Source organism: Chiloscyllium plagiosum, unplaced genomic scaffold, assembly GCF_037043375.1.
Source record: "Chiloscyllium plagiosum isolate Xiang-an unplaced genomic scaffold, Cpla_swu_hap1 HiC_scaffold_10, whole genome shotgun sequence".
Taxonomy (NCBI): Eukaryota; Metazoa; Chordata; class Chondrichthyes; order Orectolobiformes; family Hemiscylliidae; genus Chiloscyllium; species Chiloscyllium plagiosum.
The window spans coordinates 53,798,225-53,918,124 of record NW_028270148.1 but is presented as its reverse complement, the minus strand read 5'-3'; the positions used below and the strand labels follow the sequence as shown (position 1 = coordinate 53,918,124).

The 119,900-nt window shown below is 43.9% G+C and overlaps 2 protein-coding genes across 3 annotated transcripts; one reads left to right on the top strand and one right to left on the bottom strand.

Annotated features, from left to right (window-relative positions):
* Positions 1-32,884: 32,884 nt before the first annotated feature.
* Positions 32,885-40,224, bottom strand: LOC122552855 (uncharacterized). The gene is made up of 2 exons (XM_043695897.2): positions 39,690-40,224; positions 32,885-33,407 (listed from the first exon to the last, which is right to left on the bottom strand). Exons 1-2 carry the CDS (start codon positions 40,218-40,220, stop codon positions 33,288-33,290), a joined length of 651 nt encoding a protein of 216 aa, XP_043551832.2. The 5' UTR covers positions 40,221-40,224; the 3' UTR covers positions 32,885-33,287.
* A 14,582-nt stretch (positions 40,225-54,806) lies between these two features.
* Positions 54,807-117,956, top strand: LOC122552853 (uncharacterized). 2 transcript variants are annotated; one of them, XM_087991352.1, is made up of 7 exons: positions 54,807-55,039; positions 94,475-94,598; positions 108,323-108,448; positions 111,425-111,480; positions 111,655-111,729; positions 115,203-115,295; positions 116,648-117,956. In XM_087991352.1, the coding sequence occupies exons 2-7, from the start codon at positions 94,517-94,519 to the stop codon at positions 116,696-116,698; spliced, it is 483 nt and encodes a 160-aa protein (XP_087847478.1). In that variant the 5' UTR covers positions 54,807-55,039; positions 94,475-94,516; the 3' UTR covers positions 116,699-117,956. The 2 variants fall into 2 exon arrangements, with proteins under 2 accessions (XP_087847478.1, XP_043551829.1); XM_043695894.2 differs by lacking the exon at positions 54,807-55,039 and adding an exon at positions 67,289-67,428.
* Positions 117,957-119,900: the final 1,944 nt, after the last annotated feature.

Here is a 119,900-nt window from a genome sequence, read left to right as displayed (position 1 = left end):
CAGCCTCCCTGCTTCCTCAATGCTACCTGTTCCTTCATCAATCTTTGTAATATCTGCAAATTTAACCAGAATGCCCTCAGTTTCTTCATCAAGATCATTAATGTATAAAATGAAAAGTTGTGGTCCCAATATCGACCCTTGTGGAACACCGTTAGTTATCGGCTGCCATCCTGAGAAGGATCCTTTTATTCCTGTCTCTCCTACCATAAAACTACCTAGTATCACAGATACCAGATACCAGTCTTCAGCCAATTTGATTCAATCCAGGTGATATCAAAAAATGATTGGATGCACTGGATACTGCAAAGGCTATGGACTCTCACAACATTCTGGCAATAGTACTGAAGATTCATGGTCCAAAACCTGCTGCTCCCCTCGCCAAGCTCTTCCTGTACAGTTATAACATTGGCATCTCCTCAACAATGTGAAAAATTGCCCAGGTATGTCCTGTACACAAAAAGCAAGACTTTTCTAACCTGGCCAATTATTCCCCCCATTAGTCTACTCTCAATCATCAGTAAAGTGATGAAGACATCATCAACAGTATCATCAAGCAGCTCCTGCTCAGCAATAACTTGCTCAGTGAAGCCTAGTTCGGGTTCCACCAGGGCCACTCAGCTCTGTACCTCATTACAGCCTTGGTTCAAACATGGACAAAAGAGCTGAAGTCCAGAGGTGAGATGATAGTTAAAGCCCTTAACTTCAAGGCCATTTTCAACCAAGTATGGCATCAAGGAGTCCAAGCAAAACTGGAATCAGTTGAAATCAGGGAAAAATTATCTGCCTGTCATAATCATATGTGACACATAGTGGTGGTTAATGGAGGTCAGTCACCTCAGCTCCAGGATACCTCTGCAAGAGTTCCTCAGGGTAGTGTCCCAGGCCTAACCATCTTCAACAATGAACCCTCCATCATAAGGTTAGTGGGGGATGTTTTAAATTAGATTAGATTACATTACAGTTTGGAAACAGGCCCTTGTTGATGATTACATAATGTTCAGCACAACTTGCAACTCCTCAGACATTGAAGTAGTAACACAACAAGATCTGGACAATATCCAGGCTTGAGATAAAAAGCAGCAAGTAACATTCATGCCACACTAATGCTCAGCAAAGACTATCTCCAACAAGAGACAAGCTAAAAACTGCCCTTGACATTCAATGGTATTACCATGACTGAATCCTCCACTACCAACAGCCATTATCATTGACCAACTGCACGGAGCATGCATAAACATATTGTGACTACAAGAACAATAAGAAGATAGGAATACTGCAGTGACTAACCTGCTGACTCCGCAATTGTTCACCATGTACAAGGTACAAATGAAGAATGCTATAGAACATTCTCCACTTGTCAGGATGAATGTAGCTCCAACAACACTCAAGGAGCTTGACACTAACCAGGATAAAGCAACCCATCTGGTTGGCAGCAAATCCACAAACATCCATTCCCCCCACTACTGGCTCTCAGAGGCAGGAGTGGGGTGGCATGGTGGCTCAGTAGTTAGCACTGCTGCCTCACAGCATTAGGGACCCAGGTTCAATTACACTCTCGGGCGACCGTGTGGACTTTGTACATTCTCCCCATGTCTGCATGGATTTCCTCCAGATACTCCAGTTTCCTCCCCCAGTCCAAAGATATGCATGTTAGGTGGGTTGGCCATGCTAAATTGCCCATAGTGTCCAGAGATGTGAAAGTTAGGTGGATTAGCCATGGGGAATGTCGGGTTACGGGGATAGGCTGGGGAATGGTGTCTGGGTGGAGATGCTCTTCAGAGGGTCAGTGTGGACTCAATAGGCTGAATGGCCTTCCTCCACACTGTAGGGTTTCTATGAAATGAAATGGCATCCACAAGGTGAACTGCAGAAATTTGCCAAAGATCCTTGGACAGCACCTTCCAAACCCATAAACAGTACCATCGAGGAAGGCAAGAGCAGCAGATACTTGGGAATTCCATTACCTGCAAGTTTGTCCTCGAAGCTACTCACCATCCTGACTCGGAAATACATCGCTGTTTCGTATAGTCGCTTGATCAAGGCACAGTTACTGCCTTTGCTGTTTGAATTAATGTGTCGTTGGACATCGGAGTGCATCTGAGAAAATTAACAAACAGTGAAATTCACAACTGATCTTGGAGGAACTGTTGGGCGAAGTTCACAGCACAGAATCAGATAAGTTAATCGTTGTTTTTCGTGTGGCCTACAGAGAATCTGCGGTAGTGAGTAGAGTGGGTTCTTTCTTGATTATATGTTTTTGGAGATATGTCTCTTGATTAAACTTAAAATATAAGCCATAACTATTAATTTAACCTGGGGCAGTGTTTGTAGAGGAATAAGACGGAATTATTTTCTGGGTCTGTAGATTGTGAAGGAGCAAAGATGGCCTTAAATAGAGTGATATGTCAGATGTGGGAGTTTAAAGAGAGTTTAAGGGTTACTGCGGATTATATCTGCCATAAATGCTGTTGGCTGTGAATTTTATCAGATCGAAAGGATCGGGTGGAGAGACAGTTAGAAGCAATGAGGAATTTACAACAGCAACAGTATGTGATGGGTGGCAGTTATAGGAAGGGGGGAAAGTCTCAGATACAGTCTCATCGATGGGTTAACTCCAGGAAAGGTAAGAGAGGTAGGCAGTTAGTGCAGAAGTCTTTTGTGGCTATCCCCATTTCAAACAAGTATGCTGTTTTGGAAAATGTAGGGGGTGATGGATTCTCAGGGGAATGTAGCAGGAACAGCCAAGTATCTGCTATTGAGACTGACTCTAATGCAACGAGGAGTACGTCTGGTTCCAAGAGATCAATTGTGTTAGGGGATTCTCTAGTCTGAGGTACAGACAGATGTTTCTGTGTCCAGCAGCGAAAAAGCAGAATGGTGTGTTGCTTCCCTGGTGCCAGGATCAAGGATGTCTCAGAGAGGGTGCAGAATGTTCTCAAGGGGGGGAGGGGCCAGTAAGAGGTCATTGTACACATTGGAACCAACAACATAGGAAGAGAAAAGGTTGAGATTCTGAAGGGAGATTACAAAGAGATGGCAGAAATTTAAAAAGGAGGTCCTTGAGAGTCGTAATATCTGGATTACTCCCGGTGCTACGAGCTAGTGAGGGCAGGAATAGGAGGAAAGAGCAGATGAATGCATGGCTGAGGAGCTGGTGTATGGGAGAAGGATTCACATTTTTGGGTCATTGGAATCTCTTTTGGGGTAGAAGTGACCTGTACAAGAAGGATAAAAAAAACCTTATAGAGGTTTACAAAATTATGAGGGGCATGGTAGGGTAAATAGGCAAAGTCTTTTCCCTGGGGTCAGGGAGTCCAGAACTAGAGGGTATAGTTTTAGGGTGAGAGGGGAAAGATATAAAAGAGACTTACAGGGCAACTTTTTCACACAGAGGGTGGTATGTGTATGGAAGGAGCTGCCAGAGGAAGTGGTGGAGGCTGGTACAATTGCAATATTTAAGAGGCATTCAGATGGGTATATGAATAGGAAGGGTTTGGAGGGATATGGGCTGGGTGCTGGCAGGTGGGACTAGATTGGGTTGGGATATCTGGTCAGCATGGCCGGGTTGGACCGAAGAGTCTGTTTCCATGCTGTACATCTCTATGACTTTATGAGTCTAAAATCCTGAAATCTCCCCCCTAATGGCATTGTGATCAACTCAGTGCATGGACTGCAGTGTTTCAAGAAAACAGCTCACAACCACCAAGGGCAACTAGGAATGGGCAATAAATATTCCTGAAGAAGGGCTTATGCCCGAAACGTCAATTCTCCTGTTCCCTGGATGCTGCCTGACCTGCTGCGCTTTTCCAGCAACACATTTCCAGCTCTAATCTCCAGCATCTGCAGACCTCACTTTCTCCTCAATAAATATTGACCCAGCTAGCAACATCTTTGTCCCATGAGTGAATTAAAAAACCTGTCATTTGCCCACTCACTCAATAGTATACTTGAGATCTTTAAAAACATACCTGAATAGACACTGTCAGCTAGTTTCTTAAAAAGGGGGTGTCTCCTCTCTTTCTGCATCTTCTCTCACTCTTGCTGGTCTTGGCTTTGAGCTAAGTCTGCTGTATTTGAGATCAGTAGTTGCAGATGAAAATGAGCATATCACTGGGGCATAGATATCTTCACAGACAGCACAATTCACCCAGCAAATTCAAAACCAAAACCAAGCTAACTTTACAAATACAATACTTTGTTCCTTTTTGAGCAATACACTTCACTGATCTACATTGGCATATAAGTAATCTGAACATTATATTTATAATTTTCAGCCTTTTGTTTGAATTCTTCCGTGGTCATACACACTCCAGTTCTGTAAACACCTCCAGCATGAAAACACTCTGAGGATTCTGCATTCCTCCAATTCTAACATAAGACTCTTTATTTCACCACTGACAGCAGTACCTTCACCACATAAGTCTGAAGCTCAATAATTCCCTCCATAAATCTTTCTACGTCTGCTCCTTTAAAACCATTCTTTGACCATGCTTTGGTCACGCCTCCTAATGTTAGATTTTGTATGATTGACTTCACTCGTGAAATGGCATGGCAGTTTTACTACATTAAGAGTGCTGGATAAATGTAAAACCAATCATTGAATTTTATTGTTCTTTTCTCCATCTTATAAAAACTAAAACTTCTGTGGGAAATGTACAGCAACAGGAGAGACCATTGGTGTTAGATCAGCCACTCCCAGCGAAACTTGCAAAATTATGTGGAAAGGAACTTGAAGCTGGAGTATCAACTACAATAATGCATGCTATGTGGTGTGATTTTTTTTAGATGACTAAGCCAATAAGAGGCAGGAGTCCCTAGTTTCTTATTTTTGTTGGACAATTTACTATTTCTGGAACTGTCACTCAAAAGGTTCCACTGCAGAGATACCATAAGATAGGCACTGCTAGATAATAAATTAGTTTGTTTAACATTATTCTAAATATAGCAAACAAAATAAACTAATACCAATGTATCAACATAGTTTTGATATTTCACAGCCTGATTTCAAGTGTTGTTTTATTGCAAACATAACCCTTCCATTTCCTTGAAAGTAGCAATCCCTGTATCAATGTCTGCAATGGCCGAGTGAACAACTGTGTAACCATTTTAAAGCATGCACTGCTCAGCAGCCAATAGTAAATCATCTCATTGGCCTGGCAATGACCAGCTGATACAGTACTAAAGAAGGATACAGCCTGATACTGTTTGATATAGCCTGATACTGGACTGCAGATGCTGGAGATCAGAGTCAAAACGTATGGCCCCAGAAGAGCACAGCCAGTCAGACAGTATCCAAGGAGCAGAAGAGTTGAAGTTTCAGGCATAAGCTCGGAATGTGAGAGGGGTGTGGGGGCCTGAGACAGCTGAGAGATAAATGGGAGGGGGTCGGTCTAGGGGGAAGGTAGCTATAAATGCGATAGGTGGACGAAGGTGGAGGGTGATGGTGATCGTCAAAGTGGAGTAGATTGGTGGGAAAGAAGATGGACACATAGTACCATGCAAGAGGGTGGTGCTGAATTGGAGGGTTGGATCTGGGATAAGGTGGGGGGAGATTAGGAAACTGATGAAATTGACATTGATTCCGTGTAGTTGGAGGGCCCCAAGGCAGAAGATGAGATGTTCTTCCTCCAGTCGTCAGGTGGCCAGGATTTGGTGGTTGAGCAGGCCCAGGACTTGCATGTCCTTGGCGGAGTGAGAGGAGGAGTTGAAGTGATCAGCCACAGAGCGGTGAGGTTGTTTAGTGCGTGTGTCCCAGAGATATTCTCCGAAACATTCTGCAAGTTGGTGGCCTGTCTCCCCAACATAGAGGAGACCACATCGAGAGCAATGTACACAGTAAGAGGTGTTTGGAGGTACAGGAAAATCTCTGCCAGATATGGAAGGATGCTTTGGGCATGCAAGAAAATCTCTGCTGGATGTGGAAGGATCCTTTGGGGCTGCAGGGAAATCTCTGCTGGATGTGGAAGGATCCTTTGCAAATCTGAAGCCTCATCAATATATTACTGCCGACCAAAAACCTGACTGATTAAATTCAAAATTCTAGCAGGGTTTTTCTGACCAGTAATATTTAATTGAGTTATTAAATGGTACAAAGGTGACATCGCTCCAGAATCAATCATTAATTGCATGATTAACATAGGTACAAACAGGTCACATTATTTGTTATCTACATTTCAATATTTAATCCTTATTGCATGTATTTCCATAAATAAAAGTGTCAAAAATAAATGATAATAGCAGCTGTATATTTGATTTCTTTTATATTCAGTTGTGGAATTTGGTCATCCACTTGCTGTGGGTTGACTCACAATGCCCTCAGAGAGGGAATACCAGGATCTTGACAAAGCAAAAGTGGAGAAATGGCGATATATTTCCAAATCAGGATGATGAGTAGCCTGGAGGGCTACTTGCAGGTGGTGTTGTTCCCATGTATCTGCTGTCCTTGTCCTTTTAGATTGAAGTGGTCATCGGTTTGAAAGGAGCTGTCTGAGAATCTTCGGTGAATGTCTGCAATGCATCTTGTAGATAGTACACACAGTTTGCTATTGAATATCAGTGGTGGAAGAAGTGGATGCTTTTAGGCGTGTTGCTAATCAAGTGGGCTACTTTTCGCTGGATGATGTCAAGCTTTTTGGGCATAGCATCCATGCAAGCAAGTGGAGAGAATTCCATCACACTCCTCATTTATGCCTTGTAGATAAAGGACAGGCTTTGGGGTGTCAGGAGGTGAGTTACTCACCATAATATTGCTAGCCTCTGACTTGTGCTTGTAGCTACTGTGCTTATGTTGCAAATCCAGTTGAGTGTCTGGTTAATGATAACTCCCAGGATGTTGATAGTAGGGGCTTCATTGTCATAGTGTCATAGAGACATCTAGCACGGAAGCAGACCATATGGCTCAACTTATCCATGCTAACCAGAAAATTGAACTAGTCTCATTTTCTGTCTTTGGTCCATGTCCCTCTAAACTTTTCCTATCAATGTACCTGTCCAAATGTTTTTTTTTCAATGTTGTAATTGTACTCGCCTGTACAACTTCCTCTGGCAGCTCATTTCATACACGCACTATCCTCAGTGTGAAAAGATGCCCTTCAGGTTCCTTTTAAATCTTTCCTCTCTCACCTTCATCCTATGCCTTCTAGTTTTGGAGTCCCCTACCCTAGAGGAAAGACCTTTTCTCTTCACCTTATCTATACCCCTCATGATTTGATAAACCTTTAAAAGGTCACCCCTCATCGTCCTACATCCCATTGAAGAAAGTCTCAGCCTATCTGGCCTCTTCTTATGACTTGGTAAAACTTTTGTAAATCACTTTTGCTCCCTTTCCAGTTTAATAACATCCTTCCTATAGCAGGGTGGCCAGGATTGTATGCAGTACTCCAAATGTAGCCTTACCAATGCATTGTACTGCCATAACATGATGTCCCAACTCCTGTACTCAGTGCTCTAACCAAAGAAGGCAAGGGCTCACTCCCAAGGGCCCTACCATTAACTGGGTAAGTCCTGCCCTGGTTTGTCTTACCAAATTGCAACACTTTGCATTTATCTTAATTAAACCCCATCTGCAGTTCCTCAGCCTACTGGCCTAGCTGATCAAGATCTCATTGAACTCTTAGATAACCTTCTTCACTGTCCACTATACTACCAATTTTGGTGTCATCCGCAAACTTACTAACCATGTCTCCTAAATTCTCGTCCACATCATTTACATAAAGACGAACAAAAGGGGGACCCAGCACCAATCCTTGTGGCACACCACTGGTCACAGGCCTCCAGACAGAAAAACAATCCTTACCACCATTCTCTGTCTCCTCCCATCAAGTCAAATTTATATCCAATTGACTATCTCTCCCTAGATTCCATATGCTCTAACCTTACTAACCAGTCTACCATGCAGAACCTTGTCAAAGGCCATGGAAACAACTTTTGCCATTCTGCCTTCTTCTACCTTTTGGTCACCTCTTCAAAAAACTCAATCAAGCTAATGAAACATGATTTCCCATGCACAAAGCCATGCTGACTATCCCTAATCAGTCCTTGCCTTTCCAAATACATGGAAATCCTGTCTCTCAGAATCCTCCCCAACAACTGACCCACTTCTGAGGGCAGGCTCATCCATCTGTAGCTCCCTTGTGTTTCCTTACAGCCTTTATTAAGTAATGGCACAACATTAGCACCCTCCAGTCTTCTGACATCTCACCCATGGGTGTCGATGAGACAAATATCTCTGCTAGGTGCCCTGCATCTTATTCCCTGGCTTCCCACAATATCTAGATACACTTAATCTGGTCCCAGGGATTTATCTACCTTTATGCATTTTAAGACCTCCAACACCTCCTCTTCTGTAACAAGGACCTTTTCAAGACGTCACTATTTACTTAGCCAAGTTCCCTAGCTTCCGTGTCTTTCTCCACAGTACTGACATGAAATATTCATTTAGGATCTCATCCTGTGGTTTCACAGATGGCCTCATTGATTTTTAAGGGGCCCTATTCTCTCCCTAGTGACTCTTTTGTCCTTAATATACTTGTAGAATCTCTTTGGATTCTCCTTAACTTTCTTTGCCAAAGTTTTTTTTAGATTAGATTACTTACAGTATGGAAACAGGCCCTTCGGCCCAACAAGTCCACACCGCCCCGCCGAAGCGTAACCCACCCATACCCCTACATTTACCCCTTACCTAACACTATGGACAATTTAGCATGGCCAATTCACCTGACCTGCACATCTTTGGACTGTGGGAGGAAACCGGAGCACCCGGAGGAAACCCACGCACACACAGGGAGAACGTGCAAACTCCACACAGTCAGTCGCCTGAGGCGGGAATTGAACCCGGGTCTCTGGCGCTGTGAGGCAGCAGTGCTAACCACTGTGCCACCGTGCCGCCCAAAAGTTATCTCATGCCACCTTTTTGCCCTCCTAATTTCTGTCTTAAGTGTACTCTTACACCCCCTAAACTCGTCAAAGCATTCACTTGATCACACCTGTCTACTCCTGACATACACCTTCTTCTTTATCTTGATCAGAGCCTCAATGTCTCTCATTATTCAGTCTTCCCTACTCCAGCCTTGTCCTTCACACTAAGACTAACACACTGTCCCTGAACTCTCATTATCTTGCTTTTGAAAGTCTCACATTTGCCACTCATCCCACCTACGAATAGCTTCCCACAAACAACTTTTGAAAGTTCCAGTCTAATACCATCAAAATTGGCCTTGCCCCAATTTAGGACTCTAACTTGTGGATCAGGTCTATAACTATTTTAAAACTAATAGAATTATGGTCACTGTTCTCAAAGTGCTGCACCAGACACCTCACTCATTTGCCCTGCCTTATTTCCCAAGAGGAGTTTGAGTTTTTCAAGTGGACTCATCTACATATTGATTGAGAAAGTTTTCTTGAACACACTTAACAAATTCCTCCCCATCCAAGCCCTCAACACTATGGCAGACCCAGTCTATGTTTGGAAAGTTAAAATCCCCTACTACTACAACCCGATTATTCTTACAGCTATCTGTGATCTCCCTATATAATTGCTCCTCAATTTCCTGCTGACTACTGGGGAGTCTATAGTACAATACCATTAAAATGATCATCACTCCTTATATCTCAGTTTCACCCATATAGCTTCACTGGATGATCCCGCAGTAATATCCTCTCTAAGTACTGTTACAATATTTTCCCTAATCAAAAATGCCAGTCCTTCTTCTGCCTTGCCTCCCCTTCTATCCCTCTTATAGCATCTATAACCCAGAACATTGAGCTGCCAGACCGGTCCATCCCTCAGCCATGTTTCTGTAATATGTATGAGATCCCAGTCCCATGTTCCCAATCATGCCCTGACTTCATCTGCTTTACTTGTCAGGCCTCTTGCACTGATATAAATACAGTTCATCAGTCTTCTCTCATTCTTTACTGTACTTTTGCTTGCATTATCTATTTAACTTGCTCTCTTTAACTTCTGTACCAGCCCCAACCTTCTCTTTTGTTTCACTACTACTTAGGGTCTCACCCTTCTGCCAGATTACTTTAAACCGGATGGTAACACCATTGAATGTCAAGGGCTGGTGATTAGTTTGTCTCTTATTGGTGATGGTCATTGCCTGGCATTTGTGTGGCATGAATACTACTTGACACTTGTCAGTCCAAACCTGAATATTGTCCAGATCTTGTTGCTACTTGAACATGGACTGCTTCAGTATCTGAGGATTATTATTTGCATTATTTGCATATTTTGTGCTTGCACTCCTGTACATAATTGAGGAAGTATTGTATTGTCAAGTGCTGTCCTAAAATGTTAACAGAAGAGATTAATCAGTCAATTGTTTTATTGTTTATGGAACACAACTGTGCAAGGCTGTCACCTTCACTTATATCACAATAGTGAGAGCTCATTGAAGTAACTCACTGTGTACGAAGGATGTTTCCAAGAAATGTGATCAAAATCCTGTAAAGTTATAGTGATCATTGAATTATATTTAATAGAATACATTAGTTACATTTTTGGCAAAGACTGTCATGGAAATATGTCACCTTCACTGTCAGAGGGTCAAAATCCTTGAATTCCATCCCTAATGGTATTGTGGGTGTATCTTCAGCATATGAACTGCGCAGTTAAGAAGGCATCTCACCAACACCTTCTCAAGGGCAACTAGGGACAGGCAATAAATGTGACATCCATGTCTCACATATAATTTTAAAAAACATGCATTATTCTACTCTATAAGTTGATAACAGGTTTTCAACATATATCCAGTATAGAGGCGTATAACTTTGGGAGAGCATGTCAATTAACCTACTTAAATTTAAAATAGCTGTAAACAAATTGAAATCTTGTCTGGGAAATGGTGCCCCCACCTTCTGGCCATAAATTGAATGTAAGCTGCCTCCACAAGCCATCAAAGCTATAACTTATTTTGACATTTGTTTTATTCATTCATGGGGCATGGGCACTGGTGGCTCAGCGAGCATTTAGCACCAATCCTGAGTTGCCCTGGAGAAGGCAGCTCACTGATGTAGTAGCTTCCATCCCTCTGAGTTGGGATATCCCAACCAAAAGAGCTGCTAAGTACAGGGCCAGTAGTTTTTAATTCCCAGCAACTCTACCAGGAGTAGTCTGGACTATTGACCATGTAGCGTATCTGGAGCACAAATAAATGGGGACAGGGTAACATTTATTCACTTGTTTACAAATAAAAATTGCTTCTGCTTAATAAATTTTGACAACACCGTGACTGCAATATTGCAGATCGCTTGAAAAATGGAGACTGTACATGAGGAATTTCTGATTTACAAGTTTGCAATTTCAAAATCTTTGCTTGGGCCAGCTTTTAGTAGTCACTTAAATTGTGTGATCTTTAGAATTTCCATTATCCCTTGAAGGATGTTGAAAATATTTTCAAAGTAGAAATCTGGATGTTTACTTGAGTAATAGTTCAAAAATATAATGGTTTTGAAGTTTTCAGATTCTGCTTTGGCTTTTGTGAGGGTGGGCACTTAGCCAACTCTCTAAAGTGGCCGTTATTTCTGACACAGACTTCCTGCTGAGTATTCCACAGTTGGAAGTTATTTAATAATTGGCAGACCAGCAAACAAGCATTGAGTTTAACAAACAATCCTTGATTTAAAGAGAACAGAGGATATTTCATAACACAAATCATTCAAAAGTGAACTTTGAGGTTGGATTTTCCAGTTAGATTTGCTGGATTTTGGGAAATAAATTAGTCACATCTAAAACTTGGCCAAAGATTAACACAGGTTTGTGCCCATCTCTTTTAACTAAAGGAAACAGCAACTTTTAAAATTTATTGAACTGTTGCAATCAAGACATATAATATGGTGTCATGCACTTCATTTGCCATGATTCGTTGGTTTATTTTTTGCGTGCATAAAATTTACAATGTTGCTAGATATCTGAAGTAAACAGAAGAGAATATGAACAGCCCAGCCCCAACATTTATAGCAATATTTTAAAGATTGTTTTGGATGTTTTTTTGTGGTTGCCAGCTGTTTCAGTAACTGGCTATGTGCCATTTTTCCACTACCATTTTAAAGAGGACAGAATGGGTTTTCCATTGGGTATCCTTTTATTTGGAAAAAGAATGAAAAATGGTGACGTAGCAGAGTGACCACAGCATTCATAAAACAGCACCCCCATACCCAAATAGATAGTTAGCATTACTTGTACTTCTCTGTTAGAGAAGCAGTTCCTAAAGAGGCTTCAATTTACAAGGAATTTATTATTTGCTTATATATCACATATTGCATCTGGACCTACAACTGTTGAGGCCACAGGGGCAGCACTGTCAGCAACTGATAAGCTCACTGATGTTCTTCTAATCTATTTCAGACCAGGAACACGGGTGAGATTAAAAATCAACAAGGCACAAATGCATTAAGCACGTTGTGGACTACGAATGACAACATCACAGTGCACTGTAGTTTACCAGTGTGCCAATGTTCCCATAAATTCTACTCTGGAGTAGAGTGGTGCTGGAAAAGCACAGCAGTTCAGGCAGCATCCAAGAAGCAGGAAAATCGACGTTTCAGGCAAAAGCCCTTCATCAGGAATAGAGCTGTATACCTGATGAAGGGCTTTTGCCTGAAACGTTGATTTTACGGCTCCTCGGATGCTGCCTGAACTGCTGTGCTTTTCCAGCACCACTAATCCAGAATCTGGTTTCCAGCATCTGCAGTCATTGTTTTTCCCACAGATTCTAACAAATTACAGATTGAATCCACATGGCCATACATGATGTTGTGCTCAATGTTGTTCTTTCAATCTCAGTCATGATTCAGTTGATAGTGATCTAATGTCTGATTGAGAAAGCTAAGGGTTCATGTTACAGTCCATCATTTGGGCACAAAAATCAAGGCTGACTGTTAGAGGTGCCATTTTTCAGGTGAAAAATTGAACTGAGGTCCTGTCAGGTGCATGTCAAAGATCCTGTTGAACTATTTTGGAATCCAGGGAGACCTGGCAAATTGGGAACACAATTGGCTTGATGGTAGAAAACAGAGGGTAATGGTGGAAGGATAGGCAAAAGTGAGGACTGCAGACGCTGGAGATTAGAGTCAAGAGTGTGGTGCTGGAAAAGCGCAGCAGGTCAGGCAGCATTCGAGGAGCAGGAAAATCGATGTTTCAGGCAAAAGCCCTTCATCACAGCAAAAGCCATTCCTGATGAAGAGCTTTTGCCCATAATGTCGGTTTTCCTGCTCCTCAGATGCTGCCTGACCTGCTGTGCTTTTCCAGCACCACACTCTGCACTCTAACAGTGGAAGAATGCTTGTCAGATTGGCGGCCTGTGACTTGTACTGTGCCTCCATGTCGTTTCTGGGCCATTTGCCATTTATCATTCATACCAATGATTTGGATGAGAATGTACAAGACATGATTAATAAATTTACATATGACACTAAAATATGCGGTATTAAAGATGGTGAAGAAATTAGAAATTGCAGCAGAAACTTCTTCAGCTGGTGAAGTGGGCTGAGAAATGGCAAATGGAGTTTGAAATAGATACATGTGAGGTGTTGCAATTTGGAAAGTCAAATCAAGGTGGGAGTTTCATTGTGAATGTTAAGGCTTTAAGGAGTGTAACGGAACAGATGGACCTTGGAATTCAGATGCATGGTTCTCTGAAAGTGGAGTCATGGGTGGACTGGGCAGTGAAGAAGGCTTTCAGCACACAGGCCTTCATCAGTCAGGGCATTGAGTTTGGAATTTGAGAAATTAGATTGCAGTTGTACAGGATGCTGGTGAGGCCGCACTTAGAGTCATAGAGTCACAGAGATGTACAGCACGGAAACAGACCCTTCAGTCCAACTTGTCCATGCCGAACAGATATCCCAACCCAATCTAGTCCCACCTGCCAGCACCCGGCCCATATCCCTCCAAACCCTTCCTATTCATATACCCATTCAAATGCCTCTTAAATGTTGCAATTGTACCAGTCTCCACCACTTCCTCTGGCAGCTCATTCCATACACGTACCACCCTTAGTTCTCTTTTATATCTTTCCCATCTCACCTTAAACGTATGCCCTCTAGTTCTGGACTCCTCCACCCCAGGGAAGAGACTTTGTCTATTTATCCTATCTATGCCCCTTACGATGTTATAAACCTGTGTAAGGTCATCCCTGTATTGTGTTCAGTTTCGGTCACCTTGTTGTTGGAAGGATGTTATTAAACTGGAAAGAGTGCAGAAGAAATTTACAAGGATGTTGCCAGGACTCAAGAATCTGACTTATAGGGGGGTGGGTTTGGACAAGCCAGGACTTTTTTCTTTAGAGCTTAGAAGACTGAGGGGTCATCTTATAGAAGTGTAAAAGATCATGAGAGGCATGGATAAGGTGAATGTGCTCAGTCTTTTTCTCAGGCTTGGAGAAGGCATCAGTTTAAGATAAGAGGGGAAAGAATAAATGGGAACTTGAGGGGCATTTTCTTTACACAGAGGGTGGTATGCATTTGGAATGAGCTGCCAGCGGTACTGGTTGAGGTGAGAACATTAATCATATTTAAAAGGCATTTGGAGTAATGCATGGATAGGAAAGGTTTAGAAGGCTATAGGCCAAGTGCAGGCAAATGGGGTTAGTGTGCATGGACATTTTGGTCAGCATTGAAGAGGGAGATGGCCTGGGACATTAGGGTGACATTAGGCACATGGACACACAAGATGGCCGCTGAGCCATCAGTTGGCCAACTTGACACACAAGATGACCGCTGAATTACACTGCTGTCTCACAGCGCCAGAGACCCGGGTTCAATTCCCACCTCAGACGACTCTCTGTGTGGAGTTTGCACATTCTCTCTGTGTCTGTGTGGGTTTCCTCCAGGTGCTCCGGTTTCCTCCCACAATCCAAATGATGTGCAGGTCAGGTGAATTGGCCATGCTAAATCACCCATAGTGTTAGGTGAAGGGGTAAATGTAGGGGAATGGGTCTGGGTGGGTTGCGCTTCGGCGGGTCGGTGTGGACTTGTTGGGCCGAAGGGCCTGTTTCCACACTGTAAGTAATCTATTCTAATATGGAGAGAAACAGCAGAGCAAATACAGACACTGCCTGTGGCCACCAGAATGCCAGCACAATGCACTCACAACCCAGTTGCTTAATTTAAGCTAGGTGGGGGAGAGAATACACATGAGTAACAAACACTGCCCGCCGAAATGTCTGGGTCCAGCCCACACTGCCTATAGAAATGCTAACAGCTTAATACAGAATGCTAATAGCCAGGGCTGCAGTAATCGTCCTTCTCAGGAAGAGCGATTAGCGCCCATTACTACTGCAATAGATTTTCGTGCAGACATTAATACTAACAATGTCTATACTGAAACTGACTATGAAATTAACAAAGGCTGCACTGGAATTGACAAAGACTGTATCAAAGCTATCAACGATTTAGCAATGATTACCATAAACAAACCATGTTACAAAGACAGTAATCTCATCACTGACCTATTGTATCACAAGGTGTATAAAAGTTTCTTGACATGTGCTCCAGTTCGAGAGAAGACTCACAGCGGACCACTGTGCTGTTGGTGTCTTTCTCTCCCCAGAGCTCTGGTATTTCCTTGTGCAATAGACTCTGTCATTGAACTCCATTTCTGACTCCCAGACTGGTGTTTTTCACCACAACAGAATGGACCAGTTTGGGCCAAAGGACCTGTCTCCATGCTGTTGGATTCTATGACTCTAAGAATAGAAATAAGAAAGACCCTAAGAATAGGGTACAAAGTTAAAAATCACACAACACCAGGTCACAGTCCAACAGGTTTAATTGGAAGCACACTAGCTTTCAGAGCGTCGCTCCTTCATCAGGTGATCATTGTGCTTCCAATTAAACCTGTTGGACTATAACCTGGTGTTGTGTGATTTTTAACTTTGTACTCCCCAATCCAACACCAGAATCTCCAAATGTAGAATAAGGTAGTTATCCTTGATGCCTTGGCTAATGTTCATCCTTCAATTAATATCAGACAAATAATTATCGGGTCATTTTCACATTGTTCTTTGTGGGAGCTTACATTGTGTGGATTGGCTGTTGCTGGTTGTATTTGTTACATTATAATAGTGACTACTTATCAATAAAGTTCTTAGTTAATTGGAAAACACTTTGGGACACCCAGTGGCCATGAAAGGCACTACATAATTAAATTCTTTGGACTGTTCACCATACTATTAAAATGAATGCTGATTTCCCTGATTGCAAGAGCGTAAAGGCTTTCTCTGAAATCAAAAATATTTGGTTTGGAAAGGTGGTTCAGATTAGATCTGACCTTCTGCATTCATGGCTAATAACATCTGCACAGTCCCTTAGGGTTAAGCACCAGAAAAATAACCAATCTACCATTTCAAGTTGAAGGAATGGTTTATGTGCCTGAATTTATTTGTGATCCAACTAACGTCTCATGGTCATTTTTATGTACTGCATGCAATAAGACTTTATCTTATAAGAAAAGCCAGACTATAGAATCCTGCAGGAGCAAGATTCCCACAAGTACTGTTCCTCCTTGATATCAAAGTTCAAAAGCTTTGAAGAAGATACTTTGTCAACGAGTCTTTATCTTTGTCCTTGGAAATTCAGTGGCAGGAATCATGAGTTGAACTTCCCACATGCAGTACCTTTTTAAGATTGTCTTCCAATCTCATGCCTTCTTCAAATAAATTACTATTACAATCTTCAACAGGCTGACAAAGACATCTTCGTTTGTACAATCCCTGATGTTCAACAAACATTGTTCTTTTTAAAGAGGACTTGTTCCATCCGGATCATCAAGTTATTCAGATTGACCTTGCACCTAGCTACATTTTCTTCCTGATGTCTCATTCAAAATTATTAATTTTCATTTAGGGCCTATTGATATTTCCTCTGCCTCATTCTTTAATTTTCCTGATTGGCATATCTGAGCTCGCACCTGGTAGTGATGTAGTGACTGAGGCACGTAAAAGGTAAGTAGAATCAAATGTACTGTGCATTGCTAGACTGGGGACAGCGGAGGTTGAAACTATTCCTCGTAACTATCAGAGGTTGAGCCAGGTTATTTCTCATCTTGTGATATAATTGATCCCAAGATGAACCTGTAATTATTTTGCCTGCCATCAATAAAACCAGCTGTTTCCATATCTGTTAACATTATTTGATTCTACTCCTGCTTCAACTCATCTGTTACTAAAACTTTTGTTTAAGTTATTATTTCCTCTTGACTTTGTTATTCAAATGTAGTCACACAAGCCTTCCATGTTCCACCCTCCATAACCTTGAGGTGTTGAAAAGCCCTGCAGCCTAGATTCTTACTCAAACTAAGTCATATTCACTCTCATCCCTGGGCTTACAGGCTTATTTTGCCTTCAACTGAGCAATGCCTCCATTTTAAAATTCTACCCTCATCTCTAATCCTTCCATGGCCTCAATCCTGATGATCTGTATAATTTCCCCAATCTTACAACTATTGCGATGTCAGTGCTCATCTAATCTAGCTTCGTAAACATCACTGATTTTAATCACTTCAAACTGGTGACGATATCTTCAGTTCCTGCTTTACATGGCATGCAGGACATTATGCACCAAATGATTACACTTGACAGACCAAATGCCCAAAAGGATGAGGTAAAGTTCATTTGCCTTGTCATGGTTCTTTCAGATAAGCTATTGAATCATTTTTACAAAAATAGATCATTGTAAGTGACAGACTTATTGTAGCCCATTCTGAAAAATATCCCTGATCATTTCCCTTGTCTGATCTCTTTAGGTAATTGAGTTACGGCCTGCACTGTCGAGCCATGCAAAGACTGATCAAGTATTGGTCATGTTGCAGCAGTGAGCTTCTACTGTTATCCCAGCCAACCCTGTTTATAATCCCAACATGCAAAGAAGATATCCCTCTTCTTCCGTAGGTTACACACACTGCTGCATCAGTGAATCAACGTGTATTATTCTCTCCAAAAACTGATCAAACATATTTCCTGCTTTGAACATTTCATGCTGGAGTAAAACACCTCAAACAAAGCTATGGCTTCTTCTTCTTTGGTAGTCACTCAGGGATGAGGATGATTTGCAGCTTCTCCAGAGATGGGAGGTTGTAGTGCAGTCGTTGAATAGTCCAATTCTAGAGCTATAGATTCTGTGAGAGATGGATCAGGGGGTGTTGGAGATGATTGTTGAGTGGAATTGCTTTGGATTCTTAAGCTCTTTCCATTCTGACACTAAAAGCGTTTGTGCTTTTGAGGATGCTTCTCCAATTTGTGTATTTAGGGCAAGCGATTCCCACATATCAGTGGGGATTTTGCATTTGTTTAAGGAGGCTTTCAGGGTGTTCTAGTAATGTTTCCTCTGCCCTCCTAGTACTTGCTTACCCTGCGGAGTTCAGCATTTGTTTTAATGCACTACTTTACCATCAATCTCGAAAATATATTCTCACAATCATGATATTTCAGAGATAACAACAGAAACCGCTAGGGAAAAATCAGCAGGTCTGGCAACATAGAACATAGAACAATACAGCACAGAACACGCCCTTCGGCCCACGATGTTGTGCCGAACATTTGTCTTAGCTTAAGCACCTATCCATGTACCTATCCAATTGCCGCTGAAAGGTCACCAATGATTCTGACTCTGCCACTCCCACAGGCAGCGCATTCCATGCCCCCACCACTCTCTAGGTAAACAACCTACCCCTGACATCCCCCCTATACCTTCCACCCTTCACCTTAAATTTATGTCCCCTTATAAAACTCTGTTGTATCCAGGGAAAAAGTCTCTGACTGTCTACTCTATCTATTCCCCTGATCATCTTATAAACCTCTATCAAGTCACCCCTCATCCTTCGCCGTTCCAATGAGAAAAGACCTAGCACTCTCAACCTATCCTCGTACAACCTATTCTCCATTCCAGGCAACATCCTGGTAAATCTCCTCTGCACCCTCTCCAAAGCTTCCACATCTTTCCTAAAGTGAGGCGAGCAGAACTGCACACAGTACTTCAAATGTGGCCTTACCAAGGTCCTGTACAGCTGCTACATCACCTCACGACTCTTGAATTCAATCCCTCTGCTAATGAACGCTATTACACCATAGGCCTTCTTATAAGCTCTATCCACCTGAGTGGCAACTTTCAAAGATCTATGAACATAGACCCCAAGATCCCTCTGCTCCTCCACCTTACTAAGAACCCTACCGTTAACCCTGTATTCCGCATTCTTATTTGTCCTTCCAAAATGGACAACCTCACACTTGACAGGGTTGAACTCCATCTGCCACTCCTCAGCCCAGCTCTGCATCATATCTAAGTCCCTTTGCAGCCGACAACAGCCCTCCCCACTATCCACAACTCCACCAATCTTCGTATCGTCTGCAAATTTACCGACCCAACCTTCGACTTCCTCTTCCAAGTCATTAATAAAAATTATAAACAGCAGAGGACCCAGAACTGATCCCTGCGGAACTCCACTTGTAACTGGGCTCCAGGCTGAATATTTACCATCTACCACCACTCTCTGACTTCGACCGGTTAGCCAGTTCTCTATCCAACTGGCCAAATTTCCCACTATCCCATGCCTCCTGACTTTCCGCATAAGCCTACCATGGGGAAACTTAGCAAATGCCTTACTAAAATCCATGTACACTACATCCACTGCTCTACCCTCATCCACATGTTTGGTCACCTCCTCAAAGAATTCATTAAGACTTGTAAGGCAAAACCTACCCCTCACAAATCCGTGCTGGCTGTCCCTAATCAAGCAGTGTCTTTCCAGATGCTCATAAATCCTATCCCTCAGTACCCTACCCTATCCATTACTTTGCCTATCACCGAAGTAAGACTAACTGGCCTGTAATTCCCGGGGTTATCCCTATTCCCTTTTTTGAACAGGGGCACAACATTCGCCACTCTCCAGTCCCCTGGTACCACTCCCGTTGACAGTGAAGACGAAAAGATCATTGCCAACGGCTCTGCAATTTCCTCTCTTGCTTCCCACATGATCCTAGGATATATCCCGTCAGGCCCAGGGGACTTGTCTATCCTCAAGTTTTTCAAAATGCCCAACACATCTTCCTTCCTAACAAGTATCTCCTTTAGCTTACCAGTCCGTTTCATAATCTCCTCATCAACAATACTGAAGAAAAGTACTCATTCAAGACCTCTCCTATCTCTTCCGACTCAGTACACAGTCTCCCACTACTGTCCTTGATCAGACCTACCCTCGTTCTCATCATTCTCATGTTTCTCACATACGCATAAAAGGCCTTGGGGTTATCCTTGATCCTACCCATCAAAGATTTTTCATGCCCTCTCTTAGCTCTCCTAATCACTTTCTTCAGCTCTCTCCTGGCTATCCTGTGTCCCTCCAACGCTCTGTCTGAACCTTGTTTTCTCAACCTTATGTAAGCCTCCTTCTTCCTCTTCACTAGACATTCAACCTCCCTCATCAACCAAGGTTCCCTCACACGACCATCTCTTTCCTGCCTGACAGGTACATACATATCAAGGACACGTCGTATCTGTTCCTTGAAAAAGTTCCACATTTCAATGACATCCTTCCCTGACAGCCTATGCTCCCAACTTATGCTCCTCAGATCCTGTCTTGCAGCATCGCATTTACCCTTCCCCCAATTGTAAAACCTATCCTGTTGCATGCGCCCATCTCTCTCCATAACCAAGGTGAAAGTCACAGAATTGTGGTCACCATCACCAAAATGTTCACCCACTAACAAGCCCATGACTTGTCCTGGTTCGTTACCAAGTACCTAATCCAATATGGCCTCCCCTCTGGTCGGACAATCTACATACTGAGTTAGAAAAGCTTCCTGGACACACTGCACAAACACTACCCCGACCAATCTACTTGATCTAAAGAGCTTCCAATCAATATTTGGGAAGTTGAAATCGCCCATGACTACTACCCTGTGGCTTCTGCACCTTTCCAAAATCTGTTTCTCCACATCTCTGCTGCTATTGGGGGGCCTATAGTAAACACCCAACAAGGTGACTGCTCCTTTCCTATTTCTGACTTCAGCCCATACTACCTCCAAAGGCAGATTCCCCTTGAACTGCCTTTCTGCAGCCATTATACCATTTCTAATTAGCAACGCCACATCCCCTCCTTTTTTACCACCCTCCCTAATCTTACTGAAACATCTGTAACCAGGAACCTCCAACAACCATTCCTGTCCCTCTTCTATCCACGTTTCTGTGATGGCCACAACATCGTAGCCCCAAGTACCAATCCATGCCTTAAGTTCACCCACCTTATTTCTGATACTCCTTGCATTGAAATATACACACTTGAACCTATCTCTGTGTCCGCAAGTATTCCCTGTCAGTACTACCTTCTCCACAGCCTCCCTACATTCTTGGACAAAGTGAAAAATCAGACAACACCAAGTTATAGTCCAACAGGTTTATTTGGAAGTAGTAGCTTTCGGAGTGCTGCTCCTTCATCAGGTGGTTGTGGAGCAGGATCACAAGACGCAATTTTTAGCAAAAGATTACAGTGTCATGTAACTGAAATGATATATTGAAAAAAATCTAGATTGCTGTTAAGTCTTTCATCTTTTAGAATGAGTTGCAGATTTTGGTTCATTAACATGTACATCCCAGAACTTCTTTAAGTCACATTCTCGAGATAACTTAAGGTTTTATAAAAAAAGGTGACATCTCAGCTCAGACAACGCATTCAAGGTGTGAGGTTAGAATCTGTCTTGAGTCAGACTGGTTCTAATTGCAAAGTAAGAATTTATAAAATATCACATGGATTGACTACCTGCAGATTGAGCACTTTTTGATCAAAATAGATTGTATCTGCAAATATAATTATGCACATCTATGGAGACAGAAACAAAATTAATGTTTGAGTCCAATACCACTCTTCTTTGGATCTGGAAGTGCTGCAAATTTCTGAGGCCAGAAACATGACCAAATTATTATTACATTGATGCTGGAAACTTTGGCAAGGTCTGAATTTAGGCTAATGCAAAGTGAGCTCCAACCCAACCCTGAACAGGTTCACCCTGGATAGATATTAGAAAGTCTTTAGCATCTGAAAAGACTTGAATGATGGCCCTATTCTAAAGTTGGCATGGCAACCTCACTTTAAATGCATCAGATAGGGTTAGCAAGCACAAAGGCCACGGTTTATTGTTTATCAACAATACCTTCAGATCACGAAAATATTTGAAATGCTCTTTCCAGTTACAAAAGAAATCAATAGTGAAGCAAAACATTAGTGTCATCAATGCATTTAATTTATAGAAGGGCATATGTCAAACTAACTATTGTGAAAAAGTGTTAAGAACATTACAAAATCAATTCATGTTATCATTTGTATTCCTTGCCTGTTGTTAATAATATTTTGCTGATGTGTGAAGATTCAAAATCCCAACTAGTCAGTTAATTTTAAATTAGAATCAATCAGCATTATGTAATTATAGAGTTTGAAGGTCAGTCACATAGTTAACTACTACAATGTCAGTGCATATGCTTCACAAAGATTCTCTAGCATTGAAATATACATGTCACACCTGCTTTCACATTGATACTTGCTATGATATTGAAAACTAGATGTAATTATGATATATTTAACAGGCACAGAGATAAAATGTGACCAAGTTTGGTCAAGTTTGACTTCAGGCAATTACATTCAGATTATGAATTGCAATTCGATGGATGTAAAATGGTTGATTCATCTGTTGTCTTTTGGTTGCCAGGAGACTTCCTAATTTTCAGAAGTTAAAGGTTTTGATGATTTTCAGAACTATAGAAGCAAAGTTGTCCTCCCACTTTTCTAACCAATTTGCTGGGAGTAGCTTGTATTCTGCATGATCATTCTGCGTTAAATTCTGCACTGGTTAACTGCTGACTTTTCATGCCAGTAACCTTAAAGGGCTATAAGTGTCTTTTTCTAATAGATTATACAACACAAGAAAGCCACTTAGCTAGCTGTGCACATGCAGGCACTTAAAAGATCTATCTAATGTCTGATGTCATGACCACACCAAGTGAGCCCTTAGGAAGATTCATGAATCATGAATTTAATTTAGAACTTTTGTAGTTCCTCTTTTAATTTTCAAATGGTTATGTTTAAACAAATAATCAGCAACACAGATTTATGCCCTTGTCTGCCTTATCTGAAAGGAGGAGAGCATCCTGAGAGACCTCCAAGATGCCACAGTTGTGAGCACTTTCAATAAAGGGAACAAGTCCGACTGTGGTAACTACAGGGGAATCTCCCTGCTGTCGACCATTAGAAAAGTCATTGCCAAGTTCCTCCTCAATCGTCTCCTCCCTGTGGCCGAGTGACAATATGGCTTTCGGCCATAGAAGGGCAGAACGGACATGATTTGCACCGTGTGACAGCTGCAGGAGAAATGCAGAGAAAATAACCTATCCCTGTACATGGCTGCCTTCGACCTTACAAAAGCCTTTGACACCATCAATCGGGAAGCATTACAGAGTGCCCTTCTCTGCTTTAGTTGCACCATGAAGTTTGTCACCATTTTTGCCTGCTACACAATGACATGAAAGTTCAGGCAGCATCTTGGTAAATCTTCTCTGCACTCTTTCTAACGCTTCCACATCCTTTCTATAATGAGGGGACCAGAATTAAACACAATATTCCAAATGTGGTCTAACCAGGGCTTTATGTAACTGCAGCATAACTTTACAGCTCTTAAACACATTCCCCCTGCTAATGAAAGCCAACACACCATATGCCTTCTTGTCAACCCTATCAACTTAGGTGGCAACTTTGAGGGATCTGATCAAGACAACTGAATCAATTGAATATCACTCATCTCATTCTCTAAGCTGAGACATTCTACTCAATGATGACCTTGTAGTGCAGTGGTAATGTCCCTACCTCTGCGTTAGAAGGCCCATGTACAAGTCCCAACTGCTTCAGAGGTGTGCAATAACATTTCTTGACATGTTGACTAGAAAGGTCTGCTCTACACTTTGCATCAATGACATCACCAGAATAGCTACTGCATATCGAAACAGATGATGTCAGGACTTTATTACCATGGTTTCTGTCATTGTTGAATTATACTTCAGCAATGATCTCACGACCACCAATCACAAGAAGCCCAATAATTTTTTAAGTTCTCAAATTGCCAATCTAATGGAATAAGCACATCTAATGGCCACCACAAACTAAAGTGGAAGCAACTTACAGCAGTAGTGGAGGTCACGTGGCTATGGCAAGCCAGACAGACACTATGTGGGAAAAAAGGTGCACTGACACTAACATTCTCAACCAGGCCAACATCCCCAGCATCGAGGCACTGACCACCCTTGATCACTTACAATGGGCTGGGCACATCATCTGCATAAAAGACATGAGACTTCCAAGCAGATGATCTACTCCCTGCGGTGAAAGGGCAGGCAAACCCCAGGTGAACAGAGGAAGTGCTTCAGGGATACCCTCAAGGCCTCACTGCTGAAGTGTGGCATTCCCACAGGCAACTGGGAATCACTGGCCCAAGTCTGTCCAAAGTGGAGGAAGAGCATCCAGGGAGGCATTGAGCATCTTGAGACTTGCTATCAGGAAAATGCAGAAGCCAAGCGAAAGGAGATAACACCCTACCCACCTTTCCCATGACCACCTTCAACCCCAGTATAACAGAGACTGTGGAAGCCATGTTGGTCTGTACCTACAGACACACCCTGAGAGTCGAAGAGACTCATCCGTATCTGCGAGGAACTACTATGATAAATAATGACGATTAACATTTATACCTTTCCTTAACATTTGATCTCCTTTAGTGCAGCACCTCACACTTGCCCAGATTAAACTCCATCTGCCATTTCTTCATCCATTTCTGCAACTGATCTTTATCCCTTTGTATCAACCTCCCACACTATCCACAAAATCCACTGATCTTTGTGTCGCCTGCAAACTTACTAACCCACCCATCATCCAAGTCATTTATATATATCACAAGCAGCAGAGATCCATTCACAGATCCTTCCAAACACCAGAAAAAACATCATTCCATGACTATCCTCTGCTTTCTATGGCCAAGCCAATTCCGAATCCAAGTGGCCAAGTCATCATGGATCCCACACAACTTAATCTACTGGATAAGGCTTGTGGAAAGCCTTACTAAAATCCATGTAGGCAACTTCTACTGCACCACCCTCATTCATCACCTTCATCATGTCCTCGAAAAACTCAATTACGTTAGTGACTTGCCCCACATGAAGCCACGCTGACTATTCTTAATTTGGCCACGCTTTTCCAAATGCATGTAAATTGTATTCCTAAGAATTCTCTCCAATAGCTTCCAAACCACACATGTGAGACTCACCATTCTATAGGTTCCTGGATTATCCCTATTCCTCTTCTTGACCAAAGGAACAACTTTAGCTACTCACCAGTCCTCTGGAACCTCTCCAGTGATTAGTGAGGATACAAAGATCTTGGTCAAGGGCCTATCAATCTCCCTCTTGACTCTCTCAATAACCTGGGGTAGATACCATCAGGCCCTGGGGACTTATCCAATTTATTGATCTTCATGAGATCCAACACCATTTCTTTTTTGATCTCAAAATGCCTTAGCATAAGAGCATGCTCCACATTAATCTCACTATCCTCTACCTCCTTATCCTGGGTCAATACCGATGTAATGTACTAATTTAGGATCACATCCACATCCTTTATCTTTGAGCACAAGTTCCCTCCTTTATCCCTGGGTGGTCCTACCTGCTTCTTCATTATCTTCAGTTTTTATTGTGTGCATAGAATGCCTTGGGATTCTCATTGATCCTTCTTGTCAAGGTCATCTCATGGCCCATCCTTGCTCTTCTAATTCCCTGCTTGAGTTCTTTCCTGCTTTATTTATATTCCTAACAGGCCCTGTCCAATTTTCGCTTCCTAAATCTTACATACACATTCTTTTCCCTTTTAACTAAATTCATAACCTCCCTCATTAAACAATGATGCCTTACATTGCCATCCTTGACCTTCCTCCTCACTGGAACATGCCCATGCTGAACCCTGATCAGCAGGTCTTTAAACAACTCACACATGTCAAACGTGCACTTGACCAAAACAGCTGCAATTAACTCTCTCTAGCTCCTGCCTAATACTTACATAATTTGCCCTTTCCCAATTTAGTATCTTCCTGCAAGGTCCTGACTGATCCTGACTCATACCTTAAAACTTAAGGAGTTGTGATCACTGTTTCCAAATGCTCTCCCACTTAAAGGTGGCCAGGCTCATTAGCCAATATAAAGTCCAGTATGGCCCCTCCTCTAGTTGGACTATCCCCACATTGTTTCAGGAAACCCCAATCAGAATCACTAAACAGATTCTGCCCCATATAAGTCTCTTCTTCTAAGGAAGTCTCAATACTCTGACCAATAAAGGAAAGCATGCCAAACGCCTTCTTCGTTATCCTATCTATCTGCGACTCCACTTTCAAGGAGCTATGAACCTGCACTCCAAGGTCTCTTTGTTCCGCAACACTCCCCAGGACCTCACTATTAAATGTATACATCCTACATCCTCACATTTATCTAAATTAAACTCCATCTGCCACTTCTCAGCCCATTGGCCCATCTAATCAAGATCCCATTGTAATCCGAAGTAACTTTCTTTGCTGTCCACTACACCTCCAATTTTGGTGTCATCTGCAAACTTACTAACTATACCTCTTATGCTCACATCCAAATCATTTATATAAATGACGAAAAGTAATGGACCCAGTTCCGGTCCTTGTGGCACTCCACTGGTTACAGGCTTCCAGTCTGAAAAACAACCCTCCATCACCACCCTCTGTCTTCTACCTTTGAGCCAGTTCTATATCCAAATGGCTAGTTCTCTCTGTATTCCGTGAGATCTAACCTTATTATCCAGTTCCCCATGGGGAACCTTGTCGAATGCCTTACTGAGGTTCATATCGATCAAGTCCACTGTTCTGCCCTCATCAATCCTCTTTGTTACCTCTTCAAAAAACTCAATCAAGTTTGTGAGACATGATTTCACACACACAAAGCCATGTTGACTATCCCTAATCAGTCCTTGCCTTTCCAAATACATATACATCCCTGTCCCTCAACAACTTCCAACAACTTGCCCACCACCGACGTCAGGGTCACTGGTCTATACTTCCCTGGCTTGTCTTTACCACCTTTCTTAAATAGCGGCACCACGTTAACCAACCTCCAGTCTTCCGGCACCTCACCAGTGACTTTCGATGATATAAATATCTCAGCAAGGGGCCCAGCAATCACTTCTCTAGCTTCCCACAAAGGTCTAGGGTACACCTGATCAGCTCTCGGGGATTCATCCACTTTATGCATTTCAAGACATCCAGCACTTCCTCCTCTGTATTATGAACATTTTTCAAGACGTCATCATCTATTTCCCTACATTCTATACCTTCCATGTCCTATTCCACACTAAACACTGATGCAAAATACTCATTTAGTATCTCCCCCATCTCCTGTGGTTCCACACAAAGGCTGCCTTGCTGATCTTTGAGTGGGTAAAAACAATGACTGCAGATGCTGGAAACCAGATTCTGGATCAGTGGTGCTGGAAGAGCACAGCAATTCAGGCAGCATCCGAGGACAGGCAAAATCGACGTTTCGGGCAAAAGCCCATTCCTGATGAAGGGCTTTTGCCCGAAACGTCGATTTTGTCTGTCCTCGGATGCTGCCTGAATTGCTGTGCTCTTCCAGCACCACTGATCCAGAATCTGATCTTTGAGTGGCCCTATTCTCTCCCTAGTTACCCTTTCGTCCTTACTGTATTTGTAAAAACCCTTTGAGTTCTCCTTAACTCTACTTGCCAAAGCTATCTCAAGTCCTCATTTTGCACTCTGATTTCCGTCTTATACTACTACTACTGTCTTTATACTCTTCTAAGGATTCATTTGATCTATCTTGTCTATACCTGACATATACTTCCTTCTTTTTCTGAACCAAACCCCCAACTTCTTTAGTCAGGTGAGGCGAGTGTTGGAATATTGCGTGCAATTCTAGTCTCCTTCCTATCGGAAAGATGTTGTGAAACTTGAAAGGGTTCAGAAAAGATTTACAAGGATGTTGCCTAGGTTGGAGGATTTGAGCTATAGGGAAAGGCTGAACAGGCTGGGGCTGTTTTCCCTGGAGCATTGGAGGCTGAGGGGTGACCTTGTAGAGGTTTATAAAATCATGAGGGGCATGGACAGGGTAAATAGACAGTCTTTTCCCTGGGGTCGGGGTGTCCAGAACTAGAGGGCATAGGTTTAAGGTGAGAGGGGAAAGATATAAAAGAGACTTAAGGAGCAACTTTTTCACACAGCGGGTGATATGTGTATGGAATGAGCTGCCAGAGGAAGTGGTGGAGGCTAGTACAATTGCAACATTTAAAAGGCATCTAGATGGGTGTATGAATAGGAAGGATTTGGAGGGATATGGGTTGGGTGCTACAGCAGTCCTGAATACTTGTCTCATGTTTCTCTCATGAGCTTTATGTGTAATAGTTGCTTACAGACAGAGTTTTATGCAGACCAAAACTTAAAAATGGTTGCTATCCCAAACTGTCAAATCATGTTTCCAAATGCGGTATTGGGAAAATCTAAATCCATTGTCTTTTAAGTGAGATAATAAACTTTTAAACTGTCTCAACAATTAGCTTGCTTCAAATTTGTTTTCAACCTATCAGGTTTTTGGTGAGATGGGAGGTTATTTACACCTCTAGACAAACTACTGTCAATGAGTAGCTGTTTATCATTGGAAATACCTACTGATTTTCAAATGATCTCTCGTGATTTCTTGTTTTGAGTTCCACAATGCATAATACAACTTGCTATGTTTTTCCCAGCTAAGCCCATGTCCATAGCCCCCAACATTTTCTCACCAATGTGCCTCACTCCTCAGCCTTTCCCCTTTAGTTCTGCAAAACATTTTTCTATTTCAAGCATACATTCAAATTCTTTACGAAATTTGCTATTGAATTTGCTTTCACCACTCTTTCATGCAATGCATTCCAAATAATAACTTACTGCCCAAAAAAAACAATTCTCATCATCACCCTTAAGGTTCTATCACAGATTATCATTAATCTGTGATCACTGGTTAGTAAAACATCCATTATTGCAAACAGTTGCTCCTAATATACTTAATGAATATAAAAAATTCAATTTTCTCTTGTCTCTCTAAATAATTAAATTGCTCAGGTGTGATGTTACTCTGGGTAAGTCTTCTCTTCAACCTCTCCAAGACCTTGACATTCCTCTTACACTATGATGTGCAGAATTGGACACATTGCTCTTAATTGTGAAACAACACGTGATTCATGAACAGTTGAAGAATAACTTTTTCAAAAGAATTATTCTCATTACTGATATAGATTGCTAGCAAGGCCACCATTTATTGTCCCACACTACTTGACATTTAATAAGTAGTAGTGAGCCATCTTCTTCAATCACTGCAATCCATTTGATGAAAGTATCCAGATAATGCTGTTAGTTAGATCAGAGTTCTCGATGTCTGTAATTGCAAAGAAGAAGAGGCGACATATGGCTAAGTCAAGATGGTGCATTAACTTAGTCCATAAGACACAGGAGCAGATAGAGGCCATTCAGCCCATCAAGTCTGCTTCACCTTTCAATGAGATCACGGCTGATCTGATAATGACCAACTCTATTTTCCTGTCTTTTCCCTGCAATCCTTGATTCCCTTACTTATTAGAAACCAGCCTATTTTAGCCTTGAATGTGCATAATGGCCCAAGCTCAACAGCTGTCTGTGGTGAAGAATTCTATAGATTCATAATGCTATGAGAGAAAGAATTCCTTATTCTGAGATTGTGTCCTCTAGTCCTAGACCCTCCCACAAGGGAAAACAATGCTTCTGCATCTACCCTGTCAAGTCCTCTAAGAATCTTGTATGTTTTAATAAAGTTGCCTCTCATTTTTCTATATTCCAATGAATACTGGCCAAATCTATTCAACTCCCTCTCAAAAGAGAGCCCTTCCAGACTGGGATCAGCTTACTGAAGTCTCTCTGGACTGCCTCCAATGCAAGTGTATTTTTCCTTCAATAAAGGATCCAAAACTGTTCACAATATTCTACTTGTGGTTTGACTAGTGCAGTGTACAGTTTTAGCAAGGACCCAAAATCTCACAGTTCTGTGGCTTTCTATAGTCTCTCTCCATTTAAATAAAATTCAGCTCCTCGACTGTTCTTGCCATATTATATAACCTCACATTTCCCCACATTATATAGAGGAACCCTGATTATCCGAAGGACACGGACATGGAGTATTTCATTTGGTTAATCAAATTCCAGATAATCGAATGCTGGATAGCATAGTTTAGTCAAACATTGGAACCTTGCGATCTTGCCAGACAATTCGACCTTCAGATCATCGAATGCCGGATAATCCAGGTTCCTCTGTATTCTAGCTGCCAAGCTTTTGCCCACTTACTTAACCTGTCAATATCCCTCTGCAGGCTCTTCGTGCCATCCTCACCATTTGCCTTCCCCCTTTTTTTTGTCATCTGCAACTTGGCTATAATACAGTCACTTTCCTCATCCAAATCATTAAGATATAATGTAAATAATTGCGGTCCCAGCACTGATCCCTGCGGTCCACCTGAAAATGTTCCCAACCCTCTGCCTTCTACTAATAAGTCAATCCTCTATCCATATTAATACAGTACCTCCAATACAATGGGCTCTTAACTTATTTAGTAGCCTGATGTGTGGTAACTTATCAAGTGCCTTCTAAAAATTCAAATATATTACCTGTACACCCCTGCTCCCTTTTATCTATCCTGCTTGTTGCCTTCTCAAAGAACTCTCCTAGACTTGGAAGGCAACTCCACATTTCTGCATCCTATCCTCTCAACCAAAATGTACTGGTGCTGAAGTGTGTTCAGTTGCTGTGTGTTTCAGTTTGTTATGGAATGGAATTTACAGTCATGGGTATGCAAGTAGAGGAGTACAGTGAAAAGTTTTACAATGTCTCCTTTTATGGAGTCATCTTAGGTACAAGTACTCAGGTACAAATCTTAGACGCAAAAGAGGAATGAAAAAAAAAAGTTGTTGCACCAGACTCCAGTCCAACAACCATCCCTGTTCTGCTCCAAGCTCCAGAGCACCCCACACCAGCTCTCAGCTGTTGCAAAACAAGTTTTCTCTGGGACTGCTTCCCCATGTCAGCCTCTGACATTACAATATCCAGTAGTTCACTCACAACCCTTATAATGATTCCACCTTGGATTTCTACTTTTCATTCTTGCTACTGTTTAATTAAGGACAGAGATATAAAAAGAGACAGGGAGACTAACAAAGATACACATAGCTTTTCTCAATCTCTTCTAATCATTCTATTACCATGGTTATACAACCCATTTATTTTGTTACTATAAACACCAGTGATCAGACCATCATCTCCCAGTTAAAGATGTGGTAGTGATATTTGCATATATTTTCCTTAGTTGAAAAGAAACAAATGCTTTAGGCTCACTTACATATTGTGTCAAAGATTTGCCAGAAAGCTGTTTTAACTCAATGTGTGCTGATTCCACAGACAGCTCAAGATGCTCCAATGCATAGGTCGCATGACCCTTAATTCCTTTACTGTTCATTTACTGTTGTAATGCTTTTATCCATTATTTGACTGATATCTGTTTTCATTCCACTGATGATGCTCCTGTGTTTTCCTTTTTCTTAATGGAATATATATTATCCTCTGTTTGCTAAATTATGTTGGTACTGTTGTTTGACGCTTTATAGTTTCAAAGAAAGGAACATTCAAGACGTCAACAGTTCTTCTCACAATTGAGTGATCAAATGTCTGTTTTTTTCTGTTTATTTAAATTAGATATTTTCTATCTGGTCATTACATTCAGCAAAATAACACTATGTTCTGATGACATCATTAACATTTTGTTAAGAAGTCTTTATGAACAAATGTTTCCTTTCCTCCCTTTATAGAAATATAGAAAACAGGAGCAGGCCATTCGGCCCTTCAAGTCTGCCCAATATGATCATTCAAATGATCATCCTGCTCAGTACCTGTTCCTGCTTTCACCCCATACCCTTTGGTCCATTTAGCCTTAAGAACCATATCTATCTCCTTCTTAAAAACAATGATGTTTTGGCTTCAACTGTTTTGTGCAGGAGATTTCACAGGCTCACCACTCTCTGCGTGAGGAAATTCTCATCTCAATCTTAAATGGGCTTCTCCATAACCACAGTTGGGTGTGTGGTGTTGGAAAAGCACAGCAGGTCAGGCAGCATCCGAAGAGCAGGAAAATTGACATTTCAATCCAGAACCCTTCATTGAGCTCCGACCCGAAACATCGATTTTCTTGGTCATCGGATGCTGCCTGACCTGCTGTGCTTTTCCAGCAACACACTCTCAACTCTGATCTCCAGCATCTGCAGACCTCACTGTCTCCTACTCCCTAACCATTAACTGTGACCCCTGGTTCTGACCATATCAAACACCACCCCCCTCAACTCCAATCAGGAACATCCTTTCTTTATCTATTTTGTCTAGTTCTGTTAGCATTTTAAAAGTTTCTAAGAGATCCCCAATCACTCTTCTAAACTCCAGTTAGTATAGTCCAAATCAATCCTGTCTCTATTCATCAGATTGGTTCAATTGTTTCTGTAAAATTCCATTAAGTCTTTTGTATGCAATGGATTAATGCCAGCAAAAAAAAAGCTATCAGTGCATACAAGTCAGTTTTCTGCACTTCTAAACTTAGTTATTGAGCTTAATAATAGTTCAGAGATAGGAAATCATTTATGGAAGTACAGTTTGTGGCTTTATTTCAATGACTGACCAATAAAGATACAGGTCTTTGTATCAATCACCTATTGTGCATAGTTTCCAACGACTATGGAAATAAACCAAACATTATAAATAAATTACAATTAACAAAGGAAACTACTATGTATAAAATCTGTAATTTAATAGCAATTAGAATGAGAACAAGCTTACATCTAAAAATGAACATTTGTAAATATAGGTCTGTGATAGTACAATATATTTGCTGCAGCAATCATGAACAAAAGTAATCTATCTGCCTTAGGGTAACTGATTAGCCTACAAAAATGGTAATGAGTGTATAGGAGATTCATGATGCCAGCATCTACTACAGCCTTTGGCATTGGCTTCTAAGAAAACCATCATTTAACTTTATAATAACTGTACAGATTCATGTTGAGCATAAAGTAATATTTTAAAGTTACAAACATATAATTTTGCATCATTAACATAGAAATTCAACAATGTATGAAATCTTCCAATGTTCTCTCAGTCCTTCAACGCATCTCAGCAATCTCAGTCCTTCAACGCATCTCAGCAATCACAGTAAAAGAGGTTGCATATGGCATTGTGTAATTTTGTGCAAATTCTTGAACGCCAAGTACAAAGTAATTCCATCCAGCACGCAGGACTTTTAAAATGTTCTAAAGAGTAAAAATTAGCATTATTAGATAATTGAATATTTGAATTACCAAAAAACGAGCATCCAGAGTACAAATTATGTCAGTGTTCTATTCTTCGGTAAAGTATTAAGATATTTGAACGGCTCTGTCATGCTCCAGTACATTGCACCACTAACTGATGAATATGATTTGGAATCATAGAATCACTAGAGTGCATAAAGAAGCCATTCAGCCCATCAAATTTGCACCTACCCTCCACACAGCATCCCACCCAGATCAACACCCCCAATCTATGTGCAATTTACATGTGCAGTTTTACAATGCCAATTGTAATACACAGTAGATAATTGACAGCTGGTTAGCCACTTCCTTATTGGCAGTGAAGGAGGAATAACATTGGAACTATTAGCATTAAATTTGTTAAATCTTTACACTTGCTCCTTACATAAAGCAGCAGCTTGGATGTTCTCTTTACTAGAAAGCAAGGGAACAAATAAAACATGACTGTAATCTTAGCTTTACTGATATTGAAAAGCCTACTTGTCATTACAGCAATGTCATAAAATCTGTAGAGGGACATAAATGGCAAGCAGGTAGTCCACAAATGAACTTCAAACTTCACTGTAATTTTCACTGTTGTTTTAAAAGAAAATGATCAAATGTACGGGGCAAATCCCAACATGACCTGCAATATCTTTTGTTGTTTTTGCAAACTGCTGGTGAAAGATTAGTACATGTTTGTAAATGCGGATATACCAACTAGGAGTTAAATATCTGGTGCTAAAGATACTAGTCATTACACTGCTCAGACAAAATAAAACTATTTCTGTATAGGTATATAATAGAGTATACCACTAAACAGCTGTCTGAGTTAAATGTTTCTCTGTTGTATATGTGTTCCCTTTTTGTACATTCTTTCACCTGTAAAGCCAAAAATTCTAACTGAATGTAAGCATATTTTAACTTAAGGGAAAGCATACCTCCTAAAACCATCAATGAAAATGATGACAGTCAAAGTTCAGAAATGTTATACTTTTCCACTCATTGTCAGCCTCAAGCACATTCACTTTGGTAGGTTGTAGTTCCATTTAAAAAGCATGTGCCCATTTATTTTTCCCCACAAGTATGTTTTTACTTTAACCTAAAACAAGCACATGTTTGTGTACTGCAGGGGAGTGGTATCTTTACAGTTCAGCAACTTTTATGACTTTTCCAAATAAAATTATAAATTTTGAGTCAAATTATGGAGAATTTTGAAATGATCATTCAGAAACTGTGTAGAAATGACCATCCATCACTTCCTCTGGCAGCTCAGTCGACACATTAACTACAGCTGTAAAAAGGTTGCCTCTCATGTCCTTTTTAAATCTTTCTCCTCACACCTTAAATATATGCCTCCAATTTTGAACTCCCTTACCCCAGGGAAAAGACCCCTTGTCATTCACCTTATCTTTGCCCCTCATGATTTTTTAAACTTCAGAAGGTCCTCCCTCAACTTCTAGTGAAAAAGGTCCCTGCTTTCCAGTCCATTTTTATATTTTAAACCTCCACTCCCGGCAACTTCCTATGAAAAGCCTAGCTGCCTTTGTGCTCATTCACACTTGAGTCCAATTAATAACAATACAAAGGGACTCACATTACCATTGATATTATATCCATGGGAATGAGATGAGGGAGCACCCACAGCAATCAGGAAGCCCAGTAACATTAACTGTATAGGCTGGTGTCAAGCACAATGGCTGGAGAGATGGGAGGGGTAGGGCTATCCCTTCCAAGGTAGGGTGAAAGAGAGGGATTCCTTGAAGGGTAGGGTCACCAGAGGTCCCCTCCATGATCATTGTCCTCTTTTACCCTCCCCTCATGGCTCACTCTAATCTCCCATCACTGGACCATTTTAACTTTCCAAACATAGACTGAGACTGTCATGGTGTTAAGGGTTTCGGTGGAGAGGAATTTGTTAAATGTGTACAAGAAAAGTTTCTGATTCAGTATGTGGATGTACCTCCTAGGGAAGGTGCAAAACTTGACCTACTCTTGGGAAATAAGGGAGGGCAGGTGACTGAGGTGTCAGTGGGGGAGCACTTTGGGGCCACGACCATAATTCTATTAGTTTTAAAATAGTGATGGAAAAGGATAGACCAGATCTAAAAGTTGAAGTTCTAAATTTGAGAAAGGCCAATTTTGACGGTATTAGGCAAGAACTTTCAAAAGCAGATTGGGGACTGATGTTCGCAGGTAAAGGGACGGCTGGAAAATGGGAAGCCTTCAGAAATTAGATAACGAGAATCCAGAGAAAGTATATTGCTGTTGGGTGAAAGGAAAGGCTGGTAGGTATAGGGAATGCTGGATGACAAAAGAAATTGAGGGTTTGGTTCAGAAAAAGGAAGCATATATAAGGTATAGACAGGATAGATCGAGTGAATCCTTAGAAGGGTATAAAGGCAGTAAGTATACATAAGGGGGAAATCAGGAGGGCAAAAAGGGGACATGAGATAGCTTTGGCAAATAGAATTAAGGAGAATCCAAAGGGTTTTTACAAATACATTAAGGACAAAAGGTTAACAGGGAGAGAATAGGGCCCCTTAAAGATCAGCAAGGCGACCTTTGTGTGGAGCCACAGAAAATGAGGGAGATATTAAACGAGTATTTTGCATCATTATTTACTGTGGAAAAGGATATGAAACATATAGAATGTAGGGAAATAGATGGTGACATCTTGCAAAATGTCCATATTACAGAGGAGGAAGTGCTGGATGTCTTGAAACGCATAAAGGTGGATAAATCCCCAGGACATGATCAGGTGTACCCGAGAACTCTGTGGGAAGCTAAATAAGTGATTGCTGGGCCTCCTGCTGAAATATTTGTATCATCAATAGTCATAGGTGAGGTGCCGGAAGACTGGAGGTTGGCTAATGTGGTGTCACTATTTTAAAAAGGTGGTAAGGAAAAGCCAGGGAACTAGAGATCAGTGAGCTTTTCGTCAGTGGTGGGTAAGTTGTTGGAGGGAATCCTCAGGGACTAGATGTACATGTATTTGGAAAGGCAAGGACTGATTAGGGATAGTCAACATGGCTTTGTGAGTGGGAAATCATGTCTTACAAACTTGATTGAGTTTTTTGAAGAAGTATCAAAGAGGATTGATGATGGCAGAGTAGCAGATGTGATCTATATGGATTTCAGTAAGGTGTTCGACAAGGTTCCCCATGGGAGACTGGTTAGCAAGGTTAGATCTCATGGAATACAGGGAGAACTAGCCATTTGGATACAGGACTGGCTCAAAGGTAGAAGACAGAGGGTGGTGGTGGAGGGTTGTTTTTCAGACTGTAGGCCTGTGACCAGTGGAGTACCACAAGGATCGGTGCTGGACTCTCTACGTTTTGTCATTTATGTAAATGACTTGGATGCGAGCATAAAAGATACAGTTAGTAAGTTTGCAGATGACACCAAAATTGGAGGTGTAGTGGACAGCAAAGAAGGTTACCTCAGATTACAACAGGATCTTGACCAGAGGGGGCCAAAGGGGTGAGAAGTAGCAGATGGAGTTTAATTCAGATAAATGCGAGGTGCTGCATTTTGGGAAAGCAAATCTTACACTTAATGGTAAGGTCCTAGGGAGTGTTGCTAAACAAAGAGACCTTGGAGTGCAGGTTCATAGCTCCTTGACAGTGAAGTCGCAGGTAGATAGGATAGTGAAGAAGGCGTTTGGTAAGCTTTTTTCTATTGGTCAGAGTATTGAGTACAGGAGTTGGGAGGTCATGTGTGGCTCTATAGGGCATTGGTTAGGCCAGTGTTGGAATATTACGTGCAGTTCTGGTCTCCTTCCTATTGGAAAGATGTTGTGAAACTTGAAAGTGTTCAGAAAAGATTTACAAGGATGTTGCCAGTGTTGGAGGATTTGAGCTATAGGGAGAGGCTGAACAGGCTGGGGCTGTTTTCCCTGGAGTGTCGGAGGCTGGGGGGTGACCTCATCGAGGTTTACAAAATTATGAGGGGCATGGATGGGGTCAGGGAACCTAGAGCTAGTGGACATAGGTTTAGAGTGAGAGGGGAAACATATAAAAGAGACCTACGGGGCAACTTTTTCACACAGAAGGTGGTACGTATGTGGAATGAGCTGCCAGAGGAAGTGGTGGAGGCTGGTACAATTGCAACATTTAAAAGGCATTTGGATGGGTATATGAATAGGAAGGGTTTGGAGGGATACGGGCCGTGTGCTGGCAGGTGGGACTAGATTGGGTTGGGATATCTGGTCAATATGGACAGGTTGGACCGAAAGGTCTGTTTCTATGCTGTACATCTCTATGACTCTATGACCCTTCAGACTGGCCCTGCACTGTGCTGTCAGTTCAGGCTCTTCAGTGTAATGGGACTGTCAATAGTGCCATCGTGGCACTGCTATTCAGAAGTGTCCAGGATTTTGACCCAATGACAGTTTGGGAATGGTAATATAGTTCCAAGTCAGGATGGTGTGGTTTTAATGAAATCTTGCAGGGGGTGCTGTTCTTGTCTATCTAATGCCCTTGGCTCCTTCCAACTTGTAGAAGGTGTTGCCAATGGACTCTTGATACATTACAACAATACAATCTGTAAATGGTAAACTACCAATCTGTCAGTGATGAAGTCAGCTGCTTTGTCTTGGATAATCTTAAGCTTGTCAGAGCTGTACTGATCCAGGCAACTGGACAGTATTCTATCGCACCCATGACTTGTGCCTTGTAGATTGTGCATACAGTTTTGAGAGTAGAACGCCCAGTGTCTGACCTACTCTTGAAGCCATAGTATTTACATGGGTGGTTCCTTCAATTTCTAATTAATGCTAACCCCAGGATGTTGATAACTGGGGACCCAGCGATAATAATACCATTAATTGTGAGGAGCAGATGGTTAGATTCTCTTTTGCTGGAGATGGTCATTGCCTGACACTGGCGTATTGAGAATATCAATTTCGTAGAAGATCAATAACCTCAAAAGAAGTAGTTAAAACACGTGAAATAGGTCATCTGTACATTCCCCCAGGAGGTAAGTCAGTTAACTGGCAAAGTAAGGCAAGCAGCTGAGAGGTTTTGCAGAATTTTAGGACCACAATTCTCAACATAGCAAATAATCTAAGTTTTTTCACAGTCCTCATGTATTCAAATTATCTACAAAAATCAGGATGACGCATCAAATCAAAAGGGAATGATGATACAAGCCATAACTCAAAGTACAAAAACGTTGAGGTTCATGATATTAATTGAGCTGATTTAAAGGAGACATTTCCTGAGATGTTTAAGTCCCTAAACTTATTAACCAAAATAGGGGAAAGAATACATCCCAGAACATTAAAAATATAATTTGCTTTTGTGTCATTTATCTTTAGAGACATCTATACAATTCAAATGAAATAAATTCTTGACACTATTTGGCCAGAAATTCAGATTATGCAGAGAATTTAGAGCCTGCAGAAGCTCATAAATCTGGCCATTTTGTGAGTCATGACCAGTCCCTTCAGAAGGAGGGCAACATGTGTCTGTTGGTAACATCATGCTGAGGAGACAAAAATAACAAATGATTTGTGAAATACAGAGTTGGAATTGTTGACAAGGGGATTGGTATCCAGGTTCTACGAGTGTGGCAGAGGGGAAAGAAGCAGAATTGCATGAAACGCAACACAGTCCAGAGCACTGTCAGCCACAGTGCTGTAGAAGCTGGTGGTCTCAAGGGAGGACAAAACTGAAAACTGGTATAAAAGGTTGCGTCTTCCGAGTAGTTGCGCAGGAGCCGCAGAATCATTACAGAAGGCAGCCAATCAGCCCATTGCCCATGCTAGCTCTCTAAGGAGATATTCAATAATGTCATTCCTCCACATCTTTCTTCCAACTTTGCATATTTCACAGGGAGAATGGGTAGGAAGTAGGCAACGAAGTCGTTTAGTCAAGGTCACTTTGGAAATTAGGGGTACTTACGGTTATATTGATCTGGGAAATTGCGTTTGAGTTCTAGGCGTAATACTTCAGGAACGATATTCTGGTCTGAGCTGAGATACTGGGAGGGACAGCGAGATATGGCGCAGATTTGCCAAAATCCGCGAGGTCAAACTTCATAAAATTGGATCATTTTTCTTTGAGTTTATTAGTTTGAGGAGTGGCTGCCTTGGAGTACGCAATATCTTGCTACAAAAAAAGTTACCTTTGCTTTATAACATTGATGTGTATGAGATGTGTGCAGAGGTCAGTGCAGAAACACTTGCCCAGACACCTTCTACCATCCGGCAATTAACAATCTTACGAATTTAGTATTATTTTGAACGTCTATTTTTCTTACCTTCTTGCACTTTTTAAGCTTTTGCTTCCTTTTGAATTTTTTGGCCGTTTTGCTCTCCTCATTCGGATTCTCTCCCAAAGACTCGATCAAAGGCTCATATCTGTCTGGAATTAAAGCAATGTGAACTTTTTTAGAACCTGATGTCTTCTTAACATATTCTGGTTTCTCGGTGCTTTCGCATTGAAGTCCATCTGCGGACTCCTGGATCTCTTGGACAGTCGGGAGAATAGCGACTTTTTTCAATTTAGCTTTGAAATGCCTTATGTTTTCCAACGTCAACTGTTGGTCAGTTGAAAGCAAGTTTTCTTGGTCAGTTCCAATTGCATGACATTTTCCCCTTCTACCCTGAAAACTGGCAAAACCACTGAATGGCAACTGCCTTTTTACCAGGGATTTTAAGTTTTCCGCAGTCATTGTGGTGATTCCATGGAAGTAGAATTTTTGCACTATCCTATCCTGATAAACAATGTAACCTGCCCTTTGGCGCTGCTGTAATCTCAACCTTGGCCGCTTTATCTTATTTATATGCATCAGGCTAAACCAATCGATTGAAGTTGTGTTTTCTTTGTACAGGACTCGCTGAATGTTTCGGCACTTTCCGGGAACAGGGAGACTACATTGTTTAATAATATTGCTGCTAACTCCCTAGAACAATTTGCAGGGAAGTTTTTTTTTGTGTTTGAAAATATACAAACATCCCAGTGCACTTCACAGAAATTTAAGGAGACAGGACATGCTGCCAAAGAGGGGGAGATGTAAAGTTGACTCGAAGAGGAAAGTTTTAAGGGGGGAATGAAGTGACAGAGGAGTTTGGAGAAGTTATTGCAGACCGTGGAAAGTACTGTAGGTGATAACACCATAAGATATATGAGCAGAAATTAGGCCACTGAGCCCATCAGTCTGTTTCGCAATTCAATAATGGCTGATAAACTTGTCAACCCCGTTGTCCCCCTTTCTCCCCGTAATCCTTGATCCCCCTCAATACTTAAGAACCTATCTATCTCAGTCTTCAATATAGTTAATGACCTGGCCTCCACAGCCTTCTGTGGCAATGAATTGCATAGATTCACCATTCTCTGGCTGAAGAAGTTTTTCGTTATCGCCATTCTAAAAGGTCTTCCTTTTAATCTAAGGCTATGTCCTTGTGTCCTAGTCGCTCTACAATGGAAACATCTTCCCAACATCCGCTCTGTCCAGGCCATTCAGTGTTCTCCATGTTTCAATTAGATTCCCTCTCATCCTTCTAAACTCTATAGAGTATAAACTCACAGTCCTCAAACATTCCTCATATGTTAAGCTTTTTATTCCAGGGACAATTCTCGTGAACCTCTTCTGAACACACTCCTGAGACATGGGAGTGCTGTTCTAAACTGCACACAATACTCCAAATGTGGTCTGACCAGAGTCTTATAGAGCCTCAGAAGTACATCCCTGCTTTTACATTCAAATCCTCTCAAAATTAATGCCATCATTGCCTTTGCTCTCTGAACTACTGACTCAACCTGCAAGTTTACCTTGAAAGAATCCTAGATTAGAACTCCCAAGTCTCTTTGCACTTCAGAATTCTGAATTTTCTCCCCATTTAGAAAATAGTCCAAAGTGCTTTCCCACATTGTACTCCATCTGCCACCTCTTTGCCCACTCTCCTAACCAGTCCAAATCCTTCTGCAGCCTCTCTGCCTCCTCAATGTTATCTGTCCCTTGACGTATCTTTGTATTGCCTGCAAACTTAGCCAGAATGCTCTCAGTTCCTCCATTTAGATCATTAATGTATAAAGTGAAAAGTTGTGGTCCCAACACTGAGCCTTATGGAACATCACTTGTCATCGGCTGCCATCCTAAGAAGGACTCTTTTATCCCCACTCTTTGCTTTCTGCCAGACAGCCAAGCTTCTATCCATGCTAACACCTTGCCTCTGACACCATGGGCCCATATCTTACTCAGTAGTCTCTGGTGCAGCACCTTGTCCACGGCCTTCTTTAAGTCCATGTAGATAACCGCATTGGCTCTCCTTGGTCTAATCTGCTCATTACTTCCGGAAAGAATTCTAGCAGATTTGTCAGGCATGACCTCCCCTTGGTGAAACAATGCTGACTTTGCCCTATTAAACCATATAATCCCAAGTATTCAGAAATCTCATCCTTCACAATGGATTCCAGGATCTTACCCATGACCAAGGTTAGGCTAATCGGTCTGTAATTTTTAGTCTTTTGCCTTATTCCATTTTAAGCAGATTTGTCGAGTTAATAATTTTCCAGTCCTCTGGGACCCTCCCTGATTCTAGTGATTCCTGAAAGATCATTATTAACTCTTCCACTATCTGTTCAGCTATCTTCCTTAGAACACTGGGGTAGTCTGGTCCAGATGATTTATACAAATTGAAGCCATTAAGTTTTTCTAGCACCTTCACTTTGGTAATGGCCACGATACTCAGCTCTGTCCCCTCACTCTCTTGAAATTTTGGGAAATTACTTGTGTTTTCCACCGTGAAGATTGATGCAAAGTAATTATTCAGTTCTTCAGCCATTTCCTTGTCCCCACTACTATGTCTCCAATGTCATTTTCCAGCAGCCCAATGTCCACTTTTGCTTCTCTTTTGCTTGCTATATATCTAAGGAAATATTTTCAATTTTCCTTTATATTACTGGCTAGCTTACCCTCATATTTAATCTTCTTCTTCCTTATTTCTTTTCTTGTTGTCCTATATAGGTCTTTGTAAGCTTCCCAATCCTCTGGTTTCCCACTGTCCTTCACCACATTATATGCTTTCTCTTTTGCTTTTATGCTACCCCTGACTTCCCTAGTCAGCCATGGTTGCCTCATCCTTCCTGTACCATGCTTCTTTTTCCTCAGGATCGATCTCTCCTGTGTCACCTGAATTACTCCCAGAAACCCCTGCCATTGTTGTTCCACTGTCTTTCCCACTGTCTTTACTGATAGCCTCCACTCCCAGTCAATTCTACCTAGATCCTCCGTTATGCCTCTATAGTTGCCTTTATTTAGCTGTAATACTGTTACCTCTGATTCTATCTTCTCCCTCTCAAATTATAGAGTAAATTCAATTATATTATGATCACTCCCTCCTAAGGGTCCCGTCACCTTAAGTTCCCCAGTCAAGTCTGCCTCATTGCACAAACATAAATCTAGCATTGCCTGTTCCCGAGTTGGGTCCACCACAAACTGCTCCGCAAAGCCATTTCTTAGACATTCCACAAATTCCTTTTCTTGCAATCCACTACCAACCGGTTTTTCCCATTCCAATTGCATTTGAAATCCCCATGATCACATGTAACTTTGCCTTTCCTACACATCTTTTCTATCTCCTGGTGTATCTTGCACCCCAGCTCCTGACTACTGTTTATAAGCCTGTACATAACTCCAACCGTGGTTGTTTACCTTTGCAGTTCCCCATTTCTACCCACACAGATTCTACACAATCTGACCCTACTTTATTCCCTACTATTGATTTAACGAAGGGATGGATTATGTGATTGGTTTATTGTCAAATGTAAAACTTCGATCTTTAAAACATTTTGTTTTGAAAAGTAAGCCTGACACTATAATGGCTGTGAAATGGACTTGCACCTAAAAATGAAGTGATTTTCTAACCACAGAATATTAGATTTAAAGAACTGGTGAGTCCAGGAGGCTCATTGTTAGAGCCACAAACAATCTCTTCGGTTTTTTTTCCAACATTGAGCCAGTGAAACTTAAAACTCAGGTAAGACTGGGTGTCAGACAAGCAAAATGAGAGGGGCATAGAAGGGTTTGAGAGAGGCATTAGAGTGGTATTGTGCATGGAAGCTGGCATTGTGTCCATAAGTAATGTAAGTGAAGGATGAGGATGTGTATGTGGGTGTCCAAGAATTAATCTTTGATGTGCCAATATACAAATGGGACGGGACGTTTCTGTTTGACATTCTTAGGAATTGACCACCAGCTTACAGCATGCTGACACCAACGATGAAAATACCAAGGAACATTGTGACTTTGGCAACTTCCAGAGCAGAGAAATAAACAACAAATTGTAACTGTTGAGATCACTGTGGCAACTGCATATGGATTTAATACACATAATAAATATTAATCATTAGTTTGTTAAGTAAGTAAATGGCTGATCAAACCAAACACATTTGAGTCAATGTTTAGTTTACCTAGTTGTGAAGAAGGTTATATCAGATTACAATGGGATCTTGATCAGATGGGCCAGTGAGCTGAGAAGTCGCAGATGGAGTTTAATTTAGATAAATGTGAGGTGCTGCATTCGGAAAAACAAATCTTAGCAGGACTTATACACTTAATAGTAAGATCCTGGGGAGTGTTGCTAAACAAAGAGACCTTGGAGTGCAGGTTCATAACTCCTTGAAAGTGGAGTTGCAAGTAGATAGGATAGTGAAGAAGGCGTCTGGTATGCTTTCCTTTATTGATCAGAGTATTGAGTACAGGAGTTGGGAGGTCATGTTGCGGCTATACAGGACATTGGTTAGGCCACTGTTGGAATATTGCGTGCAATTCTGGTCTCCTTCCTATCAGAAGGATGTTGTGAAACTTGAAAGGGTTCAGAAAAGATTTACAAGGAAGTTGCCAGGAAGTTGGAGGATTTGTGCTATAGAGAGAGGTTGAAAAGGCTGGGGCTATTTTCCCTGGAGTGTCAGAGGCTGAGGGATGAACTTATATACGTTTATAAAGTCATGAGAGGCATGGATAGGGTAAATAGACTAGGTTTTTTTCCCAGGGATGGCGGACTCCAGAACTAGAGGGCATAGGTTTAGGGTGAGAGGGGAAATATATAAAAGAGACCTAACGGGCAACTTTTTCATGCAGAGGGTGGTGCGTGTGTGGAATGGGCTGCCAAAGGAAGTGGTGGAGACTGGTACAATTGCAACATTTAAAAGGGATCTGGATGTGTATATGAATAGGAAGGGTTTGGAGGGATATGGGCCGGGTGCTGGCAGGTGGGACTAGATTGGGTTGGGATATTTGGTCAGCATGGACGAGTTGGACCGATGGGTCTGTTTCGTGCTGTATATCTCTATGACTCTACCTAATTTTAACCAGGGATTTTATTGGGTGCTGCTACAATTAACTTCCAAATTCTTTAGGCTAAGAAAACAGCATTAGATTTGGATTCCCTCTTTAATTAGAGGAATGTGGGCATCACCAGCAGGTCAACTTTTATTGCTTATCCAAGCAGTTCAAGTGGTGAAGACATCTCCATTGCTATGCTAAGCAGGGAGTTCCAGGAATATGGCCTTGTGATGACAGAAGAACTGCAATACTTACAACATAAGTTAGTGTGTAATTTGGAGGAAAACTTGAATATGTTTCTATTCCCTACCTTGCTGCTGTGGTTCTTGCAAGTCACAGATTTGAGAATTGTTGCCAAGGCAACCTCAATAAGTGTAACCTGCAATTGATATGCAACGTTTGCACGCCAGTTATGGAAGGAATGAAGATTTGAGGTGAAGGGGCGCCAATCAAGTAACCTGCTTTGTTCTGAATGTTTCACAGATAGGGAAGAATAGACCACTCAACCCCTCAAGTTTGCTCCTGCCATTCAATAAAATCATAGCTGATCAGATCACTCCACATTCCCATCTATCCACAATAAACTTTCACCATCCCTTGAGGATTCTTGGAGCTATGCTCATCTTAACGTGACACAGTATTTCCAATCACTGTATTTTAATGCATTGACCTGCTCTTGTAACCATATTATTAACGGGCTTTGTCCAGATCAGTTTCTGGTCAATAATGTAAATGGTATGGAGTTTGAAGATAGTAATTAGTTTGATTGTCAGAGGAAGGATGAATGTTGCCTGGTGCTTGTGTGGTGGAAATTACCCACCCAAGGTTGTAAGTTGTGCAGGCTTTACTATATATGGGGATGCAATGCTTTAACTGAATTGTTACAAATGCAGCTGAACATTGTAAGTTATCAGAAAATGTCCTCACTTCTGGCCTTATAAAGGGGAGAATACAATTGATAACATCTCTAACACTAGTTAGGCCTTGAAGAACCTCTGCACTGAGGACAGAGCTAGATGATTAGTCTCAGCCAGCCATAACCATTTTTTTTGTAGAAGGTATAACTCAATAAAATGGCTAATTTTTACTCTGATATGCATTTAATTCAATTTTACAGGAGTTTTTCAATGTCACACTAAGTCATGTGCTGCCAGATATCTAGGACTGTCACTCTCACCTCAGTCTCACTGGAATTCAACATTTTTGTCCATGTTTGATTCAGGGTTTTAATAAGGTCTAGGCACAACCGAAACTGAGATTCTGCAGAAAGACTTATGGTGAGCAAGTGTGGTTCATACCACGATTGGAGATCCCTCACCACTGTCCAGAGGGGGAAGTACTTGGCCAGATGGGGTACATCGTCTTATCAGTGAGTATTATGTCCCTGGGTAATTATTCACTTTATGGAGTAGATGCCAGTATTGTAACTGTCCTGAAAGAACTTGGCTAGGACATGGCTACTTCTAAGACACACGTTTTCAGCACTACTATTGGAATATCAATTTACAAGAATGGTTCTAGGAATAAGAAATTTAAGTTATAGGGATAGATTGTAGAAGTTGGAATTGTTTTCCTTGGAGAGAAGACAGCTGAGGTGAGATCTGAAAGAGGTTTTCAAAATAAGAGGGGACTGGATGAAGCAGATAGGTAGAAATTGCTCATACTCATAAAAGGAACAAGAATGAGACTGCATAGATTTAAAATTATGTTGTAAAAGGGTGCTGTGAGAAAACCTTTTACACAGCGAGTAGTTACAGTATGCCATTCACTATCTGGAAATGTGGTAGAGGCAGGTTCAATTGAGGCATTCAAGAGGTCTTTAGACGATTATTTGGCTGGAAATGCAGGAGATTAGTATGAGGTAATGGTGCTCATTTGAACAGTCAGCGCAGGCACAATGAGTTGAATGACCTCCTTCTATGCTGCAACTTAGACTCATCGGGCACAGAAATAGGCCCTTCGATCCAATTTGCCCACACCGACCAGACATCCAGTCTGACCGAGACCCATTTGTCAGCATTTGGCCCACATCTCTCTCAACCCTTCCTATTCATATACCAATGCACATACCTTTTAAATGTTGTAATTTTACCAGCCTCCACCGCTTCCCCTGGCAGCTTGTTCCATACACGCACCAGCCTTTGCCTGAAAAAGTTAGCCATCACATCCTTTTCAAATGCCGTCTATTTTTGAATTCTCCCACCCAATGAAAAAAATTTTGGTTATTTATGTCCCTCATAAATTTATAAATCATTATAAGTTCACCATTCAATTCTGTGATTCTATGATTGTTAGACGCCACAACCTTTGCCGAATCCAACACACTTGTGTATTTATTGGTATCACATGGAATAAATCAAATTGGATGAAGACAGGCTTCTGTGATGGTAAATACCTCAGAAGATCAAGACAGATCATTCATTTGGCACTTCTGATTGAATATGGTTGCAAATGCTCAACCTTGTCTCTTACACTCACAATTTGGGCTTTGTCATTATGGATAATGGGGACATTGTTAGAATCACAATAGAAACTGATAGCTTTTAAAAAGTTACTGAATTTACAATGAATGACTGCAAGAATCACAAAACAATATTTCAAGTTTTAAGGCTTTTACTGCAATTAGCAAACTAATAGCAACATTGACTATGCATTATATTTTTATACAACTTAAACTTTAACTACATGAAAAAAAATCCCATTTATCTTTTATCAACTAAAAAAAATCCCAATATCTACACCTTATCCTAAACCAAGTGGACGATTCATTTTCCTGGAACCAGTTTAAGTTATTACCAACTTCCAAGAGCTTGCTTCCTTTTCCCCTTTCCCAGCTGAGTAATTTCTTATCCCAAAGCTGACTTTCATTGAAAGGATTCCACTGGAGATTCCTTCCCTTTAGCCTATGCTAGATGAATCTGCTAGCTTCCTTTAAATTCTAATAGACTTGATCACTTCAGTCCGAGTGTTAGTGTGGTGACCAACAGAGTCAGCATTTTTTCTGCCTTACGGCAACACTGGCTAACTCACTTCATCCTGCTTTCTCTCTCGCTTGCTCTCTAATTCCTGCAGACTGACTTGTTGCTTTGCATTTCAGGGATATTTCAGAAAATCTGCAACACAGTAATATAGGGGCTTGTCTTTTCAAAGTCTATCCTGCTAGCAACTTTAATCATTTCAGCCTTGTGTCCAGGTAGAAATGCTACCTGGACACAAGGCATTGTTATCATTTGACCAAACTCCATTCTATCTTGGAATTAAACATGGTTTAAAATCTGGTAATAAAGAATGATGTACCTAATATCTTCCTGTGAAACTTAAAGACTAACAGTGCACCCACAGGCAGCACAACTGCTGATCACCATTTCTCCAGGTGTGAACATCATGCACCTTCCTCCCAGTAAATCAACCTGAATCCTACTGACCCCATAGCAAACAAACACCCAGGCTTATTAGTGGGCAGAATTCAGAACAGGTCACTTGACCATAATTTTCTTTCTCCATTTTACCTTAAATTAAAGAGACAGTCTGAAATAATAATAATTCTATAAAGTTTGTATTTATGACACTGTTTATAGAAACTCCGCATCCTATTCAGTATTTAATTGTTTGTTAGCATTTATAATGGGTCATTACTGCAGAGCTTTGATCTGTAGATGGCTACTTCTACTGTTTCCTGTTCAGTCACTTTACCAAGTTGACACCTAATTTTAACTATTATACTTATTGCTGCTCCTGGACTGCTTTCTCATACTCTTAATTGGACAAATATTATTTCCTTGGCTTGATCATAATGACAAGACTGAGGAATCTACTGGGATGCAGTTACAGATTGCAGTAGATTACAATTCTGCCACTGCTGAGGATCTGTAGATGCCCACTTTTGAGCTGCTAGATCTGTTCTGAATCCATCCCATTTAACACAGTGATAGTGCCATGCAACAGAATGTGCAGTAGAAGCTGAAAGCAAGTAGAAGCTAGTTTCAGTTCAATGCCAAATATGATAGCTTAGAAATGTGCAGTGCAAAGAAGAGTGAGGGAAATTACTCTGGTTCAAGGAAAAAAATAATAAAGCCGGGAATTGGGGAAAAGACAAAACAGTACAACTCTGCCCCTACACAGACATTGGCTGTGGGAGGGAATTCAGTAATGTATCCAAAAATCTAGGTAGGACATGGGAATGCTATGAGATTGGTGATTGTTAAAAGAGAACAAAAGAGGGCTGACCTAATTATTCAATCAAGAAAGATACCGTGGAAATTTGGAGAGGGGAGTCTTTGTGAGCAAACTAGTGTTTGGATGTGAACATTACAAACATTCCTGTTGGAGCCCTGAACTAGCCTTGATGGACAGTTACTAGCTCTGGGGTAATGCAGTTCACACATCTACTGATCCTTAATTTAAAATCTCTGTCTAATGAGAGAACAAGCCTATTGTCCAGTAGGATTATGGTAACTTTATTTTTTTAAGTAAGATAACTTCTTTGCCATCTTTTAATCTTTTCTTGTCTTCCACCTACAAATACCAAATCTTGTAGCCCATGAGCTTAGTAAATGGGTATACTAGTTTAATTTCAATGAAGTGTTAGACTATTATTGATAGCCATGGGGCCAGTTTCTTGGGTGACAAAGTTGTGATATGGGGACTCAAAGCTAAAGTTTTTTATTTGATTTCTGATATTGCTGAACTCCTGTAGCAGACCAACACCCTTTAGGTCAAATCGCACCCATTTTTGAGGATTTATTTTTAAGTTTAACAAATCACTATTGAATATGGAGTGACAAGTATCTTTTATTCTGTTCTTTATTCATGTGACATCGACTCAATGAATAGCGTTCCTACTTTATGGATGAGAATATGAGTCTCTCTAAAAATAAAACTTTTGACCCAACTGCAGCATTTAAAGGGATAGCCTCCTGACAAAAAAAGTGAAGTGGAAACACTTTTTTTCTGAAAAAGATGCACTTAAGGCCCAAGATTTCTGACCTGGGTCATGCCTTTTGGACAAATAGCATCATAATTTGGAGAATATTTCTTTAACATAGAGAAAGGAGAACTAGTATGTGTGGTATATTTGAATTTTCAGAAGGCTTTTGATAAGATATTACATAGGATGCTAGTAAATAAAATTAGTGTGCATCGGATTGGGGGAAATACTCAACTATGGACTGAGAATTGGTTAACACTTACAGAGTAGGGAGTAGGAAAAAACAAATCATTTTCAGGATGGCACCAGTGGAAATGCTGCAAGGGTCAATACTAGTTTCCAACTGTTCACAATCTGTATCAGTGATTGTAAAGTAGGGACCAATTGTAATTTTCCAAATTTGCTGATGACACCAAACCTGGGGACAATGTAAGTCATGAGGATAATGCAAAGAGACTTCAAGAGGACTTGGGTAGGCTGAACGAGTGGCAACTGGAATATAATGTGAATAAGTATGAAATTGCTCACTTTAGTACAAAATAAAACAGAAAGAAAGAATATTTCCTAAATGGTGAGAAGCTTGGAAAGAGTGGGTGTCCAAAGGGGCCTGGGTTTTCTAGTGTATTAGTTTAAAAAAACCAGCAAGCATCTGCAGCAAGCAATTAGAAAGGCAAATGGTATGTTGGCATTAAATTCATGTGGATTTGAGTACAGATAAGAAAATGTCTTGCTCCAGTTGTGACCAGCCTTTGTGAGACTACCAATGATCCCTCTAAGCTGCCCAGTTGTACACACATACAGCCAATCTGATGTTCACACCTGGAGATTTGTGTGCTGACATAGATCACAGCACTGACTATCCATTCTGGAAGTCTCTGCTTTGCAAGGACCTCAGCGGTCCAAGGGAAGAAAAGAATTGGAGGGAACAATGAAGACCACATTTCGATTATTGTGTACAGTTTGGTGTCCTTTATCTAATGAAGGGTATACCTACCATGGAGGGAGTTCAATGTAGGTTCTACAAATTAATCCGTGCAATGCTGGGATTGCTTATGAAAAGTGGTTAAATGTGGCAAATGATATTGGAAGTGAGCAGGATTAATACACTAAAATACAACATTAGCCATGATCATATCGAATGGCAGAGTGAATTGAATGGGTAAAATGGCTCCTATTTTCCATGTTTCTAATTTTTGCTGCAATTGTATGGAATCTTGGTGAAATCACGTGGAACTTTTGAACACTTTTGGTCTCCTCTCCTAGGGAAGGATGTATGCCCATAGAGGGTGTGGAATAAATGTCGACCAGACTGATTCCAGGGACAGTGAGATTGTTTGATGAGGACAGCTTGAGGAGAATGGACCCATATTCCCTATTGTCTAGAAGAATTAAAGGTGATCTCATTGAAGCAAACAGAATTCTTACCAGCTCAACAGTGGAAATGTAGAGAAGGATGGTTCCCTTGACTTGGATCTTGAACCAGAGGCACAGTCTCAGAAGAGGTAAAACATCAAGAACTAAAGTGAGGAGGAATTCTTTCACTGAAAGGGTGGTAAATCTTTGGAATTCTCTATGGCATCAGGCTGTGGAGGTTTAGTCATTGAGCATGTTCAATGCATACATCAACAGATTTTTTTTACATATTAAACATTTTAAGGAATATTGGGATACTATATGAAAATCGCAACTATCTAGTTGAATGATCACCAGTTATCTAGTTGAATGATGAAGCAGGTTCAATGGGCTGAATAGCCTATTTCTGTTCCTATTTCCTATGTAACCTAACACATCCTTGGCTGTTGTCATGTTTCCTGTTCCTCAGGTCATCAATTAACTCTGTTCTAAGAGTAGGGTTGTTCCCTCAGAATAATACAATGTTTACTTTCAATCATATACACTCCATTTAGAAAGCAGATCAGAATAACTTCTGGAAAACATTCACGTTTGACCAACAAGTGATAGTTTGTCCAAGAGAATTTCCAGCTAATACCCTGTCCAGTATGGAAGACTGAATAACCTCCTGCTGCCCTTCAATAGCACCAATACGAGTCACCATACAATAGCTTAGAAGCTTAGTGGAACAGCCTGTGTATGCTGCAATGAATGACTCATATTCTGACATCTGAAAGCCCCTCTGCTATCTGTAATGTTCAGGTTAAGAATGTTATGGAATATTCATGACTCACCTGGATGAATATGTAAACAACAATTCAGTAGCTCAACATCATCCACCAGATCAGGCTCAGTGGGTTTACTGTCCAGTTTCTACATCACTGGGGCACTGAGGCTACAATGTATGTGATTTATCAGCTGCAGTGCAGCAACATACAAAATTTAACTTTGACAATCCCTCACAGTTACACCACCTCTACCATCAATGAGGAGAAGACCTGAAAGATCCTTGGATGACTATCATCGCAAAATCTGACATCATTCTGACTGAAACTTAAACTAATGTTTCTTCATCATTGCTGTGTTAAAAATCTAGAATTCTTTACCTTATAATGTGGGGATACTGTCAGCTCAAGGATTGTGATAGTGTAAGATAAAGGCCCATCATTCCCATCTCAGGGAAATAAAATGCAGTGCTACCCACATCCAAAGACCAAATTGTAAAATATATACATCTTTACATTTTGTTTGGTCTTGCAGGTTTTCTTTTTATTTGTTAAGACAATTTCATATTTATGCTATTTTTGAAAGGAGACTTTCAACAAACGTCTATGATTGAATTAAGTCAACATTTGATACAGTAACATTTGTTTACAGAGTAATGTATTAAGACATACTAAGAAGCAAAATATTGCACTGAGCTTCACCAGGAGATATTCTTGGCAATCAAAAGGTCAGTCAAAAATTGAGGTTTTCATGTGTAAAGAAGGAAACAGAGGTGGAGAGACATAGAGGTTCGGGGATGGAAGCTCAAGATATGGCTAACTGAATGAATGGCTACCAGTTAAAATCAAGGATATCCAACAGCCAAGAAATAAAGATGCACAAACTTCTAAGTGTAGTGTGTGACTGTGAAAACAAGAATAAATAGATTTCCAGATGCTAAAAGTGTCAAATGATATAGAGAGTGTGTGGGTATATGGCACTGAGTTTGAGGATCAGCCAGGATCATGGTGAATGGTGGACAGAAATTAATTTGCTAAACAGCCTGCTGCTTCTATTTTCAATGTTTCTGTGGAGGACTTTAAAGGATGAGAATTTTAAAATAAGGCACTGCACAACCAGAAGCCAATGGAGGTGAGCAAGCACGGGGATGATTGATAAAAGAACTTGGTGCAACTAAGGCACAGACACGAGATTTTCAAAATTATTGAGGACAGATAAGACAAGTGAATGAAATGAGGCTAAAATGTGAAACCAAGGATCCCTCCATTTCCAGGCAAGTCAGTTTGGGCTGGATCTTACAATCTCCTGGGGTGTGTTGGCTCATGGCTGGGTTTATATCTATTTCTGCCTATCCATCCCTGCCTTACCATAATTTTTCTGCAGGCATTAGGAATGCCCACTTGCCTGTGAACCAGTTATGGGCCTTTTACTGGCCATTTTAAGGCCCAATTAAAAGCCTCCTCTCACCACCACACTGGGATTCAACCCATAGCAGCAAAGGCCCATGTCAAATGTATAATCAGCAACTTTCACTGCTTTTGGACTGGTGGCTGGACTAAAGTAATGGTTCCTCCTTTACAGGCTTCCTTGCTCATTAAAGGCCCCTCCCTATCCAGGACTTCAAATCCAAGCTTTTCTCCTTCCCCTTGCCCTGTCTACTGCTCAACCCCACTGAATGGGCCCATCATCCTGACCTCAATGATGCCATGCCCTACCCACCTCACTTACCTTGTTTGGCTACGTCAATGAACACCACCCAGCACTTACTGCAGCCTCAGCAGTGGCTACTGTTCCTGGCTCTACTAGGATTAGAGAGCTGCCATTTGATGGAGCAGAGGTCTCTTCTCATGCAATTAAATGGAATGTGGAGAGATAGCAAAACAGCGTTCACACCAGCACTACTTCCCCAACCCACATAAATTCCAACCTCCTTAGAACATTACCGGAGCCCAATTACAAGTAAACAAGAAATCTTAATTACAGTGTTTTAATTAATCTAAATTAAACAATGTGAAAGGAAGAAATTTGACACAAGAAGAAAAATAATTAATCTAATTTAATTTAACTGAGTTATACTTTAACTCAGTATAGAATCCCTACAGTGTGGAAACAGACCCTTCAGCCCAACAAGCCCACACCAACCCTCCGAAGAGCAACCCACCCAGACCCATTCTCCTACCACTCTACATTTTACCCCTGATTAATGCAATTAACCTACACATCCCTGAATACTACGGGCAATTTAGCATGGCCAATTCACCTAAACTGCACATCTTTGTGATTATGGGAGGAAACCAGAGCACCCAGAGGAAACCCATGCAGACACAGGGAGAATGTGCAAACTCCACACAGACAGTTGTCTGAGGTTGAAATCGAACCTGGGTCCTTGGTGCTGTGAGGCAGTAGTACTAACCACTGAGTCACCGTTCCACCCCATGAATGAGCTAAAAAAAATGGATTGAGGGTTATTGCAAATAAATTTTCATCTCCATAAAAATTCTAAAGATCTTTAGATATTCTAAAGTAAACTGTAATGTTATACTAATCGTGGAATGGGAATACTCAGTTGACATTATCTAGTCCAGAGTTAGAAGTTGTAGCAAATGGAATATTCAATATTGGATGGTTTACCTTCCTTATCTATTTTGCAACTGGATGAGATCATGCAAATAAGTTTCAAGAGTAAATAGAATTTTTTCAAGTTAAAGTTTAACCAAACAGATAAAAGTAATATGTGACAGGTCTGTCAGTTTACCAGTGGAAAATTAACATACTGATAATGATAGCTTAAACACTGCTTATTAACAAGCAAAGCAAACAAACAATGAGTAATCTGAAAATCCAGTTTGTTGGAAGTTTTATACAGGAATAAACTTGGAGCTCAGCAGATTGTTCAGATTTATGGCAGACCTGAACAGTTAATGTCAGATATATTTGAATACATTTTCTAAACTGTAAACAAACTCATTGGAGATCTTTGCAAGTTCTAGTGCAAGGATTAAGGTCAAACACAGCACTAGATTACAACCTGCATGTCATGAAATGCTTACTATCCTATTCTTACAGCACTTAATTTAAAAGTTTTATTTACCTGAAATATGTAACAATACATTGCAGTGATTGAGTTTGAGACTAACTAAGGATATTTGAAGAAAACTTAATGCAATATTCACTTCTGAAAAGGTGACTGTTACTGGGATAGGATTCCTTAACGGACACAGTCCTCCAGTGTCCAAAGTCTGTTTCAAAAGAGGACAATCGACAAGCAGGAATACAGGTAAATATGATCACTAGCTCAATAATTCAATTGTGTTTGCTAGCTCTGCATCTGAAAAATCACAAAATGTACAACTTTTTCCCTGCCTCAACTCATGAAATGGTCTGTATGAACTGCAAGTTTCTGTCTAAATGATATAAGTTCTAGCTGATGAATATGAAAATTTAATCTGACCCTAAATTGATCTTCTAATATATTTTGAATCATTTATTTTGAATATCTTTCAGATTTTCAGCTGTTCATCCTGATGTGTTATGCCTGAAATCACCTTCATTCCCAGGCGTTTAGTAAATCTGAATGGCTTGCTTTTCTGCACCAGGCACACTGATATTAGAAAGCATCAGTTTGAGAGTTGGTTAAACATTACATTCTGTTGGGAGGTTTCAGTGTCCAAATATGAACTGAGGAATTTTGTAGACATTTTAGCAATATATGTTTGGCCTTCCCTTCCTTTGTATTGATCTGGCATAAACTCCAGTTAGTTATCTTTTTAAGTGAATTAAAATGACCTCTCAATAGGGATTTGTCAGTTTAATTGTGTTTTTAACACTCTCCACCACTATTAAGCAAACAAATACATCAAAAGTTGTCTCAGGCACTGTAGCATGATTTAGGACTGTCAACCATGTGTTCTACCTGAACAGAAATTGGCTTAAGACTGTTCAAGCAAGATAGGCCTCATCAGTATGATGTTTTTAACCACTGTTCACCATATTGTGTTAATAGTAATGGTTTAATAATTAGTTGCTCACTGAGGACTTATTATCTCCATTGGTTAGCTTATTTAAAGCAATAGAACATATTATAAGTTATGAAGCAGACAGTGCAGGAAACCAGTTGATTTCTGCATGTGCAGCTTGCAAATCCAAACCAGATTTAGTGCCAGGAAGAGTCTGGCTTGGATTATAAATACACAATGCATGAAGTCCTTAAAGTTCAACTCTCTTAAAAGCAAAGTACAGTGGAGTCACATGTAGACAGGGTAGTGAAGAAAGCATTTGGTACACTTGCCATTATTGCCATGGAGTATAGGAGGTAGGAGGTCATGTTGTGGCTGTACAGAACATTGGTTAGGCTACTTTTGGAATACTGCATTTGATTCTGATGTCCCTGCTATAGGAAAGATATTGTTAAACTTGAAAGGGTTCAGAAAAGATTTAAAAGGATGATGCCAGGGATGGAGGATTTGAGCTATCGGGAGAGTCTTAATAGGCTGGGGCTACTTTCCCTGGAGTGTCGGAGGCTGTGGGGAGATCTCATAGAAGTTTATAAAATCATGACGGGTACAGATACGGTGAAAAGTCAGGGTAGGAGAGTCCAAAACCAGAGGGCATAGGTTTATGGTGAGAAGGGAAAGACTTGAAAGGGAGCTAAGGGGCAATGGTCCGTTTATGGAATGAACCGCTAGAGGAAGTGGTAGAGGCTGGTAGAACATTTAAAAGGCATCTGGATTGGTGTATGAATAGGAAGGGTTTGGAGGGATATGGGATAAATGCTGACAGATGGGACTGGATTAATTTAGGATATCTGGTTAGCATGGATGAGTTGGACCAAAGGGTCTGTTTCCATGCTGTATATCTCTGCCCAGGACAGTAAGAAACTACAGAAGATGGTGTGCACAGCCCAGACCATCACAGAAGCCATCTTTCCTTTTGGGGACTTTGTTTACACGGGTCACTGCTGCGGAAAGGCTGTCAACATCATCAAAGACCCATCACATCCTGGTAATGACCTCCTACAACCTCTTCTGTAAGGCAATAGATACAGAAGCTTGACCCTTTCACATCTTTCTCGACACTTTTACAAACTGTTGGCGCTTAATATAAACAAAACTCATCATCTTATGATCTGACTGTTCTATATATCTGTTTGCAAATATTTACCTTGTCAGGGTGAGAGTCATTCTTTTAACATTTGTTTCACTAGTGTGTGACAATTTATATAGTCCCACAATCCAACATTGTTTCTTCAAATGTATTGCAGGCAATATGTCACAGACATGATTGCATTCTGTCTTTTCTTTTTCCATATAGACTCGGCAGGTTTTGAATTTGTGTCCTAAAAATACACAAATGCATTTCTTTTGCATTTGTAAGAACAGATGGATATTCTGTGCATTTTTTCTTAATTCCTATTTTGGGAAAGCATATATTTCCCAAGCACTGTTTCCACACATGAGAATATCTAACATCAATACTCAACACTGTAAGTCAAGGAGCAGTAAGTGCATTGATGTGGTGCAATCATTGAATAGGCAACATACAGTTAAAGCACTTGGCAGTTGAGTCCAATGAAATCATGTCAGAGTCACATGACTCGAAATTCTGTGTGTCGAAGTCATCAGCCATTCCTGCCAGCAGAATATCAAATCCCATTCAGCAATGCCTAAGATAAACCAAACATTCACACAATTTTTCCTTTATCAGTGTTTGCTGATACCAAAACCGTGGGTCCCCCACCCCTGTGAGCTCACCCGGAAAGGGCATGCACATGGTTCCAGGCCCTCTATGCTGTTGCGTCATGTGCATGTGCACATAACAGGCATTATGTTGTTGTGAAGGGTCACTGAACCTGAACGTTAACTCTGATTTCTCTCCATAGATACTGCCATACTCACTGAACTTTTCCAGTAGTTTCTGTCTTTTTTTCTGATTTACAGCATCCGCAGTTCTTTCCATTTTTATTTATGTTGAAAGGAGGTTCAGTGGCAGAAAAGACATCCAGCATCCGGGGAGTGGGGGTTATCGAAGAGTGGGGTTGGGAGAAAACCAAGGGACTGGGTCTTGGGGTGGATCAGGATCGAATGAGCTCCTCACATTCTCCTCATCGACCTATCCTCCTCCTCTTCCTCCAACACTTTCTCATCCCCACACACACAGTCCTCCAGTTCTCTCTAGGGTCCCGATGGTAAACCTTTTTCAACCCCACCGTTGCCCTGATCGTCTGCCCTACAGTGTCCCAATTGATACCTTCACCACACCCCCTCACCTCTCCCTTCCCTCACCTCTCTCTCCCTCACACCCCTCTGTTCCCCACACCTCTCTTACCCCTGCACACCCCTCCCCCTCATCCCTCTCCGCCCTCGACCCCTCTCCCCTTCTCCCTCCCCTACATCCCTCCTTTCCCCACATCTCTTCCCTCCCCCCCACCACCTGCATCTCTCTCTCTTCCTCCTGCACCCCCCATCTCATAATAACCTCCCTACCCCAGCTGCCAATTACCGTACTGCATATGCTCTTCTGAGTCAGCAAACACAACTTCTTTTAAACCTGTAACCTATACTGTATAGATTAGATTAGATTACATTAGATTACATTACAGTGTGGAAACAGGCCCTTCGGCCCAACAAGTCCACACCGACCCACCGAAGCGCAACCCACCAATACCCCTACATTTACCCCTTACCTAACACTACGGGAAATTTTAGCATGGCCAATTCACCTGACCTGCACATCTTTGGACTGTGGGAGGAAACCGGAGCACCTGGAGGAAACCCACGCAGACACGGGGAGAACGTGCAAACTCCACACAGTCAGTTGCCTGAGGCGGGAATTGAACCCGGGTCTCTGGCGCTGTGAGGCACAAGGAGTGACCAGGTTGCAATCAGCAGAAACACAAACTGGGACATATAAATTCTCAGGGTCTTGTTTGGAAATGCTCTGTAACTTTTTGCCTTTTCTTTTAAACTTATAACCTGTCCAGATGGCAGAAAGATAAAGGGTATTTCCATTCAAGACTCTTGTTAGAACCCTTACTGAGGTTTTCACTATTGTTTATGTTTTTTTTCAATTTTTGTTTGGAGTTATGAATTGTGTGCTTTGGGACAGCTTGTGTTAAAAAAAAGAACAGATTAACAAAGCAGAGTTTGTTTGAGGCCAGGCCTGGAGATTAATTGCAAGCAGACTCTTGATTTAAGGGATTCCTTTCAGACACAGACACAGACACAGCAACCCCAGGAAGAGCATTCTGTTTAAACAGATAGCAGAAGTTGGCTAGTAACGAAGTCAGTACCTGAGAATCAAATCCAGCAAGTCTAGAATAGACCCTATGCTCAGTTGGCATTATTGAATGGTGATTTAGGCCTTGGGAAAGAATAGTCCGTTTCCCAGGACAGAACTAGAATTTAATTTTTTTTTAAAGCTATGTTTTCTGGAAAACAAGATTGGCTGCTGACAAGATAGCATGAAGATTTGAAAGCTTCCTGCCTAATGTGCTAAATCAGCTTCCAGAAGCCCAAAGAATAGAAAGCTGAGTTAGAAATGTTACAACCTATACCTAAGTAAACAGAGTAGATAACCCTCATTGGCTGTTCCAGAAAAGCAACCAGAGTTCACATTTATGCCTGTGAAACAATGCATTGTGAAAGCCATTTAAGTAATGACCAGTTTTATTATTTTCTTTTATTTATCCCTTAACTGTGTTTGTCTCTATCTTTTGTGTGAATTGGGACTGAAAACAAATGTTTCAGGTTTAAACCATAGGCATTAATCGGCTTACCTTGTTTATTTTTTCCTTGTGTATTTAGTAAACAGCTGTCTTATGTTTGAGATTTTGTTTGTGACTGGAATTAATTATCTGTAGAATCTGGAGTTAGTTATTCAAAAGTCTGGTTAGGAACCACGGGGTCTTTGATGGTTAGTTTTATTGTGATGCAAATACAGAGGCTGATTTAGTTTGGCTGCCTTCATTTCATAACACACTGTTACAGTAATTCTCCACTCTCTCTCTGCCTGCTGTGCACTCACATGGCTCAGCTTGACTTAAATTTCTCAGGGACTTCCTTGCAACTTACTAATAGAGACTTTAATAAATATTTATTTCTAATTCTTAGTGAAGACACATATAAATTCCCAACTTCCCCCCCATACTAAAACAAAATTTCATGAAAATTTCAAACCTCATGATAAATTGTCACTCACATTTGGAAATATGTTATATTTTTATGGACAATGTGGAAAACTGAAGATATTGAACATTTGGACACTTTCTGGAATAAAAACGATTGAGTTCCCTTAATTACTGGATCCTGCCTTTGTAAGCAACAATGTGGCCTCTGATGTTGGTCACCTTGCAGCTCTGACTGTATTTGATTTCTGTTTTAAGTTTAAATGAAACAGAGAAAAAAAAGCAGTAGTAATTAGCAGTAAGGCTGCTAGACCTCTTTTTCTCCTGGTTGAAGTTTAGCAACCTGATAAAATCAACACCTCTATTTTGGCCTGAAAAGCTAAACTGTGACAATCATCCAAAAACTTGGATTCGCCTTGATTTCCAATTGAACTGAAGCTTTGTTTAAAAGATCTTTCTTTGATATATGAATTACAATTGTCATGTGTAGTCAAGTACAGGAGTACAGTGAAAGGTTCACAATATTGCCTCTCATAGCGCCATCTTAGGTACAAAGTACCTAGGTATAAATTTTAGATACAAAAGGAGGGATATAGATGAAAGAAAGTAGCATAACCTTACAGTGATTCATAGTATAAGTTAGAATTAAGGCACAGTTAAAAGGAGAAACATTGCAGTCAGATAAACAGATTTAAGATAAACATTACATTGCATTAGGTCTGCGCAGGGGCTTCCACACGTGGTCTGACCGGTCTCATAAGCCACTGAACGCCCACATCAGATGCCAGTCCAACAACTGTACCCCGCTCCACTCTGTGCAACCAGCCCACTCTGCTTCTGCTCTCAGCCACTCCACACCTCCAGCCCGCTCTGATGTGGCTCTCAGACACTCCACACCACTCCAGGCCTCTATCCCGCTTTGCTCCGGTCTCAGTTGCTCCAAGGTACATTTTCTCATCAAAACAAACTTTAATATTTTAGAAAAAATGAGAGACAGAAGAAAAAAGATACGTCCATCAGCAGTTAAATTCAACAATTCAATAAAATTCAACAAGCCTAATGGGTTATGAGAATTCATCAATATTTGTGGGCGGCACGGTGGCACAGTGGTTAGCACTGCTGCCTCACAGCGCCAGAGACCCGGGTTCAATTCCCGCCTCAGGCGACTGACTGTGTGGAGTTTGCATGTTCTCCCCGTGTCTGCGTGGGTTTCCTCCGGGTGCTCCGGTTTCCTCCCACAGTCACAAAGATGTGCAGGGTCAGGTGAATTGGCCAAACTAAATTGCCCGTAGTGTTAGATAAGGGGTAAATGTAGGAGTATGGGTGGGTTTCGCTTCGGCGGGTCGGTGTGGACTTGTTGGGCCGAAGGGCCTGTTTCCACACTGTAATCTAATCTAATATTTTCTTTATTTGCAGACCATTGGTCTATAGATTTTTCCCCAAAAAAGTCATCAGCAGGATGTGAACATAGGAGGTATGGTTAGTAAGTTTGCAGATAACACCAATATTGGTGATGTAGTGGACAGTGAAGAAGGTTACCTCAGAGTACAACAGGGCCTTGATCTGATGGACTGATGGGCCAGGAATGGCAGATGGAGTTTAATTTAGATAAATATGAAGTGCTGCATTTTGGAAAGGCATATCAGGACAGGACTTATACACTTAATGATAAGGTCCTGGGAAGCTGAACAAGGAGACCTTGGAGTGCAAGTTTATTGTTCCTTGAAAGTAGAGTCACAAGTAGGCAGGATAGTGATGGAGATGTTTGGTATGCTTTCCTTTATTGGTCAGTGCATTGAGTATAGGTGTTGGGAGGTCATGTGGTGGCTGTATAGGACATTGGTTAGTCCATTTTTGGAATACTGCATTCAATTCTGGTCTCCCTCCTATAGGAAAGATGTTGTAAATCATGAAAGGGTTCAGAAAAGATTTACAAGGATGTTGCCAGGGTTGGAGGGTTTGAGCTATAGGGAGAGGCTGAACAGGCAGGGGCTATTTTCCCTGGAGTGTCGTAGGCTGAGGGGTGACCTTATAGAAGTTTATAAAATCATGAAGGCCATAGATAGGGATAGCGGAGTGCAAAGGTAGAGGGCATACTTTTAAGGTGAGAGGGGAAATATTTAAAAGGGACATCATGGGCAGAGGGTAGTGCATGTATGGAATGAGCTGCCAGAAGAAGGGGTGGAGGCTGGTACAATTATAATATTTAAAAGGCACCTGGATGGGTACACGAATCGGAAGGATTTAGTGGGATATAGGCCAAATGCTAGAAAATGGGATGAGATTAATTGAGGATATCTGGTCAACATGGATGAGTTGCACCAAAGATTCTGTTTCCGTGCTGTACAACTGTACAGCTCTATGCCCCTCTGAGTGTTTATGTTGAGATTAAAAGGGAATATAGTTCAAATTTTAGATTGGATCTTAGGTCTTAATCAGTTTTGTCACTTCTTTAAGATTAGGTTTTGTGAAATAATAGAGTATTTTGAATTTGTTGAAGAAGTCTGGTATAAGTCTCTTACTCTGGATACCAGTACCAAAGGGAAACAATTGGCCATTTCAGTGATTGAATATTTATCTTCAGCCACTTACTTATAGTTACAACTACAATTTGATATGTGGCTTTTTCCTTGCAAGCTCCTTTTTCAGACTCCAATAAGTTTCATGGGTTACTCTCACAACTTCCAGCATTGCAAATTACCTGTCCCACTTTGTTTTAATAGAAACACTTTGACCTTCAGTCTTCACCTTCACCCTCAGTTCTTCACTTACTGATCTTTGTGGAGGTCTTGAGGCATTCCTAGCTTTCCATTCTTTACTATGGCTACTTGCTTCCTTCCACCTGACTACTGCCTAAATTTAAAAAAACTATTTTTCTAATCAACCTACACAATATTATTACACACATCTGGAGCAGGTGGATTTGAACATGGGCCTCTGGGTCCAGGGGTAGGGGCACTACCCTGCACCACAAGAGGGCTCCTCCAGAACACTTTCTATCCCTTTCAAATTTATGAGGTGACAGAAAAAAAGGTTTAATCATATAGGTTAGCTCGTAATCATCAGCCATTAATGCTGCTTGTCCAGCAATTGGAATAATGTGGAGTATAGATAGAGTTAATGGTAGTTGTCTTTTCCCTAGGATGGGGGCTTTCAAAAGTAGGGGGCACATTTTTAAGGTGAGAGGAGAGAGATTTTAAAAAGACAAGAAGGGCAATTATTTTCCACAGAGGGTGGTTCGTGTGTAGAATGAACTTCCTGAGGAAGTGGTGGATGTGGGTACAACATTTAAAAGACATTTGGATAAGTACACAAATAGGAAACATTTGGAAGAATATGGGCCAAACACAGGCAAGTGGGATTAGTTTATTTTGGAAAACTTAGTTGGCATGGACGAGTTGGACAGAAGGGTCTGTTTCCGTGCTGTACGACTCTAATTTGAACCTTTTAGTCCTCAACATGTGCTTTATTATGGAAAATAGTGAGTTTTTAAATTCATCTAAGAGAATATTCTGTTTAAGATCTGCACAGACCCTCTTTGGTGCAATAGTAGTGTCCCTACCTCTGGACCAGGAATCCCGGATTTAGGTTTCACCAACTCCAGAAGTGTGTAATATTATCTATGAACAGGTTAATTTGAAAAATAAGTTAAATTTAAAAAGAATTTCATACATGGTTTCAGCTCCTAATGTTTGTATCCACCTGTCAAAATTACTTTATGTAACTCTTCTAAAATCAGTATAGGAGAAAGTGAGAACTGCAGATGCTGGAGATCAGAATCAAAAAGTGTGGTGCTGGAAAAGCACAGCTGGTCAGGCAGCATCCAAGGAGCAGGACAGTTGACATTTCGAGCATCAGCTGTGCATCGACGAACAGCTTTTGCTCGAAACATCGACTCTCCTGCTCCTCGGATGCTGCCTGACTGATTTTGCTTTTCCAGAGCCACAATTTTTGACACTAAAGTCAGTATAGGTCATGTCCAGGATATTTCCTTAAATTTCAACACTTTTGCCTATATGCACTTTTGCACTTATTCATATGCAACCATTGTAGTTTTTTTTAACAGTGCAATAATCCCTAAAAACCTCCTTGAACAGTGTTTTACTTGTTGACTTACTCTGTTTGTGCAGTGCCCAGGCTCTCTTTGACCAAATAATCTGTCAGCTATTTTCCATAATGAATGCCTCCACATCCTTTTTATCAAACCTTGTCCAGACCTAAAAAATTTAAATATTCCTTTACCGAACTTTAGATTATGACTCGGATTTACCTTTTCAGATTTTGCATCAGCATCTCATGTTTCTTTTTACACAAATGTCATTGAAAGCTGATACTCATGTTTCTCTCTTTCTTTCTGTCTCTTGCCTTCCTTTCCTTTCCCTTTGCAATTGTAATTCTCGTTTTCTAATTTCTATTTCCATTTTTAATTCATCTCCCCTTCTTTATCTTTTTCTGCTTTTTTAAAAATCCTTTTTTTTGAAATTCCCTCTTCAGCTTTTTCATAACTTCTTCATGTCAACCATAATCAAATATCACCTCATTCTGATGTTTCACTACCCAGAGTACCTAATCCCTCTTGTATTTCTAATAATTCCAAATGCTCTATCAGTACTTTAACTCTATACCCCAACATAATGACAGTCTCATTGAACTGGCAAAGGCAACATTTATTGTCCATCCCAAGCAAATTACAGCAGAAACATTGTATAAATTGATGGCAGTTTTCAGCCTTTGCCAACAATTCATACAATATGAAAATAATAAATAGTTCACAGTTAAAATTATAGCTAATTTATTTTGAGTACAGATTAGCAAGGTTAGATCACATGAAATACAGGAAGAAGCATCCACTTGGCTACAGAATGGCTCGAAAATAAAGGACAGAGGGTGGTGGTAGAGGGTGATTTTTCAGACTGGAGGCCTGTGACCAGAAGTGTGCCACAAGGATCTCTGCTGAGTCCACTGCTCTTAGACATTTATATAAATGATTTGGATGTGAAAATAGGAGGTATAGTTAGTAAGTTTGCAGATGACATCAAAATTGGAGATTTAGTGGACAGTGAAGAAGGTAACCTCAGATTACAAAGGGATCTTGATCACATGAGCCAATGGACCAAGGTGTGGCAGATGGAGTTTAATTAGATAAATGTGAGGTGCTGCATTTTGGAAATACAAATCAGGGCAGGACTTATACACTTAATGGAAGGTCCTGAGGAGTGTTTCTAAACAAAGAAACCTTGGAGTGGAGTCACAGGTAGACAGGTTAGTGAAGAAGGCGTTTCGTATGCTTGCCTTTATTAGTCAGAGCATTGAGTATAGGAGTTGGGAGGTCATGTTGCAGCTGTGCAGGGCATTATTTGGCCACTTTTGGAATATTATGTGCAATTCTGGTCTCCATCCTATAGGAAGAATATTGTGAAACTTGAAAGGGTTCAGAAAAAATTTACAAGGATGTTGCCAAGGTTGGAGGGTTTGAGCTATATGGAGAGACTGAATAGGCAAGAGTTGTTTTCCCTAAAGCGTCAGAGACTAAGGAGTGACCTTATAGAGGTTTATAAAATCTTGAAGGGCATGGATAGGGTCGATAGACAAGGTCTTTTCCCTGGGGTGGGGGAGTCGAGAACTAGAGGGCCTAGGTTTAGGGTGAGAGAGGTAAGATTTTTTTTTTGATTAGATTAGATTAGATTAGATTAGATTAGATTACAGTGTGGAAACAGGCCCTTCGGCCCAACAAGTCCACACCGACCCGCCGAAGCGAAACCCACCCATACCCCTACATTTACCCCTTACCTAACACTACGGGCAATTTAATATGGCTAATTCACCTGACCCTGCACATCTTTGTGATGTGGGAGGAAACCGGAGCACCCGGAGGAAACCCACGCAGACACGGGGAGAACGTGCAAACTCCACACAGTCAGTCGCCTGAGTTGGGAATTGAACCCGGGTCTCTGGCGCTGTGAGGCAGCAGTGCTAACCACTGTGCCACCGTGCCGCCCACAAAAGAGACCTAATGGGCAAGATAACATATAATCCTGAAAAATAGTTTCTGAACAAAAAATTTATTTACATATAAACAGAAAATGCTGCAAAAGGTTGGCAGGCCCATGGAGACTGATAAACTTTTGAAATAGCTGCCTGGTATATTAAAATATCCACCAACTAATTTTCTCAAAATACTTCAAAACATATTTGAACTTGAAATGAGTAGCTTCTGCTCTCAAGCAAACTGCTCAGAAACATAACCAACTATTTTTTTCACCATTACTTGTTCTGAAGAAGGTTCACTGGACTCAAAACATTAATTCTACTTTCTCTCCAAAGATGTTGCCAGACATGCTTGTTTCTTCAGCAATTTGTGTTTTTGTTTACATCACTATGTTGAACAGGATAATTTATGTGCATGCAGCTGAATATTAGCATATTTAGTAGTATGACAGAAGCCTCTTTTCAAGACAATACTCATTTGTAAAAGTGATGTCAGCATTGAATTGTTATGTGTGTGCAATACAGTTCAATTTCTTTCAGTAGAGTGGCACTCTGAGATACTTTATTATATTTACAAATTTACATTCTATTTACAAGCTATATTTACATTTTATGGCAAAACTGCAAGGAGCCCATGAATGAATAATAAATATTCCACCCTCCTAAATCTAAGTAGAGAGATACCTAAGAGCATTGTTTTTACATTTTCACACTGGAGCATCAAGCTCAAGCCACCCCAAGTTACTTCCATGTATTCATTGCTACAATCATATAGCCACCCAAATGATGACAGTTAGTAACCCGTCATCAAATCAATACCACCCAAAGGTTCTCTGTAAAAGAGAAACATCATAGGTATCTTTTCATGCTTTTCCACTCCCTTCATGTATTTATTTTCATAACAAACGGTTGATATTTGAACGATCTTATATCAACTCTTTTAAACTGGCAGAATTACGTTCAGTGTAAAATACATTTTCGTTCAGTACATATGTGAGCAGCTGTGGTTGCAACTTTCATCTACAGTACAAGCTTGTGAGTTCCAGACCTCCTTCAAAGCTGACACTGGTACTGAAGGAACCTGGATAAGGGGGTTAAACCGCGACAGATCTCGCTCTCAGCTGGATGTAGAGGAAAAAAAATCCCATGGCATTATTTAAAAGAACAACAGGGAAGTCAATATTTACCCCCACAGAAAGAAAACAGATGATGGCATCCCATTGTTCTTGGAGGGAATTTGCTGTGATTCCTGTGTTTACAACAGTGGCAGGACTTGAGAGGTACCTCACCGACTGTGAGGCACTAGTGTCATGTACCGTGTTTGTGAAGAGCGCTGACTATCTGCGTTTCTGTTCCCAATCCCCGAAAACCCCATAAACACAGAACATTAAACCTTCCCGAAGGTGGTGCCAGCAGCTCGCTGTGTGAGCGGCTCAGGGACACATTCTGCTCATTTCCTGAGACGGAGCGTGGAGGAGGACACCGAGCATCATTCTCCAGGAGCTAGAGCCGGAGGCGCTCTTCTCCCGCCCGGGCAACAGGAGCCGCGGCCCCCGGTAGGAAACATTGCCCCCCCCCGGGGGGGGGGGGAGGAACTGGCTGACCATCCCCATCCCCCCGCCTCATCCTGCTCCCGCGGGCCCAGGCCTGCTCGCTCCTGGCGGCGGAACCCAACCGAAGGGGAGGGCCCAGCTTTCGGGCCTGGGCCTGGGCTTATACTGCAGGCTCCTAGCGCCGGCCTGCACCCGACACCCCCTACAGCCGTGCACCGCCCTCACCGCAGACATCATCTTCCAAGTATGGGCCCCGCCGCCCCACACAGCACCCCCTATACCCTCCACCACCCCCTATACCGTCCATCACCCCCATACCCCCACACCCTCCATCAACCCCTATACCCCCTATAACCTCCATGACCCCCTATAACCTCCATCACCCCCTATACTCCTTATAACCTCCATACCCCCCATCACCCCCTATAACTTCCATCACCCCCTATACCCCCATCAACCCCTACACCCCCCATACCCTCCATCATCCCTATACCCCCATAACCTCCATCACCCCCATAACCTCCATCACCCCCATAACCTCCATCACTCCCTTTACCCCGCTATACCGCCCTCACCTCTATACCCCCTCACCCCTATACCCTCCATCACCCCCTATATCCCCATCACCCCCACATTCCGTATATCCCCATATCCCACTGCACCCCCAATCAGCTCCTATACCCCATCATCCCCTACAGTCCATATATCCCCATCACCCACTGCACGCCTCCCAACACCCCCTATACCCTCCCAACACCCTCTATACCCCTCCCATCACCCCGTATACCCCCATCACCCCGTATACCCCCATCACCCCGTATACCCCCATCACCCCTACACCCCCATAACCCCCTACACCCCCATCACCCCCTACACTCCCTATACCCCCATCACCACCTACACTCCCTATATCCCCATCGCCCCCTATACCCCCATCACCTCCTATACCCCCATCACCACCTACACTCCCTATACCCCATCACCCCCTATACCCCCATCACCCCCTATACCCCCATCACTCCCTATACCCTCATCACCACATATAGCCTCCCTCACCACCCATACCTCCCATCACCACCCATACCCACCATCACCTCCTATACTGCCCATCACCTCCTATACCTCCATCACCCCCTGTCCCTCCCATTCCCTCCATCACCCCTATAACCTCCATCACCCCCCTATACCCCCATCACCTCCTACACTCCCAAAAACCTCCATCACCCCCTATCCACTCCATCACCCCCATACCCTCCATCAGCCCCTATACCCTCTTCACTCCATACCCTCCATCACCCCCATAACCTCCATCACCCCTATACCCCGATCAGCCCCTATACCCCATCACCCCCTACACTTCCTATACCCGACCACCCCCTACCTCCTATATCCCCATCAGCCACTGCACCCCTCCCAACACCCCCATGCCCTCCCAACACCCCCTATACCCCCATCACCCCCTATACCCCCCACCAGCCACTATACCCACCATCACCCCCAAGACCCCCCATCACCCCCACACTCCCTATATTTTCCCATATCCCACTGCACCCCCACATCAGTCCCTATACCCTGTCACCCCCTACACTCATCACCTGCTACACTCCCTATATCACCATCAGCCACTGCACCCCTCCCAACACCCTCTATTACCTCCCCATCATCCCATATACCCCCAAAACCCCGTATACCCCCATCACCTCCCTCTATCTCCATTACCCCCATAACCTCCGTCACTCCCTATACCCTCCATCACTCCCTATACCCTCCATCAATCCCTATACCCTCCATCACCCCCTATACTCCTATCACCACCTACACTCCCTATATCCCCATCACCCACTGCACGCCTCCCAACACCCCCAAACGCCCTCTATACCCCTCCCATCACCCCGTATACCCCATAACCCCTTATACCCCCATCACCCTGTATACCCCCATCACCCCTGTTCCCCCTTCACCCCCTACACCCCATCACCCCCTACACTCCCTATACCCTCCATCACCCCCTATACCCCCCTTCATCCCCTGTAACCCCCATCGCCACCTACACTCCCTATACCCCCATACCCCCATCACCACATATACACCCCATCACCACCCATACCCCCATCACCCCCTATACCCCCTATAACCTCCATCGCCCCCTATACCCCCATACACTCCATCACCCCCTATAACCCCCATCGCCCCCTATACCCCCATCACCACCTATACCCCCATCAATTCCTATACCCCCATCAACCCCTATACCCCCATCACTCCCTATGCCCCCTAAAACCTCCATTGCCCCCTATACCCCCCATACACTCCATCACCCCCATAGCCTCCATCACCTCCTATAACCTCCATCACCCCCCAAACCTCCGTCACCCCCTATACTCCCTATAACCTCCATCACCCCCATATACCCCCATCACCCCTACACTCCCTATACCTCCATCACCCCCTATACCTGATCAGCCCGCACACTCCCTATATCCCCATATCCCACTGCACCCCCACCCATCAGCCCTTATACCGCATCACCCCCTAAACTCCCTATATCCCCATCAGCCACTGCACCCCTCCCACTATCCCCATACCCTCCCAACACACCCTATACCCCTGCCATCACCCGATATACCCCCATCACCCCCTATACCACCCAGCACCCCCTATACCACCCATCACCCCCTATACCCCCATCGCCCCTATTCCCCCCATCGCCCCTATTCCCCCCATACCCCCCATCATCACATATACCCCCCATCACCACCTATACCCCCATCACCTCCTATACCCACATCACCACCTACACTCCCTATACCCCCCATCACCCCTATACCCCCATCACCTTCTAGACCCCCATAACCTCCATCACACCCTCTCTCCCCCATACCCTCCATCACCCCATATACCCCCCATAACCTCCATCACCCCCTATACCCAATCAACCCCTATACCCTCCATCATCCCTATACCACATCACCCCTATACCCTCCATCACCCCCTATATCCCCATCACCCCCACATTCCGTATATACCCATATCCCACTGCACCCCCCATCAGCTCCTATACCCCATCATCCCCTACAGTCCATATATCCCCATCACCCACTGCACGCCTCCCAACACCCCCTGCACGCCTCCCAACACCCCCTATACCCTCCCAACACCCTCTATACCCCTCCCATCACCCCGTATACCCCCATCACCCCGTATACCCCCATCACCCCGTATACCCCCATCACCCCGTATACCCCCATCACCCCGAATACCCCCATCACCCCGTATACCCCCATCACCCCGTATACCCCCATCACCCCGTATACCCCCATCACCCCGTATACCCCCATCACCCCTACATCCCCATAACCCCCTACACCCCCATCACCCTCTACACTCCCTATACCCCCATCACCACCTACACTCCCTATATCCCCATCGCCCCCTATACCCCCATCACCTCCTATACCCCCATCACCACCTACACTCTCTATACCCCATCACCCCCTATACCCCCATCACCCCCTATACCCCCATCACCCCCTATACCCCCATCACTCCCTATACCCTCATCACCACATATAGCCTCCCTCACCACCCATACCTCCCATCACCACCCATACCCACCATCACCTCCTATACTGCCCATCACCTCCTATACCTCCATCGCCCCCTATCCCTCCCATACACTCCATCCCCCCATAACCTCCATCACCCCCTGTCCCTCCCATACCCTCCATCACCCCCTATAACCTCCATCACCCCCCTATACCCCCATCACCTCCTACACTCCCAAAAACCTCCATCACCCCCATAACCTCCATCACCCCTATACCCCGATCAGCCCCTATACCCCATCACCCCCTACACTTCCTATACCCGACCACCCCCTACCTCCTATATCCCCATCAGCCACTGCACCCCTCCCAACACCCCCAAACGCCCTCTATACCCCTCCCATCACCCCGTATACCCCATAACCCCTTATACCCCCATCACCCTGTATACCCCCATCACCCCTGTTCCCCCTTCACCCCCTACACCCCATCACCCCCTACACTCCCTATACCCTCCATCACCCCCTATACCCCCCTTCATCCCCTGTAACCCCCATCGCCACCTACACTCCCTATACCCCCATACCCCCATCACCACATATACACCCCATCACCACCCATACCCCCATCACCCCCTATACCCCCTATAACCTCCATCGCCCCCTATACCCCCATACACTCCATCACCCCCTATAACCCCCATCGCCCCCTATACCCCCATCACCACCTATACCCCCATCAATTCCTATACCCCCATCACCCCCTATACCCCCATCACTCCCTATGCCCCCTAAAACCTCCATTGCCCCCTATACCCCCTATACACTCCATCACCCCCATAGCCTCCATCACCTCCTATAACCTCCATCACCCCCCAAACCTCCGTCACCCCCTATACTCCCTATAACCTCCATCACCCCCATATACCCCCATCACCCCCTACACTCCCTATACCTCCATCACCCCCTATACCTGATCAGCCCCCACACTCCCTATATCCCCATATCCCACTGCACCCCCACCCATCAGCCCTTATACCGCATCACCCCCTAAACTCACTATATCCCCATCAGCCACTGCACCCCTCCCACTATCCCCATACCCTCCCAACACACCCTATACCCCTGCCATCACCCCATATACCCCCATCACCCCCTATACCACCCATCACCCCCTATTCCCCCCATCGCCCCTATTCCCCCCATCGCCCCTATTCCCCCCATCGCCCCTATTCCCCCCATACCCCCCATCATCACATATACCCCCCATCACCACCTATACCCCCATCACCTCCTATACCCACATCACCACCTACACTCCCTATACCCCCCATCACCCCTATACCCCCATCACCTTCTAGACCCCCATAACCTCCATCACACCCTCTCTCCCCCATACCCTCCATCACCCCATATACCCCCCATAACCTCCATCACCCCTTATACCCAATCAACCCCTATACCCTCCATCATCCCTATACCACATCACCCCTATACCCTCCATCACCCCCTATATCCCCATCACCCCCACATTCCGTATATCCCTATATCCCACTGCACCCCCCATCAGCTCCTATACCCCATCATCCCCTACAGTCCATATATCCGCATCACCCACTGCACGCCTCCCAACACCCGCTATACCCTCCCATCACCCCCTATACCCTCCCATCACCCCCTATACCCTCCCATCACCCCCTATACCCTCCATCACCCCCCATACCCCCATCACCCACTACACTCCCTATACCTCCATCACCCCCTATACTCCCCATCACCCCCCACATTCCCTATATCCATATATCCCACTGCACCCCCATCAGCCCCTATACCCCATCACCCCTACACTCCCTATATCCCCATCACCCACTGCATGCCTCCCAACACCCCCATACCCTCCCAACACCCCCATACCCTCCCAACATACTCTATACTTATACCCCATATACCCCCATCACCCCATAAACCCCCATGAGCCCATATACCCCCATCAGCCCATATACCCCATCACCCCCTATACCTCCTATACCCACCATCACCCCCTATACCCCCCATTGCCACCAACACTCCCTATACCCCCATCACCACATATGCCCCCCATCACCACCTATACCCCCCATCACACCTATACCCCCATAACCTCCATCTCCCCCTATACCCCCATACACTCCATCACTCCTATAACGTCCATCACCCCCTATACCCCACCATACCCTCCATCACCCCCGATAACCTCCATCACCCCCTATACCCCATCACCCCCTACACTCCCTATACCTCCATTAGCCCCATACCCTCCATCACACCCCTATACCCCCATCACCCCCTATACCCCCATCACCCCCTATACCCCCATCACCCCCTATACCCCCATCACCCCCTATACCCCCATCACCCCCTATAACCTACATTAACCCCATACCCCCATACACTCCATCACCCCCTATACCCCCATACCCTCCATCACACCCCTATACCCCCATCACCCCCTATAACCTCCATCTCCCCCTATACCCTCCATCACCCCATACCCTCCATCAACCCATCACCCCCTATACCTCCATCACCCCCTATACCTCCATCACCCCCTATACCTCCATCACCCCCTATACCTCCATCAATTCCTATACGCTCCATCACCCCCCATACCCCCATCACCCCCTACACTCCCTATACCTCCATCACCCCCTATACCTCCAACACCCCCTGTACCTCCATCAATCCGTATACCCTCCATCACCCCCTATACCCTCCATCACCCCCTACACCCCTCTCACCCCCTATACCCCCCTCACCCCTCTACCCTCCATTGCCCCCTATGCTCCCCATCACCTCCCACATTCCCTGTATCCATATATCCCACTGTACCCCGCATCAGCCCCTATACCCCTACACTCCCTATATCCCCATCACCCACTGCACGCCACCCAACACCCTCTTTACCCCTCCGATCACCCCATATACCCCTCATCGCCACCTACACTCCCTATACCCCCATCACCCCCTATACCCACATCACCATCTGTACCCCCATCACCTCTTATACCCCCATCACCCCCTATACCCGCATCACCCCCTACACCCCTCATCACCTCCTATACCTCCATCACCCCCATACCTCCCATACCCTCCATCATCCCCGATAACCTCCATCATCCCCGATAACCTCCATCATCCCCGATAACCTCCATCATCCCCTATATCCCACTGTACCCCGCATCAGCCCCTATACCCCTACACTCCCTATATCCCCATCACCCACTGCACGCCACCCAACACCCCTTACACCCTCCCAACACCCTCTTTACCCCTCCCATCACCCCATATACCCCCCATCGCCACCTACACTCCCTATACCCCCATCACCCCCTATACCCACATCACCATCTGTACCCCCATCACCTCTTATGCCCCCATCACCCCCTATACCCGCATCACCCCCTACACCCCTCATCACCTCCTATACCTCCATCACCCCCATACCCCCCATACTCCATCACCCCCATACCCCCCATACTCGATCACCCCCATACCTCCCATACCCTCCATCATCCCCGATACCCTCCATCATCCCCGATACCCTCCATCATCCCCGATACCCTCCATCATCCCCGATACCCTCCATCATCCCCGATACCCTCCATCATCCCCGATACCCTCCATCATCCCCGATAACCTCCATCATCCCCGATAACCTCCATCATCCCCTATACCCCCAACACCCCCTACACTCCCTATACCTCCATCATCCCCAATACTCCCCATCACCCCCCACATTCCCTATATCCATATATCCCGCTGCACCCCCCATTAGCTCCTATACCCCATCACCCCCTACACTCCCTATATCCCCATCACCCACTGCACGCCTCTCAACTCCCCCGATATCCTCCCAACACCCTCTATACACCTACCATCACCCCATATGCCCCCATCACCCATATATCCCATCACCCCCTACACCCTTCATCACCTCCTATACCCCCCATCGCCACCTACACTCCCTATACCCTCATCATGCCCTATACCCCCATCACCACCTATACCCCCCATCACCCCTATACCCCCTATAACCTCCATCGCCCCCTATACCCCCCATACTCTCCATCACCCCCTATACGCCCATACCCTCCATCACCCCCTACACTCCTTATACCTCCATAAGCCCCATACCACCATGGGCGGCACAGTGGTTAGCACTGCTGCCTCACAGCGCCAGAGACCCGGGTTCAATTCCCGACTCAGGCGACTGACTGTGTGGAGTTTGCACATTCTCCCCGTGTCTGCGTGGGTTTCCTCCGGGTGCTCCGGTTTCCTCCCACAGTCACAAAGATGTGCGGGTCAGGTGAATTGGCAATGGTAAATTGCCCGTAGTGTTAGGTTAAAGGGGTAGATGTAGGGGTATGGGTGGGTTGCGCTTCGGCGGGTCGGTGTGGACTTGTTGGGCCAAAGGGCCTGTTTCCACACAGTAAGAAATCTAATCTAATCTACCCTCCATCACACCCCTATATCCCCATCACCCCCTATAACCTCCATCACCCCCATCACCCCCTACACTCCCTATATCTCCATCAACCCCTATAACCTCCATCACTCCCTATACCCTCCATCACTCCCTATACCCTCCATCCCCCCATACCCCCCTCACCCCTGTACCCTCCATCACCCCTATACTCCCCATCACCCCCCACATTCCCTATATCCATATATCCCACTGCACCCCACATCAGCCACTATACCCTATCACCCCCTACAATCCCTATATCCCCATCACCCACTGCACGCCATCCAACATCCCCATACCCTCCCAACACCCTCTATACCCCTTCCATCACCCCATATACCCCCATCACCCCATATACCCAATCACCCCCTATACCCCCTATAACCTCCACACCTCCTATAACCTCCATCATCCCCGATAACCTCCATCACCCCCTACACTCCCTATACCTAATCTCCATCACCCCCATAACCTCCATCACCCCCATAACCTTCATCACCCCCATACCCTCCATCATTGCCTATACCCCCCTCACCCCCTATACCCTCCATCACCCCATCACCCCCTATACCCCCATCACCCCCCCACACCCCCTATATCCCCATATCCCACTGCACCCCCCATCAGCCCATATACCCACTGCACCCCTCCCAACACCCTCTATACTCCTCCCAATACCCCACCATAGCCCTATCACCCCATATACCCCATCACACTGTATACCTCCATCACCCCTTACACCCCCTATACCCTCCATCACCCCTATACCCTCCATCACCCCCTATACCCTCCATCCCCCCCTATACCCTCCATCACCCCCTATACCCTCCATCACCCCCTATACCCTCCATCACCCCCTATATCCTCCATCACCCCCTATATCCTCCATCACCCCCTATATCCTCCATCACCCCCTATATCCTCCATCACCACCTATACCCCCATCACTCCCTATACCCCCATCACTCTCTATACCCCCATCACTCTCTATACCCCCATCACCTCCTATACCCCCATCACCCCCTATACCCCCATCACCTCCTATAACCCCCACACCCTCCATTACCCCCTATAACCTCCATCACCCCCTATACCCCTATAACCTCCAACAGCTCTTATACCCCCATACCCTCCATCATCCTGTATACCCCCCTCACCCCCTATACCCTTCCTCACCCCTATACCCTTCCTCACCCCTATACCCTCCATCACCCCTATACCCTCCATCACCCCCTGTACCCCCCATCACTCCTATACCCTCCATCACCCCCTATACCTCATCACCCCCAAACTCCCTATATCCCCATATCCCAAAACCCCCCCCATCAGCCCCTATACCCCATCACCCTCTACACTCCGTATATCCCCATCACGCACTGCACCCCTCCCAACACCCCTATACCCCTCCCAACACACCCTATACCCCTCCCAACACACCCTATAGCCCTCCCATCGCCCCTATACCTCTCCCAACACCCCCATACCCCTCCCATCACCCCATAAACTCCCACCCCCTATACCCCCATCACCCCCTATACCCCCATCACCCCCTACACTCCCTATACCCCCATCACCTCCTATACCCCCATCACCCCATACCCCCCATAACCTCCATCGCCCCATACCCCCCATACACTCCATCACCCCCTATACCCCCCATACCCTCCATCATCCCCGATAACCTCCATCATCCCCTATATCCCCACCAACCCCTACACTTCCTATACCTCCATCACCCCTTATAAAGTCCATCACCCCCCACATTCCCTATATGCATATATCCCACTGCACCCCCACATCAGCCCCTATACCCCATCACCCCCTACACTCCCTATATCCCCATCATCCACTGCACGCCTCCCAACACCCCCAATACCCTCCCAACACCCTCTATACCCCTACCATCACCCCATATAAGCCCATCACCACATATACCCCCATCACCACCTATACCCCCCATCACCTCTATAACCCCTATAACCTCCATCGCCCCCTATACCCCCCATACACTCCATCACCCCCTATAACCTCCATCACCCCCTATACGCCCATACCCTCCATCACCCCCGATAACCTCCATCACCCCCTACACTCCCTATACCTCCATCAGCCCCATACCCTCCATCACACCCCCTATACCCCCATCACCCCCCATAACCTCCATCACCCCCATACCTCCCATACCGTCCATCACCCCTTATACACCCATAACCTCCATTTCCCCTATACCCCATCACCCCTGTACCCTCCATCACCCCCATACCCCATCAACCCCTTACCCTCCATCACTCCCCCATACCCTTATCACCCCCTACACTCCCTATACCTCCATCACCCCCTATAACCTCCATCAATCCCTATATCCTCCATCACTCCCTATACTCTCCATCGCCTGACTATACCTCCCTCACCCCTATACCCTCCATCGCCCCTATACTCCCAATCACCCCCCACATTCCCTATATCCATATATCCCACTGCACCCCCCATCAGCCCCTATACTCCCTATACCTCCATCACCCCCATAACCTCCATCACTCCCTATACCCTCCCTCACCTCTATACCCTCCATCGCCCCCTATACTCCCCATCACCCCCCACATTCACTATATCCATGTATCCCACTGCACCCCGCATCAGCCCCTATACCCTATCACCCCTACACTCCCTATATCCCCATCACCCACTGCACGCCACCCAACACCCCCATACCCTTCCAACACCCTCTATACCCCCCCATCACCCCATATACCCCCATCACCCCATATACCCCCATCACCCCATATACCCCCATCACCCCATATACCCCCATCACCCCATGTGCCCCCATCACCCCATGTGCCCCCATCACCCCTATACTCTCCATGGCCCCTATACCCCCATCACCCCCTATACTCCCCATCGCCACCTACACTCCCTATACCCTCATCATCCCCTATACTCCCATCACCACATATACCCCCCATCACCACCTATACCCCCTATCACCCCTATACCCCCATAACCTCCATCACTCCCTATACGCCCATACCCTCCAACACCCCCTACACTCCCTATACCTCCATAAGCCCCATACCCTCCATCACACCCCTATACCCCCATCACCCCCTATAACCTCCATCACCCCCATATGTCCCATACCATCCATCACCCCCTATACCCCCATAACCTCCATCTCCCCCTATACCCCATCACCCCCTATACCCTCCAAAACCGCCCATACCCCCATCACCCCCTACACTCCCTATATCTCCATCACCCCCTACACTCCCTATATCTCCATCACCCCCTATAACCTCCATCACCCCCTATAACCTCCATCAATCCCTATACCCTCCATCACTCCCTTTACTCTCTATCACCCCCTATACCCCCCTCACCCCTATACCCTCCTCGACCCTATTCTCCCCATCAGCCCCCACATTCCCTATATCCAAATATCCCACTGCACCCCCCATCAGCCCTTACACTCCCTATACCTCCATCACTCCCTATACCCTCCCTCACCTCGATACCCTCCATCACCCCTATACTCCCCATCACCCCCCACATTCCCTATATCCATATATCCCACTGCACCCCGCATCAGCCCCTATACCCTATCACCCCCTACACTTCCTATATCCCCATCACCCACTGCACGCCACCCAACACCCCCATACCCTCCCAACACCCTCTATACCCCTCCCATCACCCCATATACCCCCATCACCCCATATACACTCATCACCCCATATACCCCATCACCCCCTATAACCTCCATCACCCCCTATACCCCCCATACACTCTATCACCCCCTATACCCCCTATAGCCTCCATCACCCCCTATAACCTCCATCATCCCCGATATCCTCCATCACCCCCTACACTCCCTTTACCTTCATCACCCCCATAACCTTCATCACCCCCATAACCTTCATCACCCCCATAACCTCCCTCACCCCCATAACCTCCCTCACCCCCTATACCTCCCTCACCCCCTATACCCTCCATCACCCCTATACCCCCATCAACCCCCACACTCCCTATATACCCATATCCCACTGCACCCCCCATCAGCCCCTATACCTGATCACCCACTGCACTCCCTATATCCCCATCGCCCACTGCACGCCACCCAACACCCCCATACCCTTCCAACACCCTCTATACCCCTCCCATCACCCCATATAACCCCATCACACCATATACCCCCATCACCCCATATACCCCATCACCCCCTATACTCTCCATCACCCCTATACCCCCATCACCCCCTACACCCCCCATCGCCACCTACACTTCCTATACCCCCATCATCCCCTACACCCCCCATCACCACCTACACTCCCTATACCCTCATCATCCCCTATACCCCCATCACCACATATACCCCGCCATCACCACCTATACCCCCCATTGCCCCTATACCCCCTATAACCTCCATCGCCCCCTATACGCCCATACCCTCCATCACCCCCTACACTCCCTATACCTCCATGAGTCCCATACCCTCCATCACACCCCTATACCCCCATCACCCCCTATAACCTCCATCACACCCATACGTCCCATACCATCCATCACCCCCTATACCTCCATAACCTCCATCTCCCCCTATACCCTCCATCACCCCCTATACCCTCCATCACCCCCTATACCCTCCATCACCCCCTATACCCTCCATTACCCCCCATCACCCCCTACACTCCCTATATCTCCATCACCCCCTATAACCTCCATCACTCCCTATACCCTCCGTCACCCCCTATACCCCCCTCATCCCTATACTCTCCATCGACCCTATTCTCCCCATCTCCCCCCACATTCCCTATATCCAAATATCCCACTGCACCCCCCATCAGCCTTTACACTCCCCATACCTCCATCACCCCCATAACCTCCATCACTCCCTATACCCTCCCTCACCTCTATACCCTCCATCACCCCATGCTCCCCATCACCCCCCACATTCCCTATATCCGTATATCCCACTGCACCCCACATCAGCCCCTATACCCTATCACCCCCTACACTCCCTATATCCCCATCACCCACTGCACGCCTCCCAACACCCTCTATACCCCTCCTATCACCCCATATACTCCCATCACCCCATATACTCCCATCACCCCATATACCCCATCACCCCCTATAACCTCCATCACCCCCTATACCCCCTATAACCTCCATCATCTCCGAAAACCTCCATCACCCCCTATACCCCCATCACTCCCTACACTCCCTATACCTACATCACCCCCATAACCTTCATCACCCCGATACCCTCCATCACCCCCTATACCCTCCATCACCCCCTATACCCCCATCACCCCCCACACTCCCTATATCCCCATATCCCACTGCACCCCCCATCAGCTCCTATACCTCATCACCCACTGCACCCCTCCCAACACCCTCTATACTCCTCCCAATACCCCATATCCTTCCCATCACCCCACCTTAGCCCTATCACCCCATATACCCCCATAACACTGTATACCGCCATCACCCCCTATACCCTCCATCACCCCCTATACCCTCCATCACCCCTATACCCTCCATCACCCCCTATACCCACATCACCCCCCACACTCCCTATATCCCCATATCCCACTGCACCCCCCATCAGCTCCTATACCTCATCACCCACTGCACCCCTCCCAACACCCCCAAACCCTCCCAACACCCTCTATACTCCTCCCAATACCCCCATATCCTTCCCATCACCCCACCTTAGCCCTATCACCCCATATACCCCCATCACACTGTATACCGCCATCACCCCCTATACCCTCCATCACCCCCTATACCCTCCATCACCCCCTATACCCTCCATCACCACCTTATACACCCATTACCCCCTGCACCCCTATACCCCACATCATCCCCTATACCTCCATCATCCCCTATACCCCCATCATCCCCATCACCTCCTATACCCCCATCACCTCCTATACCCCCATCACCTCCTATACCCCCCATACCCTCCATTACCCCCTATAACTTCCATCACCCCCTATACCCCCGATACACTCCATCACCCCCTATACCCCCCATACCCTCCATCATCCCCGATAACCTCCATCATCCCCTATATCCCCATCACCCCCTACACTTCCTATACCTCCATCACCCCTTATAAACTCCATCACCCCCTATACTCCCCATCACCCTCCACATACCCTATATCCATATATCCCACTGCACCCCCCCATCAGCCCGTATACCCCATCACCCCCTACAATCCCTATATCCCCATCATCCACTGCACACCTCTCAACTCCTCCGATATCCTCCCAACACCCTCTATACCCCTACCATCACCCCATATGCCCCCATCACCCATATGCCCCCATCACCCATATATCCCATCACCCCCTACACCCTCCATCACCCCCTATACCCTCCCAACACCCTCTATACCCCTACCATCACCCCATATACCCCCATCACCATCTATACCCCCCATCACCCCTATACCCCCCATAACCTCCATCGCCCCCTATACCCCCCATACACTCCATCACCCCCGATAACCTCCATCACCCCCTACACTCCCTATACTTCCATCAGCCCCATACCTTCCATCACACCCCCTATACCCCCATCATCCCCTATAACCTCCATCACCCCCATACCTCCCATAGCGTCCATCACCCCCTATACACCCATAACCTCCATCTCCCCTATACTCCATCACGCCTATACCCTCCATCACCCCCATATCCCATCAACCCCTTACCCTCCATCACCCCCCCCATACCCCCATCAATCCCTATACCCTCCATCAATCCCTATACCCTCCATTAATCCCTATACCATCCATCACCCCCTATACCCTCCATCACCCCCTATACCCACCTCACCCCTATACCCTCCATCGCCCCCTATACTCCCAATCACCCCCCACATTCCCTATATCCATATATCCCACTGCACCCCCCATCAGCCCCTGCACTCCCTATACTTCCATCACCCCCATAACCTCCATCACTCCCTATACCCTCCCTCACCTCTATACCCTCCATCACCCCCTATACTCCCCATCACCCCCCACATTCACTCTATCCATATATCCCACTGCACCCCGCATCAGCCCCTATACCCTATCGCCCCCTTCACTCCCTATATCCCCATCACCCACTGCACGCCACCCAACACCCCCATACCCTCCCAACACCCTCTGTACGCCTCCCAACACCCTCTGTACGCCTCCCAACACCCTCTATACGCCTCCCAACACTCTCTATACCCCTCCCAACACCCTCTATACCCCTCCCAACACCCTCTATACCCCTCCCAACACCCTCTATACCCCTCCCATCACCCCAAATACCCCATCACCCCAAATACCCCCATCACCCCAAACACCCCCATCACCCCAAACACCCCCATCACCCCAAACACCCCCATCACCCCAAACACCCCCATCACCCCAAACACCCCCATCACCCCAAACACCCCCATCACCCCAAACACCCCCATCACCCCAAACACCCCCATCACCCCAAACACCCCCATCACCCCAAACACCCCCATCACCCCAAACACCCCCATCACCCCAAACACCCCCATCACCCCAAACACCCCCATCACCCCAAACACCCCCATCACCCCAAACACCCCCATCACCCCAAACACCCCCATCACCCCAAACACCCCCATCACCCCAAACACCCCCATCACCCCAAACACCCCCATCACCCCAAACACCCCCATCACCCCAAACACCCCCATCACCCCAAACACCCCCATCACCCCAAACACCCCCATCACCCCAAACACCCCCATCACCCCAAACACCCCCAAACACCCCCATCACCCCATACACCCCCATCACCTCTTATACCCGCATCACCCCCTACACCCCATCACCTCCTATAACCTCCATCACCCCTATACCCCCTTTAATCTCCATCACCCCTATACCCCCTTTAATCTCCATCACCCCTTATAACCTCAATCATCCCCGATAACCTCCATCACCCCCTATACCCCCATCATCCCCCTATAACCTCCATCACCCCCTATACCCCCATCATCCCCCTATACCTCCATCATCTCCATAACCTCCATCACCCCCCATAACCTCCATCACCCCCCATAACCTCCATCACCCCCCATAACCTCCATCACCCCCTATACCCTCCATCACCCCCTATACCCTCCATCACCTCCTAAACCCACCATCACCCCATACCCCCATTACCCCCCACACTCCCTATATCCCCATATCCCACTGCACCCCCCATCAGCCCTTACACTCCCTATACCTCCATCACTCCCTATACCCTCCCTCACCTCGATACCCTCCATCACCCCTATACTCCCCATCACCCCCCACATTCCCTATATCCATATATCCCACTGCACCCCGCATCAGCCCCTATACCCTATCACCCCCTACACTTCCTATATCCCCATCACCCACTGCACGCCACCCAACACCCCCATACCCTCCCAACACCCTCTATACCCCTCCCATCACCCCATATACCCCCATCACCCCATATACACTCATCACCCCATATACCCCATCACCCCCTATAACCTCCATCACCCCCTATACCCCCCATACACTCTATCACCCCCTATACCCCCTATAGCCTCCATCACCCCCTATAACCTCCATCATCCCCGATATCCTCCATCACCCCCTACACTCCCTTTACCTTCATCACCCCCATAACCTTCATCACCCCCATAACCTTCATCACCCCCATAACCTCCCTCACCCCCTATACCTCCCTCACCCCCTATACCCTCCATCACCCCCTATACCCCCATCAACCCCCACACTCCCTATATACCCATATCCCACTGCACCCCCCATCAGCCCCTATACCTGATCACCCACTGCACTCCCTATATCCCCATCGCCCACTGCACGCCACCCAACACCCCCATACCCTTCCAACACCCTCTATACCCCTCCCATCACCCCATATAACCCCATCACACCATATACCCCCATCACCCCATATACCCCATCACCCCCTATACTCTCCATCACCCCTATACCCCCTACACCCCCCATCGCCACCTACACTTCCTATACCCCCATCATCCCCTACACCCCCCATCACCACCTACACTCCCTATACCCTCATCATCCCCTATACCCCCATCACCACATATACCCCGCCATCACCACCTATACCCCCCATTGCCCCTATACCCCCTATAACCTCCATCGCCCCCTATACGCCCATACCCTCCATCACCCCCTACACTCCCTATACCTCCATGAGTCCCATACCCTCCATCACACCCCTATACCCCCATCACCCCCTATAACCTCCATCACACCCATACGTCCCATACCATCCATCACCCCCTATACCTCCATAACCTCCATCTCCCCCTATACCCTCCATCACCCCCTATACCCTCCATCACCCCCTATACCCTCCATTACCCCCCATCACCCCCTACACTCCCTATATCTCCATCACCCCCTATAACCTCCATCACTCCCTATACCCTCCGTCACCCCCTATACCCCCCTCATCCCTATACTCTCCATCGACCCTATTCTCCCCATCTCCCCCCACATTCCCTATATCCAAATATCCCACTGCACCCCCCATCAGCCCTTACACTCCCCATACCTCCATCACCCCCATAACCTCCATCACTCCCTATACCCTCCCTCACCTCTATACCCTCCATCACCCCATGCTCCCCATCACCCCCCACATTCCCTATATCCGTATATCCCACTGCACCCCACATCAGCCCCTATACCCTATCACCCCCTACACTCCCTATATCCCCATCACCCACTGCACGCCTCCCAACACCCTCTATACCCCTCCTATCACCCCATATACTCCCATCACCCCATATACTCCCATCACCCCATATACTCCCATCACCCCATATACCCCATCACCCCCTATAACCTCCATCACCCCCTATACCCCCTATAACCTCCATCATCCCCGAAAACCTCCATCACCCCCTATACGCCCATACCCTCCATCACCCCCGATAACCTCCATCACCCCCTACACTCCCTATACCTCCATCAGCCCCATACCCTCCATCACACCCCCTATACCCCCATCACCCCCCATAACCTCCATCACCCCCATACCTCCCATACCGTCCATCACCCCTTATACACCCATAACCTCCATTTCCCCTATACCCCATCACCCCTGTACCCTCCATCACCCCCATACCCCATCAACCCCTTACCCTCCATCACTCCCCCATACCCTTATCACCCCCTACACTCCCTATACCTCCATCACCCCCTATAACCTCCATCAATCCCTATATCCTCCATCACTCCCTATACTCTCCATCGCCTGACTATACCTCCCTCACCCCTATACCCTCCATCGCCCCTATACTCCCAATCACCCCCCACATTCCCTATATCCATATATCCCACTGCACCCCCCATCAGCCCCTATACTCCCTATACCTCCATCACCCCCATAACCTCCATCACTCCCTATACCCTCCCTCACCTCTATACCCTCCATCGCCCCCTATACTCCCCATCACCCCCCACATTCACTATATCCATGTATCCCACTGCACCCCGCATCAGCCCCTATACCCTATCACCCCTACACTCCCTATATCCCCATCACCCACTGCACGCCACCCAACACCCCCATACCCTTCCAACACCCCCTATACCCCCTATAACCTCCATCATCCCCGAAAACCTCCATCACCCCCTATACCCCCATCACTCCCTACACTCCCTATACCTACATCACCCCCATAACCTTCATCACCCCGATACCCTCCATCACCCCCTATACCCTCCATCACCCCCTATACCCCCATCACCCCCCACACTCCCTATATCCCCATATCCCACTGCACCCCCCATCAGCTCCTATACCTCATCACCCACTGCACCCCTCCCAACACCCTCTATACTCCTCCCAATACCCCATATCCTTCCCATCACCCCACCTTAGCCCTATCACCCCATATACCCCCATAACACTGTATACCGCCATCACCCCCTATACCCTCCATCACCCCCTATACCCTCCATCACCCCTATACCCTCCATCACCCCCTATACCCACATCACCCCCCACACTCCCTATATCCCCATATCCCACTGCACCCCCCATCAGCTCCTATACCTCATCACCCACTGCACCCCTCCCAACACCCCCAAACCCTCCCAACACCCTCTATACTCCTCCCAATACCCCCATATCCTTCCCATCACCCCACCTTAGCCCTATCACCCCATATACCCCCATCACACTGTATACCGCCATCACCCCCTATACCCTCCATCACCCCCTATACCCTCCATCACCCCCTATACCCTCCATCACCCCCTATACCCTCCATCACCACCTTATACACCCATTACCCCCTGCACCCCTATACCCCACATCATCCCCTATACCCCCATCATCCCCATCACCTCCTATACCCCCATCACCTCCTATACCCCCCATACCCTCCATTACCCCCTATAACTTCCATCACCCCCTATACCCCCGATACACTCCATCACCCCCTATACCCCCCATACCCTCCATCATCCCCGATAACCTCCATCATCCCCTATATCCCCATCACCCCCTACACTTCCTATACCTCCATCACCCCTTATAAACTCCATCACCCCCTATACTCCCCATCACCCTCCACATACCCTATATCCATATATCCCACTGCACCCCCCCATCAGCCCGTATACCCCATCACCCCCTACAATCCCTATATCCCCATCATCCACTGCACACCTCTCAACTCCTCCGATATCCTCCCAACACCCTCTATACCCCTACCATCACCCCATATGCCCCCATCACCCATATGCCCCCATCACCCATATATCCCATCACCCCCTACACCCTCCATCACCCCCTATACCCTCCCAACACCCTCTATACCCCTACCATCACCCCATATACCCCCATCACCATCTATACCCCCCATCACCCCTATACCCCCCATAACCTCCATCGCCCCCTATACCCCCCATACACTCCATCACCCCCGATAACCTCCATCACCCCCTACACTCCCTATACTTCCATCAGCCCCATACCCTCCATCACACCCCCTATACCCCCATCATCCCCTATAACCTCCATCACCCCCATACCTCCCATAGCGTCCATCACCCCCTATACACCCATAACCTCCATCTCCCCTATACTCCATCACGCCTATACCCTCCATCACCCCCATATCCCATCAACCCCTTACCCTCCATCACCCCCCCATACCCCCATCAATCCCTATACCCTCCATCAATCCCTATACCCTCCATCAATCCCTATACCCTCCATTAATCCCTATACCATCCATCACCCCCTATACCCTCCATCACCCCCTATACCCACCTCACCCCTATACCCTCCATCGCCCCCTATACTCCCAATCACCCCCCACATTCCCTATATCCATATATCCCACTGCACCCCCCATCATCCCCTGCACTCCCTATACTTCCATCACCCCCATAACCTCCATCACTCCCTATACCCTCCCTCACCTCTATACCCTCCATCACCCCCTATACTCCCCATCACCCCCCACATTCACTCTATCCATATATCCCACTGCACCCCGCATCAGCCCCTATACCCTATCGCCCCCTTCACTCCCTATATCCCCATCACCCACTGCACGCCACCCAACACCCCCATACCCTCCCAACACCCTCTGTACGCCTCCCAACACCCTCTGTACGCCTCCCAACACCCTCTATACGCCTCCCAACACTCTCTATACCCCTCCCAACACCCTCTATACCCCTCCCAACACCCTCTATACCCCTCCCAACACCCTCTATACCCCTCCCATCACCCCAAACACCCCCATCACCCCAAACACCCCCATCACCCCAAACACCCCCATCACCCCAAACACCCCCATCACCCCAAACACCCCCATCACCCCAAACACCCCCATCACCCCAAACACCCCCATCACCCCAAACACCCCCATCACCCCAAACACCCCCATCACCCCAAACACCCCCATCACCCCAAACACCCCCATCACCCCAAACACCCCCATCACCCCAAACACCCCCATCACCCCAAACACCCCCATCACCCCAAACACCCCCATCACCCCAAACACCCCCATCACCCCAAACACCCCCATCACCCCAAACACCCCCATCACCCCAAACACCCCCATCACCCCAAACACCCCCATCACCCCAAACACCCCCATCACCCCAAACACCCCCATCACCCCAAACACCCCCATCACCCCAAACACCCCCATCACCCCAAACACCCCCATCACCCCAAACACCCCCATCACCCCAAACACCCCCATCACCCCAAACACCCCCATCACCCCAAACACCCCCATCACCCCAAACACCCCCATCACCCCAAACACCCCCATCACCCCAAACACCCCCATCACCCCAAACACCCCCATCACCCCAAACACCCCCATCACCCCAAACACCCCCATCACCCCAAACACCCCCATCACCCCAAACACCCCCATCACCCCAAACACCCCCATCACCCCAAACACCCCCATCACCCCAAACACCCCCATCACCCCAAACACCCCCATCACCCCAAACACCCCCATCACCCCAAACACCCCCATCACCTCTTATACCCGCATCACCCCCTACACCCCATCACCTCCTATAACCTCCATCACCCCTATACCCCCTTTAATCTCCATCACCCCTTATAACCTCAATCATCCCCGATAACCTCCATCACCCCCTATACCCCCATCATCCCCCTATAACCTCCATCACCCCCTATAACCCCCATCATCCCCCTATACCTCCATCATCTCCATAACCTCCATCACCCCCCATAACCTCCATCACCCCCCATAACCTCCATCACCCCCCATAACCTCCATCACCCCCTATACCCTCCATCACCCCCTATACCCTCCATCACCTCCTAAACCCACCATCACCCCATACCCCCATTACCCCCCACACTCCCTATATCCCCATATCCCACTGCACCCCCATCAGCCCCTATACCCCATCACCCCCTACACTCCATCACCCCCTACACTCCCTATACCCCATCACGCACTGCACCCCTCCCAACACCCCCATACCCTCCCAACACCCCCATACCCTCCCAACACCCCCATACCCTCCCAACACCCCCATACCCTCCCAACACCCCCATACCCTCCCAACACCCCCATACCCTCCCAACACCCCCATACCCTCCCAACACCCCCATACCCTCCCAACACCCCCATACCCTCCCAACACCGCCATACCCTCCCAACACCGCCATACCCTCCCAACACCGCCATACCCTCCCAACACCGCCATACCCTCCCAACACCGCCATACCCTCCCAACACCGCCATACCCTCCCAACACCGCCATACCCTCCCAACACCGCCATACCCTCCCAACACCGCCATACCCTCCCAACACCGCCATACCCTCCCAACACCGCCATACCCTCCCAACACCGCCATACCCTCCCAACACCGCCATACCCTCCCAACACCGCCATACCCTCCCAACACCGCCATACCCTCCCAACACCGCCATACCCTCCCAACACCGCCATACCCTCCCAACACCGCCATACCCTCCCAACACCGTCATACCCTCCCAACACCGTCATACCCTCCCAACACCGTCATACCCTCCCAACACCGCCATACCCTCCCAACACCGCCATACCCTCCCAACACCGCCATACCCTCCCAACACCGCCATACCCTCCCAACACCGCCATACCCTCCCAACACCGCCATACCCTCCCAACACCGCCATACCCTCCCAACACCGCCATACCCTCCCAACACCGCCATACCCTCCCAACACCGCCATACCCTCCCAACACCGCCATACCCTCCCAACACCGCCATACCCTCCCAACACCGCCATACCCTCCCAACACCGCCATACCCTCCCAACACCGCCATACCCTCCCAACACCCCCATACCCTCCCAACACCCCCATACCCTCCCAACACCCCCATACCCTCCCAACACCCTCTATACACCTCCCAACACCCTCTATACTCCTCCCAACACCCCCTATACCCCATCACCCCCACACTCCCTATATCCCCATATCCCACTGCACCCCCCATCAGCCCCTATACCCCATCACCCCCTACACTCCCTATCCCCCATCACCCCCTACACTCTGTATATCCCCATCACGCACTGCACCCCTCCCAACACCCCCATACCCTCCCAACACCCCCATACCCTCCCAACACCCCCATACCCTCCCAACACCCCCATACCCTCCCAACACCCCCATACCCTCCCAACACCCCCATACCCTCCCAACATCCTCTATACCCCTCCCAACACCCTCTATACCCCTCCCAACACCCCCATGCCCCTCCCATCACCCCATAAACCCCCATCACCCCATAAACCCCCATCACCCCATAAACCCCCATCACCCCCTATACCCCACCATCACCCCCTACACCCCCATCACCCCCTACACCTCATCTCACCCCCATACTCCCTTCACCCATATACCCCATACACCCTCACTCCCTATACCCCCATCACCCCCAAAACCCCATCACCCCCTATACCCCTCATCACCACACATACCCCCAACACAAAATCTCCATACACCCCCACTCACCCCTGTACCCCCAACTCTAAGTCCCCATACACCCCCACTTCACCCCCTCTATATCCCAACCCAAAATCTCGATATACCCCCACACACCCCTTCTACACCCCAACCCTAAATTGCCATACACCCCCACACACCCCTATAACCTCCAGCCCAAAAAGCTCATGCACCTCGATACGCTCCAACCCGAAATCCCCGTACACCCCACTCATCCCGATACTCCCAACCCAAAAACCCCATGCACCCCCATACCCCCAACCCAAATCTCCATACACCCCCACTCATCCCATTTACCCCCAATCCCAAATCCCCATACACCCCCACTCACACCTTATGCCCCCAACACAAAATCCCTACACACACCCCTACTCACCTCCTATACCCCAACCCAAAATCTCCATACACCCCCACTCACACCTTATGCCCCCAACACAAAATCCCTACACACACCCCTACTCACCTCCTATACCCCAACCCAAAATCTCCATACACCCCCTACACTTCCCCCCCCCCCCCCCCAATCTCCGTATCCACTACTCTCACCCCCAATCTCCATACCCATGACACTCACACCATTTTCCATACACCTCTACACTCATCCCCAATCTCCATGCACCCACACTCACCACAATCTCCATACCTCCCACTCACCCCAACCTCCATACCTCCTACACGCACCCCAAACTCCATACACCCTACACTCCCTCCCCAATTTCCACACACCCTAACACTCATCCCCAATCTCCGTACCCCTTACACCCATACCCAATCTCCATACCCCTTACACTCACCTCAATCTCCATATCCCTAACAGTCTCCACCAATCTCCATACCCCCTACACTCACCCCAATCTCCATATCCTGTATATTCACCCTCAATCTCCATACCCCCTACACTCACCATCAATCTCCATACCCCCTACACTCACCACCAACCTCCGTACCCCCACACTAACCCCTTATCTCCATACCCCCAATCTCCATAACCTCTACACTCCCTAAACTCCATACAGCCAACACTTCCCAATTTCCATGCCCCCCGCTCATCCCCAATATCCATACTCTCCGCTCATCCACAATCTCTGTACCCCCCTTCATCCCCAATCTCCATACCCCCCCCCTTCGTCCCCAATCTGTGTTCCCCCCAATCTCCATATCCCATCACACGCTGTCAATCCCCACACCTCCTACACTCACTGCCAATCCCCACACCCCCCTATACTCACCGCCAATCCCCATGCCCCCTACACTCACCGTCAATCCCCATGTCCCCTACACTCACCGCCAATCCCTACACTCACCATCAATCCCCATACCCCCTACACTCATCCCCTGCTCATTCCCAATCTCCGTACCCCCCCATCCCCGATCTCCATACTACCCAACTCAACCCAAATCTCCATATCCTATCACTCACAACCAATTGCCATGCCCTCCCCAATCTTCTTACCTCCCGACTCCCCCAACCTCCATGCCCCCCCCACTCACCGCCAGTCTCCATGCCCCTCCACTCACCCAAATCTTCATACTGCCCCCACCCGCCCCCAATATCCTTACCTCCTACACCCCACAATCTCCATACTGCCTAGATCCCCCAATCTTTGTTCCCACTACACCCCTCAATCTCCATGCTGCGTACATGCTCCAGTCTTCATTCCCCCACACTCCCTAATCTCCATGCTCCCTACGGCACGGTGGCACAGTGGTTAGCACTGTTGCCTCACAGCACCAGAGATCCGGGTTCAATTCCCGCCTCAGGTGACTGACTGTGTGGAGTTTGTACATTCTCCCCGTGTCTGCGTGGGTTTCCTCTGGGTGCTCCGGTTTCCTCCCACAATCCAAAAAATGTGCAGGTTAGGCGAATTGGCCATGCTAAATTGCCCGTAGTGTTAGGTGAAGGGGTAAATGTAGGGGAATGGGTCTGGGTGGGTTACGCTTCGGCAGGTCGGTGTGGACTTGTTGGGCCGAAGGGCCTGTAAGTAATCTAATCTAATCTAATCTAATCTACACCACCAATCTCAATACCCTATACCCCCACCCATCCAATCTGCATACCCCCAACCTCCATGTCCACCCAATTACCCCAACCTCCATGTCCCCACTCACATCCAATGTCAACACTCCGTACATCCTTCCAATATCCATACCCCCTCCACTCCCCAATCTCCATACCCCCAAATCTTAATACTCTCCACTCCCCCAATCTCCACACTCCCAACCCCAATCTTCATACACTTCCCACTCACCCCCAATCACCATACCCATTCGAGTAATACCCAATCTCCATTCCCCCTACATCCCTCAATCTCCATACCCCCTCACTCACCCTAGATCTCCAAACCCACCCCACTCATCCGCAATCTCCAGTTCCCCTACGCTCCCCGATCTCCATATCCCCCAACTCACCCCCAATTTCTATACCCTGTATGCTCCCCAATCTCCATGGCCCCTACACTCACCCCCAATCTCCATGCCCCCTCCACTCCCCAATCTTCATACCCCCTCCACCCCCCAATCATTCACCATCTCCATCCCCCCACTCATCCCCAATCATGAACTCCCCACTCGCTGATCTCTGCACTGCTCTCTGTCTGCACTCCAGGCTGCATCATCTTCCACCACCCCCCATGTCCACAATCCAGATAATCCCCATATACCCTCATACCACACTGCCTACGCTCCATAGCCCCTTGTCCAGTCCATACCCTGCCTGCACTCCAGACTGTACCATCCCCGTCCTTCAACTCTGTCCAGAATTCCCCTCTCCAACATTCCAGACAAACATCCCCAACCTCTGCCTACATGCCATACCCTCCTACAAAACTCCATACCCCCCTTAAATTCCCCACCTGCTGCCTACACTCCCCACCTACCCTCTGCTTGCACTCCAAGCTGCACCATTCCTGTCTTTCGGCTGTATCCAGAATCCCCCCACTCCAGTGAAATCTCCCCATACCCTGCCTATATTCTGGACAAACTCTCCCTTTCCTCACCTACCCACTGCCTACATTCCAAATTGCACCACCACCTTCAGCCTACATCCAGCATCCTGCCAACCCTCCAGACTCTGGCCTACACTCAGAGCATTTCCATTCTGTCAATGGATTGGTGTCCACTTGGGTTGGATATCCTGAGGCACTTTCCAGGAAGCACAACAATATTTTCCAGATCTTCAGTTAAGTTCTCAACACCATAGTATAAACTTCAAAACTATCCCAGTGCATATTAAAACCATTCTAAAATAAAAGCAAATGAAAACCAAGAAAGTAATCATAATCATGCTTTTGAAATACTAGCAGAAGTCCTTCAAAGATTCTTAACTGAGATGAACAATTCAGGCTCCTGTGTAAATCAGCTCAGTATGCTGCTTAATCAGCCATTGTGAAATATAATTGTATTCATGCTTAATGTACTCATTGGAATTATTTTGATCTGTTCTAGGCCTTTTTTTTGTTAGTAAAATCTGTGATTGTCTGGTTTATTATGGAGAGAAGGATAGACAGTGACAGAAGGAAAATTAAGAATCCCAGCACATCTTCAGAAGAACACAAAACAAGAGACAGAGGTACTGATTGTTTTTAATAATTCTGCTATCTGCCATTACTCTCGAACATCAAAATTACAACAGCCCTCTGCCACGAGCCACTACTGGCACTTCCTCAATGCTCTGAAGTTGTGTTTTTGAAGCATTGTCTCTATTTTAGTCACAGGAACCTCTCTGTTTCATTTGTTCTACAATCTGGCATGCATAACTATTGCTCCTAAGTCGGCCTTCAGATTAGAAACATCTCCAGTTGCCCTACCTGTTTTATCATTCAAATGCCTCTAATTTGTTAATTAATTCTAAGTTAATTCTAAATGCCTCTGTGAAATGGGGGTTCTGGCTAGTGAGTGAAAGACAAAAAAAAATTGCTTTCAGTTATAAATTGATTTATGTTTGTTGGGGTCAAGACTGTGGGGTTCAAGTAAGCAAAGATTTTTATTCGAGCATATATACAAGTGAACAGGTCTCTTAAGTCTGAGACCCTGTCTCAACTATACAGTGGAGAAAGTGAGGACTGCAGATGCTGGAGATCAGAGCTTAAAAATGTGTTGCTGGAAAAGCGCAGCAGGTCAGGCAACATCCAAGGAGAATTCAGGAATTCCTGAAGAAGGGCTTATGCCCGAAACGTCAATTCTCCTCCTTGGATGCTGCCTGACCTGCTGCGCTTTTCCAGCAAAACATTTTTAAGCTCAACTATACGGTGTGTGACACATATTAAAAGCACTCAAGTCCCTGTTTCCTCCGTAACATATTTTCACAATTTCAGGACACATCAACTATCTGGTCTCCTATTCTGGGAAATTCTGTTCTGTAAAATACCACTGAACAGACTTGTGAGGAAAGTTATGGATCATGGAAAGGACAGTAACAATGTGGATACAAAATTAGCTGAGTGGTAGGAAACAGAGAGTAATCATCAATGGGTATTTTTGGGCAGGAGTAGGGTTTGTAATCAAGTTCCCCAGGAGTCTGGATTGGGACCTTTGCTTTTCCTGTTCATGATTATGAATTGCTATTAATTATCTAGATCTTGGTGAGCAGGGGACAATTTGCAGATGACACAAAACTTGAAAGAATTGTAAATTGTGAGGAAAAATGTCGGAAACTCCAAATGACATTGGCAAGTTGGTGTGGAGGGCGGATAGGTGACGTGAAGTTCAGTGCAGAGAAGTATGAGGTAGTACACTTTGGTATGAAGAACATTGAAAGACAATATAAAGTAGGAGGGAGACTTCTAACATGAGACAGGCACAGAGGAACCTCTGTGTATTTGTGCACAGATCATTGAAGATGGCAGGACAAATCTGCAGTTAATAAAACATGCAGTATCCATGGTTTTATTAAGAGTGGAGAGTACAAGAGCAAGATGATGTTGAACTTGTTCAAGACATTTGCTGTTCCTCAGCTGGACCATTGTACACAGTTTTAGGTGCCACTTTATAGAACAGACGTGAATGTGTTGGAGAGAGCACAGAAGTGACTTAGAAGAATGGTTTCCAGGAATGAGAAGCTTCAGTTATGCAGATAGATTGAAGAAGTTGGGCCTGTTCCCCACAGACAGAACAAAGCTGAGATGAGATTTGATAGAGGTTTTCAAAATCCTGAATGGACTGGCTAGAATAAATAGAGAGAAGTTGTTCGCGCTCATAAAAGGAACAAGGATGAGAGTGCATGGATTTAAAGTGATGTGCAGAAGAAGCAAGAAAAGCTTCTTCACACAGCGAGTAATTAGATTGTGGAATTCACTGCCTGGAAATGTGGTAGAGAAAAATTCGATTGAGACAATCAAGAGGGCATTGGATGATTATTTGGATAGAAATCATGTGCAATGGTGTGTGAGAGAAGCTGAAGATGTTCATGATGCTCATTTGAGGCGCTGATGCAGCACAATGGGCTGAATGACCTCCTGCTGAACTGTAACAATTCTGTGATTCAGTATGACCTAACAAACAAACATGACCTAATTTTACCTTCCCCCGTTGTCCCCTGACGTTTCTGCGTTTGGATCCCTTTTCCAACCAACCTATTTTAGGTAGAACGTTTGCTGAAATCCTTCATCCACCATTACCCCTCTGGAATCCTACTGGAGGTTGGCTGACTTCGCATCTGATACAAATTTGGAGTTCACTTATGGCCTTACCGCAGTCATAATCACCTCGTCTAAGACTGCAATCTTTTCTCATTCCAATCTTAAACACTAATATGAATTTGCCCCTGTTTTTTTTCTGGGAATACTTTAACCACAATGGATACATATACCACCCTTATTAGCTATTAGCACCATCTGCATTATCTGAGATATCATCAGCCTTTAGTTAAGGGCTGCTGCCATTCTTCCAACATCCCACTGGTTATACTGCTTTCTTGCCAATTTGCTTTAGTCACTAGCAGTGCCCCGTTACACCTTGCCATGTCTTTGGCCAAGTTTGCTTCTTCAAAAACCTTTTATAGTTGCAACAGCCCTTTCCACTGCCTCCCAGAACGATACCATTTCTGTGTTTAACATACCATTCCATGGGCTGAATGCATAACCAGCAAGGGCTCTGCCCACAGAGGTTAGTCTCCTACAGTAAAATGAGTAAGTGCTGTGTAAGCAGAAGGTGTGGTTGTGGCTGTGTTCCAATCCTGCATAAAGGAATCTCACCTTGTGGAATAAAAGGGACAGTAGAAACTTGGATATGACATTAGTTGAGCAACGTGAAACCGACAAGTGAATTTTGTTTTGGATAGGCGGAAGACACTAGAACTGCTTTTTTTTATCTATGTTAATGACTTGGACTTAGTTGGAACAAAGTATTGTTTCAGAATTTGCAAATAATGCAACATTTCAAAATGCCGTGAATATGGAGGGGTCATGAGAGACTTCAAGTGGACATGGACTTGTGGAATGGGCAGGCATTCAGCAGATGAAATTTAATTCAGAGAGATGTGATACATTCAGAGAGATTCCAGATGTGATACATTTTGATATGAAGAATGAGGATAGGCAATGTAAAATAAAGTTTACAGTTTTAAAGGGGTGTGGGACAGAGAGATTTTACAACTTTGCATGTATCCACAAGTTGTTAGAAGATGGCAGGACTGATTCAGAAAGCAGGTAGCAAAGCATAACCTGGGTTAAGTAAATAGACATAGAGTTATGGCATTACCTAATCGAATTGTACAGCACGATTCAATTCATCCATGCTGACCAGGCATCTCAGTCTGTTTTAGTCCCTCTTGTCAGCATTTGGCCCATATCCCTCTAAACCCTTTCTATTTATATACCCATCCAGATACCTTTTAAATGTTGTAATTGTATCTGCCTCCACCAGTCCCTTTGGCAGCTCATTCCATACACTGACCACCCTCTGCATGAAAAAGTTACCCCTCAGGTCCTTTTTAAATCAGTCCCCCTCATCTTAAATCTAAGTCCTCTGGTTTTGAACTACCCTGTCCGAGAAGAAAGCCATTCACCCTATTCATGTCTCTAATGATTTTATAAAATGGGATAGATTTTGAATAAATGTAGCAACTCAAGACCAGATACTGTGTGTCATAAACGGCAGCAGAAGTGATTTCAGCCAGAATCTATCACCTCATGGTTTGGCAAAACCACTCTCTATCTTTGCCATCAAGCTAGGATCAATCCTCGTTCAGTGAACAGTGCAGGGGGGCATGCCAGGCATAGCTAAAATTGAGGTGTCAACACAGGACTGCTTACTTACCAAACAGCATAATCAGCAAGTTGTTCAGAGCTAAGTGATCCCACTATTCATGCTGTTCAGACCCACCACGTTCAGTTGTGCATGATTGTGGACAATTAAATAGCTGATGGACAGGAAGGCTCCAGAAGTTTTCCATCCCTCAGTGATGAGGGTGCCCAGCACATCAGTGCAAAAAATAAGGGTGAAGCATTTGTAAGCATCTTGGATGGATGATCATTTCGAGGGCTTATGCTTAAAACGTTGATTCTCCTGCTCCTTGGATGCTGGTTGACTAGCTGTGTTTTTTCAGCACCACACTTTTCAACTCTGATCTCCAGCATCTGCATTCCTTACTTTCTCCTGGATGATTATTTCAGCCTCCTTCAGAGATCCCCAGCCAGTCTTCAGACATTTGAATTCAAACCACCTGACATCAAGACAGGTCTGCAGGCATTGGATACTGCAAAGGCAATGAGACCTGACAATATTCTGGAAATAGTACTGAAGACTTGTGCTCCAGAACTTGCTGCACCCCAAGTCAAGCAGATCCAGTACAACTAACACTGACGTCTACCTGACAATGTGGAAATTTGCCCAGGTATGTCCTGTGCACAAAAAGCAGGGCAAATCCAACTCAGCCAGTTACCACCCTATCAGTGTATCCTTGATCATCAAGTTAGTAATGAAAGATGTCATTAACAATACTATCAAGAGACACTTGGTTAGCAATAAACTGTTCACTGATGCTTAGTTTGGCTTATGCCAGGCCCACTCAACAGCTGAGCTCGTTACATTCTTGGCTTGCAAGTAGTCATAAGAGTTGAACTCCAGAGATGAGGTACAAGTGACTGCTCTTGATGTCAAAGTCATACTTTACAGTATGTGGCATCAAGCAGCCCTAGGAAACCTAGAGTCAACATGAATCAGGGGAAGAACTCTCTGCTGATTGGAGTTATACCGAGTGCAAATGACAATCGTAATTGTTGGAGGACAATCATCACAGCACCAGGGCATTCAGCAGGTGTTTCTCAGTGTGATGTTCTGGGCCCAGCTAACTTCAGCTGCTTCATCCCTCCATCATAATATCAGAAGTTAGGATGTTCGCTGATGATGACACTACATTCAGCACTATTCGCAAATACTGAAGCAGTCTGTGTCCAAATGTAGCAAGACCTAGACAATATTCAAGCTTGGGTAAAAAGTGGGAATTAACATTCACACCACACAGTGCCAGGCAATGACAATCTCCAACATGAGAAAAGGTAAGCACCACCCCTTAATATTCAGTGGCGTTATCTGGCATTTTGCCATTGACCAGAAACTAAATAGAGTAAACATTATAAATATCATGGCTACAAGAGCAGATCAGAGGCTAGCAATCTAGCAGTGACTGTCCACACCTACAAGGCATAAGTCAGGTGTGTGAGGGAATACTCCCTGCTTACCTAGATGAGTCCTGCTCTAACAACATCCAAGAAACTTGGGACCATCCAGCACAAAGCAGTCCATTTGAATGGCACACCTTCATTCCTTCCACCACAGGCAGACAGTGACAGCACTGTGTGTGATCTACAGGTTGCACTGCAGAAATTTAAACACCTTTGAAACCCACAATCACTATCATCTAGAAGGACAAGGGCAGTGGGTACAATAGAACACCATCACTTCCAAGTCCCCCTCTAAACCACACACCAATCTGATTTGGAAATATTTCACTGTTCCCTCACTTGCTGAGTCAAAATCCTGCAACTCCCTTCCCAATCACATAATGGGTGTCCTTGCACCCCATGGATTGCAGCAGTTCACAAAGGCAGTTTGCCATCACCTTCTCCAAGGCAACTAGGGGTGGATAATAAATATTGGCCTAATTAGTGGAAACCACATCCCATGACCAAATTTAAAACAAAATGTGCGACAGCAAGGAAATTTGGTGGACCTGTACAAAACATGATTAGTCCTCAATAGGAGTACTGTATCCAATTCTAGGTACCACAACCTCGTAATTGACTTTTTAAATTTTTAGCTGGGAAATTGTGTTTAATGAAAATGTGAGGAAGCTGTGTGCTGAAAAGAATTAGACATTGTTGTTTTGGTTAAGCAAGAGGGTTAAAACGAAGGGAGCTGATTCACTCCTGCTCGTCTCGTCATAACACTTTATCAGAATTAATTGTTTGAGAAACATAAAGTGCAAACTAAATGGTGTTACAAGTAGATCCCCAGAATTGTTCCATATTGGAGGATAGCGTATGCCTGTCTTGCATATGTATCAGCTGTGACTCAATACTGGCACTCTTCCCTTCAACTCTGAAGGGTTGAATGGGTTTGCATCCCACTCCAGAGATTTGACACAACCAGGCTGGCACTGAGGGCTGTGCATACTGAGTAGTTGTTATGTTTCCTACAATACAACAGTAACTGCAATTCAGAAGTACTTAAACTGCTGTAAGGTACATTGGGATGTTCTCCAATTGTGAGTGGTGCAACATGAATGCAAATGTTTCTTTTCTAACTGGTCAATGTAAGTTTCTGCTTGTTTTCAGCCTGTCTTCTCACATGCTTCTGTGTCTCTCTCCCTTTCTCATTTCTGAATGTCACTTCTTTCTTGTTTCTTCCTCTGCTATTTTTTTCCTCATGGGTGCTGGGAAAGAGTTAGTAAGAACTGCAGGTTACATTTCATGGTGGTAGATTACAGCACTATAAGAATGTTAAAAATCAATTTGTTAAATTGATTCTAGGCTTGTGAGGGGAAGCTACAAAGTGTGGCAATTAAATGGACAAAGATGGACATTGGTGCTTGAAACGCAATATGGATGAACGTCAGGTAGATGTAGGATGATCAGAGAGAACCTGGCAAAATACCATGAAACAAGACTGGTGTTGTTGAGAATGGATGTGAAAATCAAAATTGACATTAAGTCAGATAATGGAACAAGTGTGGGAGATTAACCATCCAGAATCATGAGGCAATGCAACGCTATTAACCTGTGAAGACAACTGACACATGAATCACAACAAGCAATGTAAAAATAATTTTCAAATCATATAATTTTACAGCATTAAAAAGGCTGTTCAGGAATCTCTGTGCCTGTGTGGAATCTCTGAAGGAATGATTTCTGCTGCTTCATGCCTATTGAAAGAAAGATTGTGCAATAATAATAATAATGGCAAAACACATTTGCTGTTATCACTCCTCTGAAACTGACAGCAACATTCAATGTTTGTAAATGTGTACTTATACGCAGAAAACCAGAAGTTACTATTAGTGATTTTAGACTTCTCCATTGGGTTCCTATCCCAGACTTACAGCAATTGAGAATCATTGAACTGACGAGAGCTTGTCCTTTTACAGTGTGGGTCTGACTGTTAAAAGCCTTGCAAAGGTTGTTGAATTAATTTTAATTGCTGTTGAAAAACCACTCTGACCTTGAAAAGCTGATTTTATATTTGTGGAATGTCTGATTTCCCCCTTTTAAAATAGCATTTTCGTATTTTTAAAATTATGAAATGTTTGACATTTCAGTTTCTACTTTAATCACCTGTATATGGCCAGTGACTTAATTCATACTCAATAAGGTGTAATTAAGTGTAACTAGTTGCTTATGATGAAATAACTGGAAGCCCCATGACTTTGCAGAAGATTCAAAATGGGAAACCTATGCTACAGCGGTTGTTAAATCTTTGTGGGCAATGACAAGCATCATCACTTCATCGCTAATCGTAAAATACGGACATTAATCAGTAAACTTAAATAAATGTACTTAACTGTTGGAAAACAAAACTACAGTAAGAAGACGAAACTTGGAAGAGCAAAGTAACAGCAAACCTAGGAGTTGTGGTAAAGACAGCATGGAAGCTTAGACGTGCCTTAAAATTCAAAACTGTTCTTATTTTTAAACAACTGTAAGTATTGCATAGTGTGGGTCTCAGATACTACTTTAAAAAATCTTACAAATAGGAATGTAAACGATAAAGGTAAAGTTGCCATTGTTCTAGTGGATCGTAGGGTTGCTCTCTCATTAGTGAGTGACGATTTAACCTCGGGATTAACCGTATTTCAGGCAAGGGGCAAGGTTGATGAGGAGGGTCCTTCATAGTAACCTCAACTGGAGCAGGAATTGAAAATGCACTGTTGGTGTCACTCTCCACTAACCCTAAACCTAACCCTTTTGTAAAGCAGAACTCCAGCCAACAAAGCTAACCAAGCCTCAGATAAGGATATAGTGTATGTAACTTAGAAATGTTAATAAACTAGCCAGTCTCTTGTGGAGTTGCGTGCAAGGAATTGAGATCAAACAGAATATTTAGGGATGAACGTAAGACCAAATGAATAATAATGGCTACAAAATGGCAGCAGTGATGTAGGAGCATCTTTTGTGCATACAACAAAGTGTATTTAGTGAACAAAATAGTACATTGTTAGATATTTGCATTTGAGCCAACTAGAGAGCAAAGGTTGACCATTAAATGAACAGAGATTGCTGCTTGGGATACAATATGCTAGATGGAAATGTGTTGCTGGAGAAGCGCAGCAGGTCAGGCAGCATCTAGGGAACAGGAGAATCGACGTTTTGGGCATTAGCCCTTCTGTTCCCTAGATGCTGCCTGACCTGCTGCGCTTCTCCAGCAACACATTTCCATCTCTGATCTCCAGCATCTGCAGACCTCATTTTCTCATACAATATTCTAGACCTAGTATTGTACAATGAGATAAGATTAACTAAAACTTCATGTGAAGGTGCCCCTCGGTAGCAATGATCATAATATGACTAAATTTTACATTCACTTTAATGGAGAGAAGAGTGAGTTCAAGATTTGTATTTTAAAATTGAATGAGGGCAATTATGAGGGCATAAAAGCAGAGCTAGCAAAAGTGAACTGGCAAATTAATAGAGATAGAGAGTTCAAGAGAGATGCAGTGGCAGACATTTTAAGATGTTATTTCAGAAAACACAGAATACATTTCAACAGGATGAAAAATTCCAAGGAGATCTGTGATTAGCTATGAAAGTTAAAGATCATTTTAAACTTATAACCAAAGCATATCATTGTATTAAGGTGGTTGGTGGATCAGAAAATTTGACAGATTATAAAACACAGCTAAGAAATGGTAAAATTACTAGACTGAAAAGTAGCTGGAAACGTTAGATTTTTTTACAGAAGTTAACCAAGTGAGCATTGGTCCTAAGAATATGATTCTGGAGAAATAATGATGGAAAATAAGAAGACTGATGAATGGAACAGGTACTTTGCATCAGTCTTCACTTACAGAAGATACAGGTAACATCCCAGAAATAACTAAAACAGAAAATGAAAAGGGGTCTCAAAATTACAAGCATTGGGGAAGTGATACTGAGCATATTGTTTGAGCTATGGGCTGATAATTGCCCAGATTCTGACGGACTTCAAAGCAAGATCTTAAAATAAATTGCTAGTTGGCTTATTGGTTTTACTTTTTCAAACTCCCGAGATTCAGGAAAAGTTCTATTCGATTGGAAGATTGTGCATGTGACTCTTTTATTCAAAAAGCGATGGAAATGGAAAGCAGGAAGTTGCAGGCTAGTTAGTTTAACATCTGTCACAGGGAAGATTTAGAACTTATTTTTAAAGTATTATAGCAAGACAATCATGTAGAGTCACTCGATTCAGTGGATGTACTATGCTTAGATTTTCAGAGTCATTTGGTAATGTTATTGTGAAAAAAGAAGCATATCATGCAGGGGGTAACATGTTGACATGGTTAGAAGATGTTCTAGGTAAGCGGGTATTGATAGGGTGGATGTAGAAAGTATGTTTTCTCTTATGGTAGAATCTAGAACTGGTTTCATCATTTAAAAATAAGGGGTCAACCATTTAAGACAGAGGTGATGAGAATTTTTTCTCATAGAGGGTCATGCACCTTTGAAACTATTTTCCTTATGAGATGGTGGAAGAACTTGACTATTTTTGAGGCAGATGTAGATAAATTCTTGATAAAAAAGGAATGATTATCAGGGCAGCCATGAAAATGGACTAATCAGACCAGCTTGACCTTATAAAACTGATTGGCTTACTCCTGCCCTTAATTCATATGTTGGCATTGCAAAGTAGGTAGGGAACAGTTTCATTAGGAGAAAGTGAGGACTGCAGAAGATTCCTGAAGAAGGGCTTATGCCCGAAACGTCAATTCTCCTGCTTCTCGGATGCTGCCTGGCCTGCTGTATTTTTCCAGCACCACATTTTTCAAACCAGGGAGCAGTTTCATCCCAAATTTCGTGGTGCTGTGGACAGGGAAGAATGTTTCTTCACAGTACAACAGGATCTTGATCATATGGTCAAATTGGCCAAGGAGTGATATATAGAATTTAAATAAATGTGAGATGCTGCATTTTGGAAAGGCAAATCAAGGCAGGACTTATACACTTAATGGTAAGGTCCTGGGTAGTGTTGCCGAAAAAAAGAGACCTTGGGTGTAGGTTCATAGTTCATTGAAAGTGGAGTCACAGATTGACGGGGTAGTGAAGAAGGCATTTGATACGCTTGCCTTTATTGGTCGGTGCATTTAGTATAGGTGATTGTGTTGCCGCTGTATAGGACATTGGCTAGGCCACTTTTAGAATATTGCATTCAGTGCTGGTCACTTAGCTATAGGAAGGATGTTGTGAAAGCTGAAAGGGTTCAGAAAAGACTTACAAGGATGTTGCTGGGATTGGAAGATTTGAGCTATAGGGAGAGGCTGAATAAGCTGGGTCTATTTTCCTTGGACCATCAGAGGCTGTCAAGTGACCTTACAGAGATTTATAAAATCATGAGGAGCCTGGATAAGATGAATAGCCAACGTCTTTTCCTTAGAGTAGGGGAGTCCAAAAGTAGAGGGCGTAGGTTAAGTTGAGAGGGGTGTGGGATCATGTTCAAATAATGACCGAAATCAGTGAGTGGCAAAAATAGCCTCTTTATTCAGCAATCACAGCACAAGTTTGAGGTGGCAATAGAATTCCGAAACACAGTTCTTATAAGAGCCCCTTTAGACACAGTTCTTACATATATTAAAAATTCCATTACTATGGTGTTACATTTTTATCTATAGTACACAAAGGTTTGAAGGGCTTCTGTCCTGGGAGACAGGAGATGGGTTAAAACATGCTAATTGCTGGCTGCTACTTCTGACGGGATGTCTGTCTGGTCTGGTTGCGTAATTAAGAGGTGTTAGCTCTTTTGTCTTTTAAATTAATAAATGTTAGCAAAAATACTAGGCCTATAAACTCTAAATAGAAATTGTAATAAAAGAATAAAGGATATTAAACTAATTACTGTAGCCGGCTTGTGAGATTTACTTACTATTTGCCGGTATGAGTTTCATTCATTCATGCAATTTCATGCAAGCGCAGTTTTGTTAGTTAGTTTCTTAAAGGGATAATGCCCAATTAAAAGGTATTTAATAGGTACTTAATCTATTTAGGTCCAGAAGATGGTTAATATGGACTGATTAATATAATATTGTTTCTTGGAGATTTGATATGCATGTTATTGTTCTGTATACTGATAAGGTGTGAAAATGCAGTAATGGGTTTGAAACGATTGTTTTTAAATTTGGCTACCTCAGAACCATTAGGAGAAAGTGAGGGCTGCAGATGCTGGAGATCAGAGTCGAGATTGTGGTGCTTGAAAAGCACAGCAAGTCAGGCAGCATCCGAGGAGCAGGAGAATCAACGGTTCGGGCATAAGCCCTTCATCAGGAATGAATGACGGTTTTATGAATGAATGGATGAAACCATGTTATCGTAAATAACAGGTTAGTAAAGGGTTAAGGATGAACGAACGGGAACCTGGTATAAATAAATATAGTGAGCTGGTAGGTAAGTTAATAAAGATAGCCTGTAACACAATATTTCATGGATAGATTTAGATTAGATTAGATTAGATTCCCTTCAGTGCAAAAACAAGCCCTTAGGCCCAACCAGTCCACACTAAGGGACTGAGACCCGGGTTCAACTCCCGCCTCAGGCGACTCTCTGTGTGGAGTTTGCACATTCTCCCCGTGGCTGTGTGGGTTTCCTCCGGGTGCTCCGGTTTCCTCCCACAATCCAAAAATGTGCAGGTTAGGTGAATTGGCCATGCTAAATTGCTCGTAGTTTTAGGTGAAGGGGTAAACGTAGGAGTATGGGTCTGGGTGGTATACGCTTCGGCGGGTCGGTGTGGACTTGTTGGGCCGAAGGGCCTGTTTCCACACTGTAAGTAATCTAATCTAATCTAATGTTGCCAGGGTTGGAGGATTTGAGCTGCAGGGAGAGGTTGAACAGGCTGGGGCTGTTTTCCCTGGAGCGTCGGAGCCTGAGGGCTGACCTTATAGAGGTTCATAAAATCATGAGGGGCATGGATAGGGTAAATAGACAAGATCTTTTCACTGGGGTGGGAGAACTAGAGGGCATAGGTTTAGGGTGAGAAGGGAAAGATATTAAAGAGACCTAAGAGGCAACCTTTTTATGCAGGGTGTTGTGCGTGTGTGGAATGAGCTGCCAGAGGCTTGGTGGAGGCTAGTACAATTGCAACATTTAAAAGGCATCTGGATGGGTATATGAATAGGGAGGGGTTTGGAGGCTGGGCTGGGTGCTGGCAGGTGGGACTAGATTGTGATGGGATATCTGGTCGGCATGGATGAGTTGGACGGAAGGGTCTGTTTCCGTGCTGTGCATCTCTATGACTAATACAATGCATAAATCTGTAAAGTTTCACACTGAGGGTAGTTCTTGCCTATATTAGAACTTTCTTGGCTGATCATTCAATTTGCTCCCATTGTAAACTTGAGCTCACCCAAAGCTTCACTGCCCATATCTTAACTCGAACCAAGTTTTATTTATCCATCAGACTTGTGCTTACTGATGTACACTGGGCTCTGGTCAAACAACAACTCAGCCATGTTTCAGTCCCTCCATGGCCTTTCTCCAACCTTCTTCTCCAGCTCTATAACTGATTGAGTTCATTACTCTTCAATTGGGCGGCACGGTGGCACAGTGGTTAGCACTGCTGCCTCACAGCGCTAGAGACCCGGGTTCAATTCCCGCCTCAGGCGACTGACTGACTGTGTGGAGTTTGCACATTCTCCCCGTGTCTGCGTGGGTTTCCTCCGGGTGCTCCGGTTTCCTCCCACAGTCCAAAGATGTGCAGGTCAGGTGAATTGGCCATGCTAAATTGCCCGTAGTGTTAGGTAAGGGGCATGGGTGGGTTGCGCTTCGGCGGGTCAGTGTGGACTTGTTTGGCCGAAGGGCCTGTTTCCACGCTGTAATGTAATCTAAAAAAAAAATTCTGGCCTCTTGTGCGTTTCTGATTTTTTTTAAGCATTTCGCCATTAACAGTTGTGCTTTCAGTCATACCAGCCTAAAGCTCTTTAATTTTCTTTGTTTCACTGTCGTTTTTTTTTTAGGGCAATCTTTAAAACATATCTTTTTTCCCAAAATTTTCAATCACCTACTGTAATGCATCTTGAGGTGGCTCACACAGCTGATAGTTTTCCAATGCTTTAGAAAGTTTTATGACTTTAAAGGTGCTATATAAATGCAAATGATATTTCAGAAATAAGAGCAATATAAAAAATTGACTTTGATCATCCAGCGGCTAATTGGGCAACTGTAATCTGTATGGTGTGAAATTGAGCCAAAGATAAAGGCATGTCCTGAGTTAGCTGGTCCCAAGTAGTCAGGTGTTGTGCTAAGAGCTAACTTTGCAGTTGGTGTCACTATCCACTTTAGAATTTGTGGAAGTTTAAATATAAAACCTGTAACTGCACTGGAAAAGAATTTTAATAGTTCAGTTTCGGTTTACTTACTGGAGAAGTATAATGATTTGTGTAAGAAACTTTGCAGGTTGGTGGTAATGAGGACTGCAGATGCTGGAAAGTCAGTTGATAAAATATGGAGCTGGAAAAAGCAGGACTGATGAAGGGTCCTGCCCGAAATGTCGACTCTCCTGCTGTTGTGATGCTGCTTAACCTGCTGTGCTTTTTCCAGCTCCACATTTTACCGACTTTAACTTTATCGATAAACTATTAATACATTGTTCCAAATGTGCAAATATTCTTTTATATAGGAAAAACAAAAAGAGAAAGAAAACGAAGCAGAAGTAGGTCCTCCTCCACGACATCATCATCATCAAGTTCATCCTCTTCAAGTTTGTCGTCATCCTCAAGAAGCAGAAGCAGGTCTAGTAGTAGAGGTAAGTGCATAAAGCACGGAGTAGCTGAAACTCACTTTGAATTTGAAGAGTGAAGTACTTAAAACATGTCATGTTACTTATCTGTTGATTTACAAGATCTGTTTTATCTGTGAAAGGTGGGGAGCTGGAGTACCATTTTTACCACAAGTTAAAGGCTTTCATTGTTTTACCAAATAATTCTGAACTTTTCATGGGAATTGAGATGGTGAATATTATAGCTGTCCCTATCGTTGGAATTAGAACTTCAGGTTGAGGGCTGCTTATATTACAATTTCATGATTTTCTGAAGCAAATTGTTTGACAATGTGGGCTTCTTACACTAATATTACAATCAGAGAATGGAATTTTGATGTTATATATGGAATACCATTTCATCTTGGGCCAGAGTTTATATTCCTTTCTGTTTCTGAGCATTGTAGGAATCTTTTTCCTGTGTGATGTAGAATAATCCAAAACTGTTGGGAATGATTGATTACTGCCACGGGGTGACAGTTCAGGTATTATCAATTGATCAATAGTTAAGAGCAACAGATACATGGGAATACAACTACCTGCAAGTTCTTCTCCAAGTCACACCCCATCTTGACCTGGAAGTATATTACTGTTCCATTGCTGTTAATGGGTCGCAATCCTGGAACTCCCTTCCTAACAGCATTATAGCTTTACTTGTATCATGGACTGAAGGGCCCGTTCCTGTGCTGTACTATTCCATGTTCGAGGTTATTCATGGGATGTGGACCTTGTTGGCACATGGACCTTGTTGGCTGCAGCTGTTCAAAAACATGTCTCACCACTACTTTCACAAGGATAATTAGGAATGGACAATAAGTACTGACCTTGCCAACAAGGTCCACATCCCATGAATAACCTCGAACATGGAATAGTACAGCACAGGAACGGGCCCTTCAGTCCATGATGTTGTGCCAAACATGATACCAGATTAAACTAAGCCCTTCTGCATGCCCTTGGTCTATATCCCTCCATTCTTTGTATATTCATGTGCTTATCTAAAAGTCCCTAAAATGCCCCTCTCATATCTACGTCCACCATTTGCCCTAGCAATGCATTGCAGCCTCCTACCACTCTGTTAAAAAAAAAACTTGCCCCTCCCCCCACATCTTCTTTGAACACCCCCACCCCCCTTACCTTAAATGCATGTCCCCCACCCTCTCAATATTAAACACTTCAACTCTGGGAAAAGGTTCTGACCATCAATCCTATCTGTGCATCTCATAATATTTCTATCAAATTTCTCCTCCGTCTCTGCTGCTGCAGATAAACAACCCAAGTTTTTAAAAATTTCCTCTTGTATCACATACCCTCTAATCCAGGTAGCATCCTGGTAAACCTCTTCTTCACCCTCTCCGAAGCCTCCACATACTTCCTGTAATGTGGCAAACAGAATTGATTGCAATACTCTGTATGGTTTAGATTAGATTAGATTAGATTACTTACAGTGTAGAAACAGGCCCTTCGGCCCAACAAGTTCACACCGACCCTCCGAAGAGCAACACACCCAGACCCATTCCCCTACATTTACCCCTTCACCTAACACTACGGGCAATTTGGCATGGCCAATTCACCTAACCTGCACATTTTTGGACTGTGGGAGGAAACCAGAACACCCGGAGAAAACCCACGCAGACACGGGGAGAATGTGCAAACTCCACACAGGCAGTTGCCTGAGGTGGGAATTGAACCCGGGTCTCTGGCGCTGTGAGGCAACAGGGCTAACCGCTGTGCCACCGTGCTGCTAAACATAAACTAAACATTTAACTAAAGTCTAAAGACCTGACTCTTGTACTCAATGCCCTGACTAAGAAAGGCAAGCAAGCCGTATGCGACCTTTACCACCCCATCTACTTGTTTGGCCATTTTGATGGAGTTATGGACCTGAATCCCAAGGTCCCTCTGTACATTAACACTGTTCAGGATCCTGCTGTTAACTGTTAATAAGTCTTCAAAAAAAATTCTTAAACCAGAGGGCATGAACACTGTCCTGGAGTGCAGGGATTGGCATAGGAAATGATCTAAATCATATTTATTTTCTTTAGTTTGCCTGAATTATATTAGCACTTTAGTGACAATTGCAATGATTCCTGCCAAATGGTCCCATTGTCTCACATCAATCTTACGGTTTCATGGCCCACTCTTATTCCACTTGCTCAGCCCTCTCACCATTACTGTTGCTCCATAATTGGATAGTAGATGACACAGTGTTGTAAAGCTAACAGAAGCTGTGTAAATGAAGGATAAAATCTAAGTGAAGAAGCATAAAATACAAGAGAGGAAAATGAGGGAAAGTTGAGCAAATTTGAAGGAGTGGAGAATTTTTGTGCACTCCTTGGAAAGAAGAAAGCAAGAACTGAAATTACTTTGGAAATTATTACAACAACTTTGAAATGTTGAATCTAGCCTGAAGAAAAGCTTTGAAAACCACTGTAGCAGATTATCTCTATCATAAAATAATATGGAAAAGAAGAACTCCTCAAACTGTCTTTCACAGAAAATGCATACCTAATCACTTAATTAAAATCCTGAGAGAATCCAGTAAAATGAAACAAAGAATCTCCAAATATAATTTTTTACAAGACATCTCACCATCATTCTGCATTTACAGCTGGATGTTTGTTTTCCACACCTTCAGCAAGTACGTGTAAATGTTCTAAGGTGCTTTTGATCAGAAGCAAGTATGTTCTGTGCAGAATTTTATAATGTGTGTCCATTTTTATACCAGTAATGTACTCTTGAGAAGAATCGAGGTTGTGTTATGGATCAATATTTTTCTTGGTTACTATATAGGTGAAAAATAAAGCAACATAGGAAATCAATTGAAAATGAATGAACATTCTTTAGCAATAACTAGGCAACTGATCTTTTATGATTATATTTTCTTTAAGTATGGCATGTTAAAATATTTAGGGAATCCTACTGGGGATTTCATGCACAAGGCTGATTTTGTAGTTGTTTTGGCAGATTCCCAGAAACGATCAAAAATAAAGAAAAGGAAGAAAGAAAAACAACACAAAAAGGTAAGAATTTCTGCATACTTGGGATACTTATTTTAAAGTTTCTTCTCATGTTACAGTATTTTTAGAATAAATGTATTATGTGCAAAATCATTTTGAAACAGAACTGATGCCCATTTCCTATTCAATCCAGGGAAAGACTTTCTTCTGGTGTTTAAACAATTTGCTTCCTTTTAGGGGGGGAAGAAAGAGAAAATAAAGAAGCACAAGAAGAAAAAGAGTGTGTGTTCTGGGCCTGTTCAGATTTCTAAGGTAATTTAACCTTCAGTTGCTCATTTAAAAACAAAAAATTAAAAGAAACCAGAAAATTAGTTTACTTTTATTTTTATTTCATAAGGAAATGCTGATAATCTGAATTAACAATCACAAGTTAACCACATCGCATCTGATCTTAAAAATTATCTATATTTTGAAAACAACCCCACCTTATTGTTTCTCCTAATATATTGCCTGCAATGTGTCAGAGAACACTTTGCTTTGTAGCCATAGGGATGTTTGCGCTGTTTTGGCATCGCATCTGTGCTGCAGATTTACAGTGACTGAATATTTTAAGTTCAATTTGCATTAAATGCTCCTCTGACCTTTTTGCTGGTATTTTGTGGATTAAATTTGATATCTCTGATCCCTTTTCTGTACAAACTGTAAATGAATGAACATTATTTTTAAATAAATAATACTTTTGTTTCCTGAGGCATCGGAGAGTTAAAATAAAGTTTAATTTTAAGAGACTAGAGGTTAATTGGAATGGGATGTGCTATCCTCATTTTAAAATCAAGTGTTCTGTCCTTAGTTTTATGTTACGAATTTCTAAGTATTTATATTAGATGCTGTGTTTATAATAAAACCCATCGCACTCTAATTGCACACTCCTGTGGTATGGTTGTAGGTAACAGGATTGAGGTAGATTCACAACCTTCTATTATTGGGATGGCCAGTGGATACAGTAGGACTAGTGAGAAATGGAAACTATAAAACAACATTATAGTTATAAATCTGAAGAGCTGGTGCTTTTTTTCATTTTATTTATGGAAGATAAAAATATTATCAAACTAAATCTTTTCATGTATGTTTTCAACACCTGAGATTTCTTGTTCACAAGTTCTCGTTTTGAGATCTTGCAGCGTTGAAGTTCACACTATAGAGGCAAGTGCATCTTTTTCAGCTATGTTTTACAATTATCATTGCCTACACTATATATTTTTGGAATTTCTGTTTAAAGCAGCTATTGCAACCAATAGCAATAACTAGCTTTAGAATGCCAAATATATTTTCTTAATGCAAGGGTCTCAGTAAAATATTGGCCTGTTCTGCATTATTGACTGATCACACTTCCTTATCCTGATCCCAGCCAGATCCTTCAATGTCTACGTTTAATGAATCATCCAAATGAAATTGATAGTTGTGCCAAACTTGTAAAAAAGCATTGTGGTGTGGTTATGCTGGCAACTTGAACTGAGACTGTCTTCTTTTTCCGGGCTCTTAGAAATTAGCAAAAAGGAGACTTGTGTTTTCTTTGTGTGCGTTAAGTGTGAGCTTGGGTCCTAGAGGGATTTTCAGAAGATATATTATTCATTATAAATATCACTCAGATGAATATTATTGCAGTTCTTCTCGATCTTGCTGCCTAATATGCTGATATCATACATTGCTACAGTATTGTAAACATGCTCCTCCATCCTGCCTTTCAGAAAACAAGGCAAAAACTGTAGCCGCCTTCACATCCAATGTTAATATACCTTGACTTTTGATCATGTGACATTTACAAATCTCACAGTGATTATAATGGTGATTTCCTTATTAGTTGAGTACCTTGTTAGTGGTTTCAGTTCAGCAATTATTCAGGAGAACCATGAAGCCAACCACAAACAGGTGCAGACAGGCAATTGAAAACCCAGAAACATGGAGTTATTGTAAGAGAGGAAAATCAGAGATGGAGAAAGTTTGATTCCACCAATAAATCATTCCAAGCGTGATTCAATGAAATTGCAGCAAATACTCATAGTAAAAATGGCAACCTTCAGGTGATCTTTTTATGCTGAATTTTAACACCCAGAAATATGTGGGTTAGGACTGGTTCGCATGTTAAAATTTTTAAAAATCTGCATTTTAACCTAATCCACTTATTGCTAAGTTTAAGGATGGGGGAATTAGTGGCAGTGACAAGGAGTGGGCAACCAACCTGCTTCCATAAGAGAGGTTGGCAATATAAATATTTAAATGAAACAGAAACCTTTCACTTAAACAATATTGCAGTTTACAGCGTTTCACTTGATTTCCTCAACTTTGGGCAAACCTGCAGCAAAAAGGAAATGAGAACAGTTTCTTGGAGCAGGTCAGAGTCATTACAGCATTGCTTGTAGCCATCAGCACCTCCCTGCCCCCATGCTTCCTCATCCTCATACAAAGACCCCAGGACAAGGGGACTTTAGACAAGGTACTGGATATTTATTACTGCAATGAGGAGAATTTGTTCAGTCAGAGGGTTATAAATATTTGGAATTCTCTACACTGGGGACTATAGACATGCAGACATTGATTAACATTCAAGATTAACATTGATAGATTTTTTTAGATGCTAAAGAAATCTAGGGATGGAGGAATGGAAATTGGAACAGAAGGTCAGCCATGAAAGTATTGCATGATGTTCAGACTGGTCCCCTCTTTTATTTCATATTTTTTTCCAATCAATATACATTGCATATAGCAGACAATTATACCTATAGGCTAGGCAAAAATATGTTGAGCATCAGTATCTGATCCATCAGAGGTGAGGTTACTTTGCTCTTGTCTTTCGTAGAAGTGTTCCTCATCTGCTGAGAGTATGTCAGGAAATAGCTTACTTATAACAGAGAAAAGGATGGTACCTTAAGGATTGGCTTCATGATCTATAATCTTGATCTATGAGAGCAAAGGAAGCAGAGCTATCAGGAAATCATCTTTTTCACAGGCAAGTCATTTACTCACATACTTTGCCTTCTTTCTAGAGAACAAAGTATTATTATTATTGCACTGTATCTAAAATACAAAGGTTAGTAACTCAAATCAGAAAGAGTGAGAAGCAGGAAGAGCACAGCTTTCAACATTTTTGGATTTATTAGTGTGTAATTGTTCTTATTACTTTAATAAATTAAAATTGCATTGTAAAGATTAACAAAACATGTGGATAGTCGAACTAATTGATGTTTGTTGTTTTTAAACACTTGACAGGTTCTGTGTGGTATTTCAAAAGCATATTCTTGTTATGATCTCCACTTCGGGTTTTTCTCTTAAAATGTATATTTTGACAAATTTAAGTCTTTCTGACGATGCTGGGTGTTATAAAAGCCTGGCAACATCTATACACTGTGAAACAAATGTGTTCTAACAGCAGTTCAGTGCATAGAATGCTTAATAGGTTTTGCTTGTTGCTTACGCGTCCACAGCTTTGTAACTGAGTCATATGATGTTGTGAGCTGTGACAAATGCCTCACTCTTGTTACAAAAATAAAGACTTATCTCACCACTTCATGTCCTTCAGAAAGTGTTTCAGAAGTTCAGGAAATCCTTTTCCTTCCAGCTAGAAAAAAAATGTTTAAATCTCTGTTTAGAATTTATTCAGTGTCTCATTCAAAAAGGAAGAATTCTATCAGTTAGCAGTTCCATCTTTGATCACAAGGTGGTGATCAGTACATTGTGTTTTATTTGTTCTGTGCATTTGTATTAACAAAATATCATTCTAATTGCAGTTTCTGAAAGACAGGGGCAAAAGTGATGCATACAGCATGATTACAGGAAAGAGAATAAAAATGAAAGTTAAGAAGACCAAAGGTGATAAAGAGGTATGTGAACTTGTTTATTTTTAAGAGCACATGAACTTAATAGGGAAATATTATATATGTGCACTGTTATAATTTCTGTGATGTATCAAATTGAAAGATGAAAGTAAAATAAAAAGTACTGACTGACTGCAAAATCATGATTTACACCTCAGCCCTGAGGAGGTTGTGCATTTTCAGCACTGAATCATGGTCCTCTGTCATCTCACAACACTTTAAAAATTGCACAATTGAACCCACTTCCAAAATTTCTACTATACCCCAACTTGAAATAGTTTCTGTTACCTATAAAGATTTTGCAAGGCTTTAAACTGTTGACTTTCCAACAGTTTGCACATCAACTTAACTTATTTAATTTAAATTTCTTCAGCACTTCTTCTGAAGGTGACATTTTTGCTGCGGTTAGGTTCAAAAGCGCTTGTAGCCCTCTGATACAGTACCAGAATTAAGTAGCATCCTTTATTTGATCTATCTGAAAATTATGCAATAAGGAGATTTCAATTATTGCATAAAACTTTGTTCTTATCACCTGATTGCCTCATATGCACACTTTCTAGCAGTGACTAAGGGAGGGAGCTCTGGCTGACTTTTGTACCCTGTCCTTACACAACACTGCAATTAAAGTTCATGACTTGTGTGATTTCACAGCCTTTTTAATCTTTCCCTGCCACCCAGGTTGCAACACATAATGGTATGGTATAATTGCAACAAATGTAAAAGAAATCTCTTGAGGTTATTGATCCAATGGTCAATTATTAATGTCAAAAATTAATATTACTCGTCACATTATGAGCAAAAGAGTTGAATTGCTCAGCTGACAGTTTTAGTTACTGAAATTTTGTGTAATATTTGTTACATATATTCTGTGTTGGAGGCTGCTAAATTTCTAATAAAATAATCTTAAAAATTGGGAATAGAATGAAAGAAAACTGAATCTTTTTTGAACTTTGCAAATGTGTAGAATGTATCTGGGCACATTGTATGGCTGAGTAAATGTCAACTAAAAATAGAAAGTACAAAGCAGTTGGCCTGTATCTGACAAGATAAAATAAGGTTAACATTTCAGAAGTATCAACCATTCGTTCATTCTCAAATATTGATCAACTTTCATTTCCAATATTTTAATGCCTAATTTTCTGAATTTACAACATTTGAGCTTTATTTAAAAATTGATTATTGCAATTTTAAATTTAGTGTTGGAATGAAACTTGCTTTCTGACTGGGAGCCTGTATCCAAGAAAGTGCAACAGAAACTCAGGCACTCAATGCTCAACATTCTCCAGTCTGTGTGAACTCTCTTTTTGTATGACATGCATTCAATCTATTGAAACCCATAAATTTCTTTAATCCTACAGAGAGACCGAAATCGAGCTGAACTCCTTCAGTTCCTGAACTCTGCAATGTAAGGAAGAAGTACATCAGTGGGATTTCAAAACATGAAACACAGGGTCTGATAATCGCAGGAACTTTGTCATTGAAGCGAAGTATGTTCACTTGGATAGCTCAGGGAAAATCCCTTCAAAAATGGATGCAGGCAATCTTTCAGTTAGAGATATAAAGATATGAATGTATGATTTTGCGAAATTTACATTAAAGAGCAGAAACAAGACCGGCATTTTTCAGGATGTTTCTCAATGTTTTACCACACAGCCCTTGGAAAACCTGTTAAAATAACTCTGATAATTTGATCTCTCAAAAAATTGTCCTGTTGGATAGAATTTCATGTTCTGACAATGTTCACAAAAATTATACATTCCACGGTAATGAGAAAATACAGGGGAAGGCACATCATGACTACATTCTATTAATATAAATAGGGAATAAGGTTTGCAAATGTGTTATCTGACTGTAGAGTTTAAAATGCTGCATCAAAGTGTCTCTGGGGAATCCTCCATAATTAGTAATTATTGTTATAAGTCCATGAATTACCAGGTAAAATTTGTGAAGATTATGGAAGTTATGCTTCAATCTCTTCTTTTTGGAAGCAAAGTTATTTTGTAACACAACATAAACCTATAGCATTCAATCTCTATAATGAATTCTTTTAGAAAAAGATGAGCTGAAGCCTAACAGATTTGTCTTTATTTGAATACTGTGTGCTGAAGGAAGAATGAGAAAAGGGAAACTATGTGTCCTAACCAAATACAGATCATTGATGGAAATGTAACACTAAATAAATCAAAGAAGGCATTCAATTCCGACAATTGCAGCCTTCACACCATGTTTTTATGTATGTGCTCGCAAGAATTATGCTTGATTATACTTTGAATCTGTGCTTTAACTTTTCATGTCCATTAAATTGAACAATTTTTTTTCATCTCATTTGCATTGTATGCTGTGAAAGGTCGATGAAAACAAGTGATTCAAACTCATACAGGCAAACCTTTGAGTCTTGATAAACTTGACAATTAAATTTCAAAAAAAAAATTGAGAACGTGATTGACTGCAAATGAATCTGGAATAAATGTCTTTGACTAAGAAGTGCTGCTCCATGGTATCTTAAGTTAACTTGCATTTTTACTTGAACTTTTAGAATATTTGTTCATATTTTGTATGACATTCTGCAATTTTCAGATTTTTTTGTGAAAGCTGAAACCCATGGTTTATCTAGACATGAAGTACACCTATTACAGTGAATAAAAAATAATGTATAGAAAAGGGAAATTGTGTTGGTGGAGTTTGACATTTTTCTGCGCAAATTTATTTTAAAAAATTTTAATCATTTACACTTTTTGATGCATCTTCAAGCTTTCTATTGGTATTTTCTTCTCCATGCTCCTGACATTTGTTTCCTTGTAGGTATGACCAGAATTTACCTGGTGATGTAAACTGTGGCATTTAAATGTATGATTTTTTTAATATATTAGTCTCTGTAAATTTCGATTTCAGGTTTTGAGTTGGTGACGTGGGTTTTTCAAGTTAATTAACTTGTACAGTATTTCTGTAACCATGGCAACTGAGAAACTATTTTGAAGCCTGGCTATAGAGCGAATGAAAACCAAAAATACTGAATAAACTTATCAGATCTCCCAGCATTGTAGAGAGAGAAACAGAGTTAACGTTTCAAGTCAAGTTTGACTGTTCTTGATGTCAAAGAAGAGTCATAGTGAACTTGAAATGTTAATACTGTTTGTCTCTCCAAAATTCTGCCAGATCTGCTGAGATTCTTCAGCATTTTCTGTCTTCTTTTCAGGCTTTCAGCATCTATAGTATTTTGCTTTTATTGTAATGTACACGCGTTTAATCCACTAATGAACTTTTGATTAGTGTTTGCGACCAAGTGTGGTAAGTAATGGAGTCTCGAATGTTTGTTAGTGTTGTGGAGTCTTGGTTTATTTAGCTCAAGTGAGACACCCACAACTGGCTATACAGAGCTGGACTCCTGAAAAAGGAATAATAGATTTAATAAATTAGATTACCTCAGTGAAAAGTTAGTGTTGGTCCTAGGCTAGAAGTGGTTTTCAAAGCTGAGTACAGTGAAGCTCCAATGTGTGGTAACTTCCAGAAGATGCTGTTGTATCTCCAGTGTAAAAGTTGAAATCACAAGTGTCTTAAATATACTGAGGTGTTAAAGTTAGTGACTATGGCATGAGTGTTACAAAAGTCATGTTTTAGGAACTGTGCCAGGAGTGTTGTGTTGAGAACCGTGCAGAAGCATTTTGTTTCTTTTCAATTTATAAAAGAATGTTTTAGGTTTAATTTTTACTGTACATTTAAAACTATTTGAATTTATAAGTAGAAAGTTTGGATTATTCCATTTTATCTACTTTTTTTATAATAAATTTCAATTTTGTTGTTTTTAAAGCAAAATCTGCAGCATTGCATGCTTATGTTTCAAAGAGAGCAACTACTTTGTTAAACCATAACAAATAGCATAATGATCTATTAAACTGGATTCCTGTGTTGGATCTGACTTATCCTAGAATAACAGCAGCTCAGTACATAACGACCTAAATAATGGTCAGATGGTAAACTATGCAATCTATCCCGGCTAAAAGTGAATAAAAAATACAGCACATCTTGATCACTACTGCGTCTCTAAGTTGATATGCCTCAATAATATTACGCACATGGAAACTAAATTATAAAGACTAATGGAATGCCTGTCCAATGCCTGCTACTTTTTTGCCTTTCTATAACCATCAGGGACAGGTGTTATACATTCATCCTTGATCACACTAAGTAATGCCCCACTTAGAGTGACTAGCAAATTCTGCTACTTGGTTGCACAGTGACAGGCAATCTGTGTCTTGATGTAGCACAGAATACAAGTATAGGGAAATCAGTTACCGGCATTGACTGAATCAAGCAACGTGCATGGAACCATAGCAAATTGATTCTTAGGACGAAGATGCCATTTTTGAGGCCTGTGTTCTCAGCACATTGTTTTATGGTTGTGAAAAATGGACAAATTACAGACATCAGAAAAGGAAGATCAATAATTTTTACCTTGACTATCTTCCGTGCATTCTGACAGCTCATGGAAGGACAAAATCATAAATGAGGCTGTCCTCTGAAGGTTCAATTTCCCAATATGTTGACAGTGTTCAAGCAATTGCAACTTCTCTGGCTCAGACACATTCACAGGATTGAAGATGGATGCATATA

What these genes read in the sequence shown, in the direction of transcription:
- LOC122552855 (XM_043695897.2), bottom strand. Translation starts at nt 40,220, where the DNA reads ATGCATATAAATAAGATAAAGCGGCCAAGGTTGAGATTACAGCAGCGC. An exon ending in AGCTTAAAAAGTGCAAGAAG is followed by an intron (nt 33,408 to 39,689) that starts GTAAGAAAAATA and finishes TTTACTCTTTAG; the next exon opens with AACATTTTAAAAGTCCTGCG.
- LOC122552853 (XM_087991352.1), top strand. Translation starts at nt 94,517, where the DNA reads ATGGAGAGAAGGATAGACAGTGACAGAAGGAAAATTAAGAATCCCAGC. An exon ending in AAGAAAAACAACACAAAAAG is followed by an intron (nt 111,481 to 111,654) that starts GTAAGAATTTCT and finishes GCTTCCTTTTAG; the next exon opens with GGGGGGAAGAAAGAGAAAAT. An exon ending in GGCCTGTTCAGATTTCTAAG is followed by an intron (nt 111,730 to 115,202) that starts GTAATTTAACCT and finishes TTCTAATTGCAG; the next exon opens with TTTCTGAAAGACAGGGGCAA.